This window comes from Nicotiana sylvestris, chromosome 3 (assembly GCF_000393655.2).
Source record: "Nicotiana sylvestris chromosome 3, ASM39365v2, whole genome shotgun sequence".
Classification (NCBI taxonomy): Eukaryota; Viridiplantae; Streptophyta; class Magnoliopsida; order Solanales; family Solanaceae; genus Nicotiana; species Nicotiana sylvestris.
In genome coordinates, this window is record NC_091059.1 from 220,826,524 (window position 1) to 220,970,702 (window position 144,179).

A 144,179-nucleotide genomic window follows, 5' to 3' on the forward strand; every position below is an offset into this window, starting at 1 on the left:
AGTGTTAAACCCTTTCGTAAACGAATTAATAAGAAAATAGAAGATAAATCCTAGTCAAGGATAATTAGCTCTAGATCAAAGAATATTAATTAGGAAAAATAGGATATGATTAAACTCATGAACCCTTTAAGATTATAAAAGATATCAAATGTAGATGACAGGCTTGCATTCTTGATGTTGCTATTCCGTAATGTAAAATAAGGAAGAAAAATAAGGTGCACCATTAACAACTGCGGGATCTATCTTTATTGATTCCATATTGATGATTACAAAGATCTGCAACCAAGTTCTAAACCTTCTCTTGTTTTTCCTCAGAAACATTCTCCCGTTCTTCTGTTGTTAAGAGAGGAAGAAAAGTGCTCCTTTACCTTCTCTTACCTAGTATATGTATAATAGGTATTATCCTTTACCGAACAATCCTAAGCCAGGATACCCTAATCTGCCAACTGCACTTTAGGTCGACTTCCCTAAGTGTGACTTCCCTAAGTGCCATGGCGTGTACTTCGCCATACAGGCTTTCTGATGGTTCGACCTCAACCGTGGCCGAGATGCTCGTCGTCATGGTGCCTTATGAATACAACCATAGCTTAATTGATCCCTCGCCGTTCCTTTTTATGCTGATTCTCGTGTGATCAGATTTCGACCCATACAAGCCCTCCACAAACTAATCGTTTTGGCATTGGTTGGTCTATCTCATTTTTCAGGACGGCAAAGGTATGGTGGTGACAACATCACCGACGATCTTCTTTAGCCAGTTGAGACGATGAAATTAATTGAAACTTTTAGGGGTGGAAGTAATAGGTGCTTAAGGAGGTTTGTTAATTTTTATTTTGACGAGTGTCGTCGTAATGCTATTCTTTCGAGGGAAACCTTGTCGGATTGGTTTTGATATTTTTTGAGAAGATCTGATGGCTTGTTTGGACTAATTTCTAGACTGGGATTTGGTTAAGATATGTACTAAGATATGAATTGATCAGATTTGAATTTTTACTATTGGAAAGAGTGGCTGGGCGAGGGAAGGTTTTGGCGCAGCTATGGTGAAGTAGAAAGGAAAAAGAAGAAATATTAAAAATTTGGTAAATTGGTTTTAAAAAAGATGGGACCCAAAAATTACAAATGTCAAATAATAAATGGTCTTAGTATCTGATGTGGTATTCATGTCAGGCAATTGAGATACACGCTCTAAGGGATGAGTTTATTATAAGTAATCGGTTGAGTTGAGGTGCTAAAATGAGAAAAATCGAAAGTTCATATAATGGCTTTGAAATCCAGTGCAAGTTTAGGTGGCCCAGAGGCCATTTTGGCTAATATACTTGGGGATATTCAAGGAAAAAAATAATTGCGGATATTTTGTTTTAATAACGCAGAAGATCAGTCATTTTACTTTTATTTAAATTGTAAGTGAGCATAAAAATTATTTTCATATATATAATCATCTATAAATAAAAATAGTATTTTAGTAGTATGAAAGAAATTACGACAATTTCCTATTATAACATATTAAAATAATTGATAGTATAAAAATCATATACATTATCAATATATAAATATAATCAGAGGAAATATCCATTAAGCCCGGTAAACGTGTTAAGCTTCCGTGGCTCAAGATGCCACAATTGATCCCTATTAATGTGGAAACATGTCTCATCTATTCCCAAACAATTAACAAATGATGCTTGTGGGTAAACGAATCAAATAATCACTTTTTGTATGCATTGGAATATCCTTTCTTTGTTCTATAGAAATACAACAACAACCCAGTATAATCTCACTTAGTAGGGTCTGGGGAGGGTAGTGTGTACGTAGACCTTACCCCTACCCTGGAGTAGAGAAGCTGTTTCCAAATAGACCCTCGGCATCCTTCCCTCCAAGAACTTCCAAATAATCCAAGTCTTATATAAATAGAATTTACATAATGAGAACAATTATATACTGAAACTAAGGAAAAAACGTTTTCACTCCATAATAAGTTACCCCAAGGATCGAAACTTTGTTACATGTATTCTGATCAACAAGTACCCAAAGGCTATAGCTTTGCCGAGCGTAAGTGACGGAGAATTGTTGCTCCGGAGATTCAATGGCACAAAAGAAATGTTGCATAGAATGGGGTCTTGTTTTTCTGTTTCTACATGAAGTTTAACTCAACCTCATTAATAACACTAACTTAGCTAATACACACTAATTATGTTTAACTTCAAAGTCAAGTAGTTACCAGTCAATATAAATTGATAAACGACAACCAAACTACTGTTATAGTAGTACTACTAATTATTCTGTAGTCATCTGACCGTCAGACTAATTTTGTGTGTTAGGTTACAGTCTTGTAGTCGGTGGATTGGAGATTGAATCAAAAATAGAAACGAGAATAATGTACAATTTATTTGGGAAATTTGAACATGTAGTTTTGTTTGCACATTTTCACTCATGGAACCTAGTTGACAAGTTATACCTTCACTCCTCCCATTGATGTCAAATGGACGGAGAATACTGTTGGATATTTGGACTACAAATTCTTGGGAAGGGAAGGGACGGTCTAGGATATAGAATATTATTCTCATTTCACTTAGCTGAAATACTAACGGATTTTACTTCTAGTTATTTGGCATGGTTGGAAGAAGAGTAAAAGTAATACTCCTATATTCATTCTCTACTACTAGGGGTGGCAAATAGGCGGGCTGAGCTGAATTTGGGCAGGTCAAAATGGGTTAGATCAATAAATGGATTATTGTTCAACCCAGCCTAAAGTGTACTTGGACTAAGATGGACTGGGTCAAGATGGACTAAACAGGTCATAGCTCAACCCGCCCAACTTGACCCATGTTTTAAAATCATGCTCATCTTACATAAAGAAGCCTTTTATCTTAAAATGTGTAAGTTGAAAAATATTTTTCGGGTGAGGGTGGGTAGGTGGTGCATAAAAACGAAAAAACAAAAACAGAAAATTGAAAATAAAAAAAAAGTAAAAAAAAAAAATTGAGAGGGTTTGCGCGGGGGAGGTGGGTAGGGGGTAGGGTGGGTGAGTGATGCAGAAAAACAAAAAAAACAGAAAATTAAAAATACAAAAAAAAAAGAAATAAAAAGCGGGGAGGGGGGGTAAGGGGTAAGGTGGGTGGTGGTGCAAAAAAATAGAAAATTAAAAATACAAAAATAAAAGTAAAATTTTTTTTTGAGGGGGTTAGCACGGGGAAGGAGGTAGGGGGTAGGGTGGATGGGTGGTGCAAGAAAAAAAACAGAAAAATAAAAATAAAGGAAATCTTTTTAAGGGGTTTTTGCAGGGTGAGGGTGGGGGTAGGGGTAGGGTGGGTGATGCAGAAAAAAAAATAGAAAATTAAAAATAAAAAAAATAAAAAAGTTAAGAAAAATTTGGGGGTTAGCGGGTTGAGGGATGGGTGATGCAAAAAAATAAAAAAATAGAAAATTAGAAATACAAAAAAAAAAAAAGTAAAATTGGGACAACTAAGTAAATTTTTAGATAAGTTGGATTGAGATCCCTATGTTTTGGGTGAGTTTCATGGGTTATATTTGGGTTGCTTAATGAGTCAAAATGAGCTATAAAAAATAATGGACTAACTTGGTCTCAGCCCAAATAGACCTATGAGCTAAAATATTTGTCGCTCAACCCATTAATCTTTGGGCGGGTTGGGCAGATTAGGCGAGTTTGAGCTCAAATTGCCACCCCTGCTACCTACGACTAGTTCTAGAAAGATTGAAAGTCGACTTGAAGAAGTATCCAACTCCTTAAAGTAAACTCCTTTACTATATATCTTACATCCTTTGTACTTCCCTAACTTAAAACAACCTTTATCCCTCCATATTTAATTCCACTCTTGGAACTTCTCTTTACGCTCAACAAAACGAAGTTTTACATAGAACAACATACAATGCTGAGAAGCACCAAGGGGATTCCAGCTTGCGATACCAAGCACCTAAAATCAATGACTGATTCCTCTCTGTACAACAACAATGTACGAGGTCCGGGGCAAATTTTTTTTGACTACCACAGATGACAGAACTGACCCTTGGAATTCCAGCTTCATGTCGCTCATCGTTTTTAAGAACTGAAATTCCAAGCTGAACTTAAGTTCCAAAACATCTTCTGAACTTAAGAAGCAAACACCATTTGCTATTAAAACAGAAGCCAAATTACAGAATAAGGAATATGCTTCTGCCTTATCTGTACATCTGAACAATTTGGGAGGCATAAAAGCAGGTTAAAGTGACTCCATCCTTGTATCATCTATCAGGAGAAACCATCTTTAAAATGGTGAGAGTGCCTCTTCTCCAATCATTCTATCTCCCTTACAATCATTGTTGGAACTAACTTAAAGCACATTGTGGTAATTTGTGAAGTGCTATCCTATAGAAAAACCTTGAGTTATCAACAAAAAGAACCTGAGTCAAGGGACAACTGTGTTTTAGAATCCCATGTACCCATAGAGAAACAACGCTACTATTCCTCTAGGGAAATATGCGAGATAATGGCTTCCGTAAGAGGGAGAGGTCATTCCGTCATGCAATAGTATTCATCTAACTTGTCCTTCCTTCTCGTGTGCTAGATGATGGAGGCAGGAGTTCCTTTTGGTCATGGTACTAGGAAATAGAATCCTAAAGAGTTTCTTGCTGAGCTACCTCAATTTACTCTTAACCCTCTCTTCAGTTGCTGAAGCACCAAATCTTCTCAGGTATTAACCAACTCAACTTGTTCCCTTTAGTCATATCTATCCTCACTATAGCTCTTACGGCTTGGAAAGCATATCACCAACAGCGAAGTTATAGCTTTTACCTCCTATTTCAATCTGACTGCAGCCAATTTCTTTTTGCAAGCCCAACTCCTTCATCTTTTGCCTCAATTGTCTAACAGAATCCCAGTCCCCATATCTAGCAAAAGTTGGACACCAAAACATATATTTCTGCTCTTTTTGGCTCTAATTCCAGCAACTTCTCAGCACATTTCTTCCCAAGATTTAATTGGACATGAACCATACATGAACTGAGCAACGAGCTCCAAATTGTCGACCTTCTTCAATGAGCCCGGCATGGTTACATGCCATTAAAATAGAGACATATGTCAAGCTCGTAGGCGTGAAGCCCGATTTTTGCATTTCCAGAAATAGCTTGATGACCTCCATTCCAAGTCCATGAACTGCATATCCTGTAATCATAGCTGTCCATGCTGCTATATCTTTGACCGGAATATGGTCAAAGACATACTTGGACATCCCTATGAATCCAGATTTAGCATACATGTCTATGATTGAGCAATGAACAAAAGTATCCTCTATAAGGTGAGTTTTTAGTGCAAAGCAGTGAACTTCTTTCCCCAGCTTGACAGCAGACAATGTTGAACAAGCCCCCAAGACACTTATAACAAAAATTTCTTCAGGTTGTCATGGTATTCAAGACCATTTCTAAGCGAGTAGTCATGCAGTTCTTTCACTATCAACTGCTCTGATTCTGTTAAGCACACATGCAAAACATTCAACAGAGTGACATCATTGCCTTCACATATTCACTGGCACTTTGCATCCTTCACACAAGATGAAATGTTCCTCTAACATCTCCTCCTCCTGAATAACCCTCGATAATGGAATTCCAAGAGACCACATTTTTGCTCTCATTTTTTCAAACAGAATTGGGGCATCAGCAAAGTACCCAACTTTGCAATACATATCCACTAAAGAATTAGTCAATGTTAACTCGTTCGCCAGTTCTAGCTTTTCAGTTAAACCATGAATAATCTTTCCCAACCCCACTTCCTCTTTTGCTGCACATAATGGCAGCATAATAACCATGGTAGTTGCGTCTGGAACAACTACCGATCCGGGCAGGAGCTACAATCAACGAAATTTTGATTGAAACTACTTTTTCATAGTACCACTCCCAACAACGGTAGTAGTAGAGCCATCAGCAAATTTTAGCTCACCCAATGATGTTGATGGGTTAAGTGAAAGGAGCACTTAATATGCAGTTCATGACCCAATGGAGCATCATATAGACAAGACGTCTCCTCTTTCCAGTCATTTAAATTTGAATTTGGTCGATCAGTGCTTGCAAATTAGGTGTAGTACAAGCCTAGCAAATGTCAAGAGATTGAAGTTGTATGTTAAATAGTTACAAGTTCAGCTCCACAAGGAGACGAGGAAAGAAAAACCTAATCAGTAAGAGAAGGAAAGAATCCTTGTTTGGATCTAAGTTATTATTTTTATTTCATGAGCCCCTAAATTGATAAAAATTCAGGCACCAAAAGTTACAGTATCGCTATCATTTTCTTTGTTTTGTTTCCTGGTCTCTCAGGCATAGAAAGATATTTTCCAAACTCCAATGATTGCGATGATATTTTATTTTGAAGGACTTTAAGAAAAAAAATTAAAATTTGTAATCTTAAACATGTTATAACATTTGTGTAGCTATAATTTTTTTAAAATTCATGGTATTATACATGAGATAATATTTATGTGATAAAATAAAAGTGTAAAGTTAATTGTTTCTAATTTAAAGTGTGTCATTCTATTTAAAACGAATTTAAAAGTAAAATATGTTGTATAAACTGAAAGAGAGTTGCACAAAAACTTTCTTCACTGGTTTACACTTGAAGTGCAATAACAAGTAAACCTGTACTCATCGGCCATCGCTAACTTTGTCTGGGAACACGGTAGCAAGATGAAATTCCTCTCAAGTAAGGAGATATTCATCTTTAACTACCCTTTTCGCTCCCTTGACTTGTAGGAGATCTCGGATTCACATTTCCTCCCAATCTCCTGGCCGTGCGTTGGAGGGCTGCTAGTTTCTGGCGTTGCCTATGGCTTTTCCTTTGACTGCATAGTAAAAGTAAATTTACATTGATGAAGATGATGATCACTCTAATGGGCTAAGAATCATTCCACATGATTGTACAGCTGGAACTTGGAAAGTAACAACATTCTAAGACTACATGCCACACCAGAGAGTTCATGAAGCTTCAAATAAGATTCTCTTTATTTTATAATTACTAAAAGAGAGTGGCTTCACCTGGTAAATAGAAGTCCTGCTGTAAGAACCATGCCTCCTACTGCCCAAGATATTCTCTCTTTAAATGTCATGTCCTCCACCCATTGTTTGAAATCTTCAATGAATCCAGAACTGTCCGTTTTTTCTTGCACCTTGGATTGTGAAGCCCTCCATGAATCAGCAATAAAATCCACACTAGATTTTCCACCATAGCAAGAAACTTCTTCTGGATCATCAGACAAAGACTTCACAGAAAAACCTGCAACGCGGCAGAGCTCTGTCCCATTAGAGATCCATTGGGATGCTCTACCACAAACAAAGTCGCTTACACCACAGGGTGCTAGAACCTGACATGTAATTTCTAATCAGATGTGAGATATGTCAATAACTGATTCAATACAAACATGATGAGAAAATAATTGAGGCTGTTGGCATTGAGCTCAACCAAAGGGGCCAAAAGCATCTTCATTGAGACACACAGACTATACGATCCAAAATACAAATCATAACATCCAATGCAAGCTTATTGTTTGCTGAATTTTGATACACCATTGCTGAATAACTCATCTGAAAAATCTGTTAACAAACTGAACTCAAACAAACCTGTGTCTTAGCATCCATGGAGAAGTACGCGTTGGAGCAAGCTTGGTATACTTTGTTACAGAAAGAGGTGCATAAAACAGGGGGTCCCGCCTGCACACCAACACGTGGATCACAGATTGAACATTCTAACATTTCCCATAAGTGCAAGCACTCTTGACTTGCCTCTCCAGTTGAAGCAAGCTTCCTAATGGATAGCAAAGCAGGATGCGTCTGCGTTACATCGCAGCAAGTTTTTCCGCGAAATATCCTGCAGAGGTTCAAATCTCTTGGGCCCTTTTTCACTTTTTTTGGAGGTTTTCCTTCATTTGAAAATCGAGGAAAGCGACCACCAGGTGAAATGCAAACTCCATTATCTTTACCTGTATTTAAATGATTTGGTGACTCATTAGTAGAAAAGTAGATGTTAGAGCACAATGCCTTGAGCACCCCATTATCAAAGAAATTATAATCTTTTCACGAATCTACAATCAATCAAAAATTTGACGATATCCTTATTCCCTACAACTATGCTTCAATCTCAAACTAGTTGGGGTCGGCTATACAACAACAACAACCACCCAGTTAATTTCCACAAGTGGGGTCTGGGGAGGGTAGGATGTACACAACCTTACTCCTACACCGGGGTCACTATACAAATCCTCATTATTCATCTCGCTCCATTTAGACCTGTCTCAATCCATATTTTATAACTTAGACTTTCTACATTTGCTATTGACATTTTATTGCTCTAAAAGAAAATAAAAAAGACTCCTCGCCAACATCTGCTTTAAAGTAAGTATTTTTTAAAAAACTTAATTCAAATTAATTGGCATTGCTATATGGATCTTTTTCTTCGATTGTGCATATTTCCAGCTAAGCCTGCATGGGTTACATAGGAGTCAGCTATGAAACTTAACAGAGCAGATTTTCAACAAGGTCCAAATATTCTTCTAGCTCATAGCCATAAAATGCTGCCTAGACTAACTATATCATCAATTCATAAATGTATAGAAGAGTTCAGAGAGGAATTAACAAATTATGCATGCTTTTCTCCTATGTTATAACTAATAGTCTCATAAGGAAGTTGCTACAACAACTGACCTTTATCGTCAAAGAATGTTCTCATATCTGGGTGAGGAAACGAGTAACTTCATATCAAGGTGAGGAAAGGAGTAACTTCAAGAGTCTTTGAGTCCTTTCTTTTGTGACCTCATAGAGAGTCTTAAAGTCCTTAATAAGCAGTTTTTTCCTATATATTTTTATATTTCTATTGAGGTCCAAATAAATTATTTCGAATTCAAACTCGAATGACTAATTTTAGAATGAAGAAGTATTATTAGTCTACCACGATCAGAAAAGGTGCATAAGCTTTACATCCCACAAGGCAAAAATTACAGTAACTTGGCTTTTCTTGAGTTGAGTCTAACAGCCTTTCTATCTTTACAATGTAGGAATAAAGTCTGTGTATACACTAATCTCCTCAGATCCCATTTATATTATTACACTGGGCAGGTTGTTGTTAAGGCAAAAATCTTTGTTTTAGTAGCTTTTTAATGTCTAAAAACACTTCTTTTTTCTTTTTTTCTTTTATGGAAGATTCCTTTATTTACATACCCGCAAAAGAACAAAAAATAGTAGTTGAATACTCTTCAAGGCTGGCTAGCTGGCTTTCTGGCTTTGCTCTAGACATTTTTTTCTTATATGATCATTTTAACGTTTTGTATTAGAAAAGGACAATAATCTGCTTCTTTAACTGTGAAGTTTCTCACGTGACTTCTAACTTTATAAGATATTTTAAAGTAAAAGAAAGTACACTATACATTGAATAATTGAGTCGAGGATGCTTTATGTTAATATTTCTTAAAATCTGTGGCTAACCCAGTGTTAGATTAAGTTTAGAAGTCTAAACTTTTTCCTCTAATCTCTGGTCTAAAATTCTGTGGATGATTTGTATTCCTAAGGCCTGACCATTGTTAAATTCAATAATACTCTCTCAGAGTAGTAATTGAATCATAATAGTGTGGTTTTCTTTTCCACGCGTATAATAAGTTCTTATAATCAATAGTTACCAATTCAAAAAAAATAAGTTCTTATAATCAAGTTACAAAATATATGTTGTGATATCTTTGCTCTTCAGGCTAGTCTGGTATTAAAAGTTTTTGTTGAAATCTCTTGGTAAACTGGAAATTAGAAGGTTAAGAAAAGGAATTGAGCAAGTAGTGTTATAAGCTATGTTGCTCGAACTCTCCGAAAATGTAGCAGGATACGTGTCGGATCCTCCAAAAGTAGTGCATTTTTTAAGGATCCGACACGGGTGCGGCTACATTTTGGAGAATCCGCACAACATAGGTTATAAGCATCATCCCAGTAAAAATAAAGAACCATTTTGGAGGCTAAAAATCAATTTTTGATGTTTCGATAGCTCAGTACAAAACAAATACCTAGATCTTCAGATGATAACAGCAATCTTTTGAGGAACGAGCATATTCATGCCCACGCTCACCCACACCCTTTTCCCAAACCAAATGTGGTTCTAGCAACTTACATAACCCACTAGTGCTTCTTTGAGGACAGCTGAATTGCAGCACTTATATTAAATAAGTTTGGTGATGCTGATATGTTAGCCCCAAATTCCTGCCCAAAAAACCTCCTTATTATCCATTATACAAGATGTGAGGGCATCTCTTAAAATGCACATATATTTTTGGTATCCTTTTCAACAAAAGGTCTTGAATATTTCCTTTGCAAAGCTAAGCACTGTCTTTATTGATGCTTATAACAAGCATCTTACCTAAAAACAGGACATGCGATTCAAATTTCACGTAAATTCTCACTTAAAAGCAATCCAGTTAGCTGAAAATATAACTTCTAACTCGTAGAATGCATTTGCAACCCCTCTCCTCTACCCAACATTTCTGGACATTGTCACAACTACCATTACCCATCTGACCCCAGCATGATGGGAAATTCCCCCTTTATGTGATGCCTTGATCAGGTTTCTACAAGACTTCTTTAACGCCATTAATGAATTATCACATGATCTAGGACCACGATAACAACCACAAAACACTTCCAAACACTAGGCATTTCTTTCTAATTCGCTAATAATAATATGAATGGCATCTAAAGCTTGAATCTTGTGAGTTTGGTGGTTTTGTAGATCACTATAGCGGTATGTCACTTGAGAAAAGAATTTACTATGTTAGCATTCTGATTTGTTTGCTAATGTTCAGACATGTACTTTTTATTTGACTATCATATTCACATGCTAAACCAAATCAAGCTCACACAGTTAAACTATAGATTGAATTTGAGCAAGATACACTATGGGAGGCTCATCCAAGCTTGAGCCCCATATTCCAAGTTCATTCTAGCCCCCGGGCACTTATTAGAGGTGTAATATGAACAGCTAAACACCTGCATCCCTAGTAAACACAAATATACTAGAACGATGAACAACGGAAAAGGAAAAAGGAGTTTCTTTTGGAAAGGAAAAGAGAAGCATTTAATATTTTATTCTATCGAAAAGAAAAGAGAAACATTTATCGAAAAGAAAAGAGTAAAACAGTGATTCAGGGGCGGAAAAGGAGAATCAGTGATAAGAGCGTCAAGATCAGGGGCAGAGTTACCCTTTCCCTGGGGGAGTCAACTGACACACCTTAGCTGAAAAAATAAACTATGTAGATAGGTCAAATTTTGTTTGTGTATATATTATATATTGAATCCCCTTGGCTTCTTTGTGTGTATACTTCTTTATATTTTGGATTCTCTTTGTGAAAATCCTGACTTTGCTACTCGTGAAGATCTTCTTTTCGAGAAACATTCGCACTCTACACTCTACTCAGTTAATACACTTTTACTGACTGATCCACCGCTGTAAACCGGAAGTAAATATATCCAAAATTTTATTAGATTATCTAATGAATCACAACCCAATATAGTTCAATCGGCGAATTAGCTACCTAATTGCTAAAAGAATAAGATTCGCTTGCCACAATCATTCATTTATCTCAGGTTTTCTTAGAGAGTAGAGAACATTAATTCAACAAAATAATCTGAACAAGATTAAATAAAAGGTGAATTTAGGATTTTACATAAAATCATCAATAAGGGGTTTGTTTACAATTTGCACCTAGGGCTAGACTTAATGGTTGTGCACGAGCTAGAAAGAACAGAGGGATGGTACCTGAGACGTACGGTAGTTGAAGGTAAACGGAGGTTGTGAGCAGCAGCATCAACGAGAAACGCCATTTCAATTCCATCCTTCATTCCACTTTTCTCACTTCTCCAATCTTTCCTGTTAAACAGAAGTAAGTCAGTAATTAAGCCAGCGTTTGGCCAAACCGTAAAAAATTGTTTATTTTGAAAAGGAATTTTGTTCAAAAGTATTTTTTGAAAAGTACTTTTATAAAATTGTAGTTTGTGCTTGTCTAATTCGTTTGAATAGTGCTTTTTGTAAGCTCATTGTATTTGGCCAATATTTTAAAAATGTACTTTTATGAATTAAATTACGAAAAAAGACAGTAAAAGTTTAATTTGCGATTAATATTATTTTAAAAAGAAAAATAAATTTAAACATTTATTATAAAAGAATTTACTTAAAATATAAAACGTAAAGTAAACATATAAATTAAAAAACCAAATCAATATAAAATATAGGTTATCCAAAGCAATAACATTGAGTGTTGAGTATTACTAATTATTTATATGATAATTTAAATATATTAAAATACATCATTGAATATAAATTTAAAAATATACTCGTAGAGGAGAAAGAGAATAAAAATATACCAAAAAAAGTAAAGAAATGTATAGTAGAAATAAAAAGAAAGAGAAAAAGGAAAAAAATATTAAATTAATGAGGGATAGTATGAAAAATATAAATTTATTGTAAGGTTATTTTTGTCTTGAATAAATTAATTTTCTGCTTATGTTTCTGCTTCTTAGAAGAAGCTAGAATTTGTAGCTTCTCCCCAAAAGCAGAAAATTGCTTCTGCTACTGCTTGAAAGTACTTTTTCATTTTGGCCAAACACCTTAAATTTTTCGAAAAGTTTGACCTCCCAAAAGCTTGGTCAAACAGGCTCTAAGATCCGGAACTAGTAATACTAACTGGGTTTAACTTGAAACCGTATTAGCTTATTTAACAGATAAGTTGATATAATTGGGGGTATTCAAAGAAAAAATAATTGCGGATATTTTGTTTTACTAACGTATAAGATCTTGCGTTGCTGGTGTTATATCTTTCTGGATTCCTTTGTTGTTACTGATACACTATCTCTTTCCTTCTTGTATCGAGGATCTACCAGAAACAGCCTCTCCACTCCTTCAGAGTAGGGGTAAGGTCTGCGTACACACTACCCTCCCCAGACTCCACTTGTAAAATCTCACTGGGCTGTTGTTGTTGTTGTTGTAACGCATACGATCAATCATTTTCTTTTTTTTAAATGGTAAGTGAGCATACAAATTATTTTCCTATGCATAATCATCTATAAATAAAATTAGTAATATGAAAAGAAAAATAAGACAGTTACCTATTTATATAACATATATATATATATATATATATATATATATATATATATATATATATATATATATATATATATATATTAAAATAAATGATAGTGTAAAGATCTGATAGCCAAAGTTTCAATATATATAAGTTAGAGGAAATATCCATTAAACCAAGTAAACGTGTTAAGCTTTCCCGGGCGCCACAATTGATCTCTATTAATGTGGAAACATGTCTCATCGCTCTTTGTATGCATTGGAAGACCCTTTCTTAGTCTTATAGAAATAAAATTTACATAGTCATAAAATAGCTACTAGTATATATTGAAACTTAGGAAAAAACGTTGTCACTCTCTAATATGTTACCCCAAGGATCAAGACCACTGTCAGAAACTTTGTTACATGTATTCTGATCAACAAGTACCCAAAGTCTGTAGCTTTGGCTGGCGGAAATGCTGCATAGATTGGGTCGCGTTTTTCTGTTTCTGCACGAAGTTAAACTCAACCTCATTAATAACATATCAACTTAGCTAATACACATTAATTATGTTTAGGTTTAAATAATCAATTAGTGACCAGTCAATATAAAGTGATAAACAACATCCAAACTACTGTTAAAGTAGTACTATTAATTATTAGTCATATGACCGTCAGACTAATTTCTTACTTGGACTCAAGTTACTTGGTATGGATGGAAGAAGAGTAAAAGTAATGTATAATTCATTCTCTACGTCTAGTTTTAGAAAGACTGAAAGTCGGCATGAAGAAGTATCCAACTCCTTTACTATACATGTTACATCCTTTGTATTCCCTAACTAAAAACAACCCTTATCCCTCCATATTTAATTCCACTCTTAGAACTTCTCTTTACACTCAACAAAACGAAGCTTTACATATAACGACATACAATGCTGTGAAGCACCAAGGGGATTCCAGCAAGTACCTAAATCAATGACTGATTCCTCTCCCTACGACAGAAATGTACAAGGTCAGGCGCAAATTTTCTTAGACTGCCGCAGAATTGACCCTTGGGACTTCCAGCCTCATGTCGCTCATCATTTTTAGGAACTGAAATTCCATGCTGAACTAAAGTTTCAAAACATCTTCTGCCACACTGCTCTTCAAATTTTGAAAAGTAAAACATCTTCATGGAGTGAATCGTTCTTGATAGCAAACACCGTTTGCTTTTAAAACAGAAGCCAAACTACATAATAAGGAATATGATTCTGACTAATATGTACATCTGAACAATTTGGGAGGCTAAACAAAAGCAGGTCAAATTGACTCCATCCTTGTATCATTCATCAGGAGAACCATCTTTAAAAATTGTGAGAGGGCCACTAATTTAAAGCAAATTGCGGTAATTAGTGAACTGCTTTCCTTGAGGAAAACCTTGAGAAGAACGTTAGTCAAGTGATTAATCGTGTTTTGTAATCCCAATGTCATCTGCCAGTAGGGAAACTCCAGGGAATATGATGAGCGAGATAACAACTTCCATAAGAGGGAGATGTCATTCTGTCATTGCAACAGTGTGCATCTGACTTGTCCTTCCTTCTCTTGTGCTGGACGATGGACGCAGCAGTTGATTTTGGTCATGGTATTAAGAAATAGAATCCAAAAGGTCTCTTGCTGACCTACCTCAATTTATCCTTTACCCTTTCTGTTCAAATGCTGAAGCACCAAATCATCTTAGGTACTAACCAGCTCAATTCTTTCCCTTGGTCACATTTACCCTCACTATAGCTCTTACGGTTTGGAAAGCAAATTGCCAACGCCGAAGTTATAGCTTTTTCCTCCTATTTCAATCCGACTGCAACCAATTTCTTTTTGCAAGCCTAACTCCTTCATCTTTTGCCTCAATTGTCTAACAGAATCCCAGTCCCCATATCTAGCAAAAAAATTGGATACTAAAACATATATTTCTGCTCTTTTTGGCTCTAATTCCAGTAACTTCTCAGCACATTTCTTCCCAAGATTTAAGTGGGCATGAACCATAGATGACCTGAGCAACGAGCTCCAAATTTGAGTATCTGGCTGCATAGGCATCTCAGCCATAAGATTTAAGGCATCATCAAACTGTCCAGCACGACCCAGCATGTCAATTACACATGCATAATGTTCCAATTCAGGTTTTAGACCATGGACCTGCATCTCTCTAACATATTGTCGACCTTCTTCAATGAGCCCGGCATGGTTACATGCCACTAAAATAGAGACGTATGTCAAGCTCGTCGGCGTGAAGCCCGATTTTTGCATTTCCTGAAATAGCTTGATGGCCTCCATTCCAAGTCCATGAACTGCATATCCTGTAATCATAGCTGTCCATGATGCTATATCTTTGACCGGAATATGGTCAAAGACATACTTGGACATCCCTATGAATCCAGATTTAGCATACATGTCTATGATTGAGCAATGGACAAAAGTATCCTCTATAAGGTGAGTTTTTAGTGCAAAGCAGTGAACTTCTTTCCCCAGCTTGACAGCAGACAATGTTGAACAAGCCCCCAAGACACTTGTAACAGAAATTTCTTCAGGTTGGAATCTAAGAGATACCATATCACGAAACAAAAATAAGGCTTTATCCGGTAGTGCATTCTGCAAGTAACCAGCTATCATCACATTCCAGGATACAATATTTTTGTCTTCTATCCTGTCAAATAGAAGTTGTGCCAGTTCAGGTTTTCCACAATTCATGTAAAATGAAACTAGGGAAACCCCTGTAGACATATCTGTTTCTAGACCATTTCTAAGCACAAAACCATGAATTTGTGTACCACACAGTAGCTGCTTTAAGTGGGAACAAGCAAAAAGAAGGCTACCGATAGTGAACCAGTCAGGAAGCAAACCAGAACCCATAATTTCAGAGGACAGAGTCAAAGCCTTGGATGGATCATCGCTCTGAGCATAGCCACTTATCAGTGCATTCCAAGAGCTTACTGTCTTATTTGCCACTCCACAGAATACAAGCTCAGCATATCTGAGCAATCCACACTTTGCATAGGCGGCTATAAAAGCATTTGTTAACAACTCATGGTATTCAAGACCATTTCTAAGCGAGTAGCCATGCAGTTCTTTCACTATCAACTGCTCTGATTCTGTTAAGCACACAGGCAAAACATTCAACAGAGTGACCTCATTTGCCTTCACATATTCACTGGCACTTTGCATCCTTCTCATAAGATGAAATGTTCCTCTAACATCTCCTTCTCCTGAATAACCCCCGATAATTGAATTCCAAGAAACCACATTTTTGCTCTCATTTTTCTCAAACAGAATTTGGGCATCAGCAAAGTACCCAACTTTGCAATACATATCCACTAAAGAATTATTCACCGTTAACTCGTTCGCCAGTCCTAGCTTTACAGTTAAACCATGAATAATCTTCCCCAACTCCACTTCCTCTTTTGCTGCACATATTGGCAGCATAATAACCATGGTAGTTGTGTCTGGAACAAGAACTTCATCTCCTGTAAATATATTTCCGAAAAGATCAAAACTCTGTTCAATATACCCATTTGAAGAGAATCCAGAAATCATTGAATTCCACGAAACCAAGTTCCTCTCAGGCATATGATCAAACACTTTCATAGCTTCTTCAATAAGACCAAATTTCCCATACATAGCAATTAACGCATTGTTTACAAATACATCCCTAACTAAACCCATTTTTGATGCCATCCCATGAATGGATTCCCCTAAACCAACATCAACAAGCCCTCCACAACCCTTAATAACACAAGGAAATGTAAAATTATCGGGCCTATCCTGGGATGAAGTCATCAGCTCGATGAACAAAAAAATAACATCAAACCAAAGTTCATTCTTTGTGTATCCACTCATAAGAGCATTCCATTGGTACAGGTTTTTGGTTCGCAGCTGATCAAAAACGGAGCGAGACGCAGAAGGATACCCACACATAGAGTACATTGTGATGAGCCGCGTACAGAGTACAAAGTCATCTTTGAATTGGGTCAATGAACAAACCAACTCGTGGACCTTACGGCCCGTTTCAATGTCCTTTTGGTTACCACAGGCCTGTAAGAGTACGCCTAAGGCCTCGGCTTTTTCAGACGAGTGGTAAAAGCCACTGTTTAGGTAATCTTGAAATGTAGGTAAAACTTCCGACAAGGTTTTGGATTCGGAGAGATGCGCAATCTCTTCGGACAGTGTTAATGGATTCTTAATCTGATTCTCTAAAAGGTGTGTTATAGTTATAGAACCTTCATCAGGTGTTGGAGTACAAACCGAACCTGCCGATTTTGGAAGAGAGGTAGTTGCAAAAGTGCCTTTGTTGATTTTTGGACGGAAAATGACGGTCTGAAAATGGGGCTGTCGATGGCGTTGGTGGCGACAGCATGAGATCGGCGACGGCGGCGCCAGAGCCATGGGGAAGCTCGCCAGTGTGAACATCAAACGCGCATAGTAAGGCTAAGTCTTCGCATCCCTTATCCTATTCCAATTTAATTTTATAGCAGGAATAGTAAGTATATGGGCATTGTAGTTTCTATAAATTCAATCTTATTCAGTAAAATCTTATCCAAACTTATATAGTCTCATAGGTAAAAAAAAAAAAGGTTTTTGATTTCCCACTCGGAATTCGGTACTCATAGAATTCGACTATTTCTGGATTCACGCCGAATAGGGCCTCATTCGAGGTAGCGCTCCCTCCCAAGAATTTTTTCATACCAGAGCTCGAACTCGAGACGTCTGGTTAACGGATTAGCAACCCCGTCCATTACACCACATCCTTTGGTGGTATAGGTAAAAATTAAATAAATAGAAAAAATACGTATTGTCACGTAACAGAAAGTCAACTTTCAGTCAATTCTCGTACTACTTCATAGAAAAGAACTTTTTATTGCAAATGAACCCAAAATTTTCCGGCTAGCCGGCCGAATTGACTTTGCCTTAGCAGTAAACTAGTAGGGGAAGCCCGTGCTACGCCCGGGCCCAACATAATATTATGCCAAATAAAGTAAAATTATAGAGAATCGTTAATGTTCAAACTAAATACAGCACCTGTATCAAATCTAACAAATTGCAAAGAAACATGATATGAAGAGCTAATTTACACAAAGATTTAACAGTTTTGAGGTTACACCTGCAGTAAAAGTAACAGTTTAAAAGTCAGAAAACATAAGAAAACTTATGGCGGAATATCTGGCAGTTTTTTAACAATATGGGTAAAAGCACGTCAGAAGAGTTTATTCAGAGGAAGATTTATCAATTAGATTGACTTTATTTGAATGTTCTTATAGGATGGTTGAATTTTGAAAGGCAAATGGCGAAAAATTAATTTGATTGAGCATATATCAATTCAAAACCTCAGTTAGAATCCCTCTAGCTAGCAAATAATTCATATAGATATACAATATGCATGCATTTATCGGATAGAATAAGATCAATTCAGTTCAGCACACCAATAAAACTTGAGGAGCATCTGGGAATATATACAAAATCAATTTTCCAATGCAGAGGTTTTTCTATAGTGTGACATATGGATTCACGTGAATTCGATAGCATATATATACACACTAAATACAATCTTGATCAGAGCAAGTTTACAGAATCTTATTCATCTTACTTAATATGTACTCAATGCCTTCCTGTTATTTCAGAAATATTTGGACAAAAGGAGCATTACACAACACTTTTGCATTAAGAATTTAATGATTAACTTGCTAGCATAAGTACACACCTTTGGGAGTAATTCATTTTCAGTAGTGAAGATTCCATGTTTCTCGAGTTACTTCACAATATAGTTGGTAGTGAACTGTATTTTTAGCCAGGAGATCAATAGTCAGTAAAAATCGCTAACATGACGCACACAACTCTTTTGGCCTTTTAGTTAAAGATGTTCATCAACCAAGAGAGGCGCTTTCATGAAATAGTTCAAGTCCCTTTATTTCTAGTTAGTTATTTTCATCGGATAACGTTAACAATTACTTGCTTAAGTTACCTTATTACCCACATTAAGCATCCAAGTTGATTGAGCACAAGATATAGTAGCAAACTTTAATATATTTATACCATGTGCAGAAGGCACAAATATATTATCTGCTAAAACCATCTTCAAGTAGTAGACACATAGTACCCCAAAATATAAACATTGTTTGTATCTTTAAGTACAGCACAAGCATATCCTCGCCTATCTTCAGTAATGAGATAGAGTTAAACTCCCAAGCCTAGTAGTCATTTTTTTGCATTCCAAAAACCATAGCATAGGGAGATTTTGATGTACTCTGAAATAGAAGATAAATAACAGTCAATTAAAGAAACTGGAGTTGAGAGAAGCAGAAAAATAAAATCAAAGCTCATAGCAAGATCTTTAGCGAGGATAGACACCCACAGGTATAGCAAGATCTTTAGGAGGATAGACACCCGCAGGTATCTTGAAATTCAGTTCCTTCAACAGAGTGTTAGTCCGTATACAAAAGAGCAGTGCATACATAGAGTTGGCGAAAATTTAGGAAAACACATATCTAAAATATTGCCATTTGCATAAATTTGGCTGGAGATTGCCAAAGTAGTACAGTTGACATTTGTGGAGGTTAATGGTATACTATATGACAGGGTTTTTTCTAAGACCTACAAAGTATCACACTTTGGTGAAAATTCACGGAGTTATGCTAAACATAAGTACAGTAACAAAGAAAAACATTGGAAGAAATCGAAAGGTGCATGCAATACAGTTGATGGATGTCGCAGTTAGAATTTGTTAATTGATCTAAGTGGGAGAATTATTTATCTAGACTCCAAATGGCTTAGGAAATTAGCATGCTCTAAAATCACATATTCCAAACAATCAAGAACATATATGTCTTGTGGTAAAACAAAACTACAAAAGAACATATGGGAATCTTCTTTGGTAAAATATTTGTGCAGAAAATTGTAGAAGAGGATAAACTTTTTAAAGACTTCCTAAATGCTTGAATTATCAGTGTAATGAAAGCACAAAAAAATGACAGTTGATTTAGCATATCTACTAAAGATTTCATCTTTCTTCATTTTAAAAGGTGGCATGGAATAATCTGCGTGATCTTAGGAACATGTTGCAGTAGTTCCTTTACCAAATTCCAGAATATGAAGTACACATCAGTGTAACCCAAATCAACATTGCATTCACACGTAATAGCAGAGGCCGAAAGATAAAACACATTATCGAAATAACACTCTCATCTACCATAACGACACTTCAAATACTAACATTTTATAAATCTCAGAACTCATAGAAATAAGAAACGTCAAATTTAAGTAGATGAAAATATCTACTTAGATCAATTAATCTTATGTGGTTAAGGCGAAAGTTATTTATAGGAATTTATCAGAAAGTGGTAAATTGTTCTATCTGTAAATCTGGAACATTGAGGCAGCAAAACCAGTGCATGATCGTTCACCACTATCCAGGGAGACAATACCATTCATATCAGGATGCCAAAAAGTATTTTGTGCAGTAACGCAAAAGCCCAAATCCCAAAATAAGTTGCTACTTCCTATTAGGAGCGGATTTACCCTTGTCGAAGCGGTGTCTATATATAAGTAATATGCAAAAGAAAAAAGGCGTACAAGTAAAATAAAATGACAAAACTTAGTCAAAGCAACATAGTTAGTTCACTAGTAAATTCCCTAAAATTTAAGGCAGTGGTCATCGGTTCAAGGCTTTTGCAACTTCATTTTTGAGCAATATGGTTTCCGTTTTTCCAAAAGCATCACATTTTACTAATTAGAGAATAGATGTCATGGTCGATCTTCGCTTTCAGTTTTAGAATTGCATTGTGATGTCCGAGATCATGATAAAAGTTTTTCAAGTCTTAGGGAACTTGGTAATCTTTCCATAAAACTAGTGGAGACAAAAAAGCATGTGACTTTTCTTCTTTGTTTTTCAACTAAAAAAATTTGCTTTGCTTTTGCCAATTACTACCGCTACAGAGAGCTTTTTCGGCAATGAAGTTGATTAAGACCGATTTGCAGAGTTGAATGGATGATGAGTTTTTCAGTAGCTGTTTGGTGCCTTACATAGAAAATGATGTATTTAGTCTTATTCCTAATGAGGTTATGAATACCTTTCAAAATAGGTAACTTATCTAGGAGAGTTATAGTAAGGTACTTTTAAAAAAATAAATGATATCGTTACTATATTTGTTTCTTTGTCTACTTCTTTAAATGTCGACACCACTTATGAAAAATTCTGCATACGCCCCTGCTTCCTGTTCGCAGGTAGAAGTGGGAGGAAATAAGCAAATGTAAGCAACATTATGTTTGAATCAAAGAAATTTAGAATCTATGAGAAAGAATCAAATCTCAAGTACAGATACGCAACGCAACGAGACATGCCTTTTACTTTCTTTTTGATGGTGTGGATGGTTCTAATTTCAGCCCGACATGGGAATAGTCAGATTCCACAACTGTTGTTTCCGTTTCTATTTCAGTTTACCCAAGAGGTTTAACCTTCTTTTTGTTCCTCTCACCAATGCTGGGTTGAAAGATGTGCTCTTTTTCGACATAGGATAAAACGGATAGACTTGCATGCATGCTGCTATAACCATTCCAGGATGATTTTCTCAAATTATGTCTGAAAGCATGTTTTGGACATGCTTAATGGGCAAGAGTTGCCTCTGGAAGTAGAAGAAGTCAATCCTTAGGTCTAAATTTTAGTTATTACTTCATCTCTCATAGCTTTTGGTTCGATTTCCAAAATTTTCATTTACTTTTTCTTTTCACCTCTTCCGTACCTGTGATTTAGGGTTAATTTTTTCGTTTTTCTTTATTTGTTCTTTTTATTGCACTAATTCCTTGGCGATGAATTTTGATGGATATCTGCTAATTAGTTTTTCTCTTATTTTAAAAAATTATGGTTCATGTTTTACGTGCATATCACTATTTTTACCTCTTTTCTTCACATAGATGTATGAAAATAAATACTTAGGTGCATGGTGTGTTATGTCAATTAGACTCAGAGACACACTCATCCATAAATATAAAAATAGACAAACTTTTTGAGTTTTTTCCTTCGATTGTATCTGCAAAGAATTAGTACAATCTTTATTGCATGACTTAGTACTAAGCAAAACTTTGTAGCTCTAAAATGTAATGTTTAATAAAGCTCATACCAGAGACAATATGGAACTTACAAGTTACAACTGAGAAATTTACAAGTTTAAAAAGAAATCCCGAACTAAAGTTAAATCTTGACTGAGACTGCCAACTTCAAAAGAAGAGAGAAAGCAAGCCGGAAACTTCTAACTCCATTATCGGACAGAATGCCTTCCTCTGATTCCTGGAATGAGAGTGCCAGACTATAAGGACAAACAATCAACAAGAAGTAGAGAACCTGGGTGGGGTTATTTGTCAGAAAGAATCCGTTTTTCCTCCTTAACAGGCTATGCCGGTTGTATCCTCAGATTTAGTAGCTTCTACAAATAGTGAGGACTGAAGAAAGCAAGACACAGAGCAGTTCGTAGAAGCAACTATCAAAAGATATACAAATACTAACCTGCATGTAAAAGATCCAACAGGAAAAATTCAAAATATGAAAAAAAACCAAATCAGATCTATCAAAATCATATCATCAAAAAAATGATTGCAAGAAAGAAAGAAGGAGAGTGAAGTAAAATCTAGCAGAAATTTACAAGTACAATAGTTAGCTTATACAGTTTCACAATTTAAAAGATTGAAGAACAAAAAAAGCAGAAGAGGGTTGAGAGACTCACTGAAAGATGATCTGCAAGTTGTGAAGTACAGCTATAGATTATAATAAATATAAGTGTAATATACATCATTTGCTAAAAGTAGGTGCCACACGTGTCCCTCTTAGCAGACATGCAATTTATACTTAATTTACATCTAAGCTCTAAAGTGGCAGACGCTCTAAGTCTAAAGTGGCAGACACTCACAAATAAAGAGGGTCTTCTAATTGTAAATTGTGAAGTAATGCCATAGATTTATAGTTAAATAACTGTAAGTGCAGTACATATCATTTGCTTAAAGTAGGTGGCACACGTGTTTCTCCTAGAAGACATGCAGAATTATCTATTTATACTTAATTTACACTTAACCTCTAAAGTGCCATTTCTAAATACGTAGTGAAGAAAATCCTAAATGTATCCGAAGTCCGAACAACGTTCGTACACCTAAAGTGTCGTTTCTAAATAGTAGTAAAACCTTGGAGAAGTATGTAGAAGTTGTAGTTTGTGTATGGACAATTTTTAAGGACTGGTTCGGCCATAGATTTTGCCAAAATTTATTTGGGTTTGTTTTTTGGTAAATACATATTTGTTCATAAAATTTATCCATATTTTGGCAAATTCCCAAAACCCAAAGAGTTGGTTTTGGCCCAAAATATTACTATTATATTTTTTAAAAAATTATCCCAAACTTTTATATTTTATAAAAGAGCCCACGATTTATTATTTTATAATAATATTGTTTAGTCTTCTCGGTCATCTGATAGTGTATTATGTAGTTCAGTATAAAAATGATAATTTTGTACCAAATTTATTTATGTTCAGGACTATGGTTTGCGATAATATAATGAATGTTATTGATGAAGGTACGGTTGGGTATTTGTGATAGTTTTTAGAACTTGTGGGTATACATCATGTTTTATGTTTTTTCAAACAAAAAAGTGAAATATGTTTTGAAAACTGATATCCAAACACATTTTCATCTTCAAATCAAACTTCATCCAAATTAAATTTTTCAAAACAAATTTGAAAATTTATAGCCAAACGCTAGCTTAGTATTCCTAAAATACTTACAATCTTCTTCTTAATTCAACTCTATGTTAATTCAATTTACCAAGTAGCTATGAGTTTAAACTATGTAATGTCGTAGAGTGGAGGGCCAAATAACGGTAAATTTAAGCTTTGTAAGTTTAATATTCTTTATATGGGATCTATACAGCCTTGGTAATAGATGCACTGACACACCATATTCAAGGGGATGTGCCATGGTGTATGTTATTTGTTGATGACATAGTCCTAATTGATGAGACGAGGGTCAGTGTTAACGAGAGGTTGGAAGTTTGAAGACAGACCCTCGAGTCTAAGGGTTTCAAATTGAGCAGGTCTAAGACGGAGTACCTGAAGTGCAAGTTTAGCGTTGAGTCGAGGGAAGTAGGCAGGGACGTGATGCTTGGATCACAGGTCATCCCCAAGATAGATAGCTTCAAGTACCTTGGGTCGATAATTTAGGGAGACGGAGAGATCGACGAGGACGTCACTCACCGTATAGGAGCGGGCTGGATAAAATGGAGGCTTGCATCTGGAGTCTTGTGTGACAAGAAAGTGCCACCGATACTCAAAGGTAAGTTTTATAGAGTTGTGGTTAGACCGACCATGTTGTATGGGCTAGAGTGTTGGCCGGTTAACAACTCCCATATCTAGAGGATGAAGGTAGTAGAGATAAGGGTGTTGAGGTGGATGTACGGGCACATTAGGATAGACAACATTAGGAATGAAGATATTCGGAGAAAGGTGGGCATGACACATGTAGATGACAAGATGCGGAAAGCGAGACTCAGATGATTTGGGCACGTGCGGAGGAGAATCCTTGATGCTCCGGTGAGGAGGTGTGAGCGGTTGGCCGTGATGGGTACGAGAAGAGGTAGAGGGAGGCCTAAGAAGTATTAGGGAGAGGTGATTAGGCAGGATATGGTACGATTGTAGATTTTCGAGGACATGACCCTTGTAAGGAAGGTCTGGAGGTTAAGCATTAGGGTTGTAGGTTAGGGGGTAGTAGAGTTTACCTTACTTCATACCCGGGGTGAGGCGGGGTTGGATTAAGGTTGATCTTAGATGGCTTGCAGTTTATGTTGAGCCCTCACTATCCTTGTTGTTTATCTTAGCCCTAGGTCTTGGATATTGGTTACTGTTGTTGCACGTCATTTATCTTTTGGTTGTTATGCTTCTGTTACTATTACGATTTCTACTGGAGTTACTAATGAATTGTCTTTTCTTGTTTTATTTTCGTCTTTCTGAGCCGAGGGTCTATCGAAAATAGTCTCTCTACCCTATCGGGGTAAGGGTAAGGTCTGCGTACACATTACCCTCCCAAATCCCACAAAACTAGGTAGTTGTTGTTGTTGTTGTTGTTGTTGTTATATGGGATCTATACACAAATAGCTATTTGGATTCATCATTTACTTTTTCTAATCAGTATATATAAATTATGAATTGATTATACATGATTATACAAATATTATATATGAATTATACATATATTATATATCCTTCTGTTATTTTTAGTTTAAGTGGATGATTAAGCGGCTAGTTGGGTTAATTTTTCTCTTTAATATATTTATATGTAGAAGTGAAGTTCAAGAATCTTTATAAGTACAAAACAAAAGGTAACTAATTTTTAGTTCAAGAAAGTAGTAGTTAGTAAAATTTATAAAAGAGCGTAGTCCTTGAGGCCATCTCCAACCTTACCCTATTTTCTCATAATGGGGGCAATTTTTGAGTAATGAAGTTTCAACCTTCCCCCATTTTGCCTCCAAAATGGGGGATGAATAGTGTTCCCTCAAATATGGGGTACACTATTCATCTCTCCCATTACTATTCATGTATATTTTATTATTATTTTATTATTTAATCTTTTAATTTATCTCTTTATATATACCTAATTATGTTTATGTAATATCTTTATAATATTAATTTTACATTTTAACTTTGGCGTATAATTTTGATAAATTAATTTTCGTGCATTTATTATTTTTATGTAAAATTGTAAGTTAATTTTATTATAAGTTATAATTGTACAAAAAATATATAATCATCTCAAAAAATGAATGGTACAAATATAAAATATTAGATGTCGCTAAAATTGAAATTAAAGGTGCGAATATAAAATATTAGATGTTGCTAAAATTAAAAAGTGAAAATTGAAAATACATTAAATGAAAATACACTAAAATTGGAAATACATGACATTTGAAAATACATTAAATTAAAATACATAAAAATTGAAACTACGGTAAATAGCATAATAAAAATTGAAAATCAATGATTTCAAGAATTTTTAGCTCTACATAGAAGAATTAAGGACAAAGATGCTTATTTTGCACTTCGTAATGCATTAATAGATCATTTATGGGAGAATACTAGAGGTTGAAGTTGAATATTTATGTAGTATTTCGAATGAATTTTATCGTTATGTAATATGTATTTAATTAATCTTGTATAGCAATGATTTCACTTTTATTTGAATTATTAGTTAATCTATAATAATTGCTTACAAATTATAAAATTTTATGAAATTGTTTTAATGGAAATTATAAATTAATGAAAAAATAAAAGATGAAATTTGTTTAATGAAAATTAAAAAATAAAATTGAAATAAAAAATAATAATATAATATAAAAGAGAGAGAAGAATATAAAAAAATTTGGGAAAAAAAATGGGGGAATGGTTGGAATAAGTTGTCTCCCCACTGGGGAACCAAAAATGGGGTAAAGGTTGAGATGGCTAAAGCATTAGACAATTCCTGAAAACATATATATTAACCTTTGTCGTCTTCTCAGGGAAGAAGGAGAGCAGGCCCTAGGTGGTGATTGTGGTTTTCTCCCTTTTTTTTTCCTTCAACGTGAAGCGGGGAGATGGGAAGATGGTTATCTTTCGTCATGCTATGAAAGCTTTCTAGCTTCTATTAATTCACAAAGATGTGCTTGAATTGGTACCCAACTTGTTATACCATAAAACCGAGCTCTACCTGTATGCATAAAGCTTGGGCCTTATTGAAGCAACAATAGTTTCGGTTATGATGGGGTTTTCTTGGCGATGTACGCATTGACGAGACACATTCAAGGTGAGGTGTCATGGTGTATGTTATTTCCTGATGACATAGTTTTAATTGACGAGATGCGAGGTGATGTTAACAAGAGGCTGGAGGTTTGGAGGCAAACCTAGAGTCTTGAGGGTTTCAAGTTGAGCATGACAAGACGGAATACTTGGAGTACAAGTTCAGCAAACGGTACCCAAGAAGGAGATATGAAGGTGAGACTTGATACGCAAGTCATCCCCAAGAGAGGTAGTTTCAAGTATCTTGGATCTATAATACAAGGTAAAGGGAAATTGATAAAGATGTCACGCATCGTATCGGAGCAGGATGCATGAATTGGAGGTTCGCTTTCGGTGTATATTGTGATAAGAATGTGCCACTGAGACTTAAAGGTAAGTTCTAAAAGGTTGTAATTAGACCGACTATATTGTATGGAGCAGAGTGTTGGTCAGTCAAGAACTCTCGTACCCAGAAGCTAAAAGAAGAACTCTCATACCCCAGAAGCTAAAAGTAGCTGAGATGAGGATGTTGAAGTAGATGTGTGGGCATAACTGGTTGGATAAGATTAGGAATGAAGTTATTCGGGAAAAGGTAGTAGTGGCCTCTGTGGAGGATAAGATGCAAGAGGCAAGGTTGAGATGGTTCGGGCATGTTAAAAGGAGAAGTATAGAAGCCCCAGTTAGAAGGTGTGAGCGGTTAGCCTCGATAGGTAGCAGAAGGGGGTAGAGGTAGGGCTAAGAAGTCTTGGGGAGAGGTTATTATGCGGGACATGGCGCAACTAGAGTTGACTGAGGACATGGCCCTAGACAGGAGGGTGTGGAGGTCAAAGATTAGGGTAGAAGGTTCGTAGTAGCGAGCGTTTCTCTTTGTCTTAATCAGTTCGCTAGCATTAGTGTTTATATGATATCTTTTATTTATAGATGGTTAGTACTGTCTAGAATTTAACTGCATTCTTGGATTCGATCTTATTTTATCTTGTTGTTATTCCTAGTTGTTGCAATTACCTTTTTTTCCGTCGTTCTCTAACTGAGGGTATATCGAAAACAACCTTTCTGCCCTCCCATGAATAAGGGTAAGGTTGCGTACATCATACCCTCCCAGACCCGCTTGTGGGAAACTACTGGGTATGTTGTTATTGTTATTGTAATAGTTCGCATCCCAAAAGAAAGAGTTGGAAAAAGAGATAATGAGAATAATCCACTACTAAAATCGTAATACATCTGTATTTTACACATGGCCGTTGGCACCCCATGGATCTGTCTGTACGGAGATGATGAATCATACGGAACAGGAATTACAAAGTGGAACCTTTTCGAAGTTACAGTAGTTATAACAGAATGTCAAGATACCAATTCGAGTGGTATCTCCATACCCTTATATGTGATAATGAATTTGAAAGTTGATACCAAGAAACTGCTCAACCTGAATTCAAATCAGCAAGAGCTCATATATTTGAACCTGCAATCACTGTAACTTTTAGTAAATAAATCAAATATTAATTTTTTACAAGAATCAAATACTCCTATTTTACCACTATCGACTTTAAGGAAGCAATTTCTTTTGAGGAAATTCAATCTATTTTTTACCACCTATCCATTTGTTTTACTTTCTCACAAACCCAAAACCTAAAACTAAAACAAATCGAAAGTTCTATACTAAATACAAGGAAAAGAGGCAATTACCTGATCTTTTACTTTCTGAAAGGAAGCAGAGAACTAATGTTCCCAAATTCCGCATCCCCAACAAAAAGTAAGATCCATGTATGAATGTTTTGCTCCAGCAAATAATAAAATGAGATATTTCTGATGCAACAGTGTGCATCATTTTGACTTTATAAGGAACTGAGGCAATCTTTTATCAACATAAACAAAGGATTGGTGTAAGCGGCTCCTCCTAGTTTCTCAAACATGACCCCGTCCATACGGGCTTGGATTCCATCAGATGATGCCACATCATTTAGCAACTCTTTTAAAGTTCTATCTGCTCCGGCTAAAGAGCTCCCTATGCCGCTTAAAACTTCCGGTAAGGATGCGGATGGCCTTGACAGCTCAACAACAGAAACCTGCAGTTTTAACAACTTATTAGGAAGACTAAGAAATTCATCTCCATTACATCAAAGTGATAGAGAAAGAGACGACAGTACAAATAAAAAAGGAGGAAATTAACTCACGAGATAGTTTCTACTCTTCAAAAAACATTTTTGCTTTTCCAGTCAAAGTTTCTCACCTCTTACTACATTTTCAGTTACTAATAGTAGAAAGCAGCTTCCAAGCTTTGTTAGGTATTAGTAACATTAAGTTAGTTGGCCATCAAACATCATCATGTATTTCTTTTTATTTTATTTTATAAGTGAGCATTTTATAAACAAAAGAAGCAGAAAGAATGTGCAGTGGTCACATCATGATCCTTACAAGTATTTCAAATTCCATATCCAGGAATCTTCCAAAAACTCAGTTCCTACATCATCATGTATTTCTTTTTTCTGAATAAAACACAAAGGGATGAGTACCATACATGGTTCACATCTGACTAATGAAAACAATAACTATTGTTTAGATTTCCAAAAAATGCTATCATTAAACCCATTATAATTTGGCAACAATGAAAGGTGGCTCAGAGTGCACAAAAACAAAGCTAAATCTGCTGCTTGACAGCAGCACACATTAAAGTATCTTGCAAGAAAGTCAGAGCAGACCGCGTCTACGATGTAGTGAGCCTTTGTCAAGCTATTCCCTTTTGCTACAATTTGACTTCTTTTTATCTCAAAGTTGTGGCAATTATTGATGAAAGAAGCAACTGAGATGATCTAGAACCCGGTTTTGGCAGGAAAATTCACCAGCTCTCTATTAGAAGATCAAGAGATTCAGATCCTGAGGTTCCCAAGAGAGTTCCAGAATTTAACTAGAATGACAGTTGACAAAGATCCAAGCATAAACTGAAATATAGACTTGAGAATCATGCTTCAGAAAGCACAGCACTACAATCTATGTGCTCAAACTTGAAATAGCTGTTTTTAACAGCAAAATAAGATTTGCTTATGCCGCACCTGTTTTTCCTGAGGTATATTGGCCTTCTGTTTTGCAATTGCGACAGCACGAGAGAGACCACCGATAGCATCAACTAGACCTCGTGAAAGAGCATCATTTCCAGTCCAGACTCTCCCTTGTGCAACCTCCTCCATTTTCTCCACCTAAAATGCAGTGCTTCGTATTTTCAATCAACTGATAAGTAAAGTAATGACTGTTCCATTCTAAGCTGTACTCTTCACCAGTAGCATACCGTCATTGATCTTGAAAGGGCAGCCTTGTCCCGGAATTGGGTATATGCATGCTGTGCAGATTTGGCAAACAGCTCTGCTTCCTCAGGCCTGCAGATGAAATTCTATCTGATAATATACTAAATCAAAATACAAGACAGAATTGGGTATATGCATGCTGTGCAGATTTGGCAAACAGCTCTGCTTCCTCAGGCCTGCAGATGAAATTCTATCTGATAATATACTAAATCAAAATACAAGACAATAGTTGGATTTCCACTTGTAGGCATTTAAAACAGCAGCTAAGCTCAAAATCCACTAAGTACAGAAGTGGAAGTTCTGATTTTGGTGTTCTGCGTAAGTACAGAAGCTATCCTACTTTTTACGAGCAAACTTCAGCTGGCTTATAGAGGCCCCAAAAACGGAGCAGTAAGAACAGAATGATGTAACGTGAAATTCACGACTTAAGGTTATGTTCTTATAAAATGGGGTTCAAGGTGTAATGGACCACCCAGTGACATGTATAACCTCAAGGAAGACGGAAAAATTTCACCTGAATGGTCGTTGTTCAGCCGCAGTAAGCTCTGCATATCTTCCCCTTGATATTATCTCCTTATTGAAGCCAATTTTTTCATATAAGTTTCCCAAGTTGAATTTTCCTGCCAAAAACATGTAATTTTAACATATTGAATCTGATTAAAATATTTGCACGGGGATATATGTGAAATGGGAGTCCTAGCTCATAAAGCCAATTCCACTATGGAAGACCTCGTACAAGTACATTTTGTGAATATTAAGGACCAACGAAACTAAATACAAGGGGGCATGAAATGGCAGAACGAAAGACTTCCAGAACAGCATGGATATCAAAGGAAAACCCAGAGGAACCAAGGAACGGAAAAATTGAAACTATAAAGGATTGACACTCGTGTGGAAGCAAATACATGGACCGGCATAATTGCCTCTCCCACAGGCCAAAATCTTGGAGGTTTCATCAAGACACACATCAACTCGACCCAATCTCCACTACTTGCAGGCACACCCACCCACCCACCTGCACACACACACACACCAAAGAGAGTTGTCATCCCAATTTTACTACTATCAGTTCAAGCTCAAATTGTCAGTGTTCTAAAGAATTGGGAGCAACGGGTGGGTGAATGACCGAGTTGGGATAAGGGAAGGGGAGGGCCTAGTGAAGAGATAGAATGCAAGGGCTCTAGCCTCTACCTGTGAACTACCATCTCTAACTACATAACCTATCTGTAAGATACAATTTATCCTCCGTCTTATATTTTGGTTATTCATGTTATTTTGTGGAAAAAATCATTAATTTCCACATCAGGCTTGTTATATGGACAAAGCACTAACATAGCCTCAACCCGAAAGATATTCAATTCTATAGTTGGACTTAACTCCAAATACTTTCTCCAAATAAAAGCTTGGAAAAAATTCGGCTATTCCATTCAATATAGAACTGTCTAGTTACACTTCAATATATTCTGAGATGGTAAGTAATGGAACTAAATTTGGTATACATTGTGAAAGACAGACTGTTGGGACAATTAAAGGAACCTTGCCCCCTCACAATCCAGTTCTATGGACTAATCTGGAGGGCATAAAAAGAATATCTGTACAATCAACCTTGTAAGAGCACCAAATGCGATACAAGAACATACAGTTCAGGCATGTGCGCTGAGTTTTCGTAGTAGTTGGGACTGATTACTCCTATGGACGGCATTCAAAGAGAGACATTTTGATTTTGATTTATCCTCTGGTGAAGATGGTATAAGAAAGAGCTTGGAATTAGACAAGATCCGCTTATGCAAGGAATCATTGACCAATCATGCATTCTAGCAAAGCAGCACAAAGGCTTCAAACAAGTTGTACCACACAAGGAAAAACACCTGGCATTCAAGATCGAGATTTTCCCCCCTCAATATCTTCCTTTAAAAGGTAAAAGAGTGTGGAAAGTTCAACTGGGTCTAACATGAGTAGAAACCTTCATCAATTTGGAGATATAAATAAATCTGGTCAATCAATTACCAATCCATGCTTCTGCACCTTAAGTGTATCCCTCAGCTCACAGACAGGTGAACGTTTTACTTTTTACTTTTTTTCTTTTGATAACGTAAAAGTTTATTAGGTAACCTACAGGCAAACTAAAAGCAGTCGGACCAACTAACGATGAATAATTCAACAAACATAAAATTATAAGGCCAAAGGATTACGGACAAACAAAAGCAATATTGATTGCATAGTAACCATTTGGGTTTTATGATTTTTCTTCTAAAACAACTAGGATTAAGGAGTTTCTGAAGAGCACAGGTCATTCCAACTTAAGTAAAAACACTGTCTAACCATCACAAGGAACATAGTTCACCTGCATGGTGATGCTTTCAAGCGGTTGGGAGCTATTTCTAATTCTTAAAGGTGGATGGTAAATTTACCTACATTTCGGTTCCTGAATTATGTTTGGATCAAGATATGCAACAGTAACTGCAATTCAAGATATCTCTTAATCAGTTACAAACTTTTGGGAGCTGATAACACCTGCACAGAAATTATCTTGCTAGTGCAAATTACAAGTCCTAAAACACAATACACACACTTGTGAAGCACAAGGTTCTGCGGAAAATTATTCCAGCTCTGACATTAGCCCCAAATTTAGTGTACCACTCAATCACAGTTTGTAAGGAGCTAGAATTTATTCTAGTAGCTAGATTTACCTGTCACCACACCTATTGAACCTGTCAGTGTAAGGTTCTCCGCCACAATAGCTTGTGTAGCCATTGCCATATAATATCCTCCACTGGCTGCCACATCAGCCATGGATGCTATAACAGGCTTAGTTTCTGCCAGCAGTCTGATTTCTCTCCACATTCTGTGGAGAAAAGCATCCTAATCAATCAACAGAGAACTTGGTTTGAAAAAAATAAAATAATGTTCGTCAGAGTCTATTACAGAAGCTTTTATATGTGGAAAATATATTGACTGCTTTGAAGACAAGGAAAGAACAATATCACATTCTATTTTACAAGTGATTTAGCTGAAGTATCATCGAAGAACTCAAAACAGGAGATTAAATGAAAATAAAGAGTTGAGATTTCCATTGTACAAGACAATCAAATAAGCAGTTAGGATTTTGTGTTACTTTACCTATAAAAAACATGGAAGAATGTAAATGCAACATTATAGAAGTTAAAAGGAAAAAATTCAGACAGCCAAGTGGCTCCTAACATAGTGCATACAAAGGAAAGAGCCACCATATAACAGGACTTACAGATCAGAAGCAAGAGCGTCACCTCCAGGACTATCAATTCGAAGGACGACAGCTTTATACCTTTTCGACTCTGCATAGCATAGCCACACATGAAATACAAAAGAAAGAAGAAAATTTCACAACCACAAGAAAGAAGCCAAAATAAGCACGCAATCACCTAAACCTATCAAGCTTTTTCCTCCATTCATCTTAAATCAGCACATATGAAGCATCCAAATCTGCTGCAATTTAGAGTGTACAACACATGCAACAACAACACCAACAATATACCCAATATAATCCCACAAGTGGGGTCAGTATGTACACAACCTTACCTCTACCTTGTGCAGGCAGAGAGGTTGTTTCCGATAGACCCTCGGCTCAAAGCAAGCATTCATACAATTTACAACACATGCAGGAGCCTTAAAGGACATCTTCATTGACTTCCTACTGGTTACCTGAAAATTTTACATACCGTTCTTCTAAAATAACTTTCATAGCTGATAGCAACTTCATGCATTACATGAAAAAATAAGCCTGCAACTAACAATAACCAAGCTGGCCTTACCATCTTTTAGGTTCACTATTAAAGTCTGAAAAAGAAGAAACATTGAATATGAGTGTAGCACTTTGATTATTCAAGTACACCACTAGCAACGTAACACTAACACAGTCCTAGCAAGAATTTTTCTCCTTCATACTTAGCAAACGCTTTTCAAAAATACAAATCTCTCCAGAATCTAAGTTGGAAAGAGAGGAAAGAGCACTAAGCAAATTGGAAAAGAAAAAAAAAGGTAGCCAGAACTGTACAGAGTGGATAATGCCTTGTTTCTGCAAAATGTCTTTTTGAAACTAAAAACTTGGTATTCATGATTTATGGCTAATCAAGATTCACTGTGTAACGACCAACTGTTTTCACATATCTTGACCACTTAATGAATCATTCACGAATTGTGCACATACAAGTACAGTTCATACCTCGTACACTACGAATTTTCTCAATTAACTGCTCTGCTACAATTCCTGAACTGGATGAACTAAATCGACCGCGTGTGCGACTAATGCTCCCAGAGGCTCGAATCACAGCTATCTGTTCTTTATAACCTGTCAGACCGAGAGTCCATCTCCTAACTCTTGAATACTTCCTGCGTCAGAATATAATAACCACAAAATGATTTTAAATACAAAAGGAAAATAGTGCATAACAGATGAAACAAAGAAATTTGGAGAGAGGACACTAAAATACAAGACAATTGATGGTTGACAAAATCCCAAGTCAAACTGAAAAAAGTTATGACACATTCCCTGTTTCGCAGTAGCCACCCGGGATATTTTGCAGAATTACACAAAATAATATTTTTTTCCCTTAGTTTTGATACTCTCTGAAAATTCAAGGGCCATAGATTAGTCCAAAAACAACAGTAAAGTGCAAGGCCAAATTCCAAAATATTGCATCTTCACTTCAATTAATAAAGATCATCAGTTGATCTCATGAAAAGAAACGTACAAAATATTGGTGCAAAAAAGCAATCCTGAGAAAAACATATCCAGGTGACTTGAAATTCAAAAAGAAAAAACCTGTAATCAACTGCAGGGAGATTTTTGTCCTTCGGAATTTCCAAACGCTCTTTCAACATTGACATTACCTGAGTGTTGAACAATCAGTGATCCCTTCATTAACCATGGGAAAAAAAGTGATTTTTAAGTTCTTATGAACATGTCAAGTTCATGAAGCAAGTTAAACATTTTTATGCAGAGTGACTAAATTCAGATGGCCAGATGCATAAATGACACAGCCTCTATCAGCTTAGTACAATAAAAGAGATTACAGTGTGTGCCACTCTTGTTTTCTAGGCAACAATGCTAGCATACAACTTAGTTGCTCTCCTTATAATCACACATAGACCTGCAATGCGTATGTCATCTGATGAATACGGACTGTTTACTTATTATAATAATTTTTTAACTAGAAGTCAACGAAACTGATCTACAACTTAGTTGCTCTCCTTATAATCACATATAGATAGACCTGCTATACGTATGTCGTTTGATGAACACTGACTGTTTACTTATTAAATGAATTTTTAACTAGAAGTCAATGAAACTGATTTCCAAGATTTCATCACTGGCATAAGCTAACGGGTAAAGTTGCTGCCACGTGACCAGGAGGTCACAGGTTCGAGCCGTGGAATCAGCCTCCGGCAGAGATGTAGGGTAAGACTGCGTATAATAGACTCTTGCGGTCCGGCCCTTCCCCGGATCCCACGCATTGCTGGCGCTTAGTGCACTGGGCTGCCCCTTTTTTTTTCTTTTCATAAGCTAAAAATATATAAGAAAAGGGTGAAAACATTGGATACTGAGGTCTGCTCATCATAAGACTGTAAAAGAGTACAGAGATTATGATAACCTGTGCAGCTATAAAATTTGTATATAAAGTTCAGTCCTCATAAAAGTTTGGTATGCATCCCAGATTAGAAGACCTGCTTTTGCGAGGTCCCTTCGGGTACACCCGATAAAGTTGAAATCATAGAGAGGCCTAGTTTGGCAAGCAAAGAGATCAGACACAATGTTGAAGAAGTGTAATAGATTACTCCCTCCGTTACAAAAAGAGTGAAGGGCTCAGAGTATGAGAGTCAAAATGTCAAATCTCAATTCGGACATTGATTTCTTAATCTTTTTAAGCTAAAATTTGCAACAAATGTAAATTAGATAAAGAAATACTATAGTTACAACTTTTTTTATAAATAAAAACATTTCAAAAATATATGAAACATTTGTGGTCAAAGAAAAAAATGTTTGATCACATAAAAAATAAGTGTCATCTAAACCGGAATAGAGGGAGTATTATTTAATATGAGAATATCTCAACATTCCATGAACAAAACATTTATATCATATATATAAAGATGAATTCTTGATTTAATTTCTAATGCAGAGAGAGGTAAATCATCCTAGAATCACCTACACCAGAATGGTCAATTAAATGGCACATACTAGTAGTTGACTACATTTTTTTCCCTTCATGATATCTTAAGAATCGACTTTCCGTGGAAAAGAAGTAAATCCATTACCATTCCCAATTTATTTGAAAAGAACCCCCCGACCCCACCCACAAAAAAATAAAAGGAAAAAACTCAGCCATTAAATCAGTTGAACTTACAAATAATCACAGAACTGTTTCTATCAAGTAATGCCTCAAGACACCTAGCAACTTACTGTACCTCATCATCGTACTTTATATCTGTTATCCAGCTCTCTTCCTTTAGCCTTTCAACTTGGTAAACTCCGTCATTGACGAAATGTTCAATGTCTTCTTTTTTCTTCCCTAAGTAAGAAAATCAGATCATGAAAATCCCCACTGGAATAGCTTTATATCTCCACTTATGAACTTCAAATCTGAAGTCACCTTTAGTGAGAGCAACTTTTTCGAGCCAATTTCCATAGATATTATCAAGTAATGCAGTTAGCATCTCTCGATTTTCATCAGATATACTTTTACGCATTAGTTGATCTCCAGCACTCTTATATCTACCAATTCTTTCCACTTGTGGCTCAATTCCAACTTTCTCAAAGACACCTGCAGAGCAACATATTTGCTGCAGTTAAGGGGTGATCGTAAGCAATTTAAGATCACATTTGCACTTTTGTTAAACAATTGAGGCTGCATTCACCCACTCACTGAAACCCCAATAACACTGGCCAGCAAATTCCAGTAACTCTGGAGTGAAATAGGTTTATACTTTTTGCACTTTTGCATAAATTGGAATATAGAAAAAAGTATTATTGCAATGATGACTAACTCAATATTCCGAAAATGAAGCTCAGCCAGCATTCCATACATCCAAGGATCAGTAAGAATTTAGCACTTCCGGGATAGTTAAGGGAAACTTGTCTCGCCAAGATTCTATTTGTATCAGCTGGGAGCTAAAGAACTAACCTCCCAAAAATGATGCTTGAACTGATAGACCATACAAGGCAAAGTAAGCACTTGGAGGGGCATAAAGCTCTTGACAAGCACAGCCGATGTAATACTCCTTTTCACCACAAGCAGGTGCATAGCCAACTATGAATTTACCTGAAAAATAACAAAGATTAATGCTCTTCTTTACTTTCTTTTTCCTAATTCCAGAAAAAGTATCTTATATTGAACTCTTTCAACATGAGAAGCTTAATTAATCCAAGTAATTTTTCAGTCTATGCAACATTATACTCATTTTAAATTCAGACTTGTTGCGCAATCAGTTACCTCAGATGCTACTATGAAGGAAAATACTTCTACATAATGATCAAAAATAAAGAGATGTACGTATAATTCTAAGACTTTATAAGGAAGTAATATTGCTATTCTTTTAGCATTTTTTTTTTACTGGAAAGGTAAGAAAGATATATTTTTCTAGCATTGCTTCTTAATCAGTCAAGCATTGATAATATTTTCTCTTCAAAATTGTCTTGAAAGTTTAGATTTCTTATAAGATAGTTTCTAGTCTAATATTCATCTCACCTGAGACATGGCATTACTCCAATTTCATAACATAGGAAGCACTGAAATACGCACATACTTCAAGATGCCGGACATACTTGAAAACTTCATCACATATGAGACGTACAGAATGAGCACAAGAATTTTCCATTCATTTGCATTGAGGAATTGGGACTAGTAGGCACACAGATAAGATGGGGAAAGCAGCGACCACTTCTTGTAGTCAATCGTAGTGAACGTGGAAAATGTTGTGACTCTATTGTTCTTCAAAGCGATAAACAAAGACAGAAGGGCGTACTTGCCTTAGAGTCTAGTATGGTGGATCTTACATAATTCTGATAATGTCCAGATAAAACAACTCCCAGGGACCTTGAAATTTCCATCACCTCTCAAATTAGTTCACAACAACTTTTGACATTGATCTCCAATAGTCACTTATCTTATTTTGTGGTCTTGGTCCAAGAGGGCAAAGAATATTTCCTCCCTTCCAGTCCCTCAACCTAAAAGTTCCTATAGTACTAAAGGCTTATATATATGAATGCCTTCATCTATTCATTATGTCCTAGATTTTTTTTGTTCCTACTTGGATTAAAATATTTCTCTTCCTTGGTTCAAATTCAACCCTTACAAGCTTACAGCGACAGATATAACAAAATGTCATCTTTTTCCTCTTTCCCAAGTAAGTTACATAATCAAGTGACAAGCACATGAACATTTTACAGCTTTCAACATTCCACAAAAGTATAAAGATGAAACCTTGCCTGATTTCCTGAAGTCCAGTATATGCCTCCGAATTTCTTCAACTTTGCCCCAGCCACAACTCAAAGGTTCAATGTGGAGATAAACACCAGAGATTCGAGGATCATACGCGGCCTTTATGAAGTTCTCACAAATTTGAGGTAGAGATAATCCTGAAGAGAAACGGCTCTGTAACTGATCAGATATCTGACATGACAAACAGTACAAGAGTTTCAACTACTTCAACTAAACAGAAAAGAAATAACTAAATAAGCATTAGCAAAATAAAAGTATTCTATGTTATTCAATCTGTATTACTATAATAAATAACAAAACAGTAAACTTTCTGAAACAGAAACAGAAAGTTAGCAGCAACAGAATGTCGAAATAATATATGAAAAAATAATTTCGGAATAAATCGAGTCCATTGAATGCACAGTGTGTCCTTAAGGAAATTATTCCCCTCAAGTACCCGAGGTGCTGGAATATTATCCTCCAGGATAGAACGATTTAACTCACCGGTGTATTGGTAACCAAAAACCACAGTGTCAGCGAACCACTCAATGGTAGTAAATCACAATGGAATAGATTTGTGCAGAAGAAGAAAAAGTCTTGAAGTTCAGAAAATTCGTAAGGAAAAATATGAGGAATCAAACGAATTTATAGCCAATGGAAGTACTGTTTCTGAAAGTTTACAACCCTTCAGAACAATTACTTAAAAACGGGAGAGAAATTTAAATAAAAATCCGGGAAGAAAATGAATCGGGTGGCGCACGGATCCGGTTCGGGTTGGATATTTGGCTAATTTAATTAATATTTTATTACATAATTAAAGAAAGTTTGTCCAAAAAGATTAATCAATCAATCTTTGACCGAAGCCGAGCAATGACTGCGCGAGGCTTGCTTCTTCTTAACTCTTTAAGAGCTAGAAGAAGAGCAATTATATATATACCAATCAAAAGTCTTTTCCAATATGGGACAATGTCCCTTTGTCAAGGTGATGCAGCCGTAATGGAACAGTAAAAGAAAGGCAAAGGATAAGCAAAAAGGAAATAAAATTAGGGTAAAGAAATATTCTCTTGATTGATTTCCTCAGCTGCAAAGGTACAGAAATATATATAACTCACTATCATTAAAGGACAAAACTAGATAACCACTGTAAGGGACCCAAAGTCCTACTAAGGCCTAATTACAGGGGTCCAATTGCAACCTATGAAAGTATGAAATAAACTATAAGGGAGGACTTAAGTGTCACTACCCAAAACATATAAATTCCCGTCTATTAATTGACTCCAACGGCTAGGTACCATTGCGCAAACTCAACGTACAACTCCACTAAGCTTCTTCATTTTAACTGTGCATCAGTTCTCCCCTGTTGAAGTCTTCCTTGTCCTCAAGGAAGAAAAGATAGAAAACATATCTTCAATGCTGAATAGTCTTCCCATGTTGCTAATTCTGATGGAAGCTCCTTCCACTTAACCAACACTTGAGCCACTGCCTTGTTTCCTTTTTGAATCAGCCTTCTCTCCACTATTTCCTTTGGTTGTGGACAATAAGGGCTAGATAGCTCGATAACAGGAGGATGGGTTATAGTAGAAGGTAACTCATGGCAAGCCTTAAGCTGAGAAACATGAAAAGTTGGGTGCAATAAGAGCTGGGCTGGGAGTGACAACTTGTATGCCACTGATCTTATTTTCTGCAGCACTTGGTAAGGGCCATAGTACCTTGCTGAGAGCTTAGTAAAATGTCTGCCTGACATGGATAGCTGCATGTATAGCTGGATTTTAAGGTAAACCCAATCTCCCTCCTTGAACTGCCTATCAGATCTGTGTTTGTTGGCTTGTTCTTCCATCATTTGTTGAGCTCTCTTGAGATGATATTTCAACAATTGTGTCTTAAATTCTCTAGTCAATGGGCTTCTGTCAACTTCCTCCACTTGAGAATCCCCAGCCATGTAGGGTAGGTGTAATGGAGGTGGTTGTCCATACAAGGCCTCATATGGTGTGCTTTGTATAGAGGTGTGGAAGGTTGTGTTGTACCACCACTCTGCAGCTGCTAAGAACTGTGACCAGTCTGCTTGGGAGTCTGAGCAGAAACACCTTAGATATGTCTCCAAACACCTGTTCACTACCTCTGTCTGTCCATAGTTTGAGGGTGATCGGCAGTAGAGGTGTTGAGGGTTACTCTCATCATAGAGAACAGTTCTTGCCAAACCTTACTTGTAAAAATGGGATCCCTATCACTGATGATATTCTCAGGCACTCCATGTAGCTTGTATATGTTTTCCATAAAGAGTTTGGCAACATCATGGGCAGAGTAAGGATGGGAAAAGGCTAGAAAGTGAGCATACTTGGTTAGTCTGTCCACCACTACCCAGATCACTATTTTTCCTTTAGATTTAGGCAGCCCATCTATGAAATCCATGCTGATACTGCTCCAAGCTGCCACTGGTATTTTGAGTGGCTGCAGTAATCCAGGATAAGGGGCATTGTCATACTTGTGCCTCTGGCAAACATCACATGCCTTAACCAATTCTTGAACTTCCCGTTTCATGTTCTCCTACTGTTGAGCTATGCCACAATTTCAGTATATCCTTCCTAAGTTGAAGATCAGGTCCAACTACGAGCTTCTCCTTCTTCCTGAGTTGGCCATGTATAAAAGTGTACCCCTTTGTATTATCTCCTCCTTGTTGTATTGACGGAATGATGGTTTTCAATTCTTCATCAAGCTCCTAGCTTTGCATAATCATTTCAAGCAAGTCAGTCCTCACAGTGGATAGGGTCATAGAAGCAAATTGGATCAGTGGAATTCTAGATAAGGCATCTGCTGCTTTGTTTTCCTTTCCCTTTTTATATTCTATTTCAAAGTCATATTGCATTAGTTTGGTGATCCATTTGAGCTGAGTACCAGTGTGAAGCTTGTGCTCTAGTAGAAACTTTAGGGCCCTCTGATCTGTTTTAACAATGAAAGGCCTCATTGTCAAATACTGAGACCATTTGTTGACTGCCATTACTAGTGCCAACAATTCCTTGTCATAGACAGATAAAGACTGATGTTGTGTGGATAATCCCTTGCTGAGAAAGGCAATAGGGTGTCCCTTCTGCATCAAAACAGCTCCAATGCCTACATTACAGGCATAGTCTCAACCACAAAAGCCAATGAAAAGTCAGGGAGGGCTAATACAGGAGCTGTGGTGAGGGCAACTTTAAGTTGACTGAAAGCTCTTCTAGCCCCTTCAGTCCATGTGAACCCATCTTTTTTTAGCAAGTGAGAGGTTTGCTGATCACTCCATACCCTCTTATGAACCTCCTATAATACCCTGTTAACCCCAAGAATCCTCTTAATTGTGTCACAGACTGAGGCTCAGGCCATGATTGAACAGCTTCAATCTTTCTTGGATCAGTTGATACCCCTTGAGCTGAGATGTAATGACCCAAGTATTCCACCCTTTGTGCAGCAAAGACACATTTGTTCTTCTTTGCTAAGAGCTGGTGTTGGAGTAACAAGCCAAAGACCATTCTTAAGTGTTGCAGATGCTCTTCCAAATTTCTGCTGTAGACTAGGATATCATCAAAGAAGACTAAGATGAATTTCCTGAGATGCTCTTGAAAAATGTGGTTCATTAAGCTTTGAAAACTGGATGGTGCATTGGTCAACTCAAAGGGCATGACCAGGTATTCATAGTGCCCAGAATGAGTTTTGAAGGCTGTCTTGTGGACATCATTTGGTGCCATTCTAATCTGATGGTACCCCGCTTTGAGATCTATCTTGGAGTAAATCTGTGACCCTCCCAGCTCATCTAGGAGTTCTTCAATGATGGGTATAGGAAATTTGTCCTTAATTGTCACCTTGTTGAGGGCTCTGTAGTCAACACAAAGCCTCCAGGACCCATCCTTTTTGCTTACTAGCACCACTGGAGAGGCATAGGGGCTGGAACTGTACTGTATGATGCCTTGGTTCATCATTTCCCTCACCATTGTCTCAATGACATCCTTCTGCACTGGTGAGTATCTGTAAGGTCTGGAGTTGACTGGCAAACTGCCCTCCTTCAAAGGGATATGATGATCAAACACCCCTCTTGAAGGAGGTAACTGTGTTGGCTCTTCAAATATTCCTGCATACTCAGCAAGAACCACTTTAAGTTCCTCTGATTACTCACCTTTTTCAGGTTCTGTCACATTAACTTCCTTGCATTCAGCCTCTCTTACCTTAACCATGAAGAACTGTTATCCTTCAATGGTCATTTTGCTGATAGCTTTTGGTTGAACTGTTTTGAATCTTGGCTGAATCCCTTGCAAGGTGAGCAATTGCCCTTTATACTCAAATTCCATCATAAGCTTTCTGAAAGTGAACTTGATATCATCTAGAGGGTAGAGCCATTGTATTCCCAGTACCATATCACTTTTGCCAATTGGGAATACTAAGAAGTCATCCTGGAACACAGCCCCTTGCATTAACCATTTGAACCCCTTACAGATACTATCTGTAGGCACTTCTCTGCCATCAGCAACCTGTACTAACTTAGGCTTAGTCTTGCTTATTTGGCATCCCAACCTTGTTGTTGTTCCTTCATCTATGAAATTATGTGTAGAGCCACAGTCAATGAAGATTTCCAAAGGCTTTTGTTCTGTGAACCCTCTTAACCTCAAGGTTTGGTAGCCTAAGGTTCCATTTAAAGCCTGCAGGGATATAGCACAATTCTCAGGAAGCTCTGTAGCTATCTCCTCTCCTTCCTCTTCTATTTGCTCCTCTTCCTCCTCTTCTATTGGTACCTCACCTACTTCCGGCTCTAGTGAGAACAATTGCCTCTTGGCCTGGCATTTGTGGCCAGGTACAAACTTCTCATCACAAAAGAAACACAATCCTTAAGCCCTCTTTTTCTCCATCTCTGCTAAACTCAACCTCCTCCTTCTGTTATTGTCAAACTTAGCTGTAGCTGGTTTCTTGAATGTATTCAAGTTGTTCCTGGGCCAATTGTTTTGACCCTGACTTATGTGCCATTCATCTTTCGGTTTTTATGTGTATGTTACTATTACGGTTTTTATTGGAGTTACTAATGAATTCTCTCCTCTTGTTTTTTTTTACTTTATTTTCGTCTTTCTGAGCCAAGGGTCTATCGGAAACAGCCTCTCGACCCTTATCGGGGCAGGGGTAAGGTCTGCGTACACATTACCCTCCCTAGACCCCACTAGGTGGGATTTTACTGGGTAGTTGTTGTTGTTATGTTCCCCCTATGCACAGCTGACATTGAGTTGCCCACCTTTATGGCCTTACTCAGGGCTGCAAAGCTGGCTTCATGCAGTCTAGCCAAGTAGAAGGCCTGGGGTAGTGTGCAAGGGTTGCCAATCGTTACAGCATTGCTGAGCTCTGGTTTTAGGTTGTTTAAGAATATGCTGATGGCATGCTCTACAGCTATGTTGAGTCTAGTCATAACATTAGTAAAGGATCTTTAATAATCCTTTACTGTCCCTGTATGCTTAATGTTCATGATCTCAGTTATTTCCGCCATTAATCTACAGAGCGAGGTCGTGCCCTGATACCAAATGATGCAGCCGCAATGGAACAGTAAAAGAAAGGCAAAAGATAAGCAAAAAGGAAATAAAATTAGGGTAAAGAAATATTCTCTTGATTGATTTCCTCAGCTGCAAAGGTACAGAAATATATATACCCCACTATCATTACAGGATAAAACTAGATAACCACTGTAAGGGACCCAAAGTCCTACTAAGGCCTAATTACCGGGGTCCAATTGCAACCTATGAAAGTATGAAATAAACTATAAGGGAGGACTTAAGTATCACTACCCAAAACATATAAATTCCCGTCTATTAACGGACTCCAACGGCTAGGTACCATTGCACAAACTCAACGTACAACTCCACTAAGCTTCTTCATTTTAACTGTGATCACAACGAGGGAAATTCAAATATTTCATTTTTCCTCCGTTTCCCATTCACTCTTTATTTTAAGCTAACCAAGCTTAAACCTAACATTCTATACCAATCAATAAATGTGTGACTTCCCCACCCTTCGTCTCTCTACTTAGCTACATTTAGAAGTTGATTCACTTCCCACAAACTCTATATCCAATTGAACTCCAGAACTAATCAGGAAAATACTTTTCTTCGAAAAAAATGTTACTTATGATTACTATGACCAAATCGGGTGGACATTGTCAATATGATTAATCAAAATTTCGAAGTTAACCTGGCCGCGCAATTTCATAGTGAGAACACTGCCTTTGCGGACGCGCTCCCAAGGAAATGCAAAGAGCATTCTGAACTTCACTAATAAGCTCTTCCAAGCACCGTACTCCTCCAATTCAAATTCTCCGCTCGGATATTGATCCTCCTTGGTAGAATTACTTTTCGCACTATCATCATCGCCGTTGATTTCAGAACCAAGCTCTTCCTTGGTTCCATCTTTGGAAGACGACGATACGTCGTCGTTTTTTGTATCGAAGGCTGAAACGGAGAAATTCCGGTGAATGCGGCAACGATTATCAGCAGAGGGAAGGTTGAGGAGACGAGTAGTGTAGTGAAGAGAGATGAGAGAACGAGCGGGAGAAGTGTGAATTGGAGAAGAAGAAGGTTTAGAGAGAGTGGAAGTGACTGTGCGGAGGTGAATGGAGGTGAGACGAGGTGTGGATAAAAGCTTCGCCATTCTCTCTCTCTATCTATTTTCCCACGCTTTCGGGCTGAAGTGGAGAAATCAAGACTCAAGAAAAGAAGAAATGCCCGAGTCTTGGAACGCGGTTCCCTAAGTGCCACGTCGTCGGCAACGTTACAACACAAGTACACATCGCCTCCTCCCCCCCCCCCTCCCTTCTATTTGATTCCAACGGAAAACGAAAATCTTTTTTTTTTATCATCAAACATTAATTCAACTAATTTAAATTCGGTTCTTATAGGTCACGTTTGGACATAAATGTTGATTGAAAATGAAAAAAAAAATTGAAAATTAGTGAAAAACAATCTTTAAAAGTTATAAGTTGTGTTTAGACATGTATTTTACTTGAAAATATATTAAAATTTGGTGAGTAGAAAAAAATCGTAAAATTGCACGGGGCGCCTTATTTGGTCGCCCTCATTTAACCTATACCCATTTTTTTAAAAAGTTTTAATTTGTACCCACTTTTAAAACAACTCCAACTCCCTTTCTCTTCCTTGTTCGTTTTCTTCTTCTTCTTCTTTCTTCTATTGTTGTTGGTGCTGCTAAAGCAACTGTACAATTGTAATTGTGAACTTTCTGGCGGATGGAAGCTTAAGTTTTGATAACTTCGTGTAGCATCATTGGAAATTTATTTTTCTGCTTTAGCCATGTGTGTACTTGTCTTTATCACAGTTCCCTTTTTGGATATGTCCTGGTGCATCGGAACTCAAAAACAATTCATCAGGATCACAGGCAAAGCAAAACAAAACTATTTAAAGGACACGGTTCCTCTGTACGTTGGTTAATTTTGATTCCAAAAGTTGAATTCTTGATTGTTCCTCACAACTCGTTGGCTATTGAAATTTTTTTTGATGTAAAAACTGGTTAATGTTATACTTGTCCATATCAATGCAATTTGTGCTTTTAAAATGGATACAAAACTTCAGCTTTTAGTGCTGAAGTTTTTAGAAATGAACTAAATAACTTCAGCATCTTCTGCTGAAGTTTTTGAAAAAGCTTATCCAGGACAAAAAAACTTCAACTTATTTAGTGCTAAAGTTTTTATAAATGAACTAAATAACTTCAGCATCTTCTGCTGAAGTTTTTGAAAAAGCTTAATGACAAAACTAATGAATCCAGACCAAAAAACTTCAGCTTATTTAGTGCAATTACAAACAAAAACTTCAACAAATAGAGAACAAAACTTCAGCTACTATGCTTAAGTTCAGCAATTACAAACAAAAACTTCAGTAAATAGAGAACAAAACTTCAACTACTATGCTTAAGTTCAACAATTACAAGCAAAAACTTCAGCACACTTGCTACTTCAGGCCCGTCTACTAGAATGCTGAAGTTTTGTGTGATTGTCTTTGCTACTTCAACCCCGTATGCTAAAGTTACGCGAAAAAGTGTGTACGTTTGCAATTTTTATTGCAAAGAGGGCACAAATTAAAACGTGACCTAAAAAGCGGGTATAGATGCAGATGCCCCAAAAAAATCACCCCAAAACTGGCCCAAATAAGTTCTGAAACTTAATTTTTATCATTTTTTTCAAAAGTTGATCAAATTTTATGAATAAATAATATTTTTTTAATTCTCTTTTTAAATTAAATAGTTTAAATCTGTATCGAAACTGAAGTAAAATATTTGAGCTAGAGGCTGGAGTAATAACTTCAGAGTTTTTAAAATCTTCTTGCATAAGTGAGTGTTCGCAACAAATTTTTGTAATACAAAAAATAAACTGCAATAAAAATAATATAAAGAAAAAGTGATTTTATTGATTAATATTTGTGAGTACAATTCTATGTATCCCTTGATTCTCCTCTCTAAAATTCTCCGTGATTCGATGGCTTGAGAAGCATATTTCTTGAATGTAGGATGATGCAGACCTCCATGTGATGTATTTAATCGCCGAGAACGTCGAGCAACACTTTTTTGTTACGGGTTAATCTCCGGGAATAACTCTGTTGATCACTCCTTTGTTAAAGAACTAAGCACTTAATGATTGATCTCTCTGTTTGTGGATGTTCACCAATTGCGGAGTGTTCTTCTCCAACTCTGAATGTCCCCTGAGAGTTATGTAACCCCTCCATTTATAGGTGTAAGGGATGGAAAGTCTAGCTACATATAAACTCTCTTGTTTGATTCTGATTGGCCCATGTCATTTTTGCCATTTGGCGACCTGTGGTTAGTTCTTACTTTTTGACTTGGACTGCCACATCATTTAACACGTGACATTATCTTGTTAGCTTTGGATTTGACTGGATATGTCATGTCACTTGACACATGATACGAGTGTGGGCCTTAAGATGAAGAGAACATTGGGCTAGAAAATAATAAAATAGACTAATTTAACTTGTAAAGCCCAAATTAGTTATTTAACCCAATTGAATTTAAACCATATTTTGTATTGATTAAACCCAATAAATTTTATATGTCTACAGATGCCCCCTACTTCAAGATTTGTCGAGGTGTAGACTTGATGGGCCTTAGCGACGAGGCTTGAAGTACCAGTGAAGACAATAATTTTCTTAGTCTCCTAACAAAAAAACTTGCTCATGCACTTTGGTTGAGCAATATGTGAAACCACATAATTATAGTGTCAAGCAGATTCTAGTTAAATAACTGGTGTTGCATCTTTAATTTGGACACAAAGTTTCGTAGCTTTTCCTTGTCAGACAGTTTGGACTTAGTCAAAGAGAATCAACTTTACAACATGTAAAAATATGCCACGTAGGACAATATATCAAATTTGGTAATAATCTTAGCCCACTTGAGTTATTACTCCAATCAAATTTCCTTCATCTAATTTGACATACACCACTAGCCCTTACCAAAATTAGTTCACCCAATACAATGTTTTATTGGATTCAAATACGTCTCGGAATCCTTTTCTTCAAAGAATAAGAGACTTTGTAATTAACTAAAAATTCTCTTTTTATTTAATAAGGAAGTCGTGTACACCAAGTAAGACACCACCGTCTCATAAGCTCTATAAATAGTACAAGAGTTGGACCTCAGACACATAAGAGTACAAACTTGCAATTCGAGAAGTTCGGCTAACCATGAGAGAAGATACACAAAACCCTTCCCATTTATAATTCCTTTCTCTCGCATATCTTTTTTCCTATATTCCTTATCACGTTTTTTTTCTTCAGGAATTGGCATCACCAAGAAAAGAAGTTCGAATCTGCAAACCTTCAACAATTTAGATGGATGTTTTGATATTAAACTTGGCTATTGTTTCAAGCTTCATGTCGTTGGCACCGATGTGCTTGCTGCTGAATCGGGAGCTTCGTGCAATTGGCACTGATCCCCGTAGAACCAAGAAGCTTCGTGCAATTAGCACTGTGATCTCCGTTCTCTATCATCTTTTTGTTTTATTTTTGTAGCATTGGCAAGAGAACTTTATGGAGAACCTCATCTTCTTGTTGTTTGACGAGCAAACACATGGACCATCTCCTTCTTATACTTGGCCAAAGACGTACCATATAAATTTTCAGTTCCAGTTTTATTGAAGAAGTGACGAAACACTCCATTCTTGCAATTTGTCAAAGAAGGCTAGGTGAAGCGTTTCCTGCTTGAGGCTTGGTGAGAAAGAGGCTTGCGGCGACCGTACTTCATCCTTGACAAGCGAGCACGTGGCACATCTCATCCTTGCGGATTGGCACAGAAGAGGCATATGAAGTGTCCTTTCAACCTTGGAGACAAAATTCCTACTCTTGGAGGCTTGGAGAGACAATATTTCATCATTGGCAAGCCAACATGTACCACATTGCATCATTGCAGGTTGACGAGGAAGACAACTAGAGTAGGCATTTCCAACTTTGGCGAGCAAGCACTTAGTGCGTCTCTGCAAAAATATTTATTTCTCGATGCAGGATCGATGAAATCCAAAGCCGCTTCTTCCTAAATAATCATAACTCGAGAGGCTGGAACACATAAAAAATTTAGCACCAAATTCCTTGAGGATTAGCCGCAATATATTTTGAAGCTGATAAACGTGTCCAGCATTTTAACTTTACAGCATTGCACAGTCTCGCCAAAAGATTGATATCTCGAGCTAGGAGTGTCTGAATCGCGATCCGTTTTTGCCATTGTAAAGAAAGCTATGACACCTATCACACCTGAAAATTTCATGGCAGGAATCCCGTCATAATGGCTGCAATAATATTCTAAAATTGCTCATGATATCTGTCGTACTTGCAATCCATCTTTGTGCACCCCTGTCGAAAAAAATCATATCTCGAGCTAGGAGGCTCCAAATTGCAATCTGTTTGCGCGGTTAGAAAGTAGAATCATAGAGCTGCAACATATGAATTTTATGCCAGAACTCCTTTCGAGATGGGAATAGAAAATTCTCAAAATCTACCTAGCTGCAGTAACTTTCAGATTTGTATAGTTCCGGCAAAAGAAATAGTATCTTGAGCTAGAGGCCTCCAAATTGCAAATGGTTGTTGGAAAATAGACATCCAAATCTACAACATACAAAATGTTATGGGCATAACATCTTCGAAATGGACCGTAGTAGTTTTTTCAAAGTTGATCATGTTGTTGGTTGAGCTCGCTTTCCATCTTTATGCTCTCTGAGTTATCCAGCGAATATTTATTTTTCTTGAAATTGACTTTAAAATCTTGGATGTAGTAACTTTGACTATCACACTTCACAAATCTTATCTCTTCGTTTCCTTTTGTAGACTCGCAAAGGAGCTTAAAGGGTCGAGATATCAGACTCAGGTGTCATAGTGCCGAAGACATATATCAGACTAAGCCACCCCTTTACCAACTGGTGTACTTGATTTGTTGATAGTCTTAAAGTTCACCAAGGCGGCTCCCATGGTGATTGAAGGTTTTTTTCAAGAGAGATGATTTCTCATATGTGGGACCTTCAACCAACACTTTCACGAGAGAAGCAAATTATCATGCTCGAGGCCTAACAAGATATGTGGTCAAGAGATCATCACAACTATTGAACACCAGAGACATACATCGAGAATGGCATTAAATGTGGAGACGTCATACAGACTCAGAAAAGCATTTAAGATGCGTCAGTAACAAAGCCTAGTTTACGATCATTTTCATGACTTAGGCTTTTGTATAGGAAAACGTCTAATTCCTTTTGTCTCTACATTTTTTTTATGTATCAACTTTTGTACTATTGAAGCAATAAGACATCTTTTATACTTTAAAGCAAATCGTCTCTTTTCCTCATAGATATGTGCCTTTACACTTGAAAAATTAATGTAATGATCCGATGACGCCAAACTTTTATTTTCTTTTAAAACTCATGCGACTGAACTTAGAATAAAACTCTAAGCTGCCTACGTACCTTGGTGAAGAGGATCAAGTCATAACATAGTTCAGAGGGGTGATTTTTTTTTGCCTAGGCCGCCTCTTTCGAGGTTTTCAACTTAGCAGATATTTTTTGGGGCCGTACACAATTTAGACTCATGCAGGCCAGGAGTGTAGCAATGTTCAGTTTAGGCTCATTCATCAAGGAGCATCATGGCTTGCAGTTTAGGCTCGTACATCGAGCGTAGGTGACTTTCATGGGAAGTATTGCTTCAGAAATTTTCCGTTGATCACACCAACTCTGAGACCATCCTTATCAATGATTTTGTATGTGCCACTTGAATATGCTTCTTTCACAACATATGACCCATCCCATTTTAAGGTAAACTTGTCGCCTACGCGTTTGTTGAGGATTATGGGTCGTCGAACAGCTAGGATTAAGTCTCCCGCTTGGAATAATCATGGCCGCACTTTCTTGTTGAATGCTCTAGCTAGTCGAGCTTGATAGCACTCCAATTTTTGTTGCGCTTCCAATCTTTTCTCATCCAATACCTCTAACTCTTCTAGGCGAAGTTGAGCATTCTCTTCAGACGTGAGTCCTTCTTGGATTGTGATGCGCAATGATGGAATTTATTGCTCCAACGGAAGGATTGCTTCCACGCCATATACCAAAGAGTAAGGAGTTGCTTGTGTAGCAATTCTGAAGGTTGTCTGGTATGCCCACAAAGCTTCACCAATTTTCTCATGCTAGTCTCTCTTGTTCTTTGCAACAACTTTCTTCAAAAGGATACCAAGCGTCTTGTTAAAAGCTTCAACAAGGCCGTTGGCGGGTGCATTATAAATTGAAGACTTATGTTGTTTGAAACCGAACTTATCGCACAGACTCTTCATGAGCTTGTTGTCAAATGGCGTTCCATTATCAGTGATTATGTATCTTGGTATCCCGTACCTAAAAATTATATATGACTTGATAAAATCAACAACGGTTTCCTTTTTCACCTCATTGAGTGGAACAACTTTAGCCCATTTAGAGAAATAGTCTGTAGCGGCCAATATGTACATTTGTCCCTTTGATGACTTTGGAAGTGGTCCAACAATGTCAAGTCCCCATGCATCAAAAGGCCATGAAGCTACAGTTTGGTGAAGAAGCTTTGGAGGTTGGTGGATGTAGTTGGCATAAAATTGACACGCTTGACATTTTTTGGCATGATCCATGCAATCCTTAACCATTGTCGCCCAGTAGTAGCCCATCCTCTTGATGCGAAAATAGAGCTTGGGACCAGATTGGTGTGCTCCACATGAGCCAGAATGTGCTTCCTCCATCGCTTGGTGGGCTTCTTCTTTGTCATGACATCACAAGAATAGTCCTTCAAAAGAGCGGCGAAACAATATCCCCTTATAGAAGATGAATGGTGGTGCTTTTCATTTGATGTCTGTTCCTTGTTGCGGATCTTCAGGTAACTTTCCATGTTTAAGGTACTCTATCAGTGGTTGCCTCCAATCTTCTTCTTCAATCACTTGAACAGACGTATGATGGCTTTCGTTGATTTGAAGATCTAGAAGTCTAGGAATAACCCATCGATGACACACATATACCTTTGTTGACTCATTCTCTCCAAGTGCCATCGTCATGGCCAAGATAGCCAAAGCATCAGCCTTGCGATTTTCTCCTCTTGGGATGTGGTTTAAGAACACTTGGTCAAATTTTTCAAGTAAACCAGAAGCGTATTGATAGTATGGCAATAGATCTTCCTTCTTTACCTTGTAACTCTCCCAAAGTTGGTTGATGATCAGCTTAGAGTTGCCGTAGATCTCCAACTGTAGAATCTTCATTTCTAATGGCATTTAGAGACCAATGATCAAATCTTGGTACTCTGCGGCATTGTTGGAGCATGTTTCACCTAAAACAAAGGAGAATGGCAAGACTTGTCTTTTTTGAGAGATCAACACAACACCTGCCCCCGCACTGTTACGACGTGCAGATCCATCAAAGAACATTGTCCATGGTGGAAACTCTTTGATGAACAAAATGTCTTAATCTGGAAACTCATCCGAAAGCTCCCATTCCACCGGAATAGGGTAATCAGCCAGAAAATTGGCTAGTGCTTGTCCTTTCACAGCTTTTTGAGGTGTGTATGTGATCTCATATTGGTTAAACAATATGGACCATCTTGCTAGGCGTCCAGAAAGAACAGGTTGAGTCATCACGAACTTCACGAGATCTGCTCAAGAGATGAGTTTGATGGTGTATGCTTCAAAAGAATGCCTTAGCTTCTTTATCGCATAAAGTAACACTAAGCATATTTTCTCAACAGGCGTGTAGTTCATCTCAGCTCCTATTAGAGTTCGACTAAGGTAGTACAAGGCTTGTTCCTTTCCTTCCTCATTCTCTTGAGCAAGTAGTGCTCCAAGTGAATGTTCATGTGTCGAGATGTAGAGTATCAATGGCTTCCCAAGCATTGGCGCCCCTAACACAGGTGGACTCAGCAAGTATTTTTTGATGCTTTCAAAAGCATTTTGACATGACTGATCCCAATGAAAAGGGATATCCTTCCTCAATAGATGATTGAAGGGTTGACACCGTCCAACTAGATTAGAGATGAACCTCCGGATGAATCTAAGTTTCCTTGGAGACTTCGAAGCTCTCTCAAGTTCTTTGGCTTGGGCATTTTCTGAATGACGTCAATCTTTGCAGGATCAACTTTAATTCCACGATGATGCACAATGAAGCCAAAAAACTTTCTTGAGGTAACTCCAAATGCACACTTGAGTGGATTCATCTTCAGGTCGAATTTTCTTAACCTTTCAAAAACAATTCGAAGGTTTTCAAGGTGGTAACGCCTACTCTTCGTCTTCACCACCAGGTCATCGATGTAGAATTCAACCCTCTTATGAAGCATGTCATCAAAGATATTTTGCATCGCGTTTTGGTAGGTGGCACCGGCATTCTTCAGACCGAAGGGCATCACTTTGTAGCAATATATCCCTTTTGAGTTCGGAATGCAGTACACTCTTCATCTTTTGGAGACATTCTGATTTGATTGTATTTGGAGGACCCATCCATGAATGACATAGCTTCATACCCTATTTTAGCATCAACCATGAGTTCAATAATTGGTAGCGGGAAGTCATCTTTTGGACATGCCTTGTTTAGGTCTCGAAAGTCAACACAAACATGTATTTGACTATTCTTCTTCTTCACGGGTACAATATTCGATATCCATGATGGGTATTTCACCTCTCGAACAAATCCTGCCTCGATGAGCTTGTTGACTTCGACTTCAATTTATGATACAAGCTCGGGTCGAACACATGCGTTGTGACTGCTTCATAGGGCGTGCTCCATTTTTGATCCCTAAATGATGAACAACTACCTTAGAAATAAGATCAGGCATTTCTTTATACGACCAAGCGAAGACATCTTTGTACTTGGTCAACAACTTGGAGTATTCCTCCTCCTCTTGAGGCGTAATAAGCGCACTAATGAAGGTGAGGTGTGGATCTTTCGGAGTACCTAAAATGAGTTCCTTAAGCTCATCCACAGTTGATTGTCTGTCATATTCTAGTTGAGGGGGAGCCTCATGTACTTCATCATCAATGTTAAGGCATGGGCTATCTTCCACAGTTATGTGACCGGATGTTTTCACAAAACCTGACTTTTCTCTTTAACTTCCTTGGATGGTCGGCATGGCTTCTTTCTCTTTCTTTGATTCTTTATGAGGCTGGCAAGTGTAAACAATGGTTCTCCTTTGCACCTTCAGCGGACCATATGTGGATATTGACAAAATAGACTTCCTCTTCATACGTGATGGGAAATCACTACAGATTTCTTTGTCAGCAACAACTTCAAAATGATCCCGCTCCTCATGGACTTGCTCCTTATGTTTTGACAGTATCTTTCTAGATGGCGACTTCCTTCTGGTCCCCAGGAGACAAAAGATAGAGGTCTTTGAGGTAGTGGAAACTTCTTTTAGATATTTGGAAGATACACGTTCGCCTTTGTGACTTAGCCTTTCAAACACCGAGACTAGAGAGGTTGAGCCTCCAATGCGATCAAATACTGAAGCCCGTTATTTTATTTTCTTGCCCTTAACTTTCTTCATATCCTCTACCAAGGTGTATTGTGATGAAGCTATCTCTTTGCTTCTTTTTGATGAAATTTGAAGAGGCTCTACCAAGCTGAACCCCAACCCAAACTTTGGAGTGGCGACGTAGTGCCCTTGCTTTCTCAACTTCATTTGGGACTCATTGAGCCCATGTATCTTTTCACGAGTGACTTCGTATTTGAGTTCTCCTAGTTGTGATGGATTGGAGAAGTCATAACCAGACTTTTCAAGCAGTATGAAGGCCTTAGGATCATAGTGCCCTTTTATTTTATCAGCTTGGAGATTGCTTTTAGCAGACTCACAAGTCACGGATGGGATTTGTGCAACTAGGACAGTCATATGCTCCTTCAAATGCTGGATATCTTTGTGACTCATTTGCTTCTTTGGAGTACATTGCTATAGCAAAGGTTTCCCTTTCTTTCGATGCTCATGTGGAACATAGCGAAAAACCAGATGCTCCTCAGTCTTTGTCTGTATGTCACCTTGAGATGATGATAGCTTAATAGAGACTTCTTCCGTTCCCTTCTTAGACAGCTTGGTGGTATTCCATTGAGACTCATTTTCCTCTTCTGACTTGACATCATCTTTGTCATCTGATGATGGTTTCTCCACTTTCGGTTCACAAGAATCTCGGTAGAATTTTGCGTCTGCAGAGTATGAAGTTCACAAGAATTGATGTCTGTATCAATTTTGACTATGTCACATCTCTTATGTACTTTAGACATTGATGCAAAGTAGATGATACCACCCCATTCACATGAATCCAAGGACGTCCAAGCAACAAGTTGTATGATATTTTAGCATCTATGACGTGAATCAGGGTGTTTGAATTCATCTCACCAATGGATAATCCTATGCAGATCATACCTATGGCTCGTTGTCCTCCTTGGTTGAAACCTTGGATTGTTAGGTTGCTTTTGGATAGCTCATCGATAGAGATCCCAAGATTTTTTAGCACCATCTTTAGCATGATGTTGACAACCGAACCATCATCAACAAGTATGCGATTGAGATGTTGTTCTTGAATGGACCCTACAACAAATAAAGGTTTGTTATGTGGCTTAGACCCCAGCAACAAGTCATTATCTGTGAATGAAATTATTGCATAACATGTGACAACTTTTCCGTTATCATGATGTTCATGTATTTTCATTGGAGTAGGCTCATCGTTGCTTTCCGTTGTTTCGTCAATACTAGAAACTACATGAGTTGCACCAACGTGACCTCCATGAAGGAATTTTCCAGGAAAGAATTCATGCAATGTGATGGGCTTCCGGAACTTCGACGATAAGGCACTGCTAATCTTCTTGCTAGTAGAAAATTTGATATTTCTTGGTGATTGTAGCCTATCTGCATTGCTCATCATCGCTCTTGAATTAGGAATTCGTAGCCTCAAAACTGCCTGATGTTTTCGCTTCTTGTGAGTGACTAGAATCCAACCCTCATCGTCTTTGTCTTTAGAGTGATTGTCTAGCTCTAGTGAACCTTCAAGAGTTTTCCTTGGAAGATCAACTTCAACTGGCTCGAAACTTTCAAATTGTAAGAAGGCAGTGCTTGACACGTTATGCAACTTTGAACACGTCTTTTCCTTGAGCCGTGATACTTGCATGATTTGCTTCTGCTGCTTCATCCATGTCTATGATGATTTTCTCCTTCAAGACGAAGCATTTCTCTGTAGGGTGGCTAATGGAATGATGAAACTTGCAGTATTTCGGATCGCCTACTTTGCCAATTTCCTTTGGCCTTCTTGATTCAGGGAGATCGATGACTTTCCTGTCCATCAGTTCATCAAGGATTGTGGGTACGTCTGAATCTGGAAATGGATAAACCTTCGCCTCTAATTCTTTCAAGGTGGGATGACGCTTCTCCTCTTTGGGATAATGACTCAGGGTCTTATCCTCCTTCACTTTTTGCTTAGTAGTAACCTTCACAGAAGTTGCTTTCACTGCTATTGATTCTTTGGTTTGGTTATTTGATGCAACATTTTTCTTGAACTCCTTTTGATCAGCAAATGGAGATGCTTTTCCATGACTTGCGATGCTTAACTTCATGTCGTGCGCTCGTGTTGCAAGTTCTTCAAAAGTTTACGGTTTGATCCCTTGTAGGATGTACAAAAGGCCCTAGTGCATTCCTTGAATGCACATTTCCGCAGCAGATATTTCTGAAAGGCGATCTTTGCAGTCCAAACTTAATGCCCTCCAACGATTAATGTAATCTACCACGGGCTTGTCCTTCATTTGCTTGGTACCTGCCAACTCTATCATGCTTAAAATTCTTCGGGTACTGTGAAAACGATTGAGGAATTCCTTCTCAAGTTGCTCCCAGCTATCAATAGACTCAGGCTCCAAGTCAATATACCAGTCAAATGCATTCCCTTTTAGAGAACGAACAAATTGTTTTGCCAAAAGGTCACCATGCATTCCAGCATAGCTGCAAGTCTCGACAAAGTGGGCAATATGTTGCCTTGGGTTCCCTTTGCCATCAAATTGATGCAGCTTTGGTGATTGATAATTGGTTGTCATGGTTAAACAATCAATCCTCTTAGTATAAGGCTTAGAGTAGTATAACGAACTTTGCAATGGTCCGCCATATTGAGCTCTGATTGTGTTTGTTACCATGTCTTGCAATTGTTGGACATATAATGCCACAACTGAAGTGGATTGCTTTTCCTTTTGAATGTTTAACTTTGCAAATGATTCCTCAACATCTGTTTTTTTGGGAGGTGAAGACAAGTGAACGAGGAGAGACATGACTCGACTCTCCAGGTGCATAGGCCTCCAATTTGTTCATGAGTTGAGTGATTTGAAGGTCTTTGTCTTCAACGGATTTCTTCAAGATCTCTATGGTCTGTTCCATCATGGCAAACTTTTCATCCACGTTAGTTGCGTCAGTCATCAAGGCATTGACTTTCGTTGAAACTGAAGAATCCACCAAATTCTCAAATTCGCCAAGGTTTGAGGTTGTTTGAGAAAGTTCGTCAAACAACGAGAATGGGGTGTTGCCCCCAGAGATTGCTGTTGCGAACGTCATATGAGATCTGCTCTTCTTTGCCATCTCCAAGGATGGGAAGTATTCGGATCCATCCAAGCCACTACCCTTGAACTTGCTTCGAGTGATTGGGCCAACATGACTGAGCTCAGCGGATATGGCAACAGTAGCATCTTTGCATGAAATATCACACTTGCAGAAGGCCATTGTAGCAGTAGATCTGAAGTTTGTAGTATTCAACTTGCAAGAAAGAGAGATGAAGGGCAGAATTGGTCCCACTGGGCATGCCAAAATTTGTTCACAATAAATTTTCGTAGTACGAAAAATAAACTGCAACAAAAATAATATAAAGAAAAAGTGATTTTATTGATAAATATTTGTGAGTATAATTCTATGTATCTCTTGATTCTCCTCTCTAAAATTCTCCGTGATTCGAGGGCTTTAGAAACGTCTTTCTCGAATGTAGGATGATGCAGACCTCCTTGTGATGTATTTAATCGCCAAGAACGTCGAGCGACACTTTGTTGTTACGGGTTGATCTCCGGGAAGACCTCCATTGGTCACTCCTTTGTTGAAGAACTAAGCACTTGATGATTGATCTCTCTATTTGTGGATGACTTCACCAATTGCAGAGTATTTTTCTCCAACTCTGAATGTCCCTTGAGAGTTATATAACTCCTCTATTTATAGTTGTAGGGGGTGGACAGTCCAGCTACATATGAATTCTCTTGCTTGATTCTGATTGGCCTATGTCATTTGGCAACCTGTGGTTGGTTCTTACTTTTTGATTTGGACTGCCGCATCATTTAACACGTGGCATCACCTTGCTAGCTTTGGATTTGACTGGACATGCCATGTCACTTAACACATGGTACGAGTTTAGGCCTTAAGATGAAGAGAACCTTGTGCTCGAAAATAATAAAATGGACTAATTTAATTTGTAAAGCCCAAATTAATTATTTAACCCAATTGAATTTAATTTAGATTTTGTAGGGATTAGACCAATAAATTTTATATGTCTACGGTGAGTTTGCAAAACATGCTACTTAAATATCTCAAATACACTAAGCAAATCAAAATTGCTTTTCCATTTCTTTTAAACAAATAGCACCTTAAATATTTGGTTGAATTTTGACACATATTAGAATGTATTTATCAAACAAACAATTTTTACAATACTATCTAAAATCAAAATTTTCTCTAATATTTTGTGGAGTTGAAATATATTGAGATAGCTTCATTTAAACAAAAACATACGGGCCTAAAATACACTTTTTTCACAAGAAAAGAGAACGGAAAAATTTATCATCTCAGATCCCCCGCGCAGCGCCATATAGAAGTCAATGTTGGGGACGATGAAACCCACAAACTCAATCGCAAAAGCAGTATCTCATAAACTCAAGAATATCAGCAGAACCCCATTATCCTCATCATCAATTCCAAAGGAGAAGGTGGATTGTTTGGTAATAGGGGCTGGTGTAGTGGGCATAGCAGTGGCTAAAGAACTTAGCGTAAAGCATGGTAGAGAAGTTTTGGTGGTTGATTCTGCCCCAACTTTTGGGACTGGTACTAGTTCTCGCAATAGTGAAGTTATTCATGCTGGCATTTATTACCCTCCTAATTCTCTCAAGGTTCTTCTCCCCATTAATTTTTTAACGCGAATTTTTTTTCTCTATGCATACCCCATTAAGCATTAACTTAAAGATTTGAATGATAAAGTCGATCAATCGAGTTTTTTGTTTTTCTTATACTGTAATCTTCTTTTTAAATACTCCCAATTAAGCATGAATTTGAAGTTTGAATTTTGATACTGCTAATCAGTCCACTTTGTTGTCTTCTTTTCTACTGTAACATTGTTTTGAGCATTCCCCTATTAAGCATGAACTAGTAGTTTGAATTTTGATACTGCTAATCAGTGAGTTTATCGTCTTTTTTCTAGAACTATCCACCATTAAGCATGAACTAGAAGGTTGAATTTTGATACTGCTAGTGAATTGGTTTTTTTTTTTTTTTTTTTACTTTAATCTTTTCTCTACACATTGCCAGTTAAGCTGAGAGTTCGAATTTTGATACTGCTAATTGATCCAGTTTCTCGTATTCTTGTTATGTAATCTTGTTTCTAAACATTCCCAATTAAGCATGGACTGGAAGTTTGGATTTGATTCTGCTAATCATTTATGTCTCTTCTCTTCTGCTGCAATCTTGTTTCTAAACATCATTCATTAAGCATGAAGAGAAGTTGAATTTTGATAAAGCTAATCAGTCAAATGAGTGTTCCTATTTATTTGGAAGAGGATAAGTTAGTGGCATCTGTTAAGCTTTGGTGGTAAAAGTTGAGTGTCCAACTAACTGGTTATGCATTGCTCCTCCTCTTTTACATCTACAACTGGGAATACAATTGGATGCAGCATGGAGAAACTAGTTCTCTTAACGTGATTATAGTTAATCTATCTGGTGTCTGAATTTCAATTTGAGTTCAAGCTTGATCTTATAGTTGATTATCATGACTGCAAATCGAGTGCTATATTTAGAGCTAACCCTGAAAATTATTTTGAATACTCGATGTACAATACTCATATTTGCACATATGCTGTATGGATATTAGATGCACAATACTATGCAAATTAGTGCTAGTTGGCTTGACAATAGTCATTCTTATCTTTTCTCAGTTCAATGCAAACTATTATCTTACTCGTGCTGATCTCTTGTCTTGAAATTGTAATGGAGTGGGCGCCTTTATTGGAATGTGGAATGTAATAGTTCTGTAAATTTCATAACACTATCATATGCAGCTCTACTGTGTGGAGCTCCCACGCATGAGCTTTAACTTTCAAACTGCATCTCAGGCATTTTTCTGTGTTAGAGGGAAAGAATTGCTCAACAAGTATTGCAAAGATCATGAAGTTCCATACAAGCAGATAGGCAAGCTTATAGTTGCTAATGGTTTATCAGAGATTCCAAAGTTGAGTGCTCTCATGACTCGAGGAATTCAGAACGGGGTTGAGGGTCTGAGGATGATGGAGGGTTATGAAGCTATGACACTGGAGCCTGAATTGCAGTGTCTTAAAGCCTTATGGTCACCTTCCTCAGGAATAGTTGATAGCCATTCATTGATGCTATCATTGGTGGTATTGCTTCTCGCCATTCAGTCTCCAATTATGTTGTCATATTGTCTGCTAGCTAATCAACATTCGAAGAGCTAATCCTTTAGAACTTAGGAAGAGAAGTTTTCTCCTTACTTAGAAGAGATCGATTTACATTATTTGTTTACCTTTTAGAATCATTGATATGACATTGACAGGACTATGACCATACCGTGGGTTTAGGGCGAAGCTGAAAGTCACGGGACGACTTTCTCTTACAATACTGTGGTTATTGGCGGTCATGTTGAAGGAAGTCAAATTCAAATTCATGTTTCGGGGAGCAATGCTATTGCAAACTGGAATGGGAGGTCCGAATTGGACTCTGAACTAGTTCTTATTCCCAAGCTTGTAGTGAATTCTGCAGGCTTAAGCGCTCCAGCTATTGCAAAACGAATGAAGGGCCTACCTGACAGTATTATTCCTGCTTCTCACTATGCTCGTGGTTGCTACTTCACCTTGTCAAACACCAAATCCCCTTTCAAGCACTTGATTTATCCTATACCTGAGGTTGGTGGCCTTGGAGTGCATGTGACCTTGGATTTGAATGGCCAAGTGAAATTTGGTCCTGATGTTGAATGGATAGGAGGAATTGATGATATTCCGAGCTTCCTCAACATGTAAGTCCTCATTGAACCCACATAATAATAACTCATATAAGTTTTTAAGACAGTTTTATGTGGATAAATTTGACTATGATGGTTTCTAAACTAGCTTATTCTATTATCAGTTGTTATAACGAGGAAATATTTTACTTTGCACTTCCTAAATATAGAATGGTCAATATATGAAAATTTCTTACTTTAGGTTGTGTTAATATTGGCAATGAAGTTCCATGGTGTTGCTATATGTAACACTTAATATTATTTTGACGAGTTGTTAGTAAATATAGTATATAATTAAGTTTTGGGTTTCCAACCTTTTGTATTTATCTAAGAATATTTAGTAGTCGGGGAACCATTTTATTTCATATCTGTCCATAAACTCCCTATTCTTCTACTCTTCAGAAACAAAGAAGAATAACTATCTACCTCTCTCTCTTTCTATCTCTATCTTTCTATCTCTATCTCTCTATCTCTATCTCTCTCTCCTCCGTAGGAACAAGAAGCTGAAGTTTCATCAAAAAAAAAAAAACCATGGATTTCTACTAAATCAACTCACAAAATTCGTTTTTGGTGAAGATCAAGTTGCTCCTCTTGGTAAGTTTCTAAACTCGTTTTTATACTAGACAACTACTAGTATTTTCTACATATCTTTTTGTACAGAGCTCCGATTTAAGTGATCCAGGACTTTCTGGAAAGGTATTTCATAAATCTATAATTTTTATGAAGGAACCAAAATCTAATTTTGTTGGTATTTACCTGAAAAAGGATCAGAAAGTACAGGGCAGGTGCTGTCCAGATTTCCAGTTTTAGAAATACTCCATGTACTGCTGTTAGTAATTTTAGCATAACTTTTTGTTCAAAATTGATATGGAGGTGATTCAAGATGTTCTGAAACGGTAAGACATAAGTCTACAACTTTTGTGAAGACCAGAAAGTCTAGTTTGTCCGTGTAGATCTTCAAAACTGAGTCACAACTCGGAACAGTGATACTGTCCAGAATTTCTGTTTCAAACGTTTTTGGGTAATTTTCACCAATATCATGTTTAGTTGACTTGTTAAATCACTGAACTTATTTAGATATTTGATTATGTATTTAAGGTATATAAACCCTTGAAAAAAATCAAAGGGGAAGTGTTTGAGGAAGTGGACAGATTTGGTTTGTTTACGGCGTAGACGATTCGAACGTCCCCAAGTTGTGATTGAACTGTTTTGTGGTAAAACACCAAGGTTTGTGTATAAACTTGTACTCTTTTTGCTTGCTGGAAATATGTTGAAATAACCTGATATTTTATTTTTCTTGTCTTCGAATTATATTGTTATATTCGTATTATATCAAGTCTTGTAAGAAATTTGCTAAATCGCCCATTCGTACGGATTGTTTGATCATTTTGCATTCTTGTTGGGACTTTGTCCTTCTTGTGGCAGTGACTTGGTCACTCACTTGGCATGCCTCTTGATTTGGATCTTTTGCCATCTTGACTTTGGATTTGTAGTTCGTCTTGAATTATGGAACTTGTCCGTGTTAAGTACGAACTAGGAAGCCATTTTTAATATGGTTCTTGATTCTCTTGTCTATTGGGTTTTGACCCTACTTGATTTGGGGCTTCGGTCCATCTTGATATCTGATTATGCTTAGTGTGATGGCGTGACGTACATATTGGGCGAAAAATGGATATTTGGTATACTCTCTTAAATTGATAGTATACACTTTCTAGACTCTTGAACATTGTTATTGATATTTGGAAACGCTTCAAAGTTTGACATTGATATATTTGTTCACTTGTTTTAAATTATGTTAAATTGAGCTAACTATGACTGAAAAGGGGAAATTGGAGAATTTAATGACTCCAAGCCTAAAGTTTATACACCACTAAGCTTTATGCTTAGCGATAGTTGTTTTTTCTATCGTAGGAAATGTTCGGGATGAAATCTGAAGATGGCCAGGGTGAAGTATTTGATAATACCTTCTTCAAATCTTCTGCATTTGTCTCTTTCACCATCAATAATACCTTTAGCATAGCGAGAAAGCCTGAGAAAGTTTTGTTGATGCTCTGCAATAGACATACTCCCTTGTCTTAAATTCAGAAACTCTTTTCTTTTTAGCATCACAATAGACAGGGGGAACATATTTTGCACGAAATGATTTCACAAAGTCATCCCAAGTCAGCACCGGAGGTTTCGCTTTTGCATTTGGCACACTTACCCACCAATCATAGACATCTTTTTGTAAAAGAGAGATAGCATACTTAAATTTGGAAGCATTAGTACACTCCAGTTGTTCAAAGACCCTCTCCATGCGCTCGAGCCATTGTTCAACTACCGTGGGATCTGTAGTGCCTTCAAATTCAACTCCGCCCATTTTTCTCATCTTCTCAAAATTCATTTCACTAGGTTCTGACATTGTCCCAGCTAAGTGACGAAAGAATTCAGCCATATGCTGGAATGAGGGAGTCATAAATGGAGTATTATGACTCATTGCTCTTGGATTACTGCTCATTTCATTTCCACTAACACGAGGATGATTTAGGTCAGGCAAGAGTTCCTCATTTCCTCCCTGAAGGTGAGGCATGGCATTATACTGGGCCTAACTTTCATCAACGGATTCAACAGCTCTATTAGAAGAAGAGGTCATATTAAAAATCCTATAAAAGATAAGATCACACTGCATTAGGGACATGTACATGATGCATATGCATACAAAATACAATAAATTAAATTAAACAAGTATGCAAAAATTTATAAACTCCAAGTCATTTTAAAGAAAGGAAACAACAAATACTAGGTACTATCACAACAAAACAAATCCTAGAATCATAAACTATGGCTCTGATACCAAAACTTGTAGCAACCCCTTTGGGGGGGTACTTCTTAGGAAAACAAATCTAATTTCCTACTTACAAAATATTAAAAGAGATATTAATAAAAATATTTAGAATAATTTTAGTAGCGGAAGTAGGCCTATGCGAAAAGGTTCAAAGTGCAATATATATATATATATTTTGAAAATACACCATAATTTTATTTTAAATGAAATACAATATCAAAATATTAACATATGGTGATATAACCCTTCTGGATTAATCAACAGATTAACGCAACTTCCTAACAGACTTATACAATCATTCAAAATCACTACAAGTTTATATTGTACATAAATTTCAAACTATCGGGTATATATAAAAACAAAGGAAACTATTTTTCTCCTTTTCTACATATTTACAAAATAAAGTGTAAATTCAACATATTACAAGACTTGAGTTATTAAAACACCCTAATACAATAAAATAGGTTACAAATTCAAGCTATAAGATTTTGGTCTTTAAAATCCAACAAGCCTCCAAATAACATAAGTGTGACATATATATATGTATATATCCTGTATATCCTGTATATCCTGTATATCCTGTATATCATGCATATCATGTACATGTCCCAAAACTATGCAAACCAAGGTGCATATGCAAATGTGATCTCCATAAATTCTCCCAAAGAGACTACTTCACCCTGGTCATCTTCAGATTTCATCCCGAACATTTCCTACGATAGAAAACAACTATCGCTAAGCATAAAGCTTAGTGGTGTATAAACTTTAGGCTTGGAGTCATTAAATTCTCCAATTTACCCTTTTCAGTCATAGTTAGCTCAATTTAACATAATTTAAAACAAGTGAACAAATATATCAATGTCAAACTTTGAAGTGTTTCCAAATATCAATAACAATGTTCAAGAGTCTAGAAAGTGTATACTATCAATTTAAGAGAGTATACCAAATATCCATTTTTCGCCCAATATGTACGTCACGCCATCACACTAAGCATAATCAGATATCAAGATGGACCGAAGCCCCAAATCAAGTAGGGTCAAAACCCAATAGACAAGAGAATCAAGAACCATATTAAAAATGGCTTCCTAGTTCGTACTTAACACGGACAAGTTCCATAATTCAAGACGAATTACAAATCCAAAGTCAAGATGACAAAAGATCCAAATCAAGAGGCATGCCAAGTGAGTGACCAAGTCACTGCCACAAGAAGGACAAAGTCCCAACAAGAATGCAAAATGATCAAACAATCCGTACGAATGGGCGATTTAGCAAATTTCTTACAAGACTTGATATAATACGAATATAACAATATAATTCGAAGACAAGAAAAATAAAATATCAGGTTATTTCAACATATTTCCAGCAAGCAAAAAGAGTACAAGTTTATACACAAACCTTGGTGTTTTACCACAAAACAGTTCAATCACAACTTGGGGACGTTCGAATCGTCTACGCCGTAAACAAACCAAATCTGTCCACTTCCTCAAACACTTCCCCTTTGATTTTTTTCAAGGGTTTATATACCTTAAATACATAATCAAATATCTAAATAAGTTCAGTGATTTAACAAGTCAACTAAACATGATATTGGTGAAAATTACCCAAAAACGTTTGAAACAGAAATTCTGGACAGTATCACTGTTCCGAGTTGTGACTCAGTTTTGAAGATCTACACGGACAAACTAGACTTTCTGGTCTTCACAAAAGTTGTAGACCTATGTCTTACCGTTTCAGAACATCTTGAATCACCTCCATATCAATTTTGAACAAAAAGTTATGCTAAAATTACTAACAGCAGTACATGGAGTATTTCTAAAACTGGAAATCTGGACAGCACCTGCCCTGTACTTTCTGATCCTTTTTCAGGTAAATACCAACAAAACTAGATTTTGGTTCCTTCATAAAAATTATAGATTTATGAAATACCTTTCCAGAAAGTCCTGGATCACTTAAATCGGAGCTCTGTACAAAAAGATATGTAGAAAATACTAGTAGGTGTCTAGTATAAAAACGAGTTTAGAAACTTACCAAGAGGAGCAACTTGATCTTCACCAAAAACGAATTTTGTGCGTTGATTTAGTAGAAATCCATGTTTTTTTTTTTGATGAAACTTTAGCTTCTTGTTCCTACGGAGGAGAGAGAGATAGAGATAGAGATAGAGATAGAGAGATAGAGATAGAAAGAGAGAGAGGTAGAGAGTTATTCTTCTTTGTTTCTGAAGAGTAGAAGAATAGGGAGTTTATGGACAGATATGAAATAAAATGGTTTCCCGACTACTAAATATTCTTAGATAAATACAAAAGGTTGGAAACCCAAAACTTAATTATATACTATATTTACTAACAACTCGTCAAAATAATATTAAGTGTTACATATAGCAACACCATGGAACTTCATTGTCAATATTAACACAACCTAAAGTAAGAAATTTTCATATATTGACCATTCTATATTTACGAAGTGCAAAGTAAAATATTTCTTCGTTATAAAAAATAATGCTCAATCAAGAATGCAAATATTGTAAAATTTTTTGGGGTGTTACAACTCTCTCTCCCTTAAAAAAAATTTCGTCTCGAAATTTACCTTGTACTAGTCCTGAAACAAATGTGGATATTAAACTCGCATATCTTCTTCTCGCTCCCAGGTAGCTTCTTCGCCTGAATGATTTCTCCAAAGAACCTTCACTAATGGGATTCTCTTATTTCTAAGCTCTTTTATCTCATGCGCTAAGATTTGGATTGGTTCTTCTTCATATGTCAAATCATGATTAACCTCAATAGACTCAATAGGAAGAACATGAGATGGATCTGAGCGGTATTTTCGAAGCATAGAAACATAAAAGACGTTGTGGATCTTACCTAATTCAGGTGGCAAAGCTAGCTTATATGCAACCGGACCAATTCTTTCAAGTATTTCATAAGGTCCAATGAATCGAGGACTAAGTTTACCTTTTTGGCCAAATCTCATAATCTTCTTCCATGGAGAAACCTTTAAAAATACCTTATCGCCCACCTGATGCTCAATTTCACGCCTTTTAAGATCAGCATAGGACTTTTGTCTGTCTGAAGAAATTTTCAAACGATCCTTGATGATTTTTACCTTATCTTCAGTTTGTTGCACAATCTCAGGACCCACAAATTTTCTTTCACCAACCTCATTCCAACAAAGAGGCGTTCTACATTTTCTCCCATATAAAGCTTCATAAGGAGGCATGCCTATACTTGATTGGTAGCTATTATTGTAAGCAAATTCTATTAGGGCTAAGTGTTTGTCCCAACTACCCTTAAACTCAATAATGCAGGCTCGAAGCATATCCTCCAAGATTTGTATTACCCTTTCAGACTGGCCGTCCGTTTGTGGATGGAAAGCGGTACTAAAATTCAACCTGGAACCCAAAGCTTCTTGCAAGCTAGACCAAAATCTAGATGTAAACCTCGGATCTCTATCAGACACAATAGAAACAGGGATTCCATGCAGCTTCACAATCTCATTAATGTACAATTCTGCTAAACGTTCAAGTGAGTAGTCCATTCTGATTGCCAAGAAATGAGCACTCTTAGTTAGTCTATCTACAATGACCCAAATTGCATCATGATTTCTTTGAGTGCGTGGAAGTCCAGAAACAAAGTCCATCGTTATTCTTTCCCATTTCCATTCAGGTATTGACAAAGGTTGCAGTAGACCAGCTGGGACTTGATGTTCGGCTTTTATTTGTTGACATACCAAGAATTTAGAAATGAACTCTGCAATGTCTTTCTTCATACCACTCCACCAATAGTGCTCCTTAATTGTCCGATACATTTTAGTACCTCCAGGATGCATTGCATAAGGTGAACTATGTGCTTCGATTAAGATCTGCTTTCTCAATTCATCATCATTAGGAACACACAACCTATTTTTATAAAATAAGGTACCATCTTTCCTTAATGAAAAATTTGATTCTCTTCCATTTTGGACTTCTTCAACCCGTTTCACAAGCTTCTCATCTAACTTTTGTGCTTCTTGGACTTGCTCAAGTAAGACTGGCTTGACTTGCAAATTAGCAATGATAGAACCATTAGAATTAAATGAAAGGCAAACATTCATGGCTCTTAATTCAAGAAGCAAAGGCAAATGACTTAGAGTTAAACTTGCAAGGGAATTGCGACTCAACGCATCTGCAACCACATTGGCTTTACCAGGATGATAATCAATCGTGCAATCATAATCTTTGATGAGTTCAAGCCATCTACGTTGTCGCAAGTTTAACTCTTTTTGTGTACCCAAGTACTTCAAACTCTTGTGATCAGTAAATATGTGACACTTCTCTCCGTATAAGTAATGCCTCCAAATTTTTAAGGCAAAAACAATGGCAGCAAGTTCAAGATCGTGAGTGGGATAATTCAACTCATGTGATTTCAACTTTCGAGAGGCATAAGCAATTACGTTCCCTTCTTGCATCAAAACACAACCCAAGCCACGATGAGATGCATCACTGTATACCACATAATCTTTTCCTTCAGCTTGAGCTTTTCAAAGCTCTCTTGACACTTGTCATCCCATACAAATTTGGCGTCTTTCCCCAAAAGTTTGGTCAAGGGAGAAGCTATAATAGAGAAGCCCTTCACAAACCTTCTGTAGTATCCTGCTAATCCCAAGAAACTTCTTATCTCAGTTGGAGTTTTAGGGAGTTTCCAATCAACAATAGCTTGAATTTTACTAGGATCAACCTTCACACCTTCAGATGATACAATGTGCCCTAAAAAAGCCACTTCATTCAGCCAGAATTCACATTTGGAAATCTTCGCGTAGAGTTGTCTCTCTTTCAGAATTTGCATGACACTTCGGATATGCTTATCATGATCTTCTCTATTCTTGGAATAGACTAAAATGTCATCAATAAACACCACCACAAATTGATCGAGATAAGGCTTGAATACACGGTTCATTAGATCCATAAATGCAGCAGGAGCATTTGTCAAACCAAATGGCATTACCAAAAATTCATAATGGCCATACCTGGTCCTAAAAGCAGTTTTAGGAACATCTTGCTCCCTCACACGCAACTGATAATATCCAGACCTCAAGTCAATTTTTGAGAATAAGCTGACACCCTTCAATTGGTCAAACAAGTCATCGATTCTAGGCAGTGAGTATTTGTTCTTGATTGTTACCTTGTTCAGCTGTCGGTAATCAATACAAAGCCTAAGAGTGCCATCTTTCTTTTTCACAAATAAAACAGGAGCTCCCCAAGGTGAAATACTGGGACGGATGAAACCTTTCTCAAGAAGTTCTTGCAATTGAGCCTTCAACTCTTTTAATTCAGCTGGAGCCATTCTATAAGGAGCGATAGAAATAGGAGTAGTTCCAGGGACAAGATCTATAGGAAATTCAATCTCCCTTTCTGGAGGCAACCCAGGAAGATCATCAGGAAATACATCAGGAAAGTCGCACACAGTTGGTATGTCCTTAAGACTTGGACTCCCCAATCGTGTATCGACTATATGAGCAAGATAGACATCACAACCTTGACAAATCATCTTCCTTGCCAAGACCACTGAAATAATATTAGATGTCAATGATCTTTTTCCTTGAACTACTATGTGTGAATGTGCAGGAGTTCTAAATGTCACTTGCTTCAACCTACAATCAACCAATGCATGGTGCCTATAGAGCCAATCCATGCCAACAATAACATCATAGTCTCGGAAGGGCATTTCAAGCAAGTCGACAGGGAATACCAGATTTTGAATCATGAATGGACAATCTCGGTAAATCCTGTTAACAACGGCCTGATGACCTAATGGACTCGTGACCAGCACATCAAAGTCAAGTCTCACAGATTTAACAGTATCGGGAAATGCAAGTGATGAGCAAACATAAGAGTGCGAAGATCCAGGATCAAATAGTGTAACAATAGATATGCCAAATAAGTGAAATTTACCAGCAACCACGTCTGGGCCATCCTAGTCATTCTTCTGTCTCATAGCATAAACTCGTGCAGTAGCTCTTGACCCACCAGCCTGATTAGCTCCACTCGAACCCGCTGCTTGCATATTTCGAGGTCTAGCACTGCTATTAGCTTGAGAATGAGTAGTGACAGGCTTTTGAACTGATCCCTCTGTATGGGTATAAGAAAGAGGATTAGGATTAGGACAATCCTTCACTTTATGATCCATACTTCCACAATTAAAACAAGCACCAGAAGCTCGTCTACATGCACCATAATGATTCTTCCCGCACTGTGCACAAGTGTATGAGTTTTGCCTTGGCCATAACTTGGAGTACTGGCAGTAGAAAAATTTGACTTATTCTGCTTATGATGTAATGATTTATGTGTACTCTCGGTCTTGGAATAGTCAAACTTTCCCTTTTTGGATGGACCGCCATATTCTGAATTACCCTTCCTAAACTTGTTTTCTCTCCTACTAGCTTCTTCCTTGTCAATTCTTTCCCAAGTAAGTGCAGCTGAAATCAGCTTGGAAAAATCATCAAGTTGTAAGATTGCCACTGATTTTCGAATGTAACCATTCAAACCTTCTTCAAATCTTCTGCACTTGTCTCTTTCACCATCAATAATACCTTTAGCATAGCGAGAAAGCCTGAGAAAGTTTTGTTGATACTCTGCAATAGACATACTCCCTTGTCTTAAATTCAGAAACTCTTTCTTTTTAGCATCACAATAGACAGGGGGAACATATTTTGCACGAAATGATTTCACAAAGTCATCCCAAGTCAGCACCGGAGGTTTCGCTTTTGCATTTGGCACAATTACCCACCAATCATAGGCATCTTTTTGTAAAAGAGAGATAGCATACTTAAATTTGGAAGCATTAGTACACTCCAGTTGTTCAAAGACCCTCTCCATGCGCTCGAGCCATTGTTCAACTACCGTGGGATCTGTAGTGCCTTCAAATTCAACTCCGCCCATTTTTCTCATCTTCTCAAAATTCATTTCACTAGGTTCTGACATTGTCCCAGCTTAGTGACGAAAGAATTCAGCCATCTGCTGGAATGGGGGAGTCATAAATGGAGTATTATGACTCATTGCTCTTGGATTACTGCCCATTTCATTTCCACTAACACGAGGATGATTTAGGTCAGGCAAGGGTTCCTCATTTCCTCCCTGAAGGTGAGGCATGACATTATACTGGGCCTGACTTTCATCAACGGATTCAACAGCTCTATTCGAAGAAGAGGCCATATTAAAAATCCTATAAAAGATAAGATCACACTGCATTAGGGACATGTACATGATGCATATGCATACAAAATACAATAAATTAAATTAAACAAGTATGCAAAAATTTATAAACTCCAAGTCATTTTAAAGAAAGGAAATAACAACAAATACTAGGTACTATCACAACAAAACAAATCCTAGAATCACAAACCGTGGCTCTGATACCAAAACTTGTAGCAACCCCTTTGGGAGGGTACTTCTTAGGAAAACAAATCTAATTTCCTACTTACAAAATATTAAAAGAGATATTAATAAAAATATTTAGAATAATTTTAGTAGCGGAAGTAGGCCTATGCGAAAAGGTTCAAAGTGCAATATATATATATATATTTTTTTGAAAATACACCATAATTTTATTTTAAATGAAATACAATGTCAAAATATTAACATATGGTGATATAACCCTTCTGGATTAAAGCAACTTCCTAACAAACTTATACAATCATTCAAAATTACTACAAGTTTATATTGTACATAAATTTCAAACTATCAGGTATATATAAAAAACAAAGGAAACTAGTTTTCTCCTTTTCTACATATTTACAAAACAAAGTGTAAATTTAGCATATTACAAGATTTGAGTTATTAAAACACCCTAATACATAAAATAGGTTACAAATTCAAGCTACAAGATTTTGGTCTTTAAAATCCAACAAGCCTCCAAATTACATAAGTGTGACATATATATATATATATATATATCCTGTATATCATGCATATCATGTACATGTCCCAAAACTATGCAAACCAAGGTGCATATGCAAATGTGATCTCCATAAATTCTCCCAAAGAGACTACTTCACCCTGGCCATCTTCAGATTTCTTCCCGAGCATTTCCAACGATAGAAAACAACTATCGCTAAGCATAAAGCTTAGTGGTGTATAAACTTTAGGCTTGGAGTCATTAAATTCTCCAATTTCCCCTTTTCAGTCATAGGTAGCTCAATTTAACATAATTTAAAACAAGTGAACAAACATATCAAAATCAAACTTTGAAGTGTTTCCAAATATCAATAACAATGTTCAAGAGTCTAGAAAGTGTATACTATCAATTTAAGAGAGTATACCAAATATCCATTTTTCGCTCAATATGTACGTCATGCCATCACACTAAGCATAATCAGATATCAAGATGGACCGAAGCCCCAAATCAAGTAGGGTCAAAACCCAATAGACAAGAGAATCAAGAACCATATTAAAAATGGCTTCCTAGTTCGTACTTAACACGGACAAGTTCCATAATTCAAGACGAACTACAAATCCAAAGTCAAGATGACAAAAAATCCAAATCAAGAGGCATGCCAAGTGAGTGACCAAGTCACTGCCACAAGAAGGACAAAGTCCCAACAAGAATGCAAAATGATCAAACAATCCGTACGAATGAGCGATTTAGCAAATTTCTTACAAGACTTGATATAATACGAATATAACAATATAATTCGAAGACAAAAAAAATAAAATATCAGGTTATTTCAACATATTTCCAGCAAGCAAAAAGAGTACAAGTTTATACACAAACCTTGGTGTTTTACCACAAAACAGTTCAATCATAACTTGGGGACGTTCGAATCGTCTACGCCGTAAACAAACCAAATCTGTCCACTTCCTCAAACACTTCCCCTTTGATTTTTTTCAAGGGTTTATATACCTTAAATACATAATCAAATACCTAAATAAGTTCAGTGATTTAACAAGTCAACTAAACATGATATTGGTGAAAATTACCCAAAAACGTTTGAAACAGAAATTCTGGACAGTATCACTGTTCCGAGTTGTGACTCAGTTTTGAAGATCTACACAGACAAACTAGACTTTCTGGTCTTCACAAAAGTTGTAGATCTATGTCTTACCGTTTCAGAACATCTTGAATCACCTCCATATCAATTTTGAACAAAAAGTTATGCTAAAATTACTAACATCAGTACATGGAGTATTTCTAAAACTGGAAATCTGGACAGCACCTGCCCTGTACTTTCTGATCCTTTTTCAGGTAAATACCAACAAAACTAGATTTTGGTTCCTTCATAAAAATTATATATTTATGAAATACCTTTCCAGAAAGTTCTGGATCACTTAAATCGGAGCTCTGTACAAAAAGATATGTAGAAAATACTAGTAGGTGTCTAGTATAAAAACGAGTTTAGAAACTTACCAAGATGAGCAACTTGATCTTCACCGAAAACGAATTTTGTGCGTTGATTTAGTAGAAATCCATGTTTTTTTTTTTATGAAACTTCAGCTTCTTGTTCCTACGGAGGAGAGAAAGAGATAGAGATAGAAAGATAGAGATAGAAAGAGAGAGAGGTAGATAGTTATTCTTCTTTGTTTCTGAAGAGTAGAAGAATAGAGAGTTTATGGACAAATATGAAATAAAATGGTTCCCCGACTACTAAATATTCTTAGATAAATACAAAAGGTTAGAAACCCAAAACTTAATTATATACTATATTTACTAACAACTCGTCAAAATAATATTAAGTGTTACATATAGCAACACCATGGAACTTCATTGCCAATATTAACACAACCTAAAGTAAGAAATTTTCATATATTGACCATTCTATATTTAGGAAGTGCAAAGTAAAATATTTCCTCGTTATAAAAAAAATGCTCAATCAAGAATGCAAATATTGTAAATTTTTTTGGGGTGTTACACTTTGCACCTTTCTATGTTTAGATCCTTAAAAGTTCTCTATTTTCCCATGAATACCCAAATTTATTGTTCATGTTCAGACGAGTCACGAGTCTCAGAAGTAACCTGAATGCTGAACTAGTTTTAGTTTTAGCTCTGATAGTTCAAATTTATTTAGATTGCATCAAGATTTGTCTCAGAGATTGTATTTTTCAGTTAGGAGACTTGGGCGTTTAACATTTTAGAAGTTTTCAAGCTTCTTCAAAATGTTCCTTGATAACTTTATTCAGCAAGCATTCGGACATGATTCAGGAGGCAAGAGTTGTAATTAACTGTAGGAAGTTCTGTTATGTCTTTGTTATTTTCTCTGGATGGTGGTCTTCAAGCTATAGAATTGACAATTCATCTTTGTTTGTGCTGCCTGATGCTCAAAATTTTGCGGACTCCTTGTATTGTGAGATGCAACAAGGTCTTGAAAACAAAAGGTACCAACATTAAGTCAAAAGCTAACCGTTTCAAGAACTTGTAATTGTCTATGCGCAGCAATGATGAATTCGCGGACAGATAATTTTATCTGAAGCTAAGATGAATGTTTGGACAGATAACGTAAATATTTTAGTTCAGACTTCACCTTTTGAGTATTTCAACCAGTTACGTTCTTTACGCTTAATAAGGAAATAGGATTGCAGAACTGTCAAAATATCTGTTTAGTGCTGGAAATGGTTAGTCTTCTTGCATTGGAAGACAATTCTCCTTTATGATATATGCTTATGATATTCTAGGTTTGATTATTCTGTGCGTGAAGACCGTGCAAAGCAATTCTACCCAGAGATAAGAAAATACTACCCTGGTCTGAAGGATGGATCTTTGGAGCCAGGTTATGTAGGCATCAGACCAAAGCTTTCTGGTCCAGAAGAGGGGCCTACAGATTTTGTAGTTCAGGTAATATCGTACTTATTCTGGGATTTTAACCCAAATGCTCCCTGAAGTTTAGGAGCAGATATGTTTTCATCCCTATTATATTACTTTGATCACATATAGTTCTTTAAATTTGACAAAATTAAGCACATCTGGTCCAACTGATGAAGTTTTAACGAATCCCTACAAATTTAATGGCATGCGTTTTTTCTGCATAACCAAGTTATTGAAAATACCCTGATTGGGTCTTCTTCCCATGCTTATCAGACAAGAATTCTCGAAACACCTGATGCAGTGACATTTTGGTTACCTTTCATGTTTCATCTTTTTTTGTTAGATTTCAATTTTAGTTCCATCTGCTAACTTTGACAGTCTCTAAAACACACATTTTACAGGGAGAGGACATTCATGGTATATCTGGTTTAGTTAACTTGTTTGGGATTGAATCACCAGGCCTAACTTCCAGTATGGCTATTGCGGAGAATGTTGCAGCTAAATTACTGAAATAATATGAGATTCCTGTTCTCACACTGAATTGGTATTTGAACATCCTGAAGTTTCAGGTTTGAATTGAAGAACTCTATGGTCATAGAAATGTTTTATCATTGTACGTTGCTAGTGACTTGAGGAACAAAGAGAATACATTAGTGTCTTTAGCTTGTCGGGCCGCGACACTGTATCATCTTATCAAGTTTCTTGACTTCTGTAGGAAAATCATGATCAATATTTCTATTGCAAACTTCATTATCAGCTAAACAAATCGCTTCTCTTTGTGTGTGTTTTCTCAAACAGAACCATAATCGTTTGGGCATAGCTTGTTTCAACTACGCATTTTGTTGTTTCACTGCTGTTCAAATGTTATCCGCCTCAAAGTATTAGGAACTGCAGGATCAGAAAATGGAATTCAGAAAACTGAGCTTAGTAGGAGAAAATTTCACATACCTGTACACGCCAGTTGCTAGAAGCAAATCCTGTAATTGTGAAGAAGCTATCATTCTCACATTCAATTGCCATTTTACACACAGCCAAAGCCTCTTAAGCACCAATTGGAACTAAGATTAATATTAATATTTAAATGTTTGAGATGTTACAACGATACGATATAATAAACAACCATCCACTTTTGTTCCAGGAAGTGATGCATGAGTTCCATCTAAAGATTTCACCCAGACGGTAGCAACCAAAAAAATTGTAGAACTTCAATACCCAATGAAGCCAAGTAGGCAGCTGTTCTATTGACTTTCACTGAATTCTTGATATGACTATCCAAAACAATTTCTCGTACTTGTATTATAGTATCGAAATTCTCATCGTTTTCGTTCTTGTCTCCACTTGTAGACAGGTTTGGTTGTTGGGTTCACAAGCTCCTCTTCACGAAGCTTGCGTTTCCTTCCTGATTTCTGGTAACAAGAAAAGAGTTATTCTGGAGTCACAGTTCAAGATCTTGAATATGAAGAACATAAAAACTGAAATGTATAAGCACCTGTAATTCTTTCTGAATCGCCATATCCATATACAGTTTTTCTAGATCTCTCACTCTGCCCTTTCTTGCTTCCAACTCTCTATAGGAGGCAGCTGTCTTCCTGCGCAGGGGATTCCAACAATGAACAAGTTGACAAATTTTGCTCTCGTACCGGCAGAAATTAGTGTACACATTCAAGAATCTACCCTTACCCCAGCTTAAAGAAATACTAAAAAATAAAGGGTTAATGCAATTCTCTTATCAAATAAAGGATTGAAGGCATTAGTGATTTCCTTCAGAACCAAGAATAGAACTTGTAACAACTGATTTCCAAGAACAATTTGCAGAAGCCTCAACAAAACCAACCCTTAAACTATTAAAGTTCTTTTCAGGCATATCCCCAGTGGATACTTTTCTCTTTCAATTGCATTCCTTCCTCCCTGCAGTTACAAAAGTGCGCGATTGGGGTTGAATTGAAGGGAAAGGGAAGTAAGAAACAAACTATCCTCAGCTTCAAAAATAAACCTCGTCCAATTTTAACAGAAAAAACAAGCCATTTTATGATGTGACTGAACTTTTAGCTCCTCTCGAGTCTCGATTAGTGAGCCTACAATAACAAAATGTAGAAGACTGTTTTTCTGGTATAAAAAGGACTCAACCTTTTCAAAAATAAAATATCAGCTATAAGGAATAAGAAGACAATGTAAGTTTGGATTGCAATTGATCTATTCTTCTAGACATCACTAAACTAGTAAGTTCCTACATCCGGAAATGGTTGACAAAATCTAAATCAAATGCTAAAAGTTTAAACCTTAAACGAGTTCAAACATAATTGTGTTTTGATTATTAAAGAGTTCAAAACATGATATATTAATCTGCACTACAATATAAATGGAATAAACTGATAGTACCTTCTAATACTACTAGGCAAGTTCTCAGAAGCAGCAAAATTACTGCGTTCTGACGCTTTAGACGCTAGCTCTTCTGCCTCCTCCCTGTAAATAAGCAAAACAAAGAAAGTAAGGAATTTGAAAGGAAACTGCAGCACAAAGAAGATCTTTTAACAGAAGCGGCAAATTTAAAGTGATATATACATAGAGGCAGAGGGAGGGAAAAAGAAAAGAAATGCTACAAAATATGCAACTCTCATAAGAATCCGCGGTCATAATCCAAGGATTAAAAGACACATAGCAACTATATTCAAATGGAAGCACCAAAAAACAAGGTATATGATAGATTAAGAGGGTGTTTGGATTGGCTTATAAAAAGAGTAGCATTTAAGCTAAAAAGCCAAAAGCCATAAGTTGGTAATACCCAACTTTTGGTAATACCCAACTTTTGGTAATACCCAACTTTTGGCTTATTTTTATACTTTTTATGCCTAGAAGTAAGTGCTTTTAAGCACTTTTTATCATTGCCAAACACCACACAAACTAAAAAAGTGCTTAAAAGCCAATAAGCACTTAAAATAAGTCAATCCAAACACCCTCTAAATCAAACACTTTTCTAGTGGTCCAAAACGATAGTAATAGATTCAAATAAAGCTCTTAGCAGTTCCTTATATGGCACCGCGTGATCCTTTTCTCGAAAAAATGTGGGGCATTAAGAAGAGAAGCCAAAAAATTGATAAAAGTTAAAAAGAAAATGGTATGCTTTGACTGTTTTTGGCTAATAAACTAACTTAAAAACGGGGAAAAAGGAAAAGATAATTAAAAATACAAGTCCTGAGAGGCGGAAACCCCGCTGCATGATTCAAGCTTGACACTGAGATCCTCTAACAGTTTCAGCTATCGAGTAATTCTTTTATTATTATTTTTGCTTTTTATTCTTTTTCAAAGAGCCCAAGTTGAGTTTAGTTGAGGGTACAACATTAATTCAGGCTCTTGAGTGGTTCATAGGTGAGTGCCACTAAATTTATTTAGAAAGACGCCTGCTATGGTTGTGTATAATTAGGACAAATGAAACCAGAAGCAAGTAATGTGAGGAGATTATTTGTAGATAAAGCTTGTGCATACATTAGAGATAACACTAATAAAACAGGAGGGAGTCGTAGTCCTCCATAGACATGGCTCAATTGTCATATGGTAAAAGTCAACCTAGATCAAGTCAAGTGATGAGGTTTCAACTCACGAAGAAAGCTAAACACTGAATGCAAGTTTGTCAGGTCAATAAGTAGATAACTCCAAATGAGTCATTTAGTCGTATGGTAAAAGTCAACCATTTTCTGAATAATGAGGTTCAACCCATGAAAAGAAAGCTAAATATTGAATGCAATTGGTCAGGTCAATGACAATCAAGTTGATATCTCCAAACGTGATTGTGTATTGAGTGCATAGGCAAATTAAAACAGGATTGTAAAGCTAAGTTATTTCAATGTATTCTATGGAATGTCTAAAGAGGGATACAGAATTCAAGAGAAGTCTTATTTCTAACCTGTCTTCGGCATAGTAGACACGTCTATTTGATGGCTGATTATCAAGAGAGTGCAGTGTGGCAGTTAACTTTTCAATTTTCTGCATAAGAGTTATTGACAAGCAGGAAGCATAAGAAGTTTCTCAATCGTTTGGCTCAAGAAGAGAGAGATAGAGAGAGAATAAAACATGAACCACATTATGCAAAACTAAACCTTTTTCTCAGTCTGAACTTTTTGTAAAATATAGCCTATATCCTGAGTCTTCATTAACATGAGTTCCTCTGGAGTGTATTTATTTACTTGACTCCTGGAAACATTGAAACGGTGTCCAGCAAGTCAGGTCAACCAAGAATGAGGAAGAAATTAGCTCAACCCAACATATTTGAATATTCATATCTTACTCCAATCTATGAACTCCATCCACAGTTTTTGTTTTAACCATCTTGAAGTAGAACTCATCTGGATTTCGAAATGCTGCTTTTTCCTTGAGTTTCTGTAAAGCAAATAATAAATATAATTCACATATCTGATCATATAAAATGTAAAAGATCAGACTCGACAGAGATACGGTACCACCACCAAAGAAAAATAAAGAACACTCAAGGATCCCTTCAAATTGACTAATTGCAAAACACAACCAATGGTTCTAAATTCTGATCCCTTTTTTTAATACCGGTGGCGTCCCTGCCCAGTAGCACTCACATCGACTATTTCACTGGGTACTTGCTGTTATGAATCAACCTCAACCCAATGTCACACAAATAGCTATTGGGCCGAGAACAATAGGCGCAGGTTACTTTGGGATCCAGGTTGAGTAGTAGATTGTAGGCTTAGGACGGTTATGTTAAAAAGGGTAGTGGATCTGAGTTGGAGGATATGCGAATTATGTTTGAAGCTTAGGCGCTGTCTGTTCTTCTCATCTCTTTCTAATGTCTGAAACTTCTCATCTCCTTCTGGTTATCCTTTCCTTGTTCCTTTAATTCTTAGTTAATTATGGTTCTTCACTCCATTAGTATTTCCTATTTCAGCGTAACTTCGTTCAGTGATTATAATATACAAGTCTCTCTATTGTTGTGAATTGGTTTGTTACCGTGAGAAGGCACGGGAGAAAATATGATATATTGATATTGTGTGTGATGCAATACAAGAGGTGCTATTTATAGCTACTCTATACAAAGGGGATACTACTCCTATTCCAATGTGGGACAATTACATAGCTATCTCTAACATTTACATAGCTATCTCTAACACTCCCCCTCAAGCCGGAGCATATAAATCATATGTACCGAGCTTGTTACATATATAATCAATGCGAGGACTAGTGAGGGACTTGGTGAAAATATCTGCAAGTTGATCATTCGATCTCACAAACTTCGTAGTAATATCTCCTGAGAGTATCTTTTCTCTGACGAAGTGACAATCAATCTCAATGTGTTTAGTTCTCTCATGAAACACCGGATTTGATGCAATATGAAGTGCAGCTTGATTATCGCACACAAGTTCCATCCGACTGATTTCACCAAATTTCAACTCCTTGAGCAATTGTTTGGTCCAGACTAGTTCACATGTTGCCATAGCCATTGCTCGGTATTCTGCTTCTGCACTAGACCGAGCAACTACATTCTGTTTCTTACTTTTCCAGGACACCAAATTTCCTCCTACTAAAACACAATATCCAGACGTAGAACGTCTATCAGAAGGTGATCCTGCCCAATCAGCATCCGAGTACCCAACGATCTGCTCATGACCTCGATCCTCAAACAGTAATCCTTTACCTGGAGCCGATTTTATATACCGGATAATGCGGACAACTGCATCCCAATGACTATCACAGGGAGAATTCATAAACTGACTTACAACACTCACAGGATAAGAAATGTCGGGCCTAGTCACTGTGAGATAATTTAATTTACCAACCAGCCGCCTATAGCTTGCAGGATCGCTAAGCGGCTCCCCCTGTCCAGGCAGAAGTTTAGAATTCGGATCCATCGGCGTGTCAACAGGTCTGCAACCTGTCATCCCTGTTTCCTCAAGAATGTCTAACACATATTTCCTTTGAGAAATAACAATACCTGAGCTAGATTGAGCAACCTCAATACCTAGAAAGTACTTCAATCTGCCTAGATCCTTAGTTTGAAAGTGCTGGAAGAGATGTTGCTTCAGATTAGTAATACCATCCTGATCATTGCCCGTAATAACAATATCATCAACATAGACTACCAGATAAATACATATACTTGAAGCAGAGTGGCAATAAAACACAGAGTGATCAGCTTCACTACGAGTCATGCCAAACTCCTGGATAACCGTGCTGAACTTACCAAACCAGGCTCGAGGAGACTGTTTTAGACCATAAAGTGACCGACGCAAGCGACATACAAGGCCACGAGACTTCCCCTGAGCAATAAAACCAGGTGGTTGCTCCATATAAACCTCATCCTCAAGATCACCATGAAGAAAGGCATTCTTAATGTCCAACTGATAGAGGGGCCAATGACGAACTGCAGCCATGGATAGAAAAAGGCGAACTGATGCCACTTTAGCCACTGGAGAGAAGGTATCACTGTAATCTAGCCCAAATATTTGAGTGTATCCTTTGGCAACAAGACGTGCCTTAAGTCGATCAATCTGGCCATCGGGACCAACTTTGACTGCATAAACCCAACGACAACCAACGGTAGATTTACCTGAAGGAAGAGGAACAAGCTCCCATGTACCACTTGTATGTAAAGCAGACATCTCGTCACTCATAGCCTGTCGCCATCCTGGATGAGACAATGCTTCACCTGTAGACTTAGGGATGGAAACCGAGGACAATGAAGATATAAAAGCATAATGGGGAGATGACAGACGATGATAACTCAAACCAACATAATGAGGATTAGGGTTTAGTGTGGTCCGTATACCTTTTCGAAGTGCAATCGGTGTACTAGGAGCAGGATCCGCAGTAGGAGCCGTGTCAGGTGCAGGACGAGAACCAGATGGGCCTGATGTAGGGCGCGAACGACGATGATAAGTCAAGAGTGGTGTTCCTGTGGCTGGGGAACTAGGAGGGATAACACTGGACTCCTCAAAAGTTGGTATGGGTGAAACCTCTGTGGTTGAAGGTGGAGGAGGATTACTAAACTCCTCAAAAGTCGGTATAGGTAAGACCTCAGATATGTCATGGTGGTCAGCAGAAGTGACATCAGTTGTGAAGAAAGGTTTAGACTCGAAAAATGTGACGTCAGCTGACATAAGGTACCTATGAAGATCAGGTGAATAACAACGATATCCCTTCTGAACACGAGAATAACCAAGGAAGACACACTTGAGAGCACGAGGAGCTAACTTATCTTTCCCCGGGGCTAAGTTATGAACAAAACATGTGCTCCCAAAAACCCGAGGTGGAAGAGGGTATAAGGCTGACTGGGGAAACAATATTGAATGTGGAATCTGACCCTTGATGGGAGATGAAGGCATCCTATTAATCAAATAACAAGCTGTGAGAACTGCATCGCCCCAAAAACGCAGCGGAACACGAGACTCAATTAGAAGTGTGCGAGCAGTCTCAATAAGGTGCCTATTCTTTCTTTCTGCAACCCCATTTTGCTGAGGGGTATAAGGACAAGATGTCTGATGAATAATTCCATGAGAAGACATAAACTGCTGAAACTGAGAAGATACATATTCTAAGGCATTATCACTGCGAAAAATGCGGATAGAGACACCAAATTGGTTTTTGATTTCAGCACAAAAACTCTGGAATATAGAGAATAACTCAGAACGATCTTTCATTAAGAAAAGCCAAGTACATCTTGAGTAATCATCAATAAAGCTAACAAAATAACGAAATCCCAAGGTTGAACTGACTCTACTAGGACCCCATATATCAGAATGAACCAAGGAGAAAACAGACTCTGCATGACTCTCAACACTACGCGTAAAGGAAGCTCGGGTATGTTTCCCAAGCTGACACGACTCACAATCTAATCTAGACAAACTGGATAAACTAGGCACCATCTTTTGAAGTTTGGATAAACTCGGATGTCCTAAACGTCTGTGGATTAGATCTGGAGGATCTGTAACTAGACATGTTGTGGAAGGACTGAGCGAGTTAAGGTAGTAAAGACCTTCTGATTCACGACCTGTACCAATTGTCCGTCCCGTACTGCGGTCCTGCATAATAAAAGAATCATCAATAAAATATATACCACAATTGAGGGCACGAGTCAAACGACTAACAGATGCAAGACTAAAAGGACAACCAGGAACATAAAGAACGGAATCTAGGGTGATAGAAGACAATGGGTTGGCTTGTCCAACTCCTTGTGCCTTAGTTTGACATCCATTGGCTAAAGTAACAGTAGGAAGAGACTGTGAATATACAATATTCGACAAAAGTGATTTATTACCAGAGATATGATCAGAAGCGCCTGAGTCCATGACCCATGGTCCAAGAGTACTAGACTGGGAAACACAAGCAAAAGAATTACCAGCAATAGGAGTGTCAGTCTGGGCAACTGAGGCTACTTGTGGAGATGTTTGCTTACTTGCTCGATACTGAAGGAGCTCATTATATTCTTCTTTAGATACAGAAAAGCCCTGGTTACCTGTAGTCTCGCTCTGAGCAACGTAGGCATTTTTGGGTGGACGACCATTTAAGGAATAACACATTTTGCGAGTGTGTCCAAGTTTGTGACAATAAGAACACTTGGGTCTAGATCTCCTAAAACGACCGCCTCCTCGTCTATTCTCCATAGCTTGAGATGCCCGAACATCCACTGTCTGGGATGCAAGAACAGAGGAATCAAGTATCTGTGATGAAATCACTGGGTGACTTGGTGCTGCAGCAAGGCGAAGTAATCGAGAGAATAATTCATCAACTGTAGGGACAGTCGGACTCGCCAAAATCTGGTCTCGTACTGAATCAAGATCATGAGGAAGTCCAGCGAGTGTAAGAACTAGAAACATTTTCTGTCGCTGCTCTTGTTGTTTTGACACACTAGCAGAAACTGACATCAATGTCTCAAATTCCTCCATGACTGCCTGTACCTGACCCAAGTAAGTAGACATATCTAATTCTTGCTTCTTTAAGTTTGTCATCCGTGATATCACATCATAGAAGCGAGATATATCATTAGTGTATAACGTACGAGCCTTTGCCCAAACCAAATAACATGTCTGGAATGGCCGAAACAAAGGCATCAACTTAGAATCAATAGAACGCCACAAGATGCTACATAATTGAGCATCAATTTTTGCCCAAAGCGCTATCGCCTTTTCATCTCCTTCGCTAGACTGTTTAATCAGATGATCTTGCACACCTTGACCTTTACACCACAACTCGACAGATGAAGCCCAAGCTAAGTAGTTTGAACCTCCCATTAAAGGTTCCGAGGTAATCATAACATTAGAGTTTCCAGAACTCATGCTTTTAGACCCAAAAACATCAATTCCCAAAGACATCTTGTAAATTATTACCAAATAAGAGAAATAATCAACTGTAATCCACTGAAAATAGAGTAAGGAACACTGAACCAGAATAGTAAACTACTGTAGCAGTTGGAAAGTTACTGTTGCAGCCGGAAAATATTCAAAGTGGTCGGAATGAAATAAAAACAGTAGGGGTAGGATCGGAATTACCAGAAGACCCAACTGTTCTGAAGGAACTTTTTCAAAAAATGGCCGGAAGTCAACTTTTTGAAATCACTATTCACGCCGGAAAAATAAAAAAGTGGTCGGAATTTGGTGTAACCTGGATGGGTAGGCTCGGAATTGCAAGGGAAACAATCTGTCTTGAAGAGTCGTCGCCAAAAAATGGCCGGAAGGTGTGCCACGCAACGTTGGAACTTCGCCGGAAAATTTTCTTTGGACAGCTACAGTACCGCCGGAGATTTTCACTGGGATTTGGTCGCCGGACAGTGACAACTCTTGTGGTAGTGTTGGATTTTGTGCACAACACTGACCGAGACAAAGCAGACGCAAAACAGCTTTGAAAGTCGCCGGAAAAAAGGGTTCCGGTGACTGATTTTACTTCCCGGAATCGCTGGAATTTATGCACAGCGATAAATTTCTCACGATAGCTCTGATATCATGTGAGAAGGCACGGGAAAAAATATGATATATTGATATTGTGTGTGATGCAATACAAGAGGTGCTATTTATAGCTACTCTATACAAAGGGGATACTACTCCTATTCCAATGTGGGACATTTACATAGCTATCTCTAACAGTTACATTGGTGCTTTCATCGATTCGGATTCCAATGGATGTAGTGGTACTAGATAAATTCAGTGGCGGCAACCCAGAGGGCTGGGTTTATCGGGCGGAGCGGTACTTCACATACCTTGGCTTCTCCGAGAAGGACTGGTTACCTCTTCCCTACTACTACCTTGATGGTGAAGCTCTTACTTGGTTTGATTGGTTGTTTCGAAGTGAGCAATTTTATGATAGGAATCATTTTAAGGAGAAACTGAAGCTGCATTTTCGGACACATACCTTCAAAAATTTAGTAAGTACAACAGAAACTTCACAAGCCTGTGTTGACTACGTGAGTTATGCTACGTTGGTTCCACCAATGACCTCTGTGTCTCCGATTGCAGCTCTGAGCCATCTCGCAAACTCATATGAGTTGGAATCTAATTTCAAACGTGGAAACTCAGAGGCGGCCAACGTGTTCGATAAAATGTCCAAAAGAGCAGACGAGCGTGATTCTATTGAATCGGTATCATCAGTTCCAGCTCTTGAAATTCAGGTTGGTTCAGACTCTATCGAAGTTGATGCCACATAGTATATTGATAGTGTCGCTAAAACTTTAGCAAATAATGAGGGCGAAATGCCTGACCAAATTTCACAAGGAACTAGCACTGTTTTGTGGAACCAATTTGCAGACAATATTTCGTTTCCTATTCCTTTTGATGACTCATCCTTGCTTCCATCCGGTGTTGAAAGTGTTGAACAACTAAATGCACATGTCTTGTTCCCTGAGATTGAATCTGCTTTAGAGGATAATACCACAAGCCATGTGAACCTGGTTTTTGCTAAAAGTCCTAAGCGAGATACCACTGAACAACTAAGTCAATTTGCCCCTATGCTTGTGGATTCTTTAACTAGCCTGGTCACAGGTGGTAACTTTCTTATTTGTCAAATACTCGCTTTGACTGTTAGTGTCAAATTGGATGATGGTCATATGCTTGATTCTTCTTATTGTTTTCATGTGAGGGCTTCGACATATGCCTACTATGTGCCTGAGTCAATAATAGGAGCTATCCTATTTGGTAGTTGTGTGGACAATTGGTTTGACACAGGGCAAGATTTTCAGGTTGATTCATGTGTGTTTTTATCCGTTGAATCTGAAGTTTTAACTCCAAATGAGGATTTTTCAAAGACAAAAGTCGTTACCTCTAACCTGGACAATTGGGAAGATAGACAAGCTGAAGGAAGTTTTCTCCTGTTAGGCTTTCACTGTGAATCAACTCTGAAGGTAGATTTTAAAAATATATTGTGGTTCTACCAAGATTTCAACGCCCATTTAGACTATTGGGGTGAAACTAGGCAGGAGCGCAATCTTTTTGGATTCTTGTTTGAATTAAGAGTGCATGCTAGGGAGGAGAAACTACAAGGAGTGCTCCAAGCAATTGTTGAAAGTTACTCAAAGCAGTCACCAAATATTTGGGTCAACAAAGCCGCTAGACTCTTGTTTGCTATGTTTGGTCTAGCAAGGTCTACTTTGCCGTATATTATTTTTGATCCTGGTGGGGTTAATACTTCCCTTTGTGCGCTGATCCAGCAATTGCTTTTTAGACTAGTGAAATACTTTACTACAGAAAATTATGATACCACACAACAGTACATGAAGATGCAGCCCGCAGCAAATATACTTACTGCCATGTTACAGGAGTGGAAAGCATTAAACTTGAGGAGTGGATATAAGGTACAGCACCAAGCAGTGGACGGAGCTGGTTATACATCTTCTGGTAGCAGTGAAAATTGTGTGGTTGCAGGGCATGTTATAATTGAACTCAACTTGGTTATGTTGAAAAGCTGTACTGTAAATATAAACGATCAGGGTTGTGATTGGTTGATCGCAGGTGTGATGGGATTAAGTGGAGAGCGGGCCTCTAAAATTGTTTTATCAGTACTTCATGGATAATTCTCGCATCGGCGGGTCTGAGCATGTTAAAGAGTGTTGCATGTATTATATTTCAAGTGATTTCAAAATAACTTTTGCTCGTAGCATCATTCCTGATGGATGTCTCGGTTGCCATTTATCCGACGCTATTTCCTACATTGTGGCCTATCATATCAATACTGCTTTTGATAGAGAAGGAAATGACTTTACTGTGACCACAATGAATTTCAGTTGGGACCCATTTCCAGTAGTGCAAGCAGACACAATTGATCTTTCCCTTCAATCAAGAAGTTCTGCTAAAGAAGAATGGACAGAATGGGGCATTGCTGATACTATTACCATTTTGATAACCTATCTAAGGATGTTTGCTTATGCATGTATTACATTGACTAATAATACGTGCTTCTCGTCTTGTAATTAGTTACTGTTAAATATTTGGACTGATTGGGAAGTTATAGTATGCTCGAAGGAAGAATTTCGAGTACCACAAAAATTCAGTTTCTCTTTAATCGAGTTCAGGCTTTTGTGGAGGTTCGCTACTGGAATGTTTGCATTGGGCCGCTCATTTACCTTATTGTTAATTGCTTCCAAAAGATGGCAAGCAAGGCCAGGTCGCTATGCAGGGCAGATTCTGATGGCATTCGAGTTAATAAATCTATTATTGTGTACTAAGAGCTGCAATGACCAAGGTGATTGGTCCATAACAGGTGCACCATATCCCATATTTTCCTCAAGACATAAACCATGTTTTGGTATTGAGCTAATTGATTGGGAGGTAGCGAGTATCATTGTTCTTGACTCGAACCTTGAGGACAAGGTTCTTATTGCGGATGGGAGTATTGTTATGAATCAGCCTCAACCCAATGTCACACAAATAGCTATTGGGCTGACACGAGCTATTGGGCCGAGAACAAACAATAGGCGCAGGTTAATTTGGGATCCAGGTTGAGTAGTAGATTGTAGGTTTAGGACGGTTATGTTAAAAAGGGTAGTGGATCTGAGTTGGAGGTTATGCGAATTATGTTTGAAGCTTCGGCTCTGTCTGTTCTTCTCATCTCCATCTTTCTAATGTCTGAAACTTCTCATCTCCTTCTGGTTATCCTTTCCTTGTTCCTTTAATTCTTAGTTAATTGTGGTATTTCCTATTTCAGTGTAACTTCGTTCAGTGATTATAATATACAAGTCTCTCTATTGTTGTGAATTGGGTTGTTACACTTGCTACCTCCCACCCGCACTGGGTACCACATAGTTCTGCCCCAACGCTAGGCAGATGGCAAGAAATCACCAAGTGTTATTTGCCTCTGCTGTAATTATGATCTTTTAATATAGATAAACTATAAAAGCCCCATTGCCGCAAGCTGACTTTCTTGCAGCAAATATCACACAACCCTAACTTATTCATGTCTCAATCACGCATTAAGCTACAAAATACTTCGATTTTTCATGGACTGCCAGGTCTAATTTAAGTAATTTCGTATCCAATACTATCTTCTAACTTCTAACTCTTTCAATTCCAAGTAGAATAAAACAAAAAGAAGAAAGAAAATTACCTGTAAAGCTTGCTCCTTTTTGTGGTATGCTGTCGCCCGCACCACATAATCTTTGTGTTTCTCGAGCAACCCAAATTTTTTCCTAGCTTGTCTGATATAATAGACAACAAAATCAAGAAACAAATTAACCTAAAGCAACTCAAAAACACAGAATTAATTTATGTAAGTAATATCACTTACGGCTGAGCTCGCTCCTTATGAGCTCGTCTAGGAATAGCATTCTTGAACGATGACATTTTACAATTGATTTAATGAAGTAACAACCACTATTCTGTCAAAGATTCACGAACAGAACTTACAGCGCCGAGAAACACAAACGAAAACGGCAGACCGAAACCTCAAGACGAGCAGCCAGCTGAGACGAGGGAAAGCAATTAAAGGAAAATGGCAAATATGATCCCTCAGGTTTGGGTAGATTTGAAAATGGTACCTTAGATATACTCATAAGTATTTCTAGTCCTCTGAATTTGTTAAAAATGAACGCTTTTGATCTTTGGTAAATATTTTTATTTTTAAAAAGGTCTTAATCACGTATTAACCTATAGATAGAACACAGAGACTTTTCATGGACTGTCGACTCTAAATTAACTACTCCCTCCATCTTATTTTACTGATATGATTGAGGCGCACAAATTTTAAGAAATTAAAAAAGAAAAAACTTATGATCTATATCAAGCAATAAATATTTAGGTGGTATAAATTATTTTATTAAGGATAAAATTAAATTATTTTAAATATGAAAAATAGTATTATTTTTTAAGGACAAACTAAAAAAAATTACATCACATAATTTTATTTTATTTTAGAAACAAAAAAAATGTTATGATGTAATATTTTTAGTTTGTCCTTAAAAATAAAAAATTCTTCTAACTTCTAACCCTTTCAATTCCTAGTACTGGAAGGGAAAGAAAAAGTTTTACAGAAAATTAAGACGTGAAATTTTTTATCAATTACTTATAAGAGATAAGAAAGATATGTAAGTTTGGATTGCACTTGATGTGTTCTTCTAGACATCAATTAACTAGTAAGTTCCTGTATCCAACAAAGAAATAGTGAACCATGTATGCTAATGACTATGGGTCAAGGAGACCTATGGAACCCATCAACATATTGTATGGGTCAAAATTAGATCAGAGAAATTCGGCACGCATAGACATAAGGTCGAGGTTGGACAGGTCAGGGTCAGACGATCGTCAATAAGGTCTAGGTCGGGCAGTCCAAGGTCGGACGATCATCAATAAGGCTGAGGTCGAGCAGTCATCAATAAGGCCGAGGTCGGACAATCATCAATAAGGCCGAGGTTGGACGGGCCGAGGTCGGACAACCATCAATAAGGCCGAGGTCGGGCAGTGATGAAATAGCTAGTTTGCTTTGGAATCCTCAAAGAGAATATTCTACTTAATATTCCCTCTAATTGTATTTTTTTAGAATTTTCTATGGATACCCCTTATAAATAGAAAGAGAAGACTTCCCAAAAAGGGGGCTTCTCTCTTCCTCTCTCTAGAAAATATGTAAACATTCCTCTCTAAAGAGATTAGGGTATCGGTGATCCCAGACCTTCATGAGATCCAAAAAGGGTCTTAAGGTTCTTGTCTTTGTTTATCATTCATCTTTATCAAATGGAAGAAGATCTGTCTCACTCATGATTGGGTGAATCTTTTCCTTTATTTGCATTTTATTGCCTTTTAATATTACTTAATGCATCTTTCTTTGTGCTATTAAGTGTGGCCATAATCACCGTCAGCATTCATACTCAGCTCTGTTTTTCTATTCATATTATTCATCTCGGATCTAGAATTAATTATCTTTAACTAGGATTTACCCTCCATCTTCTTATTTAATTAGTTTAACAAAAAAAGTTTCATACCTTTTTTGGCCAAACAATTTGGCGCCGTCCGTGAAGATTTTCTAGTTAAAATTTTAGTTTTCTCTAGATCTAGAATTCAATTCTAGTTCCACGTTCTGTTCATAAGTATGATTTACCACGTATCTTGATTCATACTAGTTACGTGGTAAATCTTCATTCATGCTAGTTACGTTCTGTTCAAAATAAATTAAGGCAAGTCAAAACAAAATTGGAGTAACAGAATAACAACTACCCCTTTCTCGTTCCCTTGTTTCTACTTAAACAACTTCAGTTATATTATATGAAAACTCCAGCTTCTCATTCATTATTACACAAAGAATTACCAATGTAATTAAGTTCTTATTGGCATATATTGTTGTAACAAAAACACGAAAAAAGAGTTTCTTTTTGGCTCTTTGAGTAACAGGCACCGAAGACGAGACTAGAAGAATTTGATGAAAATCGAACCTCATACTTAATGAATAGAAGATTGTAGTAATAAAGGGCAAAAAAGCAAGCATCGTCGAGGACGGACGTGAGGATTTGGGACGACTATAAAGTAATGAGAACAAGGAGCGAGGTCTGTTATCCGAAAGTAAACATGTGTATGAAAATAGAGTAGTGTGAAGAGAAGAAAAGATATCTCCGGCATCGGAGAACATATGGGTCGTCGGAAAAGATCAAAACTTTCACCGGAGTTCACTGCTCAAAACTTTCACCGGAGTTCACTGCTCAAAACTTTCACCGTAGACATAAAACTTTACTAAAGCAGACAGCCGCGCCAAATTGGTAGCGGCCATTGAAAGCAAAACTGGAGAAGGGAGCATGGTCACTCTTCTCCACTCGTCGACCGATCAAATTGAGGTAACAAACGCTTGCATTTTATTTTAACTAACTATTTCTCTAAGTGTAATAGAAGCAGGAGCAATCACTCAGGAAACGCGTCGTACTCCCCAATGCAAGAAAAAATTAGCAAACTGGGACTCACACAGAGGACACCCGAAACTCTCCAAAAACTAGGACTCACGACGGGTTAACATTTCGACCAGCTCGAAAAATCACCCCTACGGCCAAGGGCCATCGCCAAAGAGAAGAGTTCGACTTCGTTCGAACCACGACGGGTAACATTTCGACCAGCTAGAAATAACACCTTTACGGCCAAGGGCCATGCCAAAAAGAAGAGTTTGACTTCGTTCGAACCACGACGGGTTAACATTTCGACCACTCGAAATAACATACCTACGGCCAAGGACCATCGCCAAAAAAGAAGAGTTTGACCTCGTTCGAACCACGACGGGTTAACATTTCGACCAGCTCAAAATAATACCCCTACGGCCAAGGGCCATTGCCAAAAAAGAAGAGTTTGACCTCGTTCGAACCACGACGAGTTAACATATCGACCAGCTCGAAATAACACCCCTACGGCCAAGGGCCGTCGCCAAAAAAGAAGAGTTCGACTTCGTTCGAACCACGACGGGTTGACATTTTGACCAGCTCGAAATAACACCCCTACGGCCAAGGGCCATCGTCAAAAAAAGAAGAGTTCGACTTCGTTCGAACCATGACGGATTAACATTTTGACCAGCTCGAAATAACACCCCTACGGCCAAGGGCCATCGCCCAAAAAGAAGAGTTCGGCCTCGTTCGAACCACTGGGTTAACATTTCGACCAGCTCGAAATAACACCCCTACGGCCAATGGCCATCCCCAAAAAAGAAGAGTTCGACCTCGTTCGAACCACGACGGGTTAACAATCGACCAGCTCGAAATAATACCCCTACGACCAAGGGCCATCACCAAAAAAAAGAGTTCGACCTCGTTCGAACCATGACGGGTTAACATTTTGGCCTTAGCTCGAAATAACACCTCTATGGCCAAGGTCCATCGCCAAAAAGAAGAATTCGACCTCGCTCGAATTACAACCTCGGCCTCGTCCGAATTACAACCTTTGGCCTCGTCCGAATCAACCTTCGGCCTCATCCGAATCAACATTCGGCCTCGTTCGAATTACAACCTTCGGCCTCGTTAGAATCAACCTTCGGCCTCGTCCGAATCAACCTACGGCCTAGTCCGAATTACAACCTTCGGCCTTGTCCGAATTCACAGTAGGCGACCTCTTCCGAATTCGCATTCGGTGACCTCGCCCGAATTCACAGTAGGCGACCTCGTCCGAATTCACATTCAGCGACCTCGTCCGTATTCACATTCGACGATCTCGCTCGAATTTACATTCGGCGACCTCTCCCGAATTCATATTCTTTTCCTCGCCCGAATTTACATTTGTCGACCTCGCCCGAATTTACATTCGTCGACCTCGCCCGAATTTACATTCGTCGACCTCGCCCGAATTCAAATTCGGCGACCTCGCCCGAATTCACATTCGGTATCCTCGCCCGAATTTTCATTCGTCGGCCTCGCCCGAATTCCCATTCGGCGACCTCGTCCGAATTCACATTCGTCCTCCTCACCCATCCAGATTCGAGGATGCGAATGACCTCCCCTGATGCCGCCATCCTTGCCAAAGCCGCCATCCTGGCCTCGGCGGCCTTCTCCATCTCTACCGTCTTCTCGATCGACTCATCACTCGAGTGAGTGGCCCTGATCGAACTCTGCTAAAGTTCAGCCCGCGGGGATACCACTTTGACCGAAAGATCGGCACCCTCAGCCGCGATCCACACTAGTCGACCTCCCCATTCGAATTTCTCGAACTACGATTAATAAAATCCGCTCATCGAGATAGACCAAAAAACGACCTCGATAAACGGAGGGACTAACTGTATGTCACGATCCAAACTGGAGGGCCATGACTAGCACCCGACCATACTTGCCGAGCACCAACGTACATTTTATCTAACCTTTTTTTATTATCTTTTAGGGTTGACGAGATCAATATAAATGGTAGACCTGGATCATGGACAACCAGCAATAAAATATGATGGCATGAACATACATAGTAGGGGATGACCAGACAATCAAGAAACTACATATAAGGTACGAGCTACCACGCTACCATGAAAGAATATACAACAAAAACCAGCCGACAAGGCATACCAAACTATACATGAGTCGACACTTGTCTATGAACCTCTATAGGAATATAAGTACTGCAACATAGCCGGAACAGGGCCCCGACATACCCATAATGTCTATAAAAAAAATGCATACCAAGACCACGACAAGTCCGGAGAAGGGATCTCGCCAATCACTGCTGAACTGGACAACCTACTGTGGTGGGGGAGCTGCACCTGCCTGTCTATTAGGGCCTACAGCATGACATGCAGCGTCCACAAACAAAAGGACGTCAGTACGAATAAAGTACTGAGTATGTAAGGCAGGGAACCATAAATATGAACAATAATGTAAGCAGGGATAAAGAATATACAACCTGGAACATCTGAGTACCTCTGAGGGGTACTGACATGAAATGCATGATACATGTGTATGTATACATAAACTTTTAAAACATACGCCTCTGTGGGCATCATCATCATCATATCTTACCCAGCCATAATAGGCTTGGTAAAAATGTACCCGGTCGTCATAAGGCTTAGTAGAATCGTACCCGACCACATGGAGCTCGGTAAAACCCAACTGATCAGTGGTTGCACAATAGGTGTCGTACCCGGCCGACTATAGTGCGGCTCGGTAGAGTAAAATAGATACATATATATAATGCATGCTCGACTCATGGAATCACATTCTAAACCTTTCGGAGTGACATAAGGTCGGTATCCTCTGTACACGTTATTAGGACCAACTCTTCATTACGAACCTTATAAGAATCAGGAAGTACCAGCAACATTGATAACATAAGAATAAGAGAAGCAACATTAACATCAATCGTTCCATAAGAGGGAAAGCAATGTAAGTACTGCTAGCTTCTAAGAGTAGAGTATCTTTGGAAGCTCGTTCATTACATTATGTACAATCGGAGTCGTGCAAAAGAAGAAAAGGGTTAGCCTCACATACCTTGTATATACTTCCCCAATCACAAGCTATGCAATCGTCACAACTCCTTAGTCTACAATAAGAGATACGATACTATCGTTATCATTTTAAGCGTCATAACTATTATGTATCGACCACAACCTATTTTACGTTGAAACGGACAGCACATCCCCTATATATATGACTTCACACCATTCCAAACAATCACCAAACAGCCCAAACAACATCAATAATAAACATATTGAGCCTCCCAAAACAGTCCACGCACAACCTAATTACAACATACATACGACGACCACCGTAGTCGTGTCAAACGACCCGGAAATATTACGAATAACTATCAGCCCATAACCCTACATATATATGGTATTTCTCCACACCCTTCCACATCCAAAAATCTACAAAATAGTAGTAAAACACACAGCCCAATAGCAACACAAAACAGTCCGCTACAAGTGAATAACTCGAACTCATGGCTTCCGATCACCGTCCTGTGAGTTCTTACATGTATAGAACGAATTACATGAATTCACAGCAGAGAAAAATGTATGAAAGATGGCAGTAACTTACCTTACTTGTTGGATAACTCAGCCCTTCCCTTGGTTCTTCAAATTCTAGGTTTTACCTTCAAATAGAACTTGAAAGCAAGGGAAAATCGATTACGGTTTGTGTGGGATTTTTGGGGAGGAGTTGCAGGGGTTAACTTTGGTTTTGAGGGTCTGAAAAATGGATGAAATAACTGAGTTCATAACCCCTTAAAAGTCCTCTCTTGGCCGACTTAGGGTTTTTAATTTTTCCTATCATTTTGGCAAGTAGGTGATGCACCTACTTGTCATCTACCAATCTGCGCAGGCTTGTGAAAATATGAATATATCTATACTACGAGATCGTATTGACAAACAGTTTAATGTGCTGGAAACTAGACTCATAGATATTTAATTTTGTGGGTAGATCACCCCATAATTCCTTGTAAATTAGGAGAAAAACGTAGAAACATTTAACCTAATGTTTAAGTAAAATTATGAACCTAAGTTGCGACAACGTTTGTCGACTTTTGTTTCATAACTCGTTTGACTTCAAGACTTATGATACGGATATTATATGATTCAAACACTTTAATACATGACCTTGAGTGTATTAAGAACCTCTAGGTTTACCTGAAAATACGAGTTACAACATCCTTGATTCGTTTAACTTCTAATACTTGTTAATCACCCTTATACACCCTTGTATCACTTAAGACCAATAGGATTAACTTCTTATCATCTCAAAGGTAATTCATTCTTGAATTTATGTTAACTTATATATGACATGAACTAATGCGTATGGATATGGGTTGTAACACCCTCCCCCCCTTAGGAACATTCGTCCTCGAATGTAAGGGTTCATGGGGAGTTTAAATCATCGTGGATTCCGGCCAAGTTTCTCCCATAAATAGAGGACAAACTTGCAAGCGGTTAACTCAACGTATGGCCTTACAAGAGTATGCAAAGCATTATGGACATGTACATTATCTGCATATCGCCATTTTGTATTAAGGAAGAGTATTCTCAAGTTATTGCTTACCTCATAGAGCCATTTCACCTTCCAATGTATCATGTGTTCCACCAGCATCCTTGTTATCTTCATTCTGGAATAGGTACGGGTATTTAGACTTCATCTCCTCTTCTGCTTCCCATGTTATTTCTTCCATATTCTTGTTCCTCCACAATACTTTGATGGAAGCTACATCTTTTGTTCTCAGCTTGCGGACTTGTCGATCCAATATAGCCACTGGCACTTCTTCATATGATAGGTCCTCTGTAACCTGTACATCTTTGATAAGGACGACTCGAGAAGGGTCTCCAATACATTTCCTCAACATAGATACATGGAATACCGGGTGGACAAATTCCAATTCGGATGGCAATTCTAACTCATAAGCAACCTGTCCAATCCGTCGAAGAATTTTATACGGCCCGATATACCTTGGACTCAGCTTACCTTTCTTCCCAAAACGCATAATACCCTTCATTGGTGAGATCCTCAGGAAAACCCAATCACCAACCTCAAACTCTAGATCACGACGTCGGACATCAGAATAAGATTTTTGCCTGCTTTGTGCCGTCCTCAATCGCTCCTGTATCACTTTCACCTTCTCAATAGCTTGGTGAATCAAATCTGGCCCATATAATTCTGTTTCACCGACTTCGAACCATCCAACTGGTGATCTACATCTCCTCCCGTATAGTGCCTCGTATGGGGCCATTTTAATACTGGAATGGTAGCTATTGTTATAGGCGAATTCTATGAGTGGAAGATGATCATCCCAATTCCCCTTAAAATCTAGAACACATGCTCGTAGCATATCTTCCAGTGTCTGAATGGTACGTTCAGCCTGTCCGTCAGTCTGCGGATGAAATGCAGTGCTGAGATTTACTTGTGTGCCTAAACCCTTCTGAAAAGACCTCCAAAAGTTAGCTGTAAATTGAGCTCCTCGGTCTGATATAATAGATACTGGCACACCATGAAGCCTAACAATCTCCTTGATATACAACTTCGCATAATCTTCAGCCGTGTAAGTTGTCTTAACTGGCAGAAAATGGGCACATTTTGTAAGTCGATCAATTATCACCCAGATGGAGTCAAACTTATGATAAGAGCGAGGTAATCCAATAATGAAGTCCATATTAATCACCTCCCATTTCCAGGTCGGAATCTCTATATTCTGAAGCAATCCACCAGGTTTCTGATGTTCTATCTTTACTTGTTGACAATTGGGACACTGGGCTACAAATTCTGCAATAGACTTCTTCATGTTATCCCACCAATACTGCTCCTTGACATCATGATACATCTTTGTCGAGCCGGGATGGATGGAATATCGGGATTGATGAATCTCATTCATAATCTTCTCTCGCAACCTTGCCACATTAGGCACACATAATCGGCCTGGTATCTCAGTGCCCCATCTCTTCCGATCTCAAAAGCTATACTTTTACACTGCTGAATGCTCTCTCTTAATCGTACTAAGATAGGATCTTCATATTGTCGTGCTTTTACCTCGGCTACCAAAGATGATTATGATGTATTCTGTACAGTAACACCTCCGTCATCAGAGTCTAACAATCTGATTCTCATATTGGCTAGCTGATGAAGCTCTTTAATCAACCCCCATCTACCTGCCTCAATATGTACTAAGCTTCCCATTGATTTACGGCTGAGAGCGTCTGCCACAACATTGGCTTTACCGGGATGATACAATATCTCGACGTCGTAGTCTTTCAATAATTCAAGCCACCTACGCTGCCTCAAATTCAACTCTTTCTGCTTGAAGATGTATTGTAAACTCTTGTGATCTGTGTAGATGTCAACATGGACGCCGTATAAGTAGTGCCGCCATATCTTCAAAGCATATATTACTGCAGCCAATTCCAAATCATGGGTTGGATAATTCTTTTCATGCTTCTTCAATTGTCTTGATGCATAAGCAATCACCTTCCCACGCTGCATCAATACGCACCCCAAACCTATACCTGAGGCATCACAATATACCACATAACCTTCTGTTCCTTCAGGAAGAGTGAGCACTCCTGAAAACTACGTTCACAAGTGTCAGACCACTGGAACTTGGTAGCTTTCTGTGTTAACTTAGTCAATGGTGATGATATAGAGGAAAACCCTTCCACAAACCGCCTATAATATCCTGCTAGCCCTAGGAAGCTGCGGACTTCTGATGGTGTTGTAGGTCTCGGCCAATTCTTTACTGCATCGATCTTCTGAGTGTCGACACTAATACCCTCGTCAGATATCACATGGCCAAGGAACGCTACTGAGTTCAGCCAAAATTCACATTTGGAGAGCTTAGCATATAACTTACGATCCTGAAGCGTCTGTAATACTATCCGCAAGTGGCCCGCATGTTCCGCCTCCGAACGAGAATATACTAGAATGTCATCAATGAATACAATCACGAACACATCAAGATAGGGCCTAAATATAGTATTCATGAGATCCATAAAAGCTACTGGGGCATTTGTTAGCCCGAACGACATCACCAAGAACTCAAAGTGCCCGTATCTTGTCCGGAAGGCCGTCTTTGGAATATCCTTCTCCTTAACCCTCACCTGATGATACCCTGAACGTAAATCAATCTTGGAGAAATACTTGGCACCCTGGAGTTGGTCAAATAGGTCATCAATTCTTGGAAGTGGATACTTGTTCTTTATAGTAGACTTATTCAACTGTCGATAGTCGATACACATCCGTAACGACCCGTCTTTCTTCCGCACGAATAGGACTGGTGCACCCCAAGGTGAAGTGCTAGGCCTAATAAAGCCCTTATCCAGCAAGTCCTTCAACTGCACCTTCAACTCTCGCAACTCTGCCGGGGCCATTCTGTATGGAGGAATAGAGATCGGTTGAGTGTCAGGCAACACATCAATGCTAAACTCAATCTCCCTTTCAGGAGGAAGGCCTGGGAGTTCATCTGGGAAAACATCTGGGAATTCGTTGACCACAGGGATTGATTGTAAAGTAGGCGGTTTCGCCTCCGCATCCCTAACGCGAACGAAATGATAAATGTAACCTTTTGAGATCATTTTCCTTGCCTTAAGATAGGAAATAAACCTACCTTTTGGTGTAGCAATATTCCCTTTCCATTCAATGATGGGTTCACCAGGAAATTGAAACCTAACCATCTTCGTACGACAGTCAACATTTGCATAGCATGAGGCCAACCAGTCCATTCCCATTATCACATCAAAATCAACCATTTCTAACTCAAATAAATTTGCCGAGGTTTGACGACTACAAATCATCACAGTGCAACCTCTATATACCCTTCTAGCAATCACAGAATCTCCTATCGGAGTAGATACCGCAAGGGGTTTACTTATCAATTCAGGTTCAATGCCAAACTTATTAGCCACAAAGGGTGTAACATATGATAATGTAGATCCCGGATCAATCAGCGCATATACATCATAAGAAAACACAGATAATATACTTGTAACAACATCTGGAGACGACTCGAGATCCTATCGACCTATTAGAGCATAGGTTCGATTTTGACCACCCCTCAAACTCGGCACTGCACCTCTACCCCTACCACGACCTGTCGACTGCTGAAAACCCCGTGCTGGAGGTCGAACTGATGAGGAAGAACCAGACACAGATCCAGTCGGCTGAGCCATACCATCACCTCCTCTATTAGGACAATCCCGCATCATATGGCCAGGCTGCCCGCACGAATAGCATGCATCAGAACCTCGACGACACAGTCCAAAGTGGGCCTTGCCGCACTGATCACAATGTGGTGTTGGGGGTCTCATCTGACTAGTATCCCTGTGATGTTGCGAGCCAGATGCCCGCGAACTCTGACCTGGACCAGAATAGGATCGATCATATCGAGGCCTCTGAAACTGTGGAGGAGCACTAGCTACAGGTGGCGCCGAACTCCTCGAAAACTGTGGCCTGATGCGGCCTCTGAAGTCATCAGAATACCCTGCAAATCTCGCCCTCTTATGCTGGCCCCTATCCTGCTCCCTAACTGCCCTCTGCTGGCGCTTACGATCCTCTAGGGTCTGGGCATAAGCTTGAATACGGGAAATATCCATGCCCTCCACCAAGGAGGCTGTCGTACACTCATTTATCAGATGTGGTCCCAACCCATTCACGAACATATGCACCCTATCACTCATCTCGGCCACCATATGGGGAGCATACCTTGCCAAAGAATCAAACTGCATACTGTACTCTCGCACACTCATATTACCTTGTCTAAGGTTCAAGAACTTATCAGCTCTAGCTCGTCGTATCTCAACTAGCAAGTAGTGACGAAGAAAGGCCTCAGAAAATTCCTTCCACACAGCTGGAGGAGCGTTCGAACCCCTGGATCTCTCCCAACTATCATACCAGAGAACCGCTAAATCCCGTAGCCGATAAGAAGCCAACTCTACTGCCTCTGTATCACTAACATGCATAACCCGAAATGTACGATGAACCTGGTCAATAAAAGTCTGCGGGTCCTTCTTGGGGTCTGATCCGGTAACACTGGAGGGTCTAAATTAATAAAATCACGAACTCTCGTACTAACTGGTTTCTCAGCAGCACCTGTATTCTGCCTCTAAGCCTGAGCAGCTACCAAGCTAGTTAATAACTGCAAAGCACTCCGCATATCCTAGTCTGTAGTGCTAGACGGAGGAACTAGAGGTGCTGGGTGCCTCCTAATATCCTCTGGAGGAGACGGAGTAGCTGAGGTATGAGACGACATCTCACTCTGAGCCTCACTTTGGCCTGCTCTGGCTTGGGGCACCTGACTGGTACCCTCTCCCGCAGCTATATCAAGCCGTCTACTAATTGTTTACTTCCTAGTCGAAGGCATCGCTGAAAGAAAACAAGGTGAATATTAGAGACAAACACTTACGACTCAACTCTATGCACGATCTAGATTCAGGAAGAAAGTAACAACCCTAGATGTCATGTAGCCTCCTGATTATAAATGTGGCGCGCTACACATCCATAATCAAGACTCTACTAGACACGGCTCATAGACAATCCCTAGGATAGATTTGCTCCGATACCAAGTTTGTCACGACCCAAACTGGAGGGCCATGACTAGCACCCGACCATACTTGCCGAGCACCAACATATATTTTATCTAACCTTTTTTATTATCTTTTAGGGTTGACGAGATCAATATAAATGGTAGACCTGGATCATGGACAACCAGCAATAAAATATGATGGCATGAACATACATAACAGGAGATGACCAGACAATCAAGAAACTACATATAAGGTACGAGCTACCACGCTACCATAAAAGACTATACAACAAAAACCAGCCGACAAGGCATACCAAACTATACATGAGTCGACACTTGTCTATGAGCCTTTATAGGAACATAAGTATTGCAACATAGCCGGAACAGGGCCCCGATATACCCATAATGTCTATAACAAAAATGCATACCAAGACCACGGCAAGTCCGGAGAAGGGATCTCGCCAATCACTGCTGAACTGGACAACCTACTATGGTGGGGGAGCTGCACCTACCTATCTATTAGGGCCTGCAGCACGACATGCAGCGTCCACAAATAAAAGGACGTCAGTACGAATAAAGTACTAAGTATGTAAGGCAGGGAACCATAAATATGAACAGTAATGTAAGCAGGGATAGAGAATATACAACCTGGAACATCTGAGTACCTCTGAGGGCTACTGACATGAAATGCATGATACATATGTATGTATACATAAACTTTTAAAACATACGCCTCTGTGGGCATCATCATCATCATATCGTACCCAGCCATAATAGGCTTGGTAAAAATGTACCCGGCCTTCATAAGGCTCGGTAGAATCGTACCCGACCACATGGAGCTCGGTAAAACCCAACTGATCAGTGGTTGCATAATAGGTGTCGTACCCGGCGGACTATTGCGCGGCTCGGTAGAATATATATAGATATATATATATATATATATATATATATATATATATATATATATATATATATATATATATATATATAATGCATGCTCGACTCATGGAATCACATTCTAAACCTTTCGGAGTGACATAAGGTCGTTATCCTCTGCACACGTTATTAGGACCAACTCTTCATTACAAACCTTATAAGAATCAGGAAGTACCAGCAACATTGATAACATAAGAATAAGAGAAGCAACATTAACATCAATCGTTCCATAAGAGGGAAAGCAATGTAAGTACTGCTAGCTTCTAAGAGTAGAGTATCTTTGGAAGCTCGTTCATTACATTATGTACAATCGGAGTCGTGCAAAAAAAGAAAAGGGATAGCCTCACATACCTTGTATATACTTCCCCAATCACAAGCTATGCAATTGTCACAACTCCTTAGTCTACAATAAGAGAAACGATACTATCATTATCATTTAAGCGTCATAACTATTATGTATCGACCACAACTTATTTTACGTTGAAACGGACAACACCTCCCCTATATATATGACTTCACAACATTCCAAACAATCACCAAACATCCCAAACAACATCAATAATAAACATATTGAGCCTCCCAAAATAGTCCACGCACAACCTAATTACAACATACATACGACCACCACCGTAGTCGTGTCAAACGACCCGGAAATGTTATGAATAACTATCAGCCCACAACCCTACATATATATGGTATTTCTCCGCACACTTCCACATCCAAAACTCCACAAAATAGTAGTAAAATATGCAGCCCAATAGCAATACAAAACAGTCCGCTACAAGTGAATAACTCGAACTCACAGCTTCCGATCACCGTCCCGTGAGTTCTTACATGTATAGAACGTATTACCATGAATTCATAGCAGAGAAAAATGTATGAAAGATGGCAGTAACTTACCTTACTTGTTGGATAACTCAACCCTTCCCTTGGTTCTTCAAACTCTAGGTTTTACCTTCAAATAGAACTTGAAAGAGAAGGAAAATCGATTACGGTTTGTGTGGGATTTTGGGGGAGGAGTTGCAGGGGTTAACTTTGGTTTTGAGGGTCTGAAAAATGGATGAAATAACGGAGTTCATAACCCCTTAAAAGTCCTCTCTTGGCCGACTTAGGGCTTTTAATTTTGTCCTATCATTTTGGCAAGTAGGTGATGTACCTACTTGTCATCTACCAATCTGCGCAGGCTTGCGAAAATATGAATATCTCTATACTCCAAGATCGTATTGACAAACAGTTTAATGCGTTGGAAACTAGACTCATAGATCTTTAATTTGGTGGGTAGATCACCCCGTAATTCCTTGAAAATTAGGAGAAAAATGTTGAAATATTTAACCTAATGTTTAAGTAAAATTATGAACCTAAGTTGCGACAACGTTTGTCGACTTTTGTTTCATAACTCGTTTGACTTCAAGACTTATGATACAGATATTATATGATTCAAACACTTTAATACATGACCTTGAGTGTATTAAGAACCTCTAAGTTTACCTGAAAATACGAGTTACAACATCCTTGATTCGTTTAACTTCTAATACTTGTTAATCACCCTTGTATCACTTAAGACCAATAGAATTAACTTCTTATCATCTCAAAGGTAATTCCTTCTTGAATTTATGTTAACTAGTATATGGAATGAACTAACACGTATGGATATGGGTTGTAACACTGTATGGGTCAAAATTAGATCAGAGAAATTCGGCACGCGGAGACATAAGGCCGAGATCGGACGGTCATCAATAAGGTCGAGGTCAGGCAGTCCAAGATCGAATGATCATCAATAAGGCCGAGGTCAGGTAGTCATCAATAAGGCCGAGGTCGGACAGTCATCAATAAGGCCGATGTCGGATAGTCCGAGGACGGACATCCATGAATAAGGCCGAGGTCGGGCAGCGATGAAACAACTAGTTTGCTTAGGAATTCTCAAAGGGAATATTCAGAATATTCTACTGAATATTCCCTCTAATTGTACCTTTTTAAGATTTTCTATGGATACCCCTTACAAATAGGAAGAGAGGACTTCCCAAAAAGGGGGAGCTCTCTCTCTAGAAAATATGTAAACACTCCTCTCTAAAGAGATTAGGGGATCAGTGATCCCAGACCTTCATGAGATCCAAAAAGGGTCCTAAGGTTCTTGTCTTTGTTTATTATTCATCTTTATCAAATGGAAGAGGATCCGTCTCACTCAAGATTGAGTGAATCTTTTCCTTTATTAGCATTTTATTGTCATTTAATATTATTTAATGCATCTTTCTTTATACTCTTAAGTCTGGCCATAATCACCGTCAGCATTCATACTCAACTCTATTTTTCTATTCATATTATTCATCTCGGATTAATTATCTTTAATTAGGATTTACCCTCCATCTTCTTATTTAATTAGTTTAACAAAAAAGGTTTCATACTTTTTTTTATCAAACACATATATTTTCTTTCTTAATGTTTAAGTATATCAATTTTGAGAGATATAGTGGATTGTCGAAAAATAGTGCGCATCTTAAAAGAGATCAGTTTGTTCTTTATTGTATATTGGATTGGGTTGTAAAAAACAAGTAAAAAGAATTAGGCTCGCGCATATAAGATTTGAGCCGCAACCCAAGTTAATTTCCCCTAACGTGCCATTAAATTATTCATATGCCTTAAGCTTCGTTCTATTGTTTTATTTTATTTTGAGTTTTTTTTTTTTTTTTTTGTGATTTTATTCTAACACATTACACTTTCCTATTTCAAAGGGTCTTACAAGAATAATTGAGCTTTAGAGGAAATTAATGATATACAATCACACTCAAGATAATACACTCACAATTAGTGGTCCATGAAAAAAAAAAACTAGAGAAAATTAATAAAATGAAAGCAAGATGAATAACAAATTAAGGTTTGAAAGATATTGATAATTAATGAGTGCTAACTTCCAAATCGTTGCCAAGAAGAACCATGAACCGTTGGAACGGGTCCGAGGTGGGTACAGTAGACACAAGGGATGTTGTGACACAAATAGGTGAAGTCATTCTCAACAGGGAACATGGATTCCAATAGCTCATAATGCCCAAACGGGGTTTCACAATCTGTGTCCCCTGCCAACCCCAGTGCCACTCTCCCCCACTATCCACTAACTCTGAGCCAATGAATAATAATGTGATGAGAAAAGAGACTAGGAAAAAGACTAGAAATAGCCGGTGGCGAATGGACCATATAATTAACAGATTCAACTGAACCGAATATTTTTAATATGAAATATAGATATACATGTAAAAAATCATAATTTTTAAAAAAATATTAAATTTTAAATTCATAATTTCAAAAATCAGTTCAACAGCATGAACTTAAAGGATGAAACCGTCAAATTTAAATTCTAGATCCATCTCTCGTCAAAGAGCCGGCCAACATCCAGCATAATGATATATGAACAAAGTAAGCTCACATGCAAGGCAAGTAGGAAAGTACTCGATCGGCGGCCCTTTCCTAGTTTTTGTCCAATAATACTGTTGAGTTGTGAGTGAATGAACAATTAAGATCTGTCCCATGACATGGAGTGTTGCAGTCACTGCTCCTTTCCAGGTTCTTCTGGCATTTATAATTAATTGAGTTTCGCTGCTGACTGCATATGGTGCAGGTCCTCTTCTACGCTGGTCTGATTGTTACTGCACCTTCTTATTTTTTTTAGCAGATATTCTGCTCTTTGTCGTTTCTAACTCTAAATAATAATACTATCACTTCCGATTACGCCTCAATTTCAAACAATTACGTCTAAATAATACTACGACTATTTTACAAAGTAGCAACTGTATGTGTCAAAATCCGACTAAAGAAAATTCGGCATCAAGAAGTGATCAAGTGTGAGAACCGTGGCTCATCATGAGCGAATAGGTCGAGGTCGACCAGGGGTTGACAATAATGAGTCGTTGAGTAAGCCATTATAACCGAGGTTGAACGGTAGGAAAAGAAGTAACAACTAGTATAGCTTTGGAACTTTCAATAAGAATATTCCATTGAATATTTCCTTCTATTGTACTTTTTTAGGGTTTTTGGGAATATCCCACATAAATAGTAGGAGAAAGAAGGCAAAAGAAATATAATATTCTATAAGATAAATTTTCTCATGAAAAGTTAACTCTCAAGTAAATTACAAATATTGTCTTTACATAAAGATTCAATTTGTTGATTCATCCCACTGTCTCGCATTAGATCCGAGAAAGCTTCCTATATTCCCGGGTTTGTTTACCTTACATCATTGTCAGAGGTAGAATCATCCACCTCACTCAATATTTGGGTGAATAATTCCCTCTATTTACATTTATTGCTAGTTAATATATTTATGGCTTATCATTATTCTCCCACACACTCATAACAGTACCATTTAACACCCCCTATGCATTAAATTGGTTAAAATGCAATTATACATTATTTGTATCAACCAATTTCAGATCTAGGATTTATCATGTTTAACTAGGATTTACCCTCTATCTTCTCATCTAATTAGTTTAACTAAAAGGCTTAATACTTTTTGGTCAAACAACAACCTAACTAAATCAAATTAACTTACTACAATTCTCGATATATAATACACGCGGCTTAATTAGCATTGACTTCATTTTTTGCCCCTTTCCCTTCCACGTTGATTTAACCTTAAATTTCTGGCTTTTGTTGTTGTTACGGATCTTTTGTCTCTGAGTCGAGGGTTTCTCGGAAATATCCTTTTTATCCCTCCGGGATAAGGGTAAGGTCTGCACACACTCTATTCTCCCCAAACCTCACTAGTGGGATTCTACTGGATTGTTGTTGTTGATTTAACCTTAATAACCTTTTGTCTTTTTTTCTTCATCAAGAGTTGCATTGTCCATTGCTAGTTGACTATAGTTGGTATATATCTTTGAGAAACATGTATAGTTTTTCCTATATTGTGAATTTTAAAAGGTCAATCGTCTTTCAAGGCCGACTGTAGGTGCAACATATATGGTCAAGCCGCCATGCTTATAAAATGTGAGAGGGAAGGAGGATTTTGAGTTCATTAATAATGTGACACATACATAGTTGAGAGTAATAATATTTTTTACAATTCCAATACTATTTAACTAATCATAGCATAATAAGTATTACTCTATTTTATAGGTTATTGTCATGCTTGCTATAAAAAGTCACCAACCCCAACTAGTGGCGGAGCCAGGATTTCCATTAAAGGAATTCAAAAAAATAAAAGTTAAAAAATATTGTAACTAGTGGGAATTGAACTAATAACCTTACAAAATTTTTGAAACTCTTTGACCACTAAGCGATGATTTTGGGTTGTACAAGGGAATTCAAAACATAATATATAGAGATAACAAACAGATTTTGTCTTATATATACAATATAATTTTTCGATGAAGGGGGTTCGCATGAACCCCTTCCGCCCCTCTAAATCCGCCCCTGACCCCAACTAAACCTAATGGTAGACATTATCGTTGCATAAAACTTGTATTTTTTAAATATTGTATTAGTATTAAGTTTTTACTTTTTTTGCATGATTTAAAACTACGGACTCTTATAACATGTGAGGGGAAGTATATTGCCAGCTTAACTTCTTGTCATCGTGACACGTATTATTATGCGTTTGGAAGAGTATAGGATGGTTCCTTTGGCAATTTTATTTATAAAAACCGTCTAAAAAGAGGATAATAATAAATTTTTGTAAAAGAAACAGCTACATACAATGTACGTATAAACTACCAAATAGAAAGCTAGAGAGCGAAAGCCACGTGATATGGTGCAGTGGATGACACTGCTCCTCCCTTAATCAGACATTTCGGGTTCGAACCCTGAGTATAGAAAAATTCTTTGTAGGGAGCGCTTCCCGAATGGGGCTGTATGCGACGCGAATTCAAATATAATTGGGCTCCAATGCAAATACCGAATAGCGAGTGGGAAACCAAAAATAAAAAAAGAGAGCGAAAGCCAACAGAAACATCATGTTTGGAAAAACAAAGAAGTGAGTACGTTAATTGTTTCTTCCTTTGGCCACGTACACAAATGACACACACGTTATCCAGTCTGTTGACAGGTTGGGGGGCTCCGTTGGGAATCGTTTGAAATGTAACGTTCAATTGAAAAGCTCTTTACATTTAATTTTTACATTTCAAATCAGACGCATGCGGGACGACGTTAATTTGTTGTACCTGCTAAAAATCCCCATGTGTATTCCTGCACTCACCGTCTCACTCTCTCAACTTCCCAACACCTTCTCCCTTTAATATTTTTCTCGGAAGTCTTCAGAATGAATGTAATCTTATTATATAAATATATATATATATAATTTGTATATATACTTTTTCTTTCGAGTTAAAAGCAATTGATCTATAAAAAACAACCTAATACACCTCAAACTTGCTATAAACGAAGCTACACTCCTGTAAGAATGGTCCTGTTGTCGAAAAATTACACTAGATAAAATATTAGGTTTTAATTTAGAGGTATATAATATATATATTGAACACCCTTTGTCGGAATTTTTTTTACTTATTTCAAGTTTGAACACCATTGAAAAAATTTCTGGTTTCGCCACGGTACATGACGTGTACTCTGAACCACTCCTATATTCATGTTTCACATATACTTTGTGTATAGAGAGGATTATATAATGCTTTTTCTGCCAACTAAATAAGAATAATATACTACAGTATATATGTAGCCATGTGGCTATATATTTCATTGACTTGCTGCTCTTTATTTTGCATGCGCCAGTGACTAGAATTTCATGTACTCCCATATACTTTAGTTTATTAAGGAAGACCTTTCGCGGATCTTGTGTCTGTTGGACTGATTAAAATTTTTGATATATATATACTTTATTCATCACTTAAGTTATGTGATGAAAATTCTGACAAAGTATTATTTTTAGCAGTTTCCTTTGTTTGAGCAGTTCAGCAACCGATGCAACCTCTCCAATAAAGCAATTAGAGGCATTGTTAATGTTTATACTTTAGTCTTATTTGTGGTACGTGCATATACCATTAAACTTATGACATAAAGATAATTGTTCAGAACATGTTTTATAGAGATCAGCGGATATACTTTGGGAGAATTATTGAAGAATGTACAAGTTATTATGCAGGTGGTTGCCTTATTAGTTACTGGTCCCTTACTGCCTAGGTGAACTTGTCCCAATAAAGCATAATAATTCTAGTTGATCAAATAACGGTGTACCATATAAGAAACATTACCGTACGTGTCTAAATATTGATGCTTCATTTTCTTGGCATTGATTAGTTTTAATTAAGTATTAGGCATGCAGATGTCTCGAATTCGAGCCTTAGGAACGAAAGCGAATCCGAATTAGTCGGGACTCCAAATTAAAGAAAGGTATCAAATAGTGCATGAACCAAAAAATACTAGTCACATGTTTTTTTTGTTAGTACTTAGACATGACATTTTTTTTGTTAGTACTTAGGCATGACACGTATTAGGAGATTTATGAAGCTGCTATATAACTGAATACATGTCTTGATAATGGACCCTCTTACATTTGATGTATCAAATTGAGACCCTCTTACATTCATTTTTTGTCTCGAACAAAAAATTGATTCATTTCTAATCGCAAAACATCCTTAGTCAAAGTTTAACATGCACTAATAATTACTAACACAAGAGATATAAATTAATAGTAGTAACATAACAAGAGAGGAAATATAGTACGCTAGTAATTTTTACAGTATTATTTTCCTTTGCCCTTCCAAATACTTTTCCTTACCTTTCCACCATTGGAGGGAACTTTAGCTCCTTTTGCAGAAAACACAGACTCTCCCTTGTCTTGATTCTTAATACCATTCTTTGTGTTGGCTTTGTTGTTAGAGCAACCTTTTCCATTATTACCCTTTTCCTTTGGATTCACATAACGAGCACCAGTAGTAATCTTTGCATTTCTAACAAAGATATGACTTGGACCAGAAGAGGCATCAGACGCCATAGAATCATCAGTGTCATCATCTTCTTCTTCTTGATTTCTTTCATTCTTTTGATCTCTTACATCATCTTCTTCCACAAAATCCACTACGTTCAGCTTATCATCTTCAGTACCATTCGAAGGAGATCCAATGTACATTGTCCAGCCAGATTCACTGCTGTGACATTCTTCCTCCTCATTAAAAGTTTGAGAAGCTGGCTTCATTATACGCCACTCTAAAAGAGCAGAATTAATATTGAAATGATGTAAAAGACAGAAAAGTGGAGTTTGGTTATATGTTAATAGGCAAAAGAAAGCTGAATCAAAACACCTATATGCGTTTCTTTTCTGCTCTGGACCAATACAGCTCTCTCACGCACAAAGAACAAATATGCCCAAACTTATAGTACTTCTGAAAGCAACCCCAAAACCCGATATTTATTTCTCTATATTCTCCTTTATTTGTTTTGAAAATCTTGGATTAAATTTCACCACCTGGATATGTACATCGCCATAACTTTACATTGACAGAGGGACAGGTAGAAGCTGTCAAAGATGATAGAGAAACTTGATTTTTTTTACAAAAGGCACAAAATACGACCCTTGAGTAAATACCAAAGGACAGTATTTGGTTTGCTCTATCACTTAGGTTCGAAAATGCATATCTTTACTTCTCTCTGTATTCTGAACGTGCCTCAGCTGCGCGCTTTGAATGCAATATGCAGAAGAGAAGTTGTGCACAGCCTATATGCTATATACTCTTAAAAATATATACTACTACTGCTTACTACTTTTTGTTCTTAATGAGGCTAGCTAGAAAAGGACCTCTCTCATTTATTTTCCACTACTTGATTTCTGTGTCATGTCAAATAAAAACAAGAGGTTGGGAGTAAATAAATTATGCAGCTTTTTCTTCTGTGAAAAAATGAAGGTAAGCCAACTGGAGTTGTCTTGTAGTAGTAGTCTTCTCAAGCAGTTAAGTTCATCTTTTATTATTGCTTTTTCCCCCTGTTTTTCTGGATAGTATATATATAAGTATACGAGATATACCCATTGTTCCCCTACAACCTTTTAAACATTTGGTATTCGAAATTTAATAGCCGGACTAATCCAGATTCACATCGTGTAGGGCATACTAAAGGGTCGTTTGGTACAATGGTGGGATATCCCATGGGGTGAGATATCACACGGGATTAGTTATCCCGCCTTTTATATGAGATAATTAATCTATCACTTGGAAATAAGTTATCCCAGGATTAGTTATCCCACCCTTTCATATATAGGGATAAAAATAATACTATAATTTTGAGATAACTAATACCGAGATTAGTTATACCGCAATTTTATTTCAACCAAATGTGGGATAAACTCATCTCAAATTTAATCCCGGGATTAATTATCCCTTATTCCTCACACCAAACGAGCCCTTAGAGTAAAAGTTGTCTCAGGATTAACTAATACCCCAAATCAAAAATAAAATAAAGTTAATCTCAAATTCTATCCCGGAATTATTATCCTTATCCCATGTACAACAGTTTCTCCATTCGTAAGGTGCCAATATAATCCGATTATTTAAGAATGGAAGATTCCTATTCATCCCACTACAACCTATGGTCCTACCATCTTTCACTCATGATTAGTAATTGTGAAGCTAAAAACCTTTTACTTTCCATTTTGTCATACAACTACTATATACTAATAATAGTACTGTCATTGTCAAATTATGATATAGAATATAGTTAGATCCAGAATTTAAGATAGTTACTAGTTATGACAGTTTTGTAAGCATTCATGTTAGAATTCTAGGCTTATTGGTGGGGGTCATTTTTCCTAGATTTTAAGGGAAGGAGCAGAAGAGTTTTAACCAATTGAAGATATATGGGACATGCCTTGCTTTTAAATGACTTTTTAGTTGTTCCTCACTTTGTAATCCTAAGGCATGGCTTATTATAAGGAAATGCTAGACAGGCAAGGTCCATGTATTATTCTTGCTGTTTGTCCTTTTGGGAGATCATATCCTTGTATTGCACTTGTCTTGGGCTCCATGTGATGAAGTGAAGATGTTCTTTTCTAAATTCTTTTTGATAATAGGACAAATTTCCCAAGGCTGGAAAGATCCAATCTAATTAGACACTTCTCCCTTCTTTTTGCCTTTGCATTTAAATGTTGTGTTGAGTGCCAGAGTATAATTTCGAATAATAAGATAATTCTTTGTATGTATTCAAGTCAAACTTAGATATGACAAATCTTTGTCGTTCACATTAGAAAATTTATTTAGTTCTCTAATTTACTCTTTTGATATATCCTTTATCATTCGAGTCTATCGGAAACAGCCTCTCTGCCCTATCGGGGTAGGGGTAGGGTCTGTGTACACGTTACCCTCCCCAGACCCCATTTTGTAAGATTTTACTGGGTAGTTGTTGTTGATATATACTTTATCATAGTTGTATTTTATTATCTTGGTTTTAGGTTCGACCACCATGAAGTAGGGAATTATCATCGAAGGCGGAGCCAGGATTTCATGTTTATGGGTTTGGAATTTTAATCGTTTTAAGTTATTGAGTTCTAAATTAATAATTTATAGTATATGTTTAATGGGGTTTTTAAGACAAATACATAGTTCAAATCAAAGCTATTGGGTTTGGCCGAACTCGCTCCAACACTCTATAGCTCCACCCCTGATTATCATCACAGAATTACAGTTTCTCTGATAGAGATCAAAACTGTTTCATGAACAAACAACAACAACACTCAGTGAATTCTCACGAGTGGGGTATCAGAAAGGTAGGATGTACGCAACCTTACTCCTATCCTGAAAGGGCAGAGAGGCGGTTTCCGATGAAAACTGTTTCAAGAGCATCAGCTTAATTTGTGCTAATTTCTTGAACTCTTAATTAATGCATTCATTGATCACATGCATAGTTGTAAAGTGCACTGAAATTTGGCATATCATAAAAAAAAAAACCATTTATAACTGTACACCTCATTGGCTAATTATCAGAAAGTAACATGTTACAAGGAGAAAAAGAAAGAAAAAAACAACCCGATGTTGTGCTCCAATGGAGAACTTCTTGGTAGGAAACGTTTTACCCCTTAGTCGACCTACTAATCGAGCCAGCAGGATTCTTTAACCAAAAAACCAAAAAAAAAGAACTAAAAGAGGAATAGCTGCTATACTAGACTTGTTGTGCAGCATGTGGAGAATAAGTAATAGGCTTTGCAAAATACAAAATTTTATCATTTCCAGAAAAGACTACCACAATTTTAGGCTCTGGATCTAGAGGATGTAGTGAATGCCTTTTCTTTTCCTCATTATTATCTGTGTCTATAAAATGCTCTGATGAATTGGAATTTTGGCGACAGCAAAAGAGATAGATTAATGCAAAAGCGATGGTACCGAAAACGATTCCAAAACCACAATACAGGTATGGAACTGGTGAATTCCATTGCCAATATTCAGCAGAAGTTCCTGTTGTATTCATTCTTGCCTTTGTTTTTGTGTGTTATGTTTGCTTATGTTTTGCATGAAATCAGGTGGAGTAAATGAAAGGCTTTTATAGACACACTTGACGATTAACTAATTGTGGATATTGCACTTATTTGGATGATATGATTCTGCCCCTGATATATTCCTCCAATCTCGCAAGATTTAACTGTCATCAGAAAAAAGAAGAATCATATTTAAATTTCAATTTTAAATTATTTAAAAATACTTCTTTTGGAAATATTGAAAGGGAAGATATCTTATTGGAAAGTTACATATTGCTCAAATGATTCTGTTATCAGCCTCTGGTGAAGTTAACGGATTAGGTTCCGATTCACTAACATAGCTATAGGGAAAAATATACGCATCACTAAAAAGGAAAAAAAGATTCTATTATTTGGAAACAAATAATGAATCTATGTATGAAAAACTATGGTGCCTAATATTCTCATGCCGTTTAATATATAGTTCTATGAGAATTTTAATATTCTCTTTACTATTATTTAACCCTGAGAATTTTCTAGTTCCTTTAATGACTACTATTGTCTTATCAAATACTGTACTAATTAGTTACACTGTTTTCATTCATACTTTTGTTGAACTTATCCATTAGAGAGTATATTTAAATCCATACAGTGTGCTTACAAGTTGAGGAATAGAAAATTCCTGCAATTTAATATCTCATTTTATAAAGCAAAATGTATAGACTTCGTTCTGAAAAAGTAAAGGAAATGGAGAACAGAATCCGCAAATAGCGTCTTACTTTCACATTAATTATGTTATTTATGTACCAGTAATGTGAAGGCAGTAATGATCAGGTTATAAAAACATAGCAATGAGAATCAAAGACAAATGATATGACTAATGATTTTAGTGCTAATTATTAATTATCTACAAGAGAAAAAAAATAAGAGCATGAGATTAGAAAAACCGTGCTTATCTTTCTTGAGTCGTAACCAGAACAATAATAATAATAACACTGTATCAATCCCAAGCTAGTTAAGGTCGGATATATATATATATATATATCCTCACTATACATGTCGCTCAATATTCTGTATAGTCAGGACTCGTGATAATTTGACTAGTTTTGCACTACATGTCAACCTACTGTTATCCTCCTCCTTTATTCTAGCTGGGGACTGATAAAGTAAGATCTAAAAATGAGTCACACTTCATCAGTATGATGGGGTGAAGACATGGCAGGCATTGCTAAGCAGGTCGGAGTTCGGTTCCCAGGCATGATCACAACCATACTATGATCCTGTTGATCAGCTGGTATAGTTGATGGCTGTTCAGGCTTTTCTGTGCTTTGCCTTGGTAAATCTGGTGAAAATTCTTCCCGTTTAGAGCAGCAGCATTTAAGCAGGCATACAAAAACCATGAACCCGAAGAAAACCAAAAGGCAACCATTGGCAATGTGGGCTGTTTTGGTATTTGGTGCAGAGGTAATTTCTTCAGTATAGGCCATAGGTATATGTTAAAATTGTTTGTTGAATTCTGTTAAGTGTAAGCAAGGACTATTAACTTTTTAAGTAGCTGATTTAAATGCCAAAAAATGCTGAAAAAATAGCAGATGTTATAGAATCTTGTAATGTTGAAGTGCAAGTTTAATTTGGAAAGGAAAAGACAATGGGACTTTTCCAAAAGGGTGGAATCCTGGAATTATTAGGCAGAATCAAATCATGTGGGAAACAAAAACAGGAACTCTTTCCTTTTTCTGTTGAATTTTGACAGTGACTCTCTTGCTTGTTTGTGCTACTCCGTGATATCCTGTTTAAGAAATACCAAAAAGAAATAAGGAACAAATTAAATTAACAATATAAAGTTTCTCATTTTGGTATTGTACGTTATGGAAATTGATATACAATTTTAAGTTAACAAAAACCTTCAAAGAAATTGAATAAATAACATAAACTTAGATCTGTTTGAAATAAAAAGAGTACTAATTGTTGAACTAGTATAAGAAGTAAGAACCTTAGTCCTTCAACGTTTTGAGAAGCTACAACATAATGATGGTGGCAACCTGAAGCTCAATCTAGAAGCTAAGTCTGCTCAGGCCCCAGGTTTGATGCTTGGAGATTTGCAGTCAGCTGAAGAAGTAAGAAAGGCGAAGATTGAAACGAAAATGAATTAATTCGGGTCACTTAGTGTGGCCACGTACTAGAGTACGCGGACAAGTGTACTTGTTAATAGTTATGCGTGTGAGTTCTTCCTTATTTCTAACGAAAAAACTTTTCTTCAATAATAAAGATGAGTTTTGACGTGTATCTCAGGGCTAAGTCATTAGTTACCTTACTTAATTTAGATTTAGTGAGGACGCGTACCTTGACCATACAGACAAGTGTACTTGTTAAGAGTTATGCGTGTGAGTCTTTTTTATTTTTATCGAAAGCACTTCTTTTAGATTTTAAATAAAGACGAGTTTTGACGTGTATCTCAGGGTTAAGTCATTAGTTACCTTACTTAATTTCTATTTTAGTGAGGACACGTACCTTGACCATGGAGACAAGTGTACTTGTTAAGAGCTACGCGTGTGAGTCTCTCTTATTTTTATCGAAAGCACTTCTTTTAGATTTTCAATAAAGACGAGCTTTGACGTGTAGCGTTAAGTCATTTAGTTAGCCTAAGTAATTTAGATTTGGTGTCCAAAATTGTTAGGAAGAACTACAAACTAAATCATGAAACTAAGGGGTCGTTTGGTAAGGTGCATAAGAATAATGTTGAATATGGTATATTAGTAATGCTGGTATTAGTTATGCTTGCATTAGTTATGTTGACATATTTCTTATTCATTGTTTGGTTTGATGTATTAAAACATGGGAAATTTTTATAAAGTACTATATTTTAGTAGTAATTAGCCATCTATAGATATCATTTGCTATATTACGGATTATAGATACCTTTTCAGTGGTTATAAGATGCATTTGATGTATTTAAGCTATTGTATTCATGAATACAGTAGCAAAAATAGGCGTGAATCAGGGAAGTCCAGCTAATCAGTTGTTGTATTCGAGTGTATTCGACTGTATTCATGGAGTGAAACATGGGATTACAGCTGGACAGATTATTGTATTCGACTGTATTCACGGCGTGAAATAGGGGATTACACTATTTTTAAAACGGAAAGTGAATCAATTAACATAATAGACTCCTAATATAACTCAACAAACTTAATTATAACACACAAATTTTGTATTTTCAGTTATAAAAAAGATTCTCAACCGAAAAATACCCCAAAAACATAGCAATCTTCAGAGAAATTATATAATACATCTGAATGCATAAATTATATTAATTAAAAAACATATGAATACATTCATGGCATATAGCGAGACAGTGAATACAATGAAATACATAGAATACAACGGGATACATTGAAATACAATGAGAAAAAAAGATAGTGAATACAATGAAATACATGGAATACAACGAGATATATTGAATTACAATGGAAAAAAAAACAATGAATACAATGAAATATATCAAAATACAGCGTGATACGTTGAAAATACATTGAAATATATTAACAGAAAATCAAGTTGCTCAGCCCCAAAATCCGTCGTCTTTGTTCAAGAACAAACCCTAAATTCCGACGAATCCGCCGTCGAGCAAAAATCCTGAATCTCACTGTTTCCACGTATCTACATTGCTTCTGACACATCTGGCAGTACCATCGTAGCTTGATGGTGGGTTGAGCTGTGCAAACTATTTTTACAAAGGAAAGTTTGATGTCATATCAAAATGCATTGACTGGCCTCAGAGACAGTTTGCCGTTTAGGCAACTACTCGGAGATTTCTAATCATTGGCTGAGTTAGATGCAATTATCCAGTGAAGACCATATAATTTAAAATCTCTGCCTTTGAGCTTAACAAATCGTTTTCCCCATTTTTGAATTTGGGAATTGAAATAACCAAGTTCAAATCCGATAGAAAATGTAGGAGATGAAAGGAGACAGAGAGAGAGCCGTACAATTGGATTTCGCCGGAGAGGAGGAGGTTCCCAAATCCCAGCCAAGAGAACTGGTGGTCGGTCAATGAATCCGGTATTATTTGGAAGAGAGAATGACATGTATCAAATTAGAGAGAGAAAGAAAATAGTGTAACTGAATAGCGTATTTAGTGGCTTAGGGGTAGAAGGTACCAAAATTAGATATTTTGCTATAAACAGTAAAAGGTATTTATATAATATAATTTTTTTAAAATGGTATTTATTTAAAATAAATAAGGTGTTAACCTTTGCTACAGGAGGTAAAAATTCCTTAAAACATTGCATAATTTCTAAAAAAATTGTTTGTTTACAAATACCCTCATAATCAGCCAATCACTTTATCTTTTTAAAAGAAACATATATTGAGGAATGTTTTTATATGAAAAAGGTTTTAAAAAAATTATTTGATTTTTTATGTAATAAAGGCGAAGGGCAAAAGGAAAATGAATTAGTTGGAGTCACTTAGTGAGGCCTCATACCTTGATCATGCGGACAAGTATAGTTGTTAATAGCTATGCGTGTGAGTTCTTTCTTATTTCTAACGAAAAAGACTTTTCTTCGATTTTCAATAAAGACGTGAGTTTTGACGAATCTTAATATTAACTCATTTAGTTTCCTTATTTTAGATTTTCGTGAGGCCACGTACCTTGAGCACGTAGACACTGTACTTACTAACAGTTACATGCGTGATTTCTTATTTATTTCTATCGAAAGAGCTTTTCTTCGATTTTCAATAAAGGCGAGTTTTGAGGTGTAGCATTAAGTCACTTAGTTAGCTTAAATAATTTAGATTTGGTGCCCAAATTTGTTAGTTTGTTAGAAAGGACTACAAAAACCAATTCTTGAAGCTAAGTACGATTAGGTCAGACTTGATGTTTGGAGATTTGCAGTCAAGCTAAAGAAATAAGAAGGGCTAAGGGCAAAATAAAAATGAATTAATTGGGGTAATTAGCAAAGCTACATGCCTTGAGCATATGGGCAATTGTACTTATTAATGACTACGCGTGTGAGTTTAATGAAAAGGATTTTTTGTTTGATTTTAAAATTTTTTATTATAGTTGGGTAACTATTTATTTTATTTCCTTATTGTTATTTTTTTACTATTTTTTTAGCACATACATTGCACATGTATTCCAAGTTATTTTTTTTTTATTTATAGATTTTGAATAATTACTTGAGATTGTTGAAACATGTTTTTGAATAACAATAAACCAAAGGACTTCTTATAGCTGATGAAATTAAATATTTTCTTATTAATATTTAACAAAATACAATAAATAAGCTAGAAATAAGATTAACCTCCAATTAAGAAAATAAGGATAAAAGGTTTACAAAGAAGAGAGAAAAGATAAATAAATTACTTGGCCTAGGAGAGGTATCACATCACATATATATATGTACAAGACATTAAAGCATTTAATATCAACACATTCTCAATAATCGTTGGAGTATATGTTCTCTACAAAAACTTTATTCTCAAAAAATGTTGTCAATATGATCAAACTTATTAGTTGGTAGGAAATTATGAATTGACTCCTTACAGGGCCAGCTTTTCGGTAAGGAATTTTTACATTCCTATACCACATAGGAAATCTTATTACCCTCAATGTTTAAGGTTTGACTTAATTACATTTAGTATACTAAATTATCAATTCTATACCATAGTGTATTTTAAGGGTACAATTAATGCAATGTATATCCCTCTTTAATTCAAGGTACTGTATATCTCACTCCTCCCACGTTTCTCTCTCCCAAAACCTCACCCTCACCCACGTTTATGTACTGATACTAGGCACCACTGGTTCAAGGGGTGATGAGCCTTCCAGATCTTGCCTCATAACATCATGTGACGAATTCTTTATAGCCTTCTGAGACAAAGCATCACCTGCCTACATACGGCGATTCAATTCCTCCAATTTAGCAAGAGCTTTGGCTTTCGGTTGTTTACTTCGTTCTTCCTCTTCTTTCTGTAGCTGTAAGGCACGCTGCCTGGCTAACTCTTTCATCTTTGCACGCTAATGAAAGCAAGTAGCATACATTAGATTAGATAAAAGGAATAAACAAGTAACTGCGGGATCATGGATAAGTTAAGAGTAAAAGGTAAACATACTACCTGCGCCGTGAAAACAGAGCATCTACAATCAAAATACAAATAATCTACAATTTATCTACAAAATATCTACAAACTGGGTACATTGAATTTTAATATCCCAATTCTCATTCAATTGTAGCTTAACTGGTATTTTCGACATAATTGCGTTTTTTGCAGAAGATTTTGTAGAAGTTTTAGTCGTTTTGGATTTGTGAAAACAGAAAACAATGCATCTACAATCAGAATACAAATAATCTATAATTTATCTACAAACTGGGTACATTGAATTTTTATATCCCAATTTCCATTCAATTGTAGCATAATTGGGATTTTTGACATAATTGCGTTTTTTCAGAAGATTTGTAGAAGTTTTAGCCGTTTTTTATTTGTGAAAACAGAAAATAAAACATCTACAATCAGAATACAAATAATATACAATTTCTGCAATATGTCTTCTTCTTCTTCTTCTTCTTCTTCTTCTTCTTCTTCTTCTTCGAGTTTCAATCTGAAATTCAGTCAAAACCAAGTCTAATCTTCACCAAAACCCCTCAAAATTGAGATATAAACTCCAAACCATATTCCCGATTATTTTCAACAACACCCAATCCAAACAAATAATGATTTTTGAAAACCCAAATTTGAATTCAAAGCTTTCAAGCTTTTTAATGGCTGTCAATGGTGGAATTGCTGCTCTCTTTTCATTTGCTTTGTATTACTGAAATTTGCGATTAAAAAATAGAGAGAGATGTAGAGAGAATTTCGACGAACTAATCTTTTGCAGAACTGATTTCTACAATTTGATTCGAATTTGTTGACGATTTTGTCTTTTTTTGATTTGTGGCTTAAGAAAAAATATCGAAGAACAGAGTTTTTGCAGAAAAGAGTCTATGTAATTTGATTTTAAATTGAAGATATAGGATTTGCGTTTCAAATTTAATCCTAAGGTCGCTAAATCAATTAGAATATTCTGTTCCTAATTTGTAGCGGGCCTAATTAGGAAGGAATTAGCTCATAATAATTAGTATTTAATGAATGGTATAATAATTGTAGAAAATCTGTGAACATGGCGGGTAAATATGAAACTATGCACATTTTTGATAATAAGGTTTCATATATGGTATAGAAAGGAAAAAGTCTCTTTGGGCAAAACCACTGAAGCCCAAGCTTTAGACCCCAATTTCGGGGGGGGGGGAGGGCCCACTTTTTAATTTTATCCTATAATATTTTTTTTTACTCAAGTATTTTTATTCATATTATATTTTTTGGTAAAAATTGAAAAGGAAAGATATGTCTGTTCCTTAAAAATAGGCTCCTAAAATGTAAATACAAAATTTATGGAATAAATAAAGTAATTATTCTTTTTCCCGTTAAATATTATATAAACCTTTCTACTTTCTTTCTTAGTTTCCATAATATTCAATTTTCTTTTTTAATCTTTCTCACTTCTCACCAAACATTACTACTATTATATTTTTTTTTATGTATCCAAAAGATCCTATTGTCGTGCATTTTTCTTCTATCAAGCTAAAGCTATAAGAAGTATATTGAACGCAACAAATATTTATTTTCACATAAAGTTAATGAATCATGTTCCTCCATTCCAACTTTTTAGTATTAGTTTTCATCTAATATTTGTTTTTCTTGATATTTTCAATATGTAGGCATATATTATCGTTTTAGTATTTATTGAAATTTTAATATATCAACTAGAAAGTATGAGTCGGTTATTCAAAATATAAGAAAAAAAGTTGAATCTTTGATACAATCCCAAAAAGCAAAGATGACAAACTAGAAATTTGAAAGAAGTATTTTAAAATTAAAATTAATAAAATCTTACTTAAGATCAACCACGCGTAAGAGTGATTGAATGATTTAGCTATATTATCAATTGAAAAAGAATTATTTGAAGAAATTGATTATAAAATAATTATTCATAATTTTGCATCTCGAAAAACTAGAAAATTATGTATATATATAGGTTTTTTAGGAAAAAAAGTTAAGGGCCTCTTATGAAAATTTGGCTTTAGGCCCCCAATAGTATTGAGCCGCCCTTGACTCCTTAGCTCGCTATAGGCCTTGTATTATATATATGATATATGATATGATGATTAGATTAGGCCTCAATGGTATTGAGACGCCCCTAACTCCTTAGCTCGCTATAGGCCTTGTAATATATATATGATATATGATATATGATATATGATATGATGATTAGAGAACTGAATAATTAATATATTATTATTATACTTATATGATAATACTTCTTAGCTACGCTCTTCAATATTGGATTGGGAAATTTCGACCAAAAAATAAAATAAAATATTGGATTGGGAATCAACTTGTTGAATTGATCTCTTTTAGTAGCTTATTTTATCTTATTACTTTGACGGCTTAAATTCGACTCAATCCATTAAACATGCTTATGTCACTCATGACTCATCCAATCCGTCACACTTAAGGTATTTGGACAGATCGTGTAAATTTAGACCAACTTTGACACCACTAGAATGAGATTCTCTTATTAGTAGAAACTTCTTTAAATCACTAACAGGGAAACACGAGGAACCTACGTTGAATACGATAATCAAACCTAAACTTTCATCTATTGAAGAGATGCATTTTAGTCAAGTCAATGTTAATTAGACATAAAATCATGGAGAAAAGAATGATGGTGAAATTGTTCCATCAACCACTGCGTAGCAAAGACGAATTCAAAATTTAAAGTTTATGAGTTACTACCGTAATCTCAAACTAATATGTAATAATAACTGGGTTCATAGATATTTATAAATATTTCGTAATTTTTTAATTTAAATACAAGAGCTACACAAAAATTACTATGTTTTCCATGTATAATGCTCTAGATCTGCCATTGTCGTGCAGCCACGCTTGAGATTTAAGGCTTTTTTACCACGAAGCCTACCACGAAACTTCTAATATGTATTGCCTTAAGTTAAAAAGAAAGAGTAAAAAGAAATTACTGATTTTGCATTTCTTGCATAGGAAATTTTATTATTTTTCTGTATTTCAAATGGAAAGAAATGTTTGTCAGCTTTTGATTCTTATCTTATCGATGATGTCGGGGTTCTTGTCTTTTCCACCCAATTGGGACTAAAAGTTACACTCTTTTAATCATAGAGTCGACCCGTCAGATTTTGATTTTTCAACTAAAATTCCTCAGCGAAATTTCCAGGACATATCACAATGAGAATATGACTTTGCTACTACTAATTAACTACTCTAGCATTTTTGGTAACTCATTCTAACAAACACAAGAGGGGTTGTGAGTTCGAGTCTCACCAAGAGCAAGGTGGGAAGTTCTTGGAGGGAAGGATGCCGGGGCTCTATTTGGAAACAGTCTATCTGCCCTAGGGTAGGGGTAAGGTCTGCGTACACACTATCCTCCCCAGACCCCACTAAGTGGGATTATACTGAGTTGTTGTTGTTGTTGTATTCTAACAAACACAAAGTTCATTTCCTTTTTTGGTCGAACATGATATACTAATATATAAGGTAAACTAATTAGTGTCTGTTACACAGTTAGTTTCCATTAATTCGAAGAGAAGCCCGAGATGAAGAAATTGTATCAAGCTGCTGCTTCAGTTGATTGGGAGAAAGAGTCTTACCCTGAGTACAAAGATTTGAATTTTCTTATCATTTTCGCTCTATTCTTCCCCATCGTTCGATTCATACTCGACAGATTTGTTTTCGAGGTAATTAAACAAATATCTGCGTTTTTTTTCTCTTGAAAATCTGAGATTGATTTGGTCCGGCCAATATATATTAATTTTTTTACCGTGATGCTAGGCATTGGCTAAGCGCATGATTTTTGGAAATGAGCAAAAGTTGGTAAATATCAATGGCAGTAGAAGGAGGAGGAGGAGGAGGAGGATCAACAAATTCAAAGAGTCAGCATGGAAATTAGTATATTTTTTATCTGCTGAGATATTGGCACTTGTTGTTACTTGTAATGAGCCTTGGTTCACAAATACTCGATATTTTTGGTCAGGACCTGGGGATCTGGTTTGGCCTGATTTAAAAATGAAGTGAGATTCTTAACATCTTCTAAGATTTTTTAATCATATCTGAATCAGGAACATAATGTTTATTTTATAACCTGGTTAATTTAATTATGGCAGATTAAAGCTGAAAGGGTTGTACATGTATGCTGGAGGATTCTACTTATACTCCATATTTGCATTGCTCTACTGGGAAACAAGACGCAAAGATTTTGCTGCCCAAATGGTTCATCACATAACAACAGTGTCACTCATTGTGCTGTCTTACATTTTCGGGTATAATTATAATCACCTTTTTCGAGTACTACTACTCCCTCAATTTTAATTTAGATAAGATAGTTTGACTCGCAATAGAAATGTGTGGACTAATAAGAAAATTGTGTCGTCTAAATTGAAACGGAGAGAGTATTATTTAGCAAAAAACCGTTCGTGTGAGTTCTGAGCATTCTGTTTTTGTAGGTTAACCCGTGTTGGATCAGTGATTCTAGCAATTCATGACGGAAGTGATGTATTTATGGAGATTGCTAAGATGTCAAGATACAGTGGCTTCCAAAGGATTGCTGATATTTTCTTCATTATTTTCGCAGTGGCTTTTGCATCACTTCGTATTATCTGCTTTCCTTTCTGGGTACTCCGAAGCACATGGTAAGTTCACTACAGTTAATTAACCATTACCACTATGCTCATAGTAACATACTACTTCCTCTGCCTCAATTTATTTGTCATACTACGCCGAAGCACAAGGAGTAGTATTCAAAGGCAGATCTAGGATTTGGAGCCTCCGTATGCCACGTAGTTGTGAATGTCCATGTGTCGCTATTTATACATTGAGAGAGTAAATATTTTGTCGGTTTGAGCAACTTTGGACTTTGGTTCGGTTACTTATTTTTTTTTGGTATATAATATAAATCGATTGAACGGAAAAATATAGTAATATAATTATGATAGAGCGAAGATTTACAAAAGAAAATGTTATTTTAACTTTGTGTGAAAAAAGCAAATATTTATCAAATAACAGACACGAAAAGTCAAAAGTGAAAAAATAAAGATCGTTAACAATAATTACGAAAGAAGAAAAAAGAGAACGAAAGGTTAAAAAATTGTTGCCATTGGGGTTCAATCTTTCACAACCAAGGTGGAATCTCCTACCCTTTGTCATTGGCACCTTTGTCCAAGTGGCGTTTTAAATGCATATACGATTTCTTATAAATATATAGAGAGAGTTTCGACCGAAGCTTGCGGGTGGCGTGATCCACCCCTGGTAATATTTATTTAGCAGTAAAGAAAATTAGCCCAAAGTTTATTTATAATTGAGCTTGTTGTTTTCTGTTAGTTCAGTTTCTCTGTACCATACCATGAAATCAGCATTTTTTTGAACTCTGCAGCTACGAAATTCTTTTCATAGTGGACACAGAGAAGAACCGGACTGAAGGAACCATACTGTACTTTTTGTTCAATTCACTGCTGGTGTGTTTGCTTGTTCTTCACATCTTTTGGATGAGACTCATATTACGAATGGTTAACGATCTCATAACAAAAGGCCACATTACTGATGATGTCCGATCAGGTAAATAACCTTTGCTTCATTTATCGTGTATACTTCCAGCATGACAGCTTGTGATTTTACACTGCATTTCTAAAAATGATTTGCAGATTCTGAATCCGATGATGAGCACAAGGACTAATCCTTCAATAACTAAGATTATAAAATAACATGGATTATAGGCGTTGCTGATGTGGATGAACAATTAAACTAGGAAAATTACAGCCAAACCCTTTATTCGGAGTTCCAATCATGTGTATTTTGCCTATATGTATAAAACGAGTTTCATTATTGGAATTATGAGCTCTACGGATGAACTTTCAATTTAATTTGTTTCAATTGTTTCCCCCGTAAATAGGAGGGGAGCCTTAATGTAACTGGTAAAGCTGTTGCCATGACCAGGAGGTCACGGGTTTTGAGCCGTGGAAACAGCCTCTTGCAGAAATGCAGGGTAAGATTGCATACAATAGACCCTTGTGGTTCGGCCCTTCTCCGAACCCAGCGCATAGCAAGAGCTTAGTGCACCAGACTGCCCTTCAACTGTTTCAACCGTAAACAGCTAAATTCGCTGCATATTTCAGCAACTCATCCAAAAAAAGAGAGGGATTTATGAAAATTTGAGAAAACAATATACATGAATTTTGCTCCCAGATTCGAATGTCGAACAACGAATGTAGCGAAGTAAAGGTGTACCAGTGCGTGGTCGTCGGAAAAGCTTCTGGAAAAATAGGCACCACAGATAACTGAGATTTCAGTAACGAGAATAGCATAAAGGACGGCGCGGCAGAGGAAAGGGCTGGCAAAAACAAATGCAACCTGGCCATGTAAGGCAAAAGATTCTTTTGGCGTAAGAACTATAGAGTGGATGATTCACCATTCAACAATTATAAATAAAAACGTATGACTGCTAAAGCCTCTTGCCATGGAATGCAATCCAAACAATAACAAACTATTGCTGCTTCTCTCACATTTTAACAGGGAAAAGTCAAGAATAGTAACTTGCAGTAAGTTATGTAATAAGCTAAAAGACGTTATAAGATGATTCATCTGTAAACTAACCCAACAAATCTTGTCCTATCCTTTCAATGGGAAAACTTTGAGATCAATTTGTCAACATGAATTATGATATCATCTATGCGAGGTCGAACTGTCCCCTGAGGTTGAAGCATCCATGTCACAAATTGGTGAAGGGCTTCCGGATATGGAGGTTTAGGTCCGGCTGGCCATTTTATCTGTGCATTTACAATAGCCAACTGCAGACTTCCACCAGATTCCCCAAGTGCATACTCAAAGGGAGATACTCCATACCTGCAATAGAGATGATGAAAAGATTGGTTACTTCTTATTCATATACACACCGCATAGAAACCACTTTCATGGTCAAGAGATATCTCTATCCTCTGAAATGCCAAAGGTGGGAAACAACTCAATACTTTATCTAAAAAAAAGGGCATGAAAGCTAAACTTGGTATCTACCATAATGAGAAGTAATGGCATGATAAAGCAGTCTCAGTATAAAAAGTAGGGAGCTCTATTTGCAGTGTAAGACCAACCATATTTATTTAACAAAAGTACAAAACTCGTTAGCATTTAATATCTGATTTTCCCATTGATGCTACTTTGACCAGCTCCAAAGAAGAGCCATTTGCACAAGACTGCAACGTAGTACAAGCACCAAACTACTAATGCTACGTACATGTGCAGCAGGTGCAACAAATAGAATAGTTGAGCCAACTTTTGGACAATCTTGTTGCAACTATACGGGACATAGGATTTCACTCTCTCTTGCACGGAGAGAGCTTCAGGTATTAGAAAGTGTTGAGAGGATTCTTACATTATTGCATATAATGTACAACCTAATGACCAGATATCAGTTCTTTCGTCAATATCACATTGGCTTGGGCAATCCCATAATTCAGGTGCTCGGAAGGGTGCGGAAACGTGCTCAGATGCCCATTCCTACATTATCAGCACCACAAAAGACAGCACATTAAGGAAAATGCAACAGTTAAGGTGTAATATGTAAGAAATGGGTGTCAACCAAGAACACAATATGAATTAACTACTACTTGCAATTTGCATATAAAGGTAGCAGTATTGGTGAAAACATTCAGCCCAAACTTGTTCAAAAGAAGGAACCTATTAGAAATTTACAGGCATATAAACAGCAGAAAATATGTATACATTTAAAAAAGGAAATGAAAGTACCTGCAGCTGCAAGGCCTCAGAACGAGAGCGGATTTGCCTTCTTGCAGGACGTGTACTTCCAAAATCCATTAATACAGCAAGAGGTGGCTGTCCTTTCCTATGAGTTAAAAGGACATTACCAGGTTTGACATCATTATGTGCATAAGGAGGATCAAAGCTATGCATATGCTTGAGTCCTGCACAAAGCTGGATAATAATGTTTCTTAAAATACATTCTAGGCTCCAAAATTGATGATGTCCTCCTCTTATATTCTCACAAATTAAATGCACATTTGCAAAAATACAGATCCTTAGTTCACCTGGCGAAATATTTGAAGAACATCCGAAGTGGAAAAGAATTCTTTCTTAGCTTTCATGGCTGTGGCATTATCCAGTAATGTCCCATCCAAATGTACCGGAAACAACAAGTAAGCTTCATGCTTCCAGGACTGATCTGGTGCGGCCTATCCAACAGAGTAAGATATTTATATAGAATATAATGAAAATTGAACATATAGTAGAGGAAAGGGTACAAGGAATACACATATCAGCAGGCACATAGTGTGGAGTACAGCTATGACATATTAACATGATTATAACTTGCCGTTTCATAAATGTCAACTGAGAGTTGCCCAAACTCCATGCCAAATAAGCAGAGAATGTTGGAATAGCAATACCTCTTCACTTTATATGATTGTTTGCCATCCCCCCCCCCCCCCCCCACACACACAAAAAAAAAAACCACCCCAAAAAAAAAAAGAGCTGGGTTCTCAAAGAAAAGTACTACAGAGAAAACATGTTTGACACTCCACATGATCGATAGAATTTTGTATTATTTTGGACTTCAACCATCATTTTAAGACTGAAGAGTGAGCAGTACATCTTTAGAGAATTCAGCTCCTCGGAGTACATCTAAGAGTTCCTGGAACGGCATAAGCTAATCTATTATGGATGATACTGCAAACTCAATTTAATTTTTCCACCACCTAATTGTGCAAAGCCTTCTTGTTCACATAAAGTCTTGACATGGACATCAGTGTATTACTAACAAAAGAGATCAAAATACAGAGTTGGTTTCTTTTTTGGGGGGGTTGGGGGTGGGGCGCACAGTGCCTGCAGAAATTACCTTGACTGCGATGATAGCATGATCAAGGAGAGGAAGCAGATTGCGATGAGTAAATAGAGATGAAACACGAATCTCCTCTTTCACCAACTCCAACTGTTCAGTGTTCTGAATAAGAACCTTCTTCATAGCATAAGTTCCATCATCTGCACATTAAGAGAGTTTTTCAATTGTTTTGTTACAGAATAAAAGAACATGAATACAATAACTGCACACCAAGGTTCAAAGACAAAGCTTAATCTTTGCACTTCCCTTTCCAAAGAGAAAGATTTCATGAATCAGAGTAAACTGGGCCAATAACTACTGAAGTCTGACCTACTAACTGCTAAAAGGAGTTGAAGAACTACTTCTAGTGAAAATATCATTAGGAAAGAAAGCCAATCAGAGAAAGAAAAAGAAAGAATAAGAAACCCAAAAGCTCCTAATGTTCATTCCTGATGCTTAAAAACATGTATAATAGAGTTCATTTTTCTTGGTATTTTACTTCTTCTCTGAATGGAAAAGTTGGGGTAGAGAGGAATATCTACAAAACCTACAGAACTTAGGTCAGGTCAATGCAGCAATCAATATAACTACAGGTACACAGGGAAGAAGCACATTTTGGAGTAAAATACGCCTCTAGTAAATAGAGAATTTGAGCAATATTTGCCAAACCACTCTAACATCATTTTTTTTAGATATCTAAACCACAGAAACATCAGTGAATCAAAAAACAAAAATCCAAATTTGAAGATGATCAACCTATATATATATACACACACACACTCTGATTCAAGAAATAGAAAAGCATGGAGGTTGGGGTACAGAGCATTAGAGCAATCACCTCAATCCCAGTTCCTCATCGCCAAGTGCAACCATAAGAACGTTTGGAAAGATCATATAAGCAATTGATATTGACTTGCAGTAGTAACTATTAGTAACGAAAACCAAAGCAAATCGCATACAATTGGAGAAAAGGAACAAAACCCATTATGCACTAAGCTGACCCAATTGTCAGACCACAAGTAAAGTATGAATTTTTAGCTATAAAAATAGAGAGAGAGTGTGTGTATGTGCGTACCGGAGAGGTGAGAAGAGTCCTTGAATTTGTTTGAAAGACCAGGGTTAGAAGTGTCAGAGATGACCTCCTTCACGAGGAAAACGTAAGCGAAGCCGCCCTCCCCGAGCTGTCTCACGATTCTGAAGCGATTCTCATTGATCCAAACATCCCCACCACCATTAACGGCGTCGTATAAAGCATTCAACCCCGAGAACGAGCACCCCATCTCTTTTCCGATCAACTGCCTGAGTTATGGGTCAGCTCCCTCTCTCTCTCTCTCTTCTTAGATCTCACACTCTCCCTTTCTCTCTCTTCTTTTTTCCTTTACTTCCGTTTTCGTCTCTCTCGGATCCACCACCTGTAATCCTGTATGCGTATCGATTGAGTTCTAATTACTCTACTAGTTGACTTTACCCGGTTGACTTGCTGCTTGCTCAGGGTGCAGTGGTGCATTCCCATTGGCGTTTGGTCGAGGGTAAAACGGTCATTTCGAAGGTCAGGTCAAGTTATGGTTGAATTCGTAACAGTACGCAATTAAATAGTACAACCTCCTTTACAATTTATGTGAACCTGTTTGACTGGGCACGGAGTTTAAGAAAAAAAACTTTTGGAATTTGTGGTCCTAAACAAGTCCAAACGGGGCCAGAGTATTTGTGTGGTTATAAAAGCTTCTTATTAAGGGTAAAGTTGTAACTTTAAGCTAAATTGTTACCAAATTTAGAAAGGATCGAACCAAAAAGGAAATAGGTTCACATAAACTGGAACGGAGGTAGTATTGGATTATGAACGAAGATTAAAATGCACAATAGATAATGTAATTTTGGTAGTATATTCTGTAATTAGCCATTCAAATGGTTGTTGATATTTCCAGGTATTGTAGTTTTTGTTATGTAAAATCACCTTTTACGGTTAACTCTATAATGCTAAGAAGATTATACTGAAAATATTTAGAATTTAGGTTAGGCTTATTTAATACATATTTAGAAACAGAATGTACTATTTGTATAAGTTCATAAGCTTTAGAGGGAATAATTTTTTTTTCTCTATATAAAGAAATTGATCTTCTCTTCAAACTCAATTAAATCAAATAACGTTACATTACCGAGTCCTCCTTTGCAACCTTCTGTAAAATACTTTCCCTTCTCCAACTTTCTATTCTAAAGATCAAGTTCCATAGTCCTTGCTTTCCAATAGAATTTCTCCACTGTTTACTTAGTCTTGAAATTCGTAGGCTTATCGTATCCACTAAAGCTATTTGCCAATAGTTTCATAGCAATCTTGCAGAGGAAATGGTGCAAATATCACTTTTAGGAAAGCGTTTCGTACGTGTTTCAAGCCTCCAATCCTGTGATCATGATTTATATTTTATAACAATCTAAAAACGATATTTCTATTCTGGTTTTTGGGTGGTATTGGACAGTTTTACTTTCTTGAAGTTTGGTGATGTTCTTATCTTCTGAAGTAAAAGAAATTTTCGCTGCCTTGTTTACAATTTTGGCTTCACTAGATTTAATTTAATCTCCAGTTTGTTGATCAAGATCTCTTGGTTCTCTTTTGGTTTCGCTGGTTAGATTTTGAATCTACAATTCTGCTTTTTATTATTTTTCTTTGCGACAGTTACTCACCAAACCCAAGTTTAGTGATGTTTGGCTACAATCCATGTTTTTGCAAGTAATTTTTACAATCCATGCTTTTGCAAGTTTAGTGATGTTTGGCTACAATCCATGTTTTGAATCTACAATCCATGTGTCACGACCCCGGTTCACCCTCCGTGAACCATCGTGACAGCACCTAGCCTCTATGACTAGGTAAGCCTAAAATACAGAAGATAAACCAATTTGCGGAAGAAAACAATTCAAAACATAAATAGAATGATATAACAGCGTTTAAAAGTGTCGCTCGGCATACACAATATAAATCCTCAAAACTAATACATTTTCCCAAAACTCGAAAACCCATGAATTCACAAGCCTTGGAATGTCTACCAGTGTCTAACTCCAGAATATCTAACAAGGAAAAGGAAATACATAAGGGCTAATACAATAGGGAGAGTAGAAAAGGACTCCTCGATCTGCGGACGCGGCAGATATACCTCGAAGTCTCTGAAACAGTCGCCTCAAGGGTGATAGGACTGAGTCAAGGTACCTGGATCTGCACATGAAAAACATGCGCAGAAGGGGCATGAGTACACCACAGCGGTACTCAATAAGTGTCAAGCCTAACCTCGGTCGGGTAGTAACGAGGAAGGTCAGGGCCCTACTGAGGTTAAATAAATTATAAAATTTAACAGTGTAGAACAGAACAGTATAAATAAGTACGACAGTAAAAGTAACACAAGATAATAAGGGCAACAACAACTATTATAGAGACAAGGTAAACACAGAAAGAAATACATTTCAGCACCAAAATAACAATCGGGGATCTCCCAAGATACCATCCTGTAGTCCCAAATATACATATCCAATGGATCTTTCGCGATCCCGTCCCGTAGTCCAACTCATAGTGCGTGGAGATCTACCGGAATCTCCTTCCGTAGTACCAAATGTAAATACCCAGTACTGGGGGAATCTACCAGGTGCATTCCCGTAGTTCCATATAACTGTGTAGAGGGATCTACCAGAATCCCACATCCGTAGTCCCAAAATAAACAGACAAGAGGGAGCTATCGGAATCACACATCCGTAGTCCCAATGTAAATACACAGCAGCAATAGGAAAATATTCAGAAATGACAAATTTCATATTAAGGCAAATGAGTAATTCTAGCCTAGCATGCTGCACAGAATTCAGGTAAGGCAGTTTGAGCAAGTAAAGCAATTAAGTCACTTAAACATGCTTTCCTAAGCTAACAACAGGCTTAATAGTGCAAGTAATGAAAATAGGAAAGGAAACATACTAGTAATTACTTATGAAAACCGGATTTTCAATAATTAGCACAAGTATGCACTCGTCACCTCACATACAAGGTATTTCAATTACCAAATATACCAAATCCTAAGGGGAAAGTCCCCCCACAAGGTTAGACAAGCCACTTACCTCGAACCAGCTCAAAATCAACTCGAAATCACGTCCTTGCCACGAGTATTCGACTCCAAATGACCCAAATCTATTTAATTCAATTGCATAATGTAAATAACACTTCAAGTAACTGATTCTACCATTAAATTCTGAGTTAATACGCGAAATTAAGTAAAATGACCAAAACGCCCCTCGGGCCCACGTCTCGGAATCGGGTAAAATTTATATTTTCAGAATCCTCACACTCTCACGAGTTCATGCATACCAAAATTATCCAAATCTAAGGTCAAATTCCCAATCAAAAGTTGAATTCTAAGTCTAAGAACTTTCTTAAAACTTTTCCCCAATTTTCACCTCCAATCCGAAATTAAATGGTGAAACTAACTATAGATTGATGGAATATAACTAGAAGGGTTAAAGAATTGTTACCTAATGACCTCTTCTTCAATTTCCTTTCAAAATCGCCCTCTCCCGAGCTCCAAATCGAATTTCCAACTTTTGAAACTAAATCCTCGAAATTTCATATTTTTGCCCAGCTATTACCGCATCCGTGGATTTTGCGGAACAATAGTCGCACCTGCGACCTTTCACTTAAGACCCACTTCCGCATCTGCGACTCCCCATCCGCAAATACGGTACCGTTTCTGCAAAAATTCTACCGCTTCTGCGGCTCCTGCTGAACCTCCCCATTTCCGCTTTTGCGACCACAGAGCCGCTTCTGCGGTGCCGCACCTGCGGTCCCACACTCACAGGTGCGGTTAAGACAGAAAACCAGCAGCTGAAGTTGCAACTCCAAACTCCAAAATCCTTCCGTCAACCATCTGAAATCATCCCGAGGCCCCTGGGACCTTAACCAAAAACACCAACAAGTCTAATACCACTGTCCAAACTTATATCAATCCTTAAAACACCTAAAATAGCATCGAAACGACGAATCAACCACGGATTCAAGCCTAAGAACTCCAAAACTCTAGAAATACGCTTTTGATCAAAAAGTCTATCAAACCTCGTCCGAATGACTTGAAATTTTGCATACACGTCACATTCAACTATACGGAGCTACTCTAACTTCCAGAATTCCACTACGACCCTCGGATCAAAACCTCACTATCGAATCGGAAACTTCAATATTCGACATTTCGGCATTTCAAGCCTAAATTAGCTACGGACCTCCAAAACACAATCCGAACACGCCCCTAAGCCCGAAATTGCCCAACGGAGTTAATGGAACCATCGGATTTCCATTTCGAGGTCGTCTTCACACTGATCCGACTACAGTCAAATTTCCAACACTTAAGCTCTCATTTAGGGACTAAGCGTCCCAAAACTCTCCGAAAATCAAAATCGAACATCGAGGCAAATCAAAATAGCAGAAATAAATACGGGAAAAGCAGTTAATAGGGGATTAGGGCGTAAATTCTTAAGACGACCAGCCAGGTCGTCACATCCTTCTACACTTAAACATTCGTTCGTCCTCGAACGAGCATAGAGACATACCTGAAGTAGTGAAAAGATTAGGGTAATGGTTGCTCATATCCTGCTCTGTCTCCTAGGTCGCCTCCTCGATCGGCTGACCTCACCACTGAACCTTTACTGATGCAATGTTCTTTGACCTCAACTTTCTAACATGCCTGTCCAATATTGCCACTGGCTCCTCAACATAGGATAAAACCTTGTCCAACTGGACTGAACTGAAATCTAACACGTGCGACGGATCACCGTGATACCTCTGGAGCATTGAAACATGAAATACCAGATAAACTCCTACCAAGCTGGGAGGTAAGGCAAGCTCATAAGCAACCTCCTCAACACGCCTCAATATCTCAAAAGGGCCAATAAACCTCGGACTCAACTTCCCTTTCTTCCCAAATCTCATAACGCCCTTCACAGGTGAAACCTGAAGCAGAACCCCCTCTCCAACCATATAGGAAACATCACGAACCTTCCGGTCAGCGTAACTCTTCTATCTGGACTAGGCTGTGCGCAGTCTATCCTGAATCACCTTAACCTTCTCCAAAGCATCCTGAACCAAGTCTTTGCCCAACAATCTAGCCTAACTCGGCTCAAACCAATCCACCGGGGATCTACACCGTCTCTCATATAAAGCCTCATACGGTGTCATCTGAATGATGGACTGATAGTTGTTGTTGTAAGAAAACTCTGCCAATGGCAAGAATTGATCCCAATACCCTCCAAACTTAATCACACACACACGGAGCATATTCTCAAGAATCTGAATAATATGCTTGGATTGTCCGTATGGGGGTGAAATGATGTACTCAACTCCACCCGAGTACCCAACTCATGTTGAACGGCTCTCCAAAATCGTGATGTGAACTGAGTACATCTATCTGAAATGATGAAAACTGGAATACTATGCAGACAAACAATCTCTCAGATATAGATCTCCGCCAACCGCTCCAAAGAATAAGTAGTACACACAGGGATGAAGTGAGCGGACTTGGTCAGTCGATCCACAATCACCCAAATAGCATCGAACTTTCTCAAAGTCCGTGGGAGACTAACTTCAAAGTACATGGTGATCCGCTCCCACTTCCATTCCAGAATCTCTATCTGCTGAAGCAACTCACCCGGTCTCTGGTGCTCATACTTCACTTGCTGATAGTTGACGCACCAAGCTACAAAACCAACTATATCTTTCTTCATCCGCCTCCACCAGTAGTGCTGCCTCAAATCCTAATACATCTTCACGGCACCCGGATGAATGGAATACCGCGAGCTATGGGCCTCCTCTAGAATCAACTCCCGAAGCCTATCAACATTGGGTACACAAATCCGACCCTGCATCCTTAAACTCCATCATTACCAATAGTCACATCTCTGGCATCACCGTATTGAACCTTGTCCTTGAGGATAAGCAAATGAGGGTCATCATACTGATGCTCCGTGATACGATCAAATAAGGAAAACCGAGAAACCACGCAAGCTAGAACCCGACTGGGCTCCGAAAGATCCAATCTCACAAACTGACTGGCTAAGGCCTAAACAACCATCGCCATAGGTTTCTCCGATACTGGTAAATAAGCCAAACTCCCCAAACTCTCTGCTCGGCGACTCAAGGCATCGGCCACTACATTAGCCTTGCCCGAGTGATACAAAATAGTGATATCATAATCCTTCAGCAACTCTAACTATCTCCTCTGGCGCAAATTTAGATCCTTTTGCTTGAACAGGTGCTGCAAGCTCCGATGGTCAGTATAAATCTCACAAGGAACCCCGTATAAATAATGGCGCCAAATCTTCAGGGCGTGAACAATGGCAGCTAACTCAAGGTCGTGGACAGTGTAATTCTTCTCATGTATCTTCAACTGTTTGGACGCGTAGGCAATCACCCTACCATCGTACATCAACACCGCTTTGAGGCCAATCCTTGAGGCATCATAATAGACCATATAAGACCCCGAATCTGTAGGCAGTATTCCGTCTACTGGAACGGAGCACCCTTCTGGGTCAACCTAGTCATAGGGGCTGCAATCGATGAAAACCCCTCCACAAAATGACGGTAGTAACCCGCCAAGCCAAGAAAACTGCGGATCTCTATAGCTGAGGATGGTCTGGGTCAACTTTTCATAGCCTCTATTTTCTTCGGGTCCACCTGAATACCCTCACTCGATACCACGTGGCCTAGGAATGCCACGGAGTCCAACTAAAACTCACATTTCGAGAACTTAGCATATAATTTCTTCTCTATCAAAGTCTGAAGCACGGTCTTCAGATGTTGCTCATGATCTTTACAACTCCGGGAATACACCAGAATATCATCAATAAAAACAATGACGAACGAGTCAAGATACGGCCGGAACACACTATGCATTAAATGCATAAAGGCTGTTGGGGCATTGGTCAGCCCAAATGACATAACAAGGAACTCGTAATGACCATACCGAGTCCTGAAAGCAGTCTTCGGGATATTTGGCTCCCGATTCTTCCATTAATAGTAACCTGAGCGCAAGTTAATCTTAGAAAACACCCGTGCACCCTGAAGTTGGTCAAACAGATCATCAATATGAGGCAAAGGATAACGATTCTTAACTGTAACTTTGTTCAACTGGCGATAATCAATACATATACGCATAGAAACATCTTTTTTCTTCACAAACAAGACAAGAATACCCTAAGGTGATACACTGGGCTGAATAAAACCCTTATCAAGCAATTCCTGTAACTGATCCTTCAACTCAAGAGGAGCCATACGATACGAAGGGATAGAAATGGGTTGAGTGCCCGGCAACAGATCAATGCCAAAATCAATATCTCTATCGGGCGGCATGCCCAGAAGATCAGTTAAGAACACATCGGGAAAATTCCGTACTACTGGGACTGAATCAACTGAAGGGATATCAATACTAAAATCTCTCACATAAGCTAAATACGCGTCATACCCCTTTTCAACCATACACTGAGCTTTAAGAAAAGAAATAACTCTACTAGGAGTGTGATATAAAGTACCCCTATACTCAACATGCGGTACACCTGGCATAGTCAGCATCACGGTTTTGGTGTGACAATCAAGGATAGCATAATGTGGCGAAAACCAGCTCATGTCCAAGATAATGTCAAAATCTACCATGTTGAGCAATAATAAATCAGCTCTGGTCTCAAAATCACTAAGAGTAACCAAACATGACCGATAAATGCGGTCCAAAACAAGAGAATCTCCCACAGGAGTAGAAACATAAATAGGGAAACTCAAAGAATCTCCATCATTCAAAAGCATTTTCTTTGGAAGAAATTCAAAAGCACGTTCGAATCAAAGAGGAATCGAGGGAGAGAGATAAGAATGAACATTATTATAATGGCAATAATAAGCCAATGCTTTGAATAAGCCCTCAAACAAATTCAACAAAGAAAAGCAAAGCCAAGGAATTTCTCTTGGTCCTAAAGAAATTCAAAAAGTCTAAACAAAGAGGTTGCTTTGTGTGTAGAAAGCGTGGACATTATGCTAGAGAATGCAGATTTAAGAAGACACAAAAATCAGAAGTGAATTCAACAAAAAATAAATGAAGAGATCATTGCTACTGTGAGCAATATCTATGCCATACAAGGTAAAGTTTCTGGTTGGTGGTATGATACTTGTGCCACAGTTCATGTTTTCTACGACAAGTCCCTCTTCAAGACTTACAAAGAAGTGACTGATGAACAAGAGGTTCAAATGGGAAATGAAGGAAGGTCCAAAGTTTTTGGCAAGGAAAATATTGAACTTGCATTTACTTCGGACAAGATGGTTACTCTTACCAATGTCTTACATGTTCCGATATGAATCAAATTTTATTAGTGACGTACTTTTGGACAAATCGGGTATTAAATCTGCATTTGAATTGAAAAAAATAATTTTTGTCCCGAAATGGTGTCTTTGTTTGAAAAGGCTATTCTACTGATGGAATGGTCAAATTGTCTGTAACTAATAGTTTTATTATTAATTTAAGAATGATGTTTATGTTTATATGTTGGATTTAATTTTTATGGCATTATAGATTAGCATATATTGGTCTAAGTACTATGAAAAGAATGGTTAAAAATGGAATGATTTCTTGCGACTTAAAAGAATTTTAAAAAATGTGAATTGTGTGTTAAATTTAAATTGACTTAGAAATCTTTTATAAGTGTTGAAAGAAATAAAAACTTGTTAGATTTAATACATTCTGATATATGTGAATTAAATGGCATACTAACTAGAGGCGACAATAGATATTTTATAACTTTAATTGATGATAGCTCTTGATATACTTATGTATATTTGTTGAGATACAAAAATGAACCCTTTAATACTTTTAAAAATTATAAGGTTGAAGTGGGGAATCAATTAGGAAAAAGAATTAAAGTTTTAAGGAGTGATATATGAGGAGAATATTTTCCTGTAGAATTTAATACTTTTTGTGAAGAAAATGGCATTATTCATGAATGTTCTGCTCCTCGCACTCCTCAACAGAACGGTTTAGCAAAAAGAAGAGATATAACCTATCTAGAAGTGGTTAATGCTTTGTTGTTATATGCTGAATTGTCATTTAATTTGTGGGGAGAAGCACTTCTTGCTACATGTCACATATTTAATTAGATTCCTATAAAGAAAAATTAAATTACTCCATATGAATTATGGAAAGGAAGAAAGCCAAATATATGATATTTTAAAGCGTGGCATTGTCTTGCATATTGCAAAAATAATGATCCAAATTAGACCAAGTTGGGTCCTAGAGGGATCAAGTGTGCATTTATAGGTTATGCTTCAAATAGCAAAGCTTATCGATTTTTTAATTTAGAGTCGAACGTCAATGTTGAATCTAGGGATGTGAAATTTTTTGAATATCTTCTAACCTCGGGTAGAAGGTTTTAATCTTCATCAACCAATGTAACATTAGAAAAAACATCCAAAGGATTGTTAAGCAATCTAGTTCATAGGAGGTTAATGATCAACCTTGTGAACAAAGGAGAAGCACTAGAGTTTTAAAAGCTAAAATACTTGAATTAGATGAGGTTGACTCTCAACATATTTCTTTTAATCTTGTAGAAGGTAATAGAGATACAGTTGTGGGAATAATTCTAATTATTCTTCAAGTGGAAGATGATCCTAAATCTTATAAAGAAGCTATGGCTTCTAGAGATGCGGTTTTACATGAAACTGTAAGCACGTGATTTTTGACCCTCCCCGGGAATTTTTACGTTCTTAAGCTTAAATATCTAATTTAGGACTAGTATAGCTATTTTAACTATTTTTACTTTATTTTGTTGCAAAAAGAAAAATTTCAAAAAATATATATATATATTTTAGTTTATGTATCTCTCATAAATTTGAAAAATACAAAAAATTGCACTTTATTTTTGTACTTTATATAATTTCGAAAATTATAAAAAATAAATAAAATATAGTTCTATTAAAGTTTTATAGGCATTTTTAACTTTGAAAAATACAAAAATATTACCTCGTATTTTATTTTAATATTTAAAAAACGAAAATTACAAAAATGGTTTTATTAATATTTTGTAGCTATTTTAAATCTTGAAAAATATTTAAAAAGATATAGTTTTGTTTAAATACTAGTCTTATTTTTGGTAGTTATTTTGCTTACATAGGACTAGTTAAGCAACGTGTTTCTATTTCTCGGGTCCGGGCAAAAGAATAATATTCGGGTTCAAACTACCCGATTTTAGGCCTAATTTTCGGACCTAGCCCGTACTAAACCGTGTCCAGGACACGTGGGGAACCCCACCACGCGTTGGGGACATATGCCTCGAACCCCACCACGCGTGGGGCTCATTTTTATGGGCATTGAAACACGGACAAACGAAAAAGGACCGGGGGGAATTTTTAAAAGGGGACTTTTTGAAAAATTGGCGAGGGGTATTGTACAGCTTCTTCTCAAAAGAGAAGAAGCAAGAACCCTACAAAAGAGGACTATTCCTCCATCTTCTAGAGGAAAAAAAAAGAAAACCAGGAAAAAACCCTCCATTTTCCGGAACCTCCCCGTCACCTTCCCCGGTACCCCCACAACGCCATAACCACCATCCAAACGACCACTCCTCCAGTCCGTCGTCCACGACCACTCCTCCACTGCTGCCGCTTCTACTCCCTTCGTCCAAACAACCCACCAACTTCGTCGCATTCCCCTCCGTCGACCAAGCACCACCACCAAACGACCACTCAGTCCCGTCACCTCCACCCATAACCACCATAACCAGTCCGTCACCTTCTCCATCACCCCCCAGCGAAACCACCTCCTCCCTCGTCGTCTCGCAACCAGTCCGTCGACCACTGCCCGACGACCAAGCCACCAGCAAAAACCCACCTCCATTAACGCCGGCACCCTCACGTCCAAAACCTTCAACCAACCCACCTGCTCGTCGACAGTTGTGGGGTCCAAACTCTCCGTCGAGGTCGTCTTTGGTTCGTCGAGGTCCGGTACGTCGAGGCGCTGTCCGAGGTTCCGTCGTTGTTCTTCGTTCAGAAAGGTCCGGCTTAAGTTCCGTCGGAATCGTGTTTGTCGCTCTGAGTTGGTCGAGGTGCTAAGGTTAGTAAACCTCGATGTATTAGATAAATAAACTTACGTTGAATGTTTGAGATGCAATATAAAAATTGGTATGGAAATTTTCTGCCTATGTTTCATTGTCTGCATTTTGGTTCATTCTCATGTTATGTTATTCTTATTTATTTGATGACGTTTAATTAAGTTTGACTAGTTGTTCTATGACACAAGTTTGACGCTAATTTGTTCGTCCTTTACTTCGCTTAGTTCATTCAAAAAAAAATTATTATTAGTACATGTTATTACTAATCCCGAAATACTCATTCGCTAAAACTCTTTTATTAAACCTCTAACAAGTTATGAGATTTTAGTTGTAAAGAAGTTGTAAGGTTTAGTATGGTTAAAAGCGTAAAAATGGCATCACTTTAAAAAAAAAAAAATAATAATAATAATAATAAAAAATTAAATGAGACGAGCCTCGCCAAATGAAAGGGACAAATTGCGGGGCCCTCACAAAGTGTATGTATTAAATACTTAGATTCCGGGATGGGTCGTTTAGCAAATTTCACGGCCGTACCCCAAAATAATAATGCGCTAGTTGTTTTAGGCGCGCCTTTAATAATGTTATCTCCCTAAGCTCGGGTGCACATTTATGTGACCCAAATCCAAATCTCAACGGAGTCGAAATATGTCTCTAGTCACGGGCGCATTGATTGTGGCGTGGCCCGAGATGCATTTCCATGACGTTGCAAATTCTTTAAAAAATAAGAATGAGATGAGCCTCGCCGAATAAAAATACAAATTGCGGGGCCCTCAGTAAATACTTGTTTAAAATTACTTAGAATTCAGGAGGGTCGTTTAGCGAATTTCGCGGCCTCCGCAAAATAATAACGCGATAGTCTCTTTAGGCGCGTGTTTAATAATTTACTTTCTTAAGCTCGGGTGTGCATTTCATGCAACCCAAATCCAAATCCTAAAACATCAAATAAAATATGTTTCGGATTGTGGGTGCATTTCATGTGACACAGTCCAAAGATATATTTTAAGCGATGTTCACATTCTTTTGAAATAACAATAATAAAGCGGCAAAAAGTTAAAATTGGCACATTGGTTCATAATTGTATTTAAAATCAGATAAATAAGCCAAATATAACAGTTGAGCGACCGTGCTAGAACCACGGAACTCGGGAATGCCTAACACCTTCTCCCGGGTTAACAGAATTCCTTATCCGGATTTCTGGTACGCAGACTGTAATATAGAGTCATTATTTTCCTCGATTCGGGATTAAAATTGGTGACTTGGGACACCCTAAATCTCCCAAGTGGCGACTCTGAAATAAATAAACCAATCCCGTTTCGATTGTCCTTTAATTGGAAAAAACTCCCCTGCGCCCCCCGGGTGCGTAAAAAGGAGGTGCGACAGCTCTGGCGACTCTGCTGGGGATTTACACCCAGAACCACTGGTTCAGGGTTAAGAATTCGCGCTTAGAGTAATTGTTATTATTTGGCTTTATTTATTATCTGATTATTACATGTTTTGAGCCTAATGTGCTAAATGCTGCTTTTACCGCTTTGATATTATTTGAACTGTATATAAACTGTGCCGAAACCTTTCTCTTCTTACCTCCGGGGATGTGCTCACTGGTTGAGACTCCCTATTCTGTTAGTGTCATACCCTAAATAAAAGAGGCTCGGAAAGTTTCTAAGCCGGCTGGCCTTTTGGTTCCCGGAAAGGAGCTCCTTCCTCAGCTCGAGTTGTCCGCTCGGGTACACTGTCTAGAACACCGACCCAGGTTTTTGAACCTAGTATAACAAAGCCACATGCCGGATCCCTAGTAGGAACGTTTATTTGCATCATGTGCATTTGACTTAGGGGACTCAACATAGGGGTTGGGTCCGTCTAGGACAAGCAACCTGAAAATAATAGACAATCTTTCGGCATCCTATGTGCTACATGTTATATTTAGTCAAGGGCGTATGTGTCATTTGGTCATTTCCAGCATGATGTTATTTTAATCGAAGCATGGGGAACATTTGTGGAATCCAAGAAGTCTTGGAATTCCCATATGTCCCCCACGCTTCATATGTTGGGAAAAGCGCATAGGGAGCATTTGCGGAATCCAAGAAGTCTTGGAAATCGTTATGTCTCCCATGCCACATTTTTGAAAGAAATAATAAATATAAAAAATAAAAATACCAATAAAAAACAAAGCATGAAAATTCAAAAAAGATTTTGTATGTTGTCATCATTTTCCACATATAAGAAAATCGTGAAAAAAGGAGAAAATAACAGCATAGAAGTCCGAGTAGAGTCGAAACTCTGCCGAAATTTTGAAAATGAAAAAGTATCTTATTAGTTTGTTTTATTAAAAACAAGGAAAAATAGAAAAAAAGAGTAGTTGTCTTGTTTTTCGAAAAAAAAACAAATTAAAAATAGTTTGTCTTGCCATAAAAATAAAAAATAAAAAAGTCTTGTTTTAAAATGGGTTTTTATTTATTTATTTGTTTATGAAAATGCCATAATAAAAATAAAAATAATAAAATAAAATGAGTTGGGCGTTGAAAGTGGTTTTATTATTTGTTGCAAATATATATATATATAAATCCAATAAGTTTTTCTTTATTTCCAAAAAATATATATATATCTTTATTTATTGCAAAAATATTTGTCTTGCCAAAAAGTCTAGAAAAGTTTTTAGACTCCCAATTTTCAAAACAAAAAATCCAAAAATATTTTCCATTATCGACTTCTTTAGAAAGTCTTTTTAATTGTTAAAAATATATATATATATATATATATATATATATATATATATATATATATATATATATATATATATATATATAATAAAAAAATCCGAAAATATTTCAAAAAATATTTTTTTTAGAAAGCATTTCTTTTATTAAAGGTAAAATTCCAAAAATATTTTCTTTCTTCTTTAGAATAAGAGAAAACAAATGAAAATTCAAACAAAAAATATCTTCCTTTTTACTTTTGCAATTCTCAAAGTTCAAATCAAAAGAAAAGGAATTCTTACAAGTCTTTCTTTCAAAAAGAAAATCAATCAAAAAAATACTTCCTTTCTTATTTTGAAGCAGTTCTTTCACAAATTCCAATTAAAAAAATGTGTTAGTTCATTTACTTATTCATGATCTGACCGAACTATGCGGGTTTGATTCTCACCGGATGTGAGATACGTAGGCAACCCTCATCGGGTCCAACCCCACCTTCTCAAAAAAAGAAGGAATGTTTTTCGTTAATTCGTTTGTTTGTTATAAATGAAAATAATAGAATAATAGTCTATTTGATTGTTGTGAAAATAATAATAAAAAAAATATATATAGAAAATGGAAAAGGGTCCCCTCAAAAACAGTTTATTTGCCCGAACTACGCGGGTTTGATTCTCACCGGATGTGAGATACGTAGGCAACCCTCATCGGGTCCAACCCCACCTTTTGCTAAAAAAGCCAAAAACAAATATAAAATAAAAAATAAAAAAAATGTGTCAAAGATTTTTAATTTTGTCGTAAATAAGTCTAGTGATGTAACTTCCCCCTTTTTACAAAAAAAATAGCAAAAACAAATATGTCAAATTTTAGGAGTCATAAATAAGCCAGGTGATTCTGCTTTGTCATAAATAGCCAAATGTTCCCGAAAGGGACGCCGGAAGGCTGACTTTGCATAAACAGCCACTTTTGGGTCATGTTTAGGATTTTGGTCCAGTTGACCCACACAGCCTTAAAAAAGTTTCGTCCCCGAGACGCTGAAGGGTCGTGTTTTGCAACACCAAGTTTTATCATAATTTGAAAAAAAAAACAAAGAGTCGACGGTCAAGTGAATACCGTTCAAAATTTGTTAAAATAAGCCGAGCCAGTTTCGGCCGCGTCTTAAACCGTTCTTGCCGAAGTAGCCTTAGAGTATCTGTCAGTTGTCGAAAGGTTATTTTCGTAAAAGAACGGACAAGTTTGTAAAAGTGTCATAAAATAATCCTCCCCGGCCTCAAAATTCATGTGAAATTTGGAA

The 144,179-nt window shown here is 37.4% G+C and overlaps 11 protein-coding genes across 16 annotated transcripts; 2 read left to right on the forward strand and 9 right to left on the reverse strand.

The window, feature by feature from the left end:
* Positions 1 to 3,815: 3,815 nt before the first annotated feature.
* Positions 3,816 to 5,792, reverse strand: LOC138888703 (pentatricopeptide repeat-containing protein At1g18485-like). The gene is made up of 5 exons (XM_070170615.1): positions 5,506 to 5,792; positions 4,975 to 5,361; positions 4,741 to 4,878; positions 3,999 to 4,182; positions 3,816 to 3,884 (listed from the first exon to the last, which is right to left on the reverse strand). The coding sequence occupies exons 1-5, from the start codon at positions 5,790 to 5,792 to the stop codon at positions 3,816 to 3,818; spliced, it is 1,065 nt and encodes a 354-aa protein (XP_070026716.1).
* Positions 5,793 to 6,481: 689 nt separating this feature from the next.
* On the reverse strand, positions 6,482 to 11,911 carry LOC104235359 (folate-binding protein 1). Of its 2 annotated transcripts, XM_070171507.1 has the most exons (5): positions 11,756 to 11,911; positions 7,753 to 7,949; positions 7,591 to 7,680; positions 7,009 to 7,334; positions 6,482 to 6,815 (listed from the first exon to the last, which is right to left on the reverse strand). In XM_070171507.1, exons 1-5 carry the CDS (start codon positions 11,829 to 11,831, stop codon positions 6,695 to 6,697), a joined length of 810 nt encoding a protein of 269 aa, XP_070027608.1. In that variant the 5' UTR covers positions 11,832 to 11,911; the 3' UTR covers positions 6,482 to 6,694. The 2 variants fall into 2 exon arrangements, with proteins under 2 accessions (XP_070027608.1, XP_009787400.1); XM_009789098.2 differs by having other exon boundaries at positions 7,591 to 7,949.
* A 2,916-nt stretch (positions 11,912 to 14,827) lies between these two features.
* LOC104235358 (pentatricopeptide repeat-containing protein At1g18485) lies at positions 14,828 to 17,470 on the reverse strand. The gene has a single exon (XM_009789095.2). It carries the CDS (start codon positions 17,468 to 17,470, stop codon positions 14,828 to 14,830), a length of 2,643 nt encoding a protein of 880 aa, XP_009787397.2.
* A 10,574-nt stretch (positions 17,471 to 28,044) lies between these two features.
* On the reverse strand, positions 28,045 to 45,361 carry LOC104235361 (serine protease SPPA, chloroplastic). Of its 4 annotated transcripts, none has more exons than XM_070171508.1 (14): positions 44,804 to 45,358; positions 38,620 to 38,803; positions 37,316 to 37,453; positions 36,785 to 36,955; positions 36,600 to 36,703; positions 34,957 to 35,024; positions 34,357 to 34,523; positions 33,400 to 33,469; positions 32,846 to 33,000; positions 30,670 to 30,775; positions 30,140 to 30,227; positions 29,907 to 30,050; positions 28,543 to 28,922; positions 28,045 to 28,318 (listed from the first exon to the last, which is right to left on the reverse strand). In XM_070171508.1, the coding sequence occupies exons 1-13, from the start codon at positions 45,257 to 45,259 to the stop codon at positions 28,692 to 28,694; spliced, it is 2,082 nt and encodes a 693-aa protein (XP_070027609.1). In that variant the 5' UTR covers positions 45,260 to 45,358; the 3' UTR covers positions 28,045 to 28,318; positions 28,543 to 28,691. The 4 variants fall into 4 exon arrangements, with proteins under 4 accessions (XP_070027609.1, XP_070027610.1, XP_070027611.1 ...); XM_070171509.1 differs by having other exon boundaries at positions 28,045 to 28,327; XM_070171510.1 differs by lacking the exon at positions 28,045 to 28,318 and adding an exon at positions 29,556 to 29,730 and having other exon boundaries at positions 28,835 to 28,922; positions 44,804 to 45,360.
* A 6,600-nt stretch (positions 45,362 to 51,961) lies between these two features.
* LOC138888704 (uncharacterized) lies at positions 51,962 to 52,372 on the reverse strand. Its single transcript, XM_070170616.1, has one exon. The coding sequence runs from the start codon at positions 52,370 to 52,372 to the stop codon at positions 51,962 to 51,964; it is 411 nt and encodes a 136-aa protein (XP_070026717.1).
* A 4,393-nt stretch (positions 52,373 to 56,765) lies between these two features.
* On the reverse strand, positions 56,766 to 57,840 carry LOC104235364 (uncharacterized). Its single transcript, XM_009789103.1, has 2 exons — positions 57,399 to 57,840; positions 56,766 to 57,352 (listed from the first exon to the last, which is right to left on the reverse strand). The coding sequence occupies exons 1-2, from the start codon at positions 57,838 to 57,840 to the stop codon at positions 56,766 to 56,768; spliced, it is 1,029 nt and encodes a 342-aa protein (XP_009787405.1).
* A 1,060-nt stretch (positions 57,841 to 58,900) lies between these two features.
* LOC104235362 (L-2-hydroxyglutarate dehydrogenase, mitochondrial) lies at positions 58,901 to 75,747 on the forward strand. The gene is made up of 5 exons (XM_070171511.1): positions 58,901 to 59,264; positions 60,480 to 60,761; positions 60,960 to 61,393; positions 74,839 to 74,998; positions 75,370 to 75,747. Exons 1-5 carry the CDS (start codon positions 58,977 to 58,979, stop codon positions 75,481 to 75,483), a joined length of 1,278 nt encoding a protein of 425 aa, XP_070027612.1. The 5' UTR covers positions 58,901 to 58,976; the 3' UTR covers positions 75,484 to 75,747.
* A 262-nt stretch (positions 75,748 to 76,009) lies between these two features.
* Positions 76,010 to 88,885, reverse strand: LOC104211669 (probable U3 small nucleolar RNA-associated protein 11). Its single transcript, XM_070171512.1, has 8 exons — positions 88,694 to 88,885; positions 88,514 to 88,604; positions 79,251 to 79,342; positions 79,063 to 79,156; positions 78,870 to 78,949; positions 77,348 to 77,431; positions 76,458 to 76,557; positions 76,010 to 76,374 (listed from the first exon to the last, which is right to left on the reverse strand). The coding sequence occupies exons 1-8, from the start codon at positions 88,747 to 88,749 to the stop codon at positions 76,282 to 76,284; spliced, it is 690 nt and encodes a 229-aa protein (XP_070027613.1). The 5' UTR covers positions 88,750 to 88,885; the 3' UTR covers positions 76,010 to 76,281.
* A 20,355-nt stretch (positions 88,886 to 109,240) lies between these two features.
* Positions 109,241 to 110,584, reverse strand: LOC104217898 (protein SOB FIVE-LIKE 3-like). The gene has a single exon (XM_009768241.2). The coding sequence runs from the start codon at positions 109,904 to 109,906 to the stop codon at positions 109,454 to 109,456; it is 453 nt and encodes a 150-aa protein (XP_009766543.1). The 5' UTR covers positions 109,907 to 110,584; the 3' UTR covers positions 109,241 to 109,453.
* Positions 110,585 to 122,504: 11,920 nt separating this feature from the next.
* On the forward strand, positions 122,505 to 125,119 carry LOC104217896 (alternaria stem canker resistance protein 1-like). 2 transcript variants are annotated; one of them, XM_009768239.2, is made up of 7 exons: positions 122,505 to 122,627; positions 122,789 to 122,961; positions 123,056 to 123,294; positions 123,388 to 123,543; positions 123,727 to 123,912; positions 124,653 to 124,834; positions 124,921 to 125,119. In XM_009768239.2, exons 2-7 carry the CDS (start codon positions 122,821 to 122,823, stop codon positions 124,950 to 124,952), a joined length of 936 nt encoding a protein of 311 aa, XP_009766541.1. In that variant the 5' UTR covers positions 122,505 to 122,627; positions 122,789 to 122,820; the 3' UTR covers positions 124,953 to 125,119. The 2 variants fall into 2 exon arrangements, with proteins under 2 accessions (XP_009766541.1, XP_009766542.1); XM_009768240.2 differs by having other exon boundaries at positions 122,526 to 122,632.
* Positions 125,120 to 125,635: 516 nt separating this feature from the next.
* LOC104217895 (uncharacterized) lies at positions 125,636 to 129,667 on the reverse strand. The gene is made up of 6 exons (XM_009768238.2): positions 129,181 to 129,667; positions 128,124 to 128,266; positions 127,318 to 127,461; positions 127,019 to 127,204; positions 126,645 to 126,769; positions 125,636 to 126,118 (listed from the first exon to the last, which is right to left on the reverse strand). Exons 1-6 carry the CDS (start codon positions 129,383 to 129,385, stop codon positions 125,893 to 125,895), a joined length of 1,029 nt encoding a protein of 342 aa, XP_009766540.1. The 5' UTR covers positions 129,386 to 129,667; the 3' UTR covers positions 125,636 to 125,892.
* Between the last annotated feature and the right edge of the window lie 14,512 nt (positions 129,668 to 144,179).

Coding starts and splice junctions, on each gene's coding strand:
- LOC104235359 (XM_009789098.2), bottom strand. CDS start 11,831: ATGGAATTGAAATGGCGTTTCTCGTTGATGCTGCTGCTCACAACCTCC. Junction 7,950..11,755: donor TCAACTACCGTACGTCTCAG/GTACCATCCCTC, acceptor ATTTAAATACAG/GTAAAGATAATGGAGTTTGC. Junction 7,335..7,590: donor CCATGGATGCTAAGACACAG/GTTTGTTTGAGT, acceptor ATTACATGTCAG/GTTCTAGCACCCTGTGGTGT.
- LOC104217898 (XM_009768241.2), bottom strand. CDS start 109,906: ATGAAGCCAGCTTCTCAAACTTTTAATGAGGAGGAAGAATGTCACAGC.
- LOC104235361 (XM_070171508.1), bottom strand. CDS start 45,259: ATGGCGAAGCTTTTATCCACACCTCGTCTCACCTCCATTCACCTCCGC. Junction 37,454..38,619: donor ACTGGACTTCAGGAAATCAG/GCAAGGTTTCAT, acceptor GTTATTTTTCAG/GTAAATTCATAGTTGGCTAT. Junction 28,923..29,906: donor ATATACCTCAGGAAAAACAG/GTGCGGCATAAG, acceptor TTAAAACTGCAG/GTTTCTGTTGTTGAGCTGTC.
- LOC104217895 (XM_009768238.2), bottom strand. CDS start 129,385: ATGGGGTGCTCGTTCTCGGGGTTGAATGCTTTATACGACGCCGTTAAT. Junction 126,770..127,018: donor CTGAGGCCTTGCAGCTGCAG/GTACTTTCATTT, acceptor CTGATAATGTAG/GAATGGGCATCTGAGCACGT. Junction 126,119..126,644: donor TGTACATTATATGCAATAAT/GTAAGAATCCTC, acceptor TCTCTATTGCAG/GTATGGAGTATCTCCCTTTG.
- LOC104235362 (XM_070171511.1), top strand. CDS start 58,977: ATGTTGGGGACGATGAAACCCACAAACTCAATCGCAAAAGCAGTATCT. Junction 60,762..60,959: donor CATTGATGCTATCATTGGTG/GTATTGCTTCTC, acceptor CCGTGGGTTTAG/GGCGAAGCTGAAAGTCACGG. Junction 61,394..74,838: donor ATTCCGAGCTTCCTCAACAT/GTAAGTCCTCAT, acceptor ATGATATTCTAG/GTTTGATTATTCTGTGCGTG.
- LOC104217896 (XM_009768239.2), top strand. CDS start 122,821: ATGAAGAAATTGTATCAAGCTGCTGCTTCAGTTGATTGGGAGAAAGAG. Junction 122,962..123,055: donor TCGACAGATTTGTTTTCGAG/GTAATTAAACAA, acceptor CCGTGATGCTAG/GCATTGGCTAAGCGCATGAT. Junction 123,544..123,726: donor GTGCTGTCTTACATTTTCGG/GTATAATTATAA, acceptor CTGTTTTTGTAG/GTTAACCCGTGTTGGATCAG.
- LOC104211669 (XM_070171512.1), bottom strand. CDS start 88,749: ATGTCATCGTTCAAGAATGCTATTCCTAGACGAGCTCATAAGGAGCGA. Junction 88,605..88,693: donor CATAAGGAGCGAGCTCAGCC/GTAAGTGATATT, acceptor CTATTATATCAG/ACAAGCTAGGAAAAAATTTG. Junction 78,950..79,062: donor AAGTTCAGACTGAGAAAAAG/GTTTAGTTTTGC, acceptor ACTCTTATGCAG/AAAATTGAAAAGTTAACTGC.
- LOC104235364 (XM_009789103.1), bottom strand. CDS start 57,840: ATGGCCTTCTGCAAGTGTGATATTTCATGCAAAGATGCTACTGTTGCC. Junction 57,353..57,398: donor CTATGCACCTGGAGAGTCGA/GTCATGTCTCTC, acceptor CCAAAAAAACAG/ATGTTGAGGAATCATTTGCA.
- LOC138888704 (XM_070170616.1), bottom strand. CDS start 52,372: ATGAAGATTCTACAGTTGGAGATCTACGGCAACTCTAAGCTGATCATC.
- LOC138888703 (XM_070170615.1), bottom strand. CDS start 5,792: ATGGTTATTATGCTGCCATTATGTGCAGCAAAAGAGGAAGTGGGGTTG. Junction 5,362..5,505: donor TGCAAAGTGCCAGTGAATAT/GTGAAGGCAATG, acceptor TTTTGTTATAAG/TGTCTTGGGGGCTTGTTCAA. Junction 3,885..3,998: donor GGTCAGTTCTGTCATCTGTG/GTAGTCAAAAAA, acceptor GGTGCTTCTCAG/CATTGTATGTTGTTCTATGT.
- LOC104235358 (XM_009789095.2), bottom strand. CDS start 17,470: ATGGCTCTGGCGCCGCCGTCGCCGATCTCATGCTGTCGCCACCAACGC.